The sequence below is a fragment of the Dermacentor albipictus genome, chromosome 4 (genome assembly GCF_038994185.2).
Source record: "Dermacentor albipictus isolate Rhodes 1998 colony chromosome 4, USDA_Dalb.pri_finalv2, whole genome shotgun sequence".
Taxonomy (NCBI): Eukaryota; Metazoa; Arthropoda; class Arachnida; order Ixodida; family Ixodidae; genus Dermacentor; species Dermacentor albipictus.
In genome coordinates this window covers 152,921,502-153,065,680 of record NC_091824.1, presented here as the reverse complement: position 1 = coordinate 153,065,680, position 144,179 = coordinate 152,921,502, and the positions used below count along the sequence as shown (strand labels likewise).

Here is a 144,179-nt window from a genome sequence, read left to right as displayed (position 1 = left end):
GAAAGCAAGGAGGAATTAAGGCCTTTAACTATGCACACCGTGGTGCACACCTTACGTCTTAGAAGCCAGAGAGTCACTTGGAATTGAAAAGTATTTTAAACATATTAAATTGTGGTTTCTTCAATCTACTTGCCAACGAAGTATGCTAGTAGAGGTAGGGATGCGTTTAATGCAAAGAACTGAGAGCATCTGAGTAGAACACCTGTTCATCAATTGGCGGATGTGAACATATAGTATTAAGCAGAAGCCGCTTAGTTTCATGGCTTCTGTAGACAGTTCTTCTGGTCTTACGATAGAGTGCACAGTGAGGTGATGTATTAATCTTCCTAGACACATACGTAGTTGTTTTGAGACGCCGATTCTGTAACTGCGATAATTTTTCTTACTTTAGCGCGTCTTAACTACTTCAGTAGAAAAAAAGCTTTGGTTTCAGGTAGTTGGTTCATTGTGCAAGTATATTCATAGTCGCATGCGAAATTCACGTGCGTGGAAGGGATATTTGAAACAGGATGGTGCCATTCTCAGTTTGTATTGCTTCTTTGTTTGTCTTTTTCGTGCACTTCCCTGCCTGTACTTATGCTTATGTCACCTTTGATGCATCATATTCGTCACATCTGATTTTTGGTTCACATCTGAAGCCATGCTATACTTCAGTTAGATTGCATATTCAGCGAGTCGCAATAATTAATCGTGTAATTATGCAAGCTGTTCCTCAGAAGTATAGCATTCTTACCGTAATGGGAATGAAAAGCTACCATATATGACAAGAAATTTGATGCGCAAGATGTTAATGCCAATTCTCCTTGCAGTTTTATATTCATTTGCTACACACTAGATAATATTGTAAATTTAATTTTATTCATTTGTGAGAAATCGTAACGGTTTAATTCCAACAGCACCGGGAAACTACTTTCGTGAGGAGGCCAACCAAATCGGAAATATAATACGCCGCTGTAACGGTTTGAGACCGGGCAGGATATTGCTGCAGAACCACGACAAGAGGCACTTAGAAACAATGGGGTGCAGCCCATACTTGAATAACTTTATGCAAAATATAAACAAAGCATGCTAGACCTGCAGCCTTACATGAGAATATACAACACATTTCTAAATGCACTGTACTCTCAGTCAGGAACATCCATATGCTGTACAAGAAGTTATCAAATGAGCTGCAGTCTTAAAATATGGCACACAAAAAATGCTTTTTGCACAATTTATCTACATTACCAGCCACATGCATAGCAGCTCATCTGGTAACTTATGCGATGTGAGTGCACGCGTTTTGTGCCAGAAATGCGCTTGTTGGCCAGTAATGTGGCCTACATTTCTCTTCGATCACAGTGTCAATACTTTGAGTTTGCACATGTTTGTTCTATGTTCAACTTTCAATTGTATACTTTATTTTCGAAAAGAAGGAGCCAATTGAAATTAAAGTGTATTTATACACTGTAATACTGATGAAACTTTAGAGAATATATTACGTTTTATTACAAGATCTGTTCTAAATTTCATGGGCATCATTGTAATTTGATTTTATGTGTTTGTCAGTAGGTTCCCAAATTATTATTTGGTTTGTCTTGTGCCTGGTCAATATAATTTTGACCTTCCAATAGAGAAAATGTTTCATGTGAATAACTCAGCGACTACAGATTACATCCCATTGACCAAGCATAAGTGCAGAAGCAGCTTATGATGGAATAAAATATTCCCCACGTGTAAGTATTGCGAGTCCCTTCAAACGTGACCATGGATGTACATCGTCCATTCACACTATTGGGAAGAGTACTAGCACTCTGTTCTGAAGGGGTACAAGCACTCTGTCTGGGGGAATACAAACACTCGGCTTGGAGAAGCAGAAGTACTTGTTTTGCAGGAGTAGAAGCACTCGGACTGGAGGAGTACTATTACCCCTGTCGGGAGAGTATTAGCACTCTATGGAAGAGTACTAGCACTCCCTGTGGGGAGAGTATTCGCACTCTACGGAAGAGTACTAGCACTCTCTTGTGCTGGGGTAACAAAACTCTGTCAGGAGGAGTTGCCCTACTCTCTCTCAAAGAGCGTAGATCTACTCTCGAAGAGAGAGTGAAATATGGGAAAAGCAGATACTCCCTCAAAGAGAATGCCCGAGACTTTCTTTGTTTTTAGAGTGTTGGTGAAGCACGACTGTATACTAACAACGTGAAAGATACTAATGCGGGCCAGCTGCATGCCAAGGTTACCGGGCATGCTGCGACACCTGCCATCGCCACCAGCACGACCACCAAAGTTTGCCCCACCCGCCAATTCAGCTATCGCTTTACCATGTTATCTCTACCGCACTAGCCTCTAGGCGCGTCACTCACGTGTTCGTGTCTTTTCCACTTGCCGGACCCAATCATGGCACGTAACACCTGCTGCAGTGCGACGCGCGGGTTGAACACCACCAAGCAGTCTCCCCCGGGGGCCGTGAGATGCTCCAGGTTCCGGAGGGCGGCCGCCTTGTCGCGGATCCAATGCAGCGTCAGGAAGCAGCATACGCGCTCGAAGAGACCTTCGCGCTCGGCAAACGCGGACACGGCTTTGTCGTTTGCGATGTCGAGAAGGCGGTACGCTATCTTCGGATGTGCATGGTTTCTTGCGGCGTGATCCAGCATGGCCTGCGAGAAGGCAAGAGTTGGCAAAGATTATGAGCTGTGTTGAATTGATCTATCGATCAACTAATTGAGTGACCTAATTATTGATGAAAATATACCATACAAATTGTATGCTTTACACAACTACTGCGGATGTCTATCGATCAATGAATCAAGTCATTGATTATTCAGGTATGCGCCACTCAGAAGGTCGATCATTTAACTGATCAGCCTTGGTCGATTATTTCAATTAATTTTTCGATATTTTGAAAAGTCAAATATTATTTGAGTCAATCAATCAATTATTTCATTTATAAAATAATCACACGGCAGTCGTACGTATTATAAACGCATTGAGGATCCGGATCGCCAATGTACGAGGCTGCAGTATATCGATCCACGTGCGTCATGAGTGATAAGCTTAACGCGTAGGTGGAAAGAAAGCTGCTCGGAATAACAGCCAGTAACGCTGGTCAGAAGTCAAGATATAGTAGTTCTTACTCAATGAGCATATTTTGTCAAGCGATTCTTAAGTGGCAACGTCAGCACGTTTTCAAATGCGTACGTTGGGAAAAAAATCACAACATACTGCATTTACTGCTTATAAGAAGTTCCACAAATAGAAATAGCCTTACGGAGTTTTCAGGCATCTTGCAGTGCGAATATAGCCCCAGCACTCGGAAGGACAAACTTTGGAGACTGCCTATAGTCCTGATAACGTCCATTCTTCGGCGGCATTGCTAACGCGATAGAGTTAAGGGACCGATGTCGCTGAAGATCCGGCGTCGGCGTCGGCGGAGTTGCCCGTGCGCGAAAAAAGTTCACCGACGACTACAATACTCTCTAAAGCGAAATTTCAGATCAGCCCTATACATGTTTTCATTTCTCGATATATTGAGGCAAAGAATTTGAGAGAGACGTGTAGAAGAGTTGGCGATCGTCGAAAATCGGATCTGCAGGGTCAATCGCGTCATCTCTTATACGTGACTCGTCGAAGGATCCAGTGTAATCGCTGGTGCCACTTGGCTTGAATAAAGTAGTACACAATTCGCATCGCGCATACAATAAGATTACAAAACAGTCGCCAACCACGACAATCGAAACAAGTGCGAACGAGATCAAACAAAGCTAAACAAACAAGCACGAGCGAGAGCTGGTGGAAGCAGATAGTACCAAACGAGCGGTCCGGCTGAGGCCAGATACGAGTACGCATCGAGTGGTCTGGCGGGTTTCCCGCGCGTACGTCACTGAAGTGGCCGCTCGCATTGGTCTTCGCCATTCGCGACTCGCGTCTTTCATCTCCCATTCGCGACTCGCGACTTACCCATCGTTTCCTGCGTTCGTTCGCTCAATTATGCCGCCGACACTGCTGGCGCTAACGCCCCCCGCACGAACGGGCGCGTAAGATATATTTATTGTCGCGAAGCACTTTGAGCAGTAAGTGTTCGCGACTAGAACGTTGGAGCAGCGAGAGGTAGTGTAGCCGACCGAGCACCGAAACAAGGTTGTTCTTTCTCGTCGTCGTTGTCTCTCTCCTAGCCACAGCCCCACTGCTCACTATCTTACAGTACAATATATATATATATAATATGACACGCCTTGCAGTACGACATGCGGTATATGGGGGGTTATATTGCCACACCATTCTATCACTAAGGTTGCTCACACCTTGTCTTACATTCTTGAGAAATGAGCAGAACGAGAACAAGGTACAAACAGGAAAAACGTTTCGACAAGTGGACTTGTCTTTTTCAAAGCGACATACGCTTTCCTCGCACATTCTATACAGGTAGGGTTCTTCTAAAGAGGAGAGCAAGTAAGGAGGGTGGGCGAGCAACTACCGAAGGTGTGTAAGCGGCGAGGGCGTAGAGTTGAAACGAAAACTGTGCTCTTCAACGTTCGTAGAGGAAATTGCTGAAGTTAAAGTTCGAAATTTATTTGTCCTGCCTGCTTACACGAACTGGAGCAGAGGCCAAAGGCTACGTGGTCTGACAAAAGGCCTCTACTCCTATTACAGTTCGGCAAACAGGCCGATATACATGAAAAATCATGTATCTCTAATCATTTTGAACCAATATATCTATCACAGCAGAAAAAGAAGAGCGTAAAGAAAGAGAAAAAAATATACCAGAAGAAATATCGCCCAAGTCTTACACATTCACACAATTATGTTAACAAAGACGTGTACATCAGGCTAAGAAAAAAAATACATTTGTATTACACACAGTTATTTCTCCGAATTTTGAGAAGGACAGCCCGCAAACAAATGGCATGAAACAAAACACCGAGAGCGCATGTCTTCTCAGACGTAAGTATTAAACGTGCGAAACAATAGCAAAAACCTGAACATTATGCATTTTTCTTGGCGTGGCTGTGGACACCCTCGGAGTTCGGCCCACGCAAGAGGCCGCATTTCTACCAAAAAGCTTCCCTTCAGGCCAGCGTTTGCCGGTCAACATTATACGGTTACATATGTGGCGCGAAGCGTGACAAGCATTCAGGGATCTTTGAATGTTACCGGCCTCCCCTCTTAAAGGCAAAAGATAAGCGTCCTCCAAGCTATTTTTTTTCTTCTTTTTTTAATCATAATATTTTCCGGCGATTGGGACGTATCTTGCCCCCAAAGAATACTCCCCATCTATCATGCGTTCCGTTCCTTCATTTGACGCTGCCCGCCCGGCATTTCGAGCTCACGAACGGCATGCGTGTTATCAGCGTGGCTTTGAACTCTTGGCAATAAAGAAGCGAGCGCACGCAGAGTTTCAAGAAATTGAACGCTAGCAAGAAACATGACGATAATTCTTTGGAGATAAGCTGCACACCAAAGTGTGTTAAATTATTTTAGAGTGCACGTTCCATTCAGCCAAAAAGAGTAATAATTTAAAATACAACACGGCCGCATGCAGTATCACCAACTAGTCAAGCGTAATACCTTGCCCGCGGCGATTAACTTGCAAGCGACAGCTGTACTCTTTACCTGTGAGATATCGACCGCCACCAGTCTTTGCAAGGACGAAGGAGCGTGTGGGAGCAAATAGTTCTTGGTGAACTTTCCGGGACCACAGCCGACGTCCAACCACTGGCGATCCGCACGCTGGGCACCGTTCTCGACCGCAAAGAAAGAATCCTCGTATCGCTCCAGAAGCACTTTCATGGCCTCGCGGTTGTGGTGCATGACAGAGTCGTAGCAGCCTGACACGTCATCGGCGTCGAACACCATCTCCGCGGACTGCCGCTTGTCTTCCGCAGGCCCCGACATTTTGACCGATCGTTCTGCGTAAGTGCCACGTTGGCAGCTTGTACATTTTTTCATGTGACACAGTGTTAGAACGAGCATGGAAGTCCGTCGAATCAGCTGAACTTGACAAAAACATAACAAAGCAGACATATACACACATCACTGAAAAAAGATGAAATGAGTGCCTGAGTTACTGCAATAACCATTCTCTGCAGTTTATAAATCTGCATAACATACGAGATTGCTTTCCCTTTCATTTCTTCTTTCCTTGTTCTGTACAGTTTAGGGCTTACCAACCATCTCAACAGAATAATTTAAGCGCACTGGTGACACTACACCAAAGCGGACCAGCTGTTGCTCTTTCTGCTGTCTTTCAAAATATAAAGAAAAATGAAAAAGGAAAGAACAAAATTCCCAGTTCCGTCTGAAAGGCGAAGCACCGATTGCGACAGCAAATTAGTAGATAGCTGTACCAAGTAAGGATAGTAGTTTTATCGGCCGTATAAACTTCTAAACATTCGCTTGCTAAATCAATTAACAATGATAGAATGCTTAAGCGCGGCTCAACGAAGACGTAGAAAGAAACAGACACACGGAAACAGCGTTGTCTTTATGTGTCTGCTTCTTTCTACGTCCACGTTCACACGCGCTTACACAGTGAATCATAGATTCAAACTAACTAACCTGTCAACGTGTTTTCGCTAAATTAACCAGCGCAGTGTCACGCGCACATAGCTAAATATGAAGACACATTGCTCGATGACAGCGGAAAGTGTCTGTGAAAATGCTGGAGTTAGAAATTGCGGCATCAGCCACCAGCCAATTCACTTCCGTGCATTTGTCGCTTTAACGCGTACGAAGCGTAGAAAACACAGTGCATACGAAGCTGCCGGCACTACGCGCACTCTGCAAACATTGCAGATCGCTTTTAAGATGAGGCCCGCGCGGGCGCACACTTTGACCACGTCGCAGACCGCTTCCAAGACACATAAGCGCCGGCAACGCGGCTACGGCGTCCGCCAAAGGTGTCTACTAGGGTGTCCGCGATTCGCGTGGCGAACCAAAGCTTTGGGCGAACGCTGTAGCAAACGCCGCGGTTGTCTACAGTCTGCACAGAGCGGTGGGTGAGAAGGACATCAAGGCAGCGTAGCAGTCACCGGAGAAGTAGTTCAGTAAAGTGGAAAGTTGGGCTAGGTGGTGAGTGATCATCATACCTTGCTGGTGAAGCAGCGCAAAGACACGGACACAGTGAAGACAAACAGGAAAAGACGACACTCGCTGCACTCGAAACAGGAAAAGACGACACTCGCTGCACTCGCAACGAGTGTAGCGAGTGTCGTCTTTTCCTGTTTGTCTTCACTGTGTCCGTGTCTGTGCGCTGCTTCACCAGCAAGGTATGATGACCGGAGAAGAACGCTCCTCCTCCTTCGCCTCACTCCCCTGCCTTGCGCGCCACAGGAGAGGGCACGCATCCTGGCCGCGTTCCTCGCTCGCGCACGCGAGATTTAACCGCGTTCGCCGGCTCACCCTCACGCGCTTTCACTCATACAGAATCTCACGGCGACGGCGACGGCACAAATGCCGCTGGAGTGTCCATATCGTAGCTGTCGAAGTAAAAATATACATTGTATGCAGTCCACGCTGTGAAGGTGGTTCGACAGCGAAGCTGTAGATTACAGCTAGAATGATTACCTATTGTTACATAGGTTGAAATTATTCACGTGCCGGCATTCGCATGTACTTTACCTAATTATTAGCCAAAGACGTTTGGATGGCTTGCGACTTGCCTTGCGCCTCTACTTCGCGCACCTACAAAAATTGGATCAGAGAGAAGATATATTCGCCGCACCTCGTACACACGTTGCTCTTCAGGAGCCCTAACAATACGTGACTTTACCATAGCACTGTCACAACACAGATTAGTTGCTAGGCCGGTTTTCTACGTAAGAAAGTGTACTTACGTCACTCCCTGTTTCGTATGCTTCAGTCAAGCTGCCGTTACAGCGGAAGCTTGCTCAAGAGTAATATTTACCTGCAAACGTATGCGGGGAGCGCTACGTGCTTCGCATTGCATGTAGGCACAGGAGCGCCTTATCTTCAATTATGTGGCTCATTTGTTTGTTTTCAGCTTTTTTGCTGAAACGTATGCTAATCTGTATGTTGTATGCGTGATTCCAGGTAATGTATGTACAGGTCGCTTCACCTAATTAATTGAGGAGCCATTTCATTTGGGGGTATGAGCCACAAACCATGATAGTTTTCTGCTAACGTTGCACCACGAAGAAATCCCGCAATCCTAGCCATAGACATAGACCACAGACAGCTTCGTTGTAAAACGGTGCCCCCTGGTTTAGGGTAAGTTATGGACGAAAAAGTGCGCACAATTCAATAATTCAGTCATATTAGCATTATGACACACGGTGGTTGCTCAGTGCCTATGGTGTTGGGCTGCTGAGCACGAGGTCGCGGGATCGAATCCCGGCCACGGCGGTCACATTTCGATGGGGGCGAAATGCGAAAACACCCGTGTGCTTAGATTTAGGTGCACGTTAAAAAACCCCAGGTGGTCGAAATTTTCGTGGTCCTCCAATCCGGTGTGCCTCGTAATCAGAAAGTGGTTTTGGCACGTAAAACCGCATTATTTAATTATTTTTAATATTAGCATTATGATAGCCGCTGTACCAAATGCATGCAATACACCAAGCTGCGCATGGGAGGGCAGTGGTGCAAGCCTGTTAACGCACTGCGCAGGCGCCAACATTTGAAACACAGCTATTCCACTAGTGCCCACACCTGCTACAGGTAGCCCCCTCAACGTGCACCTTGGCGCTGCCAGGGCGCACCTTAAGAGCGATCCCAGGAGGTCAAAATTAATCCAGGGTACCAACTACGGCGTGCCTCATCACATGGTGATTTGGCGCCCTAAACACATCAATTATTTCTTACGAACGTTCAAGGCCAGGGCTTCGCGTTTGAATAAGGATTCAAGATGTGCGCTTAAATTTGCAGGCGTGTCGGCGAAAGGGCGCGGTCGCTAGTTCCAAGCGCGGTAAGACAGACGCCCATTTGACACCGTTTACGCTTGAATTGCTGCATTGCTTGGCGCGGGGACTCATCATCACGAGGAATTTTTTTGTTTAGAAATAAAAAATAGACCTCACAAGACATACGCTGCTTTAAAAGCTGTTACCACTCGTTTTGCCACAGCGGCCACAAGTTCTCCATGGACACTTTATCGATTATGCAAGTTTAATAAAGGTGAGTAAACTAAAGACAACTGAATAATTGTTTGTGAACAATGAATAAAATAGTCATGAGTTGTGTGAGCAGCCTCCGTACACAACATATAGTGATTACCGTTCACGTAAAGCCTTCCATAGTTCTGTTGTCTTTTATTTTTTTGTATATTTATTGAGACAGCCTGTACAGTCTGATGGCTAGATGCGCAAGCTTGCCCATGTGGATGCGCGCAAACGCTCATCCACCGATTACGACTCGGTGTGGCGTACACCCACCGGTACCATCACAAGATTGAATGAGAACGGGACTCTGACTGTAACGTCTGTGACATTCACGAGACAATACCTCACGTACTTTGCGTGTGACCTCAATATGCATACGAGCGAAGGACTCTTAAGTCTAGTGCTGTCCACCAGGGCTCACGTCCCTTTTCGGGAGAAAAGCTTTTATGCGCAAGGAGAAGGCTTGGCCATGCCCAACGTGCCATAAAATCACTCTTGAACTTTCTATGCGAGAGTGGTTTAGACGGTCGTCTTTAGAACCTGTGAGACGGGAAGACGGTGCCAAATGTGTTTGCGTGATGAAGTTTTGGTGAGGATATGATTGTTCCTGTGTGCATTGTGTTTAAAGCGCGCATCTGCATATTGAACGGCATGTAAACAGTAGCTCATTGTACCATGTCGTTATCACCTACCGCCTACCTATCCGTGCACCTCCCACTTCCCCTTACCCCTGCGCAGAGTAGCAGGCTAGACGCACGCTGTCCACACCGACCTCTCTTCCGTTCTCTTATTAAATTCTACTGCTCCTCCGATACATAAATTCGTCAATGGAACACTTGTAATACTTGTAGTAAAAAGCCACAGCAAATGATGTAATCTTTAATAGGCAAATACAGTATGTCTCTCCGGGCTAGAGAATCGTACTGATAAAGCTCACGGAAGTTACGTATGTTTTTGCAGTTGTAAAGTTGTGCATTTGTATACTTGCTGCTTAATTGAAGGGAAATGAGACGTCCACCGAATCGTAGTAATCGTTTCAAAGGGACGCAGTACGGGTTCCTCGAAAGAAAAACCGCGCAGTTGAAGAAGAGATCGTCGTGGTCCGGGACTCGAACCCAGTTTCATCGCCTTTCCACGGCAGCCGCTCTACCATCTGAGCTAGCCAGGCGGCTAGCAGATGGCAGTGCGAAGTGGAATTTCTCAACAATGCAAAGCAAAGGCAAGAGTTTGACGTAATAGTTCTGCGGAAACCCGCAAAATGGAGAGAAGTAATTTATTAAGGGAAAATGAGACATCCGCCCAATCATAGCTATTGCTACAAAGGAAGGACTAATTTTTCTTCAACTGCGAGGCTTTTCTTTTGAGGAATCCGTATGGGTTTCCCTTGTAGCAACTTCTTCGATTGCATGGATGTCTCATCTTCCCTTAATTAATTCCTTCTCTCGACCTTGCGCGTTTCTGCAGAACTATTACGTCATACTTGCTGTTTAATTTAACTTGAAATTGATGATATTTTATTTATTAGTGGGCAAATTTTGAGGACTGAAACCGAGAATTTCCTCTCAACAGTTGAAAGAAAACAGCCTATGTATAAGCTATAACAAGTTTCACGCGTCTAGCGTTTACATAAGTATCAGGAGTTCACCGCGAATTAAAGCAACAGTGCGCGATAGCAAATGAAATATGCGTAGTTGTTGTGTTCTTATAGAAGGTCTCATTCATTCCAGCCGCAGTTGATAGGAGCATTCATAGGATGGAAGGAGCACATGGAACTTATCTTTTTGCATCGTGTTTTTTCTGGCAGGCACCCAATTTAGTGTCCTTCGAGGGGCTCGCAGACGCGCTCATTATCTTACGCCAGGTGCCCGTATCTTTAACAATCCTGTGTGACCTGTATCATCGAGCGAACGAATACACTGCGCAGATATGCCTGGCGACGCAAGACATTGTGCCGGAGTGTCTTTCATATTACAAAACGGCCAGTTGTTGAATGGCAATCCATTGGCCAGAAAAGACTTATGTTGCTCGTCATTCTCTCATCCTTTTCTTCACCGGGTGATGCACTTTAGGAATACTTTTCTTACCTGTAAGTATAGGTACTCTCGACAACGATACAATTTTGCCCGTTACTTCAAAAAGGCATTCGCTACATTTAAAAAAATATATCTTCGGTATTAATACAGCACTGAATAAACTTGCCCCTGCTCTGCAATCATTAGCGCATTTGTTTCGTGCATCGTATCGTCATCCTATGCAAAGGCAATGACGTTTTGTCAAGTGATGTATAACATAAACCTAAAGTGTCGAAAAAAAGTACTTCAGGGCGTTCCGCGCAAGGTACTTGTGTCTCCGATAAGATTGCGCTACAACCAAGGACAACAGAAAGGTGCACTGTTGCTGTAGTGCAGAGTTCATATCCTCCCTAAGGACAGCAGTAGTGCCCCACGAGTCCTTCTTTGGCCATCCCTGGCTTTTACGCCAAAAAACAAAACAGATGTGTCACCTGCACTGTCTCACGAGACAACTGTTTTAATTCGCGAGATACAACATTTGACATCAGTCAAATAGCACCAAAAATAACAGTGGCAAACTAATTCAGCAGTTCGAAGTCAACGACAGGAGTGGAAGGAGAAAGAAACGCAAGTTCCCGTTTTTCTCATTGTTCATTCGTGTACGGTTTTTGGCGAGGTCTTTTATAGTGAAACTAAATGTTACATTGCGCAAAGTAGAGCGGGCGCATAGCTTGTCTGTGTACGACACGTACTCGCAGTGATCTTGCCTGGGTTATGTACGCCTCCCTGTCTATTTACTGTTTCACGGAACAATTCTATACTGTTGTGTTTCTGGCACCCTGATTGTATTCGCACCCTGATTCCCTGATTGGAGCTTAAAACTGTGCGACATTCTTGGTCAGCGGAGACACCCTGCCAGCCCAATGAATTCAATCAATGCGCTTGTAACATTTTTCGAACAACAGGCGCTGATGAGACATAATGTGCTGTGTGTGTGTGCGTGCGTGCGCGTGCGTGTGCGTTTTTGTGTGTTTGTGTCTGTGTTTCGGGTAGAAGCGCATCAAATCAAGTGTTCCAATTGAAAAGAATCAGATGTGAATGTTACATCCTAATACTGTTCAAATGTGCTGTATAATGTTTTATTGCTTGTTTCTCTAAGTTTGCAGTAGCTGACATGCAAGACATATGACATAACTGCTTGGATAGCGATGCATTGCGGTGCGATAACGGGGTTCGTTGTTCATATATATATATATATATATATATATATATATATATATATATATATATATATATATATATATATATATATATATATATATATATATATATATATATTGTTGCGGGAAGAAAGCAGGCCCACGAGTGTAAAATAACTTATATTTACAAATGATGGATATGGCGTTCAGGCAACCGCCAGACTTCGTCTTTCTCTAGTCCAATTCAACGTCTTCCTTCACTTCACCGTAACATCACCCTCCCGGTGGGGGAGCTCCGTCCCGGTGCAAGTTAAACAGCCTCACTTATTGGGGGGACATAGGGCTTGAGCCTGGTGACGTGAACAACATCACTGGTTAAGTTGGGAGGCACGGAAGGCTGACCGAGTGGGGCGATCTCGTAGGTCACGTCGGACAGTTGGCGTAAGATCTGGTACGGACCAGAAAAACGGGACAGTAATTTTTCCGACAAGCCGACACGACGTGAAGGCGTCCAGAGAAGGACAAGGGAACCAGGTGAAAAATGGTGGTCTCGGTGCCGAAGGTCGTAGCGTCGCTTTTGAGAAGCTTGCGAGACTGTGAGGCGATGAAGGGCGACATCTCGGGCCTGGGCGGCTAAGTCAATAGCATCGCGAGCGTAAGCAGTGCTGGGTGACTGTACTGCGGAAGGTAGCAACGTGTCAAAAGGCAAGGTGGGGTCGCGGCCGTACAAAAGGAAAAATGGTGAAAATCCGGCAGTGTCGTGACGGGACGAGTTGTATGCGAAAGTGACGTATGGTAAAGCGACGTCCCAGTCGCGGTGATCGTTGGAAACGTACATGGCGAGCATTTCAGTGAGTGTGCGGTTGAGTCGCTCGGTGAGGCCGTTCGTTTGAGGGTGGTACGCGGTAGCAATCCGATGTTCTGTAGAACAGGAGCGGAGCAGATCATCAACGACCTTCGATAGAAAGTAGCGGCCGCGATCCGTCAGCAACTGGCGAGGGGCGCCGTGGTGCAAGATGACGTCTTTTAGTAAGAAGTCGGCGACATCTGTAGCGCAGCTGGTTGGCAGGGCTCGTGCGATGGCATATCTAGTGGCATAATCGGTTGCTACAGCAATCCATTTGTTTCCTTTGATGGAAATTGGAAACGGACCAAGGAGGTCGAGGCCCACACGGAAGAAGGGCTCTGTAGGTATATCAATGGGTTGAAGCAAACCAGCGGGAGGCATAGCAGGCGTCTTCCGGCGCTGACACAGGTCGCAAGAAGCGACATAACGGCGCACAGAGCGATAAATGCCAGGCCAGAAGAAGCGGCGCCGCAGGTGGTCGTAAGTACGAGTGACGCCCAGATGTCCAGCAGTAGGAGCGTCATGAAGTTGCTGGAGCACGGTGAGTCGAAGGTGCTTGGGGACGACTAGGAGGAGCTCCGGGCCGTCAGGACGAACGCTACGACGGTATAAAGTTCCATCACGCAAGGTGAACATCCGAAGGGACGGGTCATTGGGCGAGGAGCTTAGGCGTTCCATAAGTGTTTGAAGAACAGGATCCTTGCGCTGCTCGTCGCCAATGTGGAGGAAGCCGGAGAGGGACAGAATACTGATGTCCGAGTCTGCATCGGTATCGTCCGGTTGATCCACGGGATTGCGGGACAGGCAGTCAGCGTCTTTATGCAGGCGTCCTGACTTATATATAATAGAAAATGTATATTCTTGTAGGCGCAATGCCCAACGTGCAAGTCGTCCAGTTGGGTCCTTCAAAGAGGAGAGCCAGCAGAGGGCGTGATGGTCGGTGACAACGCAGAAGCTCCGACCGAAAAGGTACGGGCGAAATTTCGCGACCGCCCATACGAGCGCGAGACATTCTCTCTCAGTAATGGAGTAATTTCGCTCGGGCGTGGAAAGGCGGCGGCTAGCGTAAGCGATGACACGGTCTTGGCCCTGTTGACACTGAGCGAGGACAGCGCCGATGCCATGACCACTCGCGTCAGTTCGTACTTCAGTGGGCGCAGAAGGGTCAAAGTGGGAGAGAATCGGGGAAGTGGTAAGCCGCTCAATCAGGGTAGAGAAGGCTTTCTCCTGTAGCGGTCCCCAAGAGAAAGAGGCGTCTTTCTTAAGAAGGTCAGTGAGAGGGTGAGCGATGTCCGCAAAATTTTTCACAAATCGCCGAAAATAAGAGCATAAGCCCAGAAAACTACGGACATCGTTCGTTGAACAAGGTACAGGAAAATTTCGCACGGCGTGAACTTTCTGTGGATCAGGTTGGATTCCGGCGGCGTTGACGAGATGACCAAGCATGTTAATTTCACGGCGACCGAAATGGCACTTGGAGGAGTTTAGCTGAAGGCCAGCCCTGCGAAACACGGAGAGTATGGTTGTGAGGCGCCGCAGGTGGCTCTCAAAGTTCGGCGAAAACACAATCACATCGTCGAGGTAACACAGGCATGTAGACCACTTCAAGCCGCGCAAGAGAGAGTCCATCATGCGCTCGAATGTAGCTGGCGCATTGCATAATCCAAAGGGCATGACTTTAAATTGGTACAGACCATCCGGTGTGACAAAGGCGGTTTTCTCGCGGTCCATCTCATCGACGCTGATCTGCCAATAGCCGGAGCGGATGTCAATTGATGAAAAGTATTGGGATCCGTGAAGGCAGTCAAGAGCGTCATCAATGCGAGGCAAGGGATAAACATCCTTCTTTGTTATCCGGTTGAGGTGACGGTAGTCAACGCAGAAGCGCCACGAGTTATCTTTTTTCTTTACTAAGACAACCGGTGATGCCCACGGGCTACTGGAGGGTTCAATGATGTCCTTGTCCATCATCCTGTCTACTTCTTTCTGTATGATGGCCCTTTCTGTTGCCGAGACACGATATGGCCGCCTATGAATGGGGCTGGCGTCACCGGTGTTGATGCGATGCGTGACAACAGATGTCTGGCCAAGTGGACGGTCGTCCAAATCAAAGATGTCCCGATAAGATGACAGGAGATGACGAAGAGCTGTTGTTTGCTCGGAAGGAAGGTCTGGGGCGATCATCTTAGAAACATCGTCCGCAGGCGTCGAGTACGAAGGAGTGGATGACAAAGGTCCGTTCGTACTGAGGAAGGATTCAGAGGTCAAAAAAGAAATCTGAAATTCTTCCAAAGGAGTGATATGCGCTATGGCGATACCGTGTGGCAAAACATGTGACGAGAACCCAAAATTGAGGATGGGCACGCGAGCGCAGTTTTCGCGGATCCGAATTAAGGTGCTCGGTAGGGCAATATTACGCGACAAAACCACGTCAGTAAGTGGCGACAGGACGTACTCGCCATCAGGTACGGGAGGACAGGGCGTCAGCAGGACATTTGTAGCAGCCTATGGAGACAGCCTTGCAAATTCAGCAGCACATAAGCGGTGTGGAGCACAAGTGGTTGCGTCGGCAGGAAGCGGCAGGTCCAACTGTACAACACCTGCGGAGCAGTCAATTTGGGCAGAGTGTTTCGAAAGGAAGTCGAGGCCGAGAATTAGGTCGTGTGGGCAGTGTTCAAGGACGATAAATAGAACAACGGTATAATGGCCCCCAATGGTCACACGTGCTGTGCACATTCCAAGGACAGGTGACGTACTCCCATCGGCGACTCGCACGGTGCACGGTACGGCGGGGGTCAGAACCTTTTTGAGCCGGCGGCGGAGAGCAGCGCTCATAACTGAAAGCTGCGCTCCTGTATCAACGAGAGATCTAACAGGAACGCCATCGACTTCAATGTCCAGCAGGTTTCCACATGTAGGCAGGGTCAATAGAGGATTTGTGGGCCGGGTCGGAGTTGCAGCTTCACCTCCGGGAGCTGCACCGCCTAGTTTCCCGAAGCGAAGCGACCGGTTGCAGAAGGGGACGAAGAGCGGTGAACGAGAGGCGAACGGGACCTACGACCTTGCGGAGACGGGGATCGGCTGGATCTTGGTGGAGCACTGTCGGCGTTGATGTTCCTAGTCGGCGTATAGGGCGAGAAAGTGCGATTGTCGGGTACTTGGCTGTAGTGACTCGGAGACGACCACCGAGGAGGCGACGACCAGTGGTTGCGGCAATGACGGGCGATGTGTCCAATACCGGAACAATTAAAACAGATGGGTTTATCATCCGCTGTGCGCCATTCAGCTGGGTTGCGACGGAGTGGTGGAAAGCTTTGCGTCCGGGAGCGAGCGGTCGGAGAAATTTGGTAGGTGTTGGTATGGCGGACTGAGCAGAGAGATGGAATGCCCAAACTTGCTATTTCCTCCCGAACGACCGCTTGTATAAGGGAGATAGCGGGTACGCTTTCCCGACAGTCTGAACGAACAGGAGCCGGGGCCATGGCCTCAAGCTCACGGCGAACGATGCGCGTTATTTCTTCCGGTCCTGCGGGCTGAACGAACCGCGGCGGGTCTTCGCAAGAAGATGTCGCGGCGGTATTGGGCAACCGGTCGAAAGTTTGAGTGACGCGGCGGCCCTTCGCTTGTTCGAAGTGCCGGCACTCCTTAATAATTGCATCCACAGTGGCACAATCCTTACACATCAAGAGATTGAAGGCATCGTCTGCAATACCTTTCAATATATGGCCAATCTTGTCTGCCTCGGTCATGTTGTCATCAGCCTTGCGACAGAGGGCCAGCACATCCTGTATGTACACGACATAGGATTCTGTGGACGTCTGAGCGCGGCACGCAAGTTCTTTTTTAGCTGCCAGCTGACGACCGACAGGTCTGCCAAACAGGTCTCGCATTTTTTCTTTGCAAACATCCCAGCTCGTTAGGTCAGCTTCATGTGTGTCATACCATTGCTTCGCAGTTCCCTTCAGATAAAATATTACGTTTGCAAGCATCATTGTAGGATCCCACCTGTTGTTGTCGCACACTCGCTCGTACATCGTAAGCCAGTCCTCGACGTCGACGTTGTCCGTGCCACAAAATGTTCCCGGGTCCCGTGGGTGAGTGAGGATGACCGTGGGCACGGGCTGCCGAGGCGTTGTCGCTTGTGTCGGTTGATTTGCCATTGTGGCAGCAGGTAGATGACGTCCGCTGCGAAGTTCCGTGGTGGTACCCCGCACCTTCCACCAAAATGTTGCGGGAAGAAAGCAGGCCCACGAGTGTAAAATAACTTATATTTACAAATGATGGATATGGCGTTCAGGCAACTGCCAGACTTCGTCTTTCTCTAGTCCAATTCAACGTCTTCCTTCACTTCACCGTAACAATATATATGTAGCGTTCCTATTTAAAGGACACAGTAGACGTAAAGCATTGCTGTGGAACTGGCGTCCATCTTGTCTACATTTTCTACAAAAGGTATGAGCCTTCGAATAGAAGATGAAGAAGCGCGAGAACCGGGAGACAGGAGAAGAGAAGAATGAAGTGGGAATAAAAATGTAGACAAGATGGACGCCAGTTCCACAGCAATGCTTTACGTCTACTGTGTCCTTTAAATAGGAACGCTACATTATTTTGGCGCAGTCGACAGCGAACTCCAACATGTGGGTGAGATTTTTCCTTGAGGAGACCTCCGCGGACAAGATCATCTTTTCGAGATACCAAGCTGAAGATGAACCAGCGGTGGAACTACCTCGCGAACTCAACTCGGCAGAACTCATGAACCTGGTTTTAGAGAAGGCTTCCATGGACCCTGATGAACTACGTCGGAAGGGTGCTGTGAACGTGAACTTGCCTCTGGTGATCTTCGACGAATTAGTTCTTCAACCGATGCGTCGACAGGACTCTGGATCACAGTCGTCGACGGAAGAGGTGAGCCTCGTTTTGAAAGCACTTCGGCTACAACAAGAACAGATTTCGCAACAAAACCAGCTGGTGACATCGCTTATAAGCTCTTTAAACGCTGAGAAGTCAGTGACTAAATTTGTAGAACCCGATGCATTCGACGGCATGTCATCAAGTCCAGAAGGTTGGCTTGAATTCTATGACTATGCTGCTGGGAAGAACAACTGGCACTCTAATGAGGACAAGATTACTAACATGCGTAGTTACTTAAGCGGTGTTGCACGGAAGTGGTATGATTTGCACATTATTGAAGAGGCTGGCAACTCTTGGAATCAGTGGAAAGAAAAATTCTTGACGACATTCCGAAGCAACCCAGTGCAAAGGTGGGACGCCGCGCTTAATTTCAAATTCAAGCAAGGCTCCCTTGTCGAGTATTTCTTTGACAAATTCCGCCTTTTAAAGCTGGCCGAGCCTCTGCTTCCTCCGTCTGCCGTAGTAGCACTAATAATGCACGGTCTGCACGCGCAAGTCCTGAAGCAAGTGCAAATACGGTCACCTAAAACTATGGACGGGCTCCTGGAGTGCCTTCACGACATATCATTTACTTCAGAAGAAAATATAAACGCTAGCTCAAGCGGTCGCTTCACACGGTCCGGCGCGGATTGGTCAAGCCGTAATCAGCGAGAACCGCGCCGCCTTGCAGGCGGCACAGAGAACTTGGGTTGGCGCGCTCCCAGAGGTCGGGTGCATAACGTCGACAGCGACCCCGTTCCCCTCCTTTCGGACGCTGAAGAGGCTCCGACGACAACAAAACTGATAAACAAGGGTGATCAGTCCGACCCGATGACCACAACTGAGACTGTTTATTTAACTTGCTCTAGCCTACTTCACATCCCTGTCAAAGTGGGAAACAGACATATGATGGCTTTGGTTGACAGCGGTGCCTCTGTGTCTATAATTAATGCCAAGCTGGTAGATGCAAGTCACCTGCATAGTGGAAGAGTACTACGGGTGCAAGGCTACGACGGAAAAGTGACAATGCATAATCAATGGGCCTCAGTAAACATCGAGTTCCAAGGTCATCAAATAGAGAGTGAAGTACTGGTGATTGAGGGGGTGACGTATGACTTTCTGCTATCCAGACCAGATATAAAGAAACTAAAAATCAACGTTTACTGGGACGATGCTGTTTTAGTGGAAGGACTATCAAGGCAAGAGACACAGCCTGATAGAAAAGATAACCTGCGAGTTGTCAAGTGCGCGAGGGATATTGCAACGACCTATCCTGAACTGGTATGCATAGGAAGCTACCCACCAGCGATGACGTCACACAAGGTGCCTTTCGAACTAACCGACAAGACTGTCATCCGAAAATCGCCTTATAACATGTCAAGAGAGCGCAAGATATGGTTGAAGAAGGAATTGCAGGAGATGCTAGACGCGAATATAATCCGGCCTTTGGTGTCACCCTTCGCCTCTCCCATAACTATTGCGCCGAAAGAAGATGGAACTTTCAGACTGTGCACAGATTACAGGGTTCTCAACCGCCAGACAGAGCTTATACCATTTCCCATGCCGAAGATAGACACGATTATAGATGAGACAGGTGGTTGCCGATGTTTTTCACGTATTGACTTGTGCAAAGGTTTCTGGCAGATCCCGCTAACCGAAGAAACAAAAATGTACACTGCTTTTATCACGCCCTTCGACCTGTACGAGTATAACCGGCTTCCTTTCGGCTGGAAAAACTCACCAGCATGGTTCCAGAAGATAATGAACGAAGTCCTGAAGCCTTTCCTAGGTGTCTTTTGTAACGTGTACATCGACGATATTATCGTCTTCTCCAAAACAGAGGCAGAGCATCAGGAACACCTGTCCCAGGTATTAAATGCCTTGAGCTTGGCACACCTCAAGGTTAATTTTAAGAAAAGTGCGTTCTTTCAAAGAAAAGTTGTGTTTCTTGGAAGAGTCTTTGATGGGACTACCAAAAGCACGAAACAAGAGTCCGTTGAGAGGATATCCCAACTGGTAAAACCATATGACGTCCACTCATTGCGTGTGTTTTTGGGATTAGCAGGACATTTCAGACCTTTCATAAAAGACTTTGCCATAAAAACAAGATGCCTCACGCGCCTAACGCAGAAAGCAGTTCCATTTGTGTGGGATGAGGAATGTGAGAGAGTCTACCGTGATCTGGTGCACAGAATCTCTGCTGACCCTATTCTACGCATACCAGATTTCACTTTACCCTTTGAACTGAATACCGACGCCTCACATTATGGAACAGGTGCAGTCTTGTACCAGAAATGTCCAGAAGCATCCGGCCGAGAAAAGCGACACGTAGTAGGCTACTACAGCTACACCCTCAAGCCACCTGAAGTCAACTACACCACTACTGAAAAGGAAGCGCTTGCAGTCCTTAAAGCAATTCAGTACTTCCGTACGTACCTAGAAGGTGCGAAGTTTACTTTGTTCACCGATCACCAGGCCCTCACTCATCTCTTGAATATGACCCAACCTAAGGGACGTATCGCCAGATGGGTGAACTATTTGCAGCAATTTGATTTCACCATCTCCCACAGACCTGGACCCCTTTTGACTGATGCAGATGCATTGTCTAGACTGATGATACAGGCCGAACAATCTGAAGAAATCAATGAAGTAAAATTGTGGGAAGGCACTGAACAATTGATGTTTATGGAAGGTCGCTATCAAGTCCCGCCAACGCTGATTTCAAAGGTTCTTTATTTGTACCACGATAGCCCAGAATCTGGAGGACACGACGGATTTTGGCGCACCTACAACAAGCTAGTCAAGAGATTTACGTGGCCTCACATGAAAGAAGACGTCAAGCAATACGTTCGTTCATGCCACCTTTGTCAAGTCAACAAAGTGAAATATAAGCAGCCTACGGACGCCATGATAATACCTTGCCACTCGAACGTGCCTTTTGAAGTTATACACCTTGATTTTGCCGAGCTGAATAAGAAACGAGAAGGAGTCCGAAAAACGCAAGCTTTTCTTCTGGCCATAGATGAATGCACCAGGATGGTCGCGGCACGGGCAGGAAAAGAAGATGCGAATAGTGTCATCGCCCTTCTCGAACGGGAAATGTTTAGGACAACCAGGACGATTGTATGTGACAACGGTCCAGCGTTCAAGAGTAAAAAGCTAGCAAGATGGGCTCGAGACCATAATATATCAATCAAATTCTGTGCGCCATACCATCCCGCAGCGAATGGGCTTGCAGAGCGTGCTATACGAGATGTAAAACAATACATCAGGATGTACGATAGTTTCCCTGGTGGTTGGAAATGCTCTTTAGAAGCAGCTGTACGACATCACAATCGCCCCTACACCAGTGGCTTGGGATGTAGCCCGCAGTTCGCTTCTTCAGGAGAGACCCCTATTCTTCAGGCGGACCGTGAATTGGGGCTGTTAGAAAATCTCAAGATCGTCGAGGAGAGGAAACAAAAATCGCAGGAGGAGAGGTACCGTAAACGAATGAAACAAAATTTTGACAAGAGACATTGCTTAGATATCCCAGACATTCAAGTCACCGACCTCATTCTAGTTAGGAAAGGAGTAAGAGGATCCAGTGCCAAATTTTATGGTCCTTACTCTGTGACAAAGACAGCCACTCAGAAAGGAATATTGAAGACAGTGTGGTACATTGGTGAACGGGGCGCAGTTGAATGTGCTTCGATTGGAAACGTTTTTAAGTATTACCCCAGGAGGGGTTAGCAAAAGAAACCTGGAAGGGTGAAGCGGTATGAGCCTTCGAATAGAAGATGAAGAAGCGCGAGAACCGGGAGACAGGAGAAGAGAAGAATGAAGTGGGAATAAAAATGTAGACAAGATGGACGCCAGTTCCACAGCAATGCTTTACGTCTACTGTGTCCTTTAAATAGGAACGCTACATTATATATATATATATATATATATATATATATATATATATATATATATATATATATATATATATATATATATATATATATTGTGATGCAGCAGTTATCCCGACGTTTATTACGCGTCGGAGATGCGGCGAACTGACCACGCCCAAAGCACGGATCACACAAGAGCGAGCCCCACAAGCGATGAAGTAGAAGAACCCCGTATGAGCCCCACATGACGATGATCATGTACAGTGAGTGAAGAAACTTTCTTGCAGGTCACAAAGTATAGCCATATATATATACATGAGCATAAAGCATCACGGGCCCAGTGGTACACGCAAGAACACACGTACGAAATGTACGTGAATATATACTGCTGCCTTTAAGAAACCCGTCGCGGTGATTTCGCAACTGTGGTGTTACACTGCTAAGCACGACGAAGGGGGATCAACTGCTGGCCGCGGCGGCCGTATTTAGATGGAAGCGAGATGCCAAAGCGCTCATGTCGCGTGCATTGGGGGCATGTTAAACATCCCCTGGTTGTCAAAATTATTCAGCAGCGCCACACTACGGCATGCTTCAGAATCAAATCATGTTTCAGGGCGTAAAATCCCAGAATTTTATTCATTTATATGATAGCTGTTCTTTCAGTATTAGACACAGAATATATTTTAAGACAAAACAACATACCTGTTCAACTTTTGTGGCTGAAGCAAAGGTTTTATGGTGTTTGTGAGACAGCTGGGACCCAGGCGCACGGTGGCAAGCGCGGACAAGACTGATAAGACATTGTCGCTGAGTGTGCGACACAAAGGACCATGGACACGACGAGATTATTTAGCTGTTTTGTTTTTCTTTTTCTTTTTTTAAGCGCTTGCACTCCACCCGCCGCGGTGTCTCAGTTGCGCTTACGGCCGCAGATTTTATCCCGGAGGCGGCAGCTGCATTCCGTTGGGGGCGGAAGGCAAGAACGCTTGTCTACCGTACATTGGGTGCAAGTTAAAAAAAGACAAAAAAAGACGGGATTCCGCAGTCGTCCACTGCGGCATGCCTCATAATCAGATAGTGGTTTTGGCACATAAAACCCCAAACTTGTTCTAACGCGACAGCGTTAGGGGCCCCGTGTCGCAGGAAGTCCGGTGTCGGCGTCCCCGCGAGCGAAAATTCCCGTATATATTTAGGTATACGTATATTCCACGCCTTGCTATACGGCGTGCGATATATGCGAGTTATTTTGCCACACTATTCTGTCAAAAAATGTCGCTCACACCTTATCTTACATTCTTGACGATGTTATTCCTCGGAATTTTGAGAATGACAGCCCAGAATTAGTCATGAAAGAAAACACCGACTGCACATGCCTTTTCTGGTGAGTCTTCTCAGACTGATATATTAAAAGTGCGAAACAATAATAGAAACCTGTAAATATGTAAATTATTTGGCGCGGCTGTGCACAATCTCCAGGATCGGCTCAGGCAAGAGGTCGCCTTTCTACAAGAAACCTCGTCTTCGTGATTAGCGTCCGCCGCCAGTGCTTCACGATAAACATTACGGTTGCATAAGCTACAGTTGCCGGAAAGGGTGAGAAGCAGGCAGGGATCACTTAATGCGATCGTGTTCCACTCGTCCTAATAGTGCGCTGGCCGCTTCTTTGTACGTGCACGTAACCGTTTGTCGCATACATGTTTAAGTGAACCTTCTAGACTTCGCGCTACTCGATATAGCAGTTTACTCCGCTTAGCCCCAGCAAGACAAAACGTACTTTCTTGCATTGTTCTATTACCCTCGTAAATCAACTTAAGTACAACGGTATACTGGGATACAACTTATTACTGAGACAAGGATGTCCCGAATACCTTGACAGCGCATTTGGTTTCTTGGAACAGGTATTGGTTAAGCCACAACAGGAAAGACAATAGCAGTAACATAAGTCAAATTTAACACTCGGTTATGTATGCTGTATTATTTTACTGCTGGAAAAAAATAATTTTATCTTTCCCAGTTTAAACGAACGCGGATGACAATGTGGGAACGTTTTCATGAGCGCTTTTATTATTGCGCCCTTTGCCTCCGTATAGAGAATTTCCTTGATTGCGGCAGAAATTTCTACAGGAGTAAAGAAGTCACGCTAAAGGTGCTCCGTAGGTTAGAGCCCTCCATTCGAAAGCGTCACTCAACATTTGTGCGTTAGTCATCAAGGCAGCCTTCATAAAAATATAAAATGAAAGAGGAATACCTGCGACTGTAGTGCGAAAAGTTACAAGAGGGTAACCACCTGCTTGCCGGTCAATCTTCCTTAGTGGATAGGAGCCAGCGTTTGGAAAAAAGCACAAGGAGGATGACCGCTTAACTTCCGGTGATACAAACAGAGCACGTGCTATCGAAGCATCTACATCGACCATGTATTACAGCGAATGATTTACACACCCGTCACTCCTGGCACCATGTAATTAATTTCCCGGAGTTTGCCAGTGGGTAGACGGCGCTCTTACATCGCTCAAATATTTCACTCCGCGGTTTAAATAGTGCGTCGGGGGAAGTAACTTATTTTATTCGTCCGGTATAGAAACGAAGCACCACCGGTTATCTACGTCTTCCATGCTATAGTAAGCTAGGTCGACGCCCACCATTTTTTATTCTGTGTGGAGCAATCGACGCTGCTGCAGCTGCAATTGTTGCCACAAATCGGCCCATGTACGCATACCCGCAAGAGGGATCGGCCCCACTGCAGGCGAAAGAAAATGTACACAGCAAAGTGAAATAACGAAAAATGAAACAGAATAAAGAAGGGGGCATCGGATGACATAGGGAAAACAGTTCTAATAGCGCAAACTTCATAAAGAGGTTCAGTACACCAGGGTCGCCACACATAGGAGCCTAACTTTCCAAACGCTTCAACGAATTTATGTAGAACTGCTATAATAAATCAGTGTCTACTATCAACTGTCACGCACCAAAGGACAATGACATTTATGACGAAAAATTTAAGTACGAAGAATATTCTGCGGAGGGAGAAGTGACGGTAGAAAAGGAAAAAAATGAAAGATGAGTTGTTTCAAGTTCGTCACGAAATAAATAATTATGCAGAAACTATATGTAGGAACTCTACAGTGGAAGTTTCATAACGTCACCTTGCTTTGTCGTGAAAAGTATTTGGTCATCTTCCGCAGTAATTAAAGGTGTCTGCTTTTTCTTTAGCTACCTCGTTTTCTTCGTGGAGTGAGAAACCATGAAAATTCAGTGTCAGTCAGCTATGGTTGATGAGCAGGTGGCCTCACTGGAGGCAACTCATGCGCTACAATAATGTTCGACATATTCTCTGCCTGGTGAAATCTCCGAACCAATCGATTTAGTTCACTCGCTTTAGTTTGTGCACACTTCTTTCGTAAAGGGCAAATTACCCAAGTAATACAGGTATATATAACGTGCCGCACGCAAAGTGCCTTTACAGTGAACATTCTCTAAGTGCACGGGACTTTGCGAGGTCCACCTTCTTCGTTCGTGTCACGTCGATCTCGGTCACCAAACAAATTAACGGCAGTCCCGCCTATTGGAGAAGCATTGCAAACGATAGCAAAGGTTTGGCGCATCGCTGAAAGCGTTTGGGAACGCTGGCGTATACGAAGCCCTCACATACGCACCCCTACTTGAGTGTGTGTGTCCATGTGAAAGATTTCTACGCTGGCGGGATAAGAGCGCCACCAGCGGCGTCGAATGCGTCGCACCTTCAAGATGCATGCCATGAGATCGAAGGAAAACCGCCAGTATTCTTCAGTGCCCAAAGAAAGAATTAGTTTTAGCTTGACGTATACCGCATACGTTATGCTCAGGTCAGCGTATGCAGCACGTGGGTGTGGTATGCACAAAACTCCTGGACAGGAACGCTAACGTATGTGCGCACAACAACCGCGCAAACTGTGGATGCCAGAACGCAGCCGTGGCTCTGGCAAAGCTGACTGAGCGATGCTTGACCGTGCGTTACCTTGGCTTCTTCGCTTTTGCAGCCGAACGCACTGTCCGTCTTGGGAGAGCTAATCCTCTACGCCCGGGCCGCGCATACGCGTCCGTACCGTGGAGGTGGCTGCACCAATGGTGAAGGGGGCAAAGGCGCCTTCAGCAGCCGTGTAATTACTATCGCAATGAAACACCACTGCCACAGACGATCGAATCGTGCCGGAGGGGCAATGTGCCTATGAGGGTCGAATACACCAACCATGGTGCTATCACTGCGTGCTGAAGAGTTCTGTGTTGAAGAGCATGCATAACGCAGTCTCAAGCAGTACCATGAAATACATATCGCTACATCAATTTCGATTTCGAAGTTTATATTTGAACCGTTCGAAGAGTGGGGCAAAATTGGTGATGAGTGCAGGTCTCCAGATTATTTTGACTACCTGGGCTTCCCTTCCCGTGTGTCTATATCTAAGTACACCAGGGTTTTTACATTTCCCCTCGTCACATTGCGGCTTCCGCATTTAGGAATCGAAACCGCGGCCTCGTGCATATCCAGCTTTTCTGGACACGTACCAACTAGCGCCCCAAGCGGCCCCGGCACGAAGCTAGCGCGTTTTCAATGGAACAAGCGGGTTTTTCGCGAATAACAAAAGCTGCAGGTCGATTATCAAAAAACGCAGGTGACAGACGTGTTCTGGAAGACAATCCACACGAGCCAAATGCAGTGATCACTCTATGGCACGTAAAAATTTTGTTCCCACAGCACTTAAAGTTTTAGCAATGGAAGCCTATGGAAACGACGAAAATTTGTGCTCGATTTTTGAGGCAAGAACGATGACTGTAATAAAACTATGCCGTCTATCGTAATACGCAGTGCAGCGTATGTAGTCCGCAGACTCAGCTTTCGATTGACGCCTCTCTCGGCTCTCCACATATGGCGTAAGATTGTTCCCGAAAGCGATTTTTGTAACACTGTCGTGAAAATTGCCGTGGTATCTATAAAAACATGAGCGTACCCCTTGGCGAAGCCTCGGTAGCCGTGGCCGAGTGGTAGAATAGCGAGCACCTTTCGTCCCGCATCACGGGCGGCCGTGGTTCGATTCCCCCTTCGCAGCGTTTTTTTTTAAAGCAGCATAGGACCTAGTTTTGTAGTCTCTCACTAGATGGCAGAATCACAAAACCCAAGATTTGCTTTCGGTTTTGGTTTTGGCTTTTCAGCAGCGCATTTTTTGAAAGCCGCATAGGGCTTATAGTCTCCTATCAAATGGCATAAACACAAAACTCTCGAATTGCTTTCGGTTCTGGTTTTCCAGTGGTGCTCTTGAAATATTATGCTTTCTGTTTTTCCTTCCGAAAACGTAGCAGTATCGTGTTCATTTGTTAAGTCATCGCTTTTATGAAGGTTTTATTCATTGGACAACATAAATAGAAGCTTGCGCATGGCTTTGTGTTATGAAAAAAAAAAAAAAACTTTCGTGCTTGTAGCGTGGGACCTGCAAGAACAAGATGGCTATTCTTATTGCGTTCTTCTGGAAGGTCCGTTTTCTTCGACTTTCGGCTGTCCTTAATGGCACACACTCCGAGCGAATGACGTCCAGCTGTGCCACAATGTTACCCGGTGGCCAGTGCCATTCCTATGCAACATTCGTGTGGAACAAAGGGTCTGCTAGGCTGAGTCGCTGCCAGAACGTTAATTATTTCTAAATATTCATCCAAATAAGAAATGTACCAACTAGGAGATGTGCAGCGTCTGGATTAGTAGCTACTGTTAATGTGTTCCCTACAGCCAAGTGGTATCAATCCGTAGGTGTGGCCGTAAAAAACCATTTGAATAAATGTCCTTCGTTCGGTGCATTTGCTTTTAATGCGCAGCATTCTTTGTCGAGTACCCCAGCGATTTGGTAGCAAGATCGTGCAATATCGTACCTGTAACGCCAAAAGCTTGACGCATTTCCCATATAAATAAATAGGTCTTCATAAAAAGGGTTGGGGTGACCAACTTGAAATTGGAAGTGGCATCAGCATAAATTTGGGCCAAGGTGAATTTAGCAGTGATATGGGAGTGGCCCTACCTAAATTTGGGGTGAAATGGTAGTGAGCCAAGCTGAATTTGAGGCTGATACGGGGGTGGCCCAACCTAAATTTGAGGTGATATAGGGGTGGGTAAGCCTAAGTTTGGGGGAATATGGGGGTGGGCCAGCCTGGATTCGGGGATGATATGGGGGTGGGAGAACCTAAATTTGGGGGTGATATGGGGGGTGGGCCACCCTAACCATGGGCGTGATATGGGGCTGGGCCAAGCTGAATCGAGGGGGGGGGGTAGGGGGGCTAACCCAAATTTGGGAGTGATTTGCGGTGGGCCATCCTAAATTTGAGGTGATAGAGGGGAGGGCCAGGCTAAGTTTGGGGCTGATATGGGGGTGGGCCAACCTGGATTTGAGGATGATGTGGGGGTGGGCCAACCTAAATTTGAAGGTAACATGGGGACGCGCTAACCTAACCATGGGGGTGATGTTTGGCTGGGCCAAGCTGAATTGGGGGGGGGGGGGGAGGTGATGGGTGGACTAACCTATATTGGGGTATGATTTGCGGTGGGCCATCCTAAATTTGAGGTGATCGAGGGGTGGGCCAGCATTAGTTTGGGGCTGATATGGGGGTGGGTCAAATTCGATTTGCAGGTGGTGTTGGAGTGGGCCAATATATATTTGGCGGTGTTGTGGAGGCGGGCCAATCTGTATTTGGGGGTGATATGGGGTGGGTCCTACCTAAATGTGGGGGCAATCTCGCGGTTGGTCAATCTGAACTTGGGGTCGATATGGGGGTGGGCCAACCTAAATTTTGGGGTGCTTCGACTGGAATTTTGGGGGACGATTCATGGAAATTCGTGGGTGGACCAACTTGAAAATTAGGGGTGGCCCAATTGAAATTGGGGATGGGCCAACTCCAAGATTAAAGCTGGGCGAAAAAAAATCGGGCGTGGCCGACTTAAAATTGGGGGCTGGGCCAATTTTAATTTGAGGGTGTGCCAATTTGAAATTTGGGGGTGGGCCTATCTGTTGTTTGGGGGTGGGCCAGTCGAAATTTGCGGGGCCTGTTTACGAATAGTTAGACAACACCACTGGTGTTTCTGCAGCTTTTTCATCATCGGAAAGTATGTATATTAATAATTGTTACCTGATACTCCTCAAGGTGAGCTACCACTCGAGCCTTCCCAGCCCACTGGGCTGATAATGTCACAGAAGTACTCTCATCGTGACAACTGCGACGTTCAATGCGGAGATCACATGAGCAAATCGCAGACTGAGCTGACCATTTTCACACCAATGTCATTGGTAACACTACTCGCTCGTGCTAGAGGCAACACAAGCTGACAACTATCATTATTCAACTTTCACTCGCACGCTAGTCGACACGGTCTCAGCGCACTATTTCTCCAATCATTGGATAGAGCCTTGCTGGATGTTTTACTGTGATGTTGCGTCGTTTTTCACGTAGGCCGTCTCCCGAAAAGAGAATAGATTTTTGAGATTGACGAGGCAAGCTAGTGTATAACTCATACGAAGCAAATGTATAAACGGTTATAGTAATTTTTCAAAAATGAATATAAGTAAATAAGATTTCAGATGGTATTGTTTCGACCGGGCATGACAACGAGTTTTTCCCGCCTGTCACAGTGCTTTGACCGAAAACCTATTCATTTTGTTCAAACGTGTTGCCCAATACTACATCTGCTAAATGTAGAAAAGTGCGGTGCGTGGTCACAGCTTCAAAGCCAGTCTATTTTGTGTACGGTTGTTGATATTGTAGTAATGTGGAGTTTTCTTCTTTATAAGAGCACAAAAAGAAAAATATAACAGATGGTAGCTAAGCGCAAAGTAAATTGGAAGATCTGAAACCAGCAATTATTTTTAATTTGCGGATTGGTCTTCTCCGCCGGTAGATCGCTGTCGCATTACTTCAAAGAATTTTGTTTGTGTGCAACTGCAGCAAAAACGAAAATACTACCATTTCATTGCCAGGACCTTTATGCCCTCCACACACACAAGAAGGACACCAGATAATTGGCAATATCAGTTTATAAACTGACATTGTTTTGCTAATTTCAGTGTAGCGTGGTGCCTGCGGACGGAGTATTTTATTAGTATCAGTCCATTGTTAGCAGTGAGAAGCAGTTCGGTCTACCATTCCCATGAGGGCATACTAGCCATTGTAGCGCTTTACTGTAGGACAAATTAAGTGCTAAAAACTTGGTGTGCCTTGTCGTTTCCGCAGGTCGTCCATCCATTCTGTTATGGTGACGATCAACATTGTGTCCGTCAGGCCTCCTCCTCATTTTTAGCTTCACCATCGCGAGAGTGGACAGAGAAAGGAAGCTTTCTTCACAATCAGCCCCAGCGGGATTTCACCACTCGTAAGTGCTGCAATTTGCATTCAGTGACTGGGCATGCTAAGCACATCCTTAGGTTCACAATGACTAGAGTACGCAGAAAAAGTAGAGCTTTGGTCGCTATCACTACCACGAACCCATGTCAATGCAGATATAAGTACGTGCAGGGGCTGAGTATGCTAACCTCTCCGCTACCACCTGCTTCCACCACCTTAGATTTTCCAGGCATACCTGCTTCTTGTTTTCATCGCAGACGCATGCAGGACAAACGCGGATAACTAAAAAATCTCAGTGCCCTTCCACTCCGTGAAGAAACATGACCTGCAAAGCTGTGTATGTGGGTCCCTTAATGGTGAACTGCACCTCCACCGTATGTCGGCCCCGCATTGCACTGTTTTCGGGATCGGCCCACGTAGGGGGAGTGCTTAACGCCTGCTTCACCTCCGCCGCGGGTCTCCCCGGCATGGCGTTACATTCGGGATCAGCCCACATATGGGGAGCGCTGAACGCATGCTTCACCACCACTGCGGGCCGGGCCGGTATTACGCTACCTTCAGGATGTGGCTCTACACGCGAACGCGATAGTGGAGAAAGTAGCCCTTAAGAGGAAGCTTTAGCTCTGGTGGTCCTATCTAAGTAAATGTAAAAGGAGAATTCGTTTTTCTCGACAGCCACTGCATCTAATTTGATAAGGTTTGTTGCATTTAAAACAAGAACTTAAAATCTAGTGTCTGTTGGTTTCAAATTCTTGAATTAGGTCATCATTTGTTTATTCAAAATTGTCCAAAATTGCAAATTTTAGGAAAACGAAACCATCAAGTTTACAACGCTCTTCCGGCAAAGAAAACTGATATCAAAATTATGTACATTGCATCTAACAGCACATCTAAAGCAGACAAAATTGATATATTACGCATGAATCTTAAAAAATTTAGTAATATGGAAATACAGCTTTTCCACAACCCTTGTTCACAACGTAACGACTTCACGTAAGATATAAATCGGCATATTGGAATTGTCTAATGGATGCTGTTTACAGAACCGCGATATCAGTTCTTGATCTGGAGTTAATAATTTGTAAACTTCGTGCTCGTGTACTTTTCGCACTTTCGAATTGTTGAATATCTTTTACCAAAATTCAGGCCCTAAATAGAAATTCCGCTTCCGATAGTCACTAGAATTTACCTTTCTCTCCAGAATCCAACAAATTTCATTAAAATCGGTCCAGGGGTTATCTAAGAAAAGCGTTTCGGCGTTTCACATCTATTTGAATAGGCCGAGTCCGAGTAGGGCCCGTGTTAAAGCTTCCTCTTAACGACTTCGCTGTAAAAAAAGAATAAAAGAATAAAAGAAAACAAAAACGCTGCATCCATCAATATCGCTGGCTCAGATTTCGTCATGATGGCACCGTCCCCATCGGCACGGCTCCGTGAGCAGCTACCAAGCTGTTAACTTTCGTTATCTTCCTTCCCTCGGCGGCCGCGCATTGTCTTGATGCCAGCGGCGCGCTAAATCTGCACCATCATTTCGTCATGCATCGCTTCTGCGACCAAGCAAGCTTTCGGCGGCACACGTACACTGCCGCATTGGCACCAAAACTTTAAACTGCTTGCTTTCGAGAAAACAGCATGAATAAAAATGGAAGGCGACTATAAGGCCACGTGGAATATGTTCGCGGGCCCATACTACTGATGACAGCATCCCGAAAGGCTAGATGTGGTCAGGTTGGCTTTACAGGTTTGGAAGGAATGACTGACGGTCTAGCTGCTTCATTATCACATAAACAGCGCTTGAAGTTGTTAGCGCAGTTTGTGTGTGGTTCCTCCTTTGTGTCCCGTCGTGAACTGCTGTTCTTTCTGTGGCTTTACAGATGTTCCTTTTCTGCGTCAGTTACGCCTTCCAAGAATGTTTACTTGGAAAATTTTTGTTTGCATGGCTCTTACAGAAGCATGTTTGGTCGAAAGTTTTTCGATTGGCTGCATAATCACGAGGACGGGCTCCAAACTTCTCATTTTCTTTAGCCACGTAAGAACCATTACTGAAAATTTAATTAACGCAGCTTTGTTAATTACGCAAACAACTTCTCAACTTACTCCGCATCTAGAGATTACCAGTCTGACCTCTCGAATGATAAAATGATGTTAACATTGTTTGTATCATTTCAATAGTTTTGTTTCGTGCAGTTAAAAGCAGCCGGCATATTGATGGTGTTGTAGACTTCTTATAAAGTAAGTGTGAAAGCTTAGACAGGTTATCTTGGCACTAATCAACTTCATGAGCTTAAGCACATGTGCCGAACCTTGCACGACTGCCTTTACAACCGATTCTTAAATATTATACAAGAAGCACCTCAGCGCTACGGTACATCCCACAAGGCGTGCGAGAACATTGTGTGCGCTCCCGATTAAGCGCCTGAGCGTTGGTGGCGTCAGGCTCGCTTTCCTGGCATCATAAGGAATAAAAACTGCTGCCTGGAGGAAAGCATTGGGTACATTTTCAGTACTTTCTAACATATGGATCGCACGGATGTGCACGTTACAACGAAAAGTAGTGAAATATTAAGATGAGGCTTTCGCTGGATGTATTTTAGCTGTCTAATGATAATATCTAAAGAAAAAATACTGTGATTTTGTGACAAATAATGCTGACATGAAATATGAGCTCCGACACAGTAGCCGTGGTGGAACTGGCCCCTGGACTATTGGGATACATTGAACCACGATACGCTGGTTTGATAATTCGCGCTTGAATTTCCTGTATGTCGGCGCCGCTGTGCAGTGTTGGAGGCCCTTTTTAAACGACAAGCACTATTTTTCAGCTAATATTGAAAGCAACTGTATTCCTTTTTTGGGGAGGGGAGCTTTTTTTTTTAGCGTCTAACCACAGTTCCAAAGTTATCAGTTAGCTCAAGATGCGCCTGCATGTGTTTCTAATATCCAGTATGTTGTCATGGATTCAATAGCGAAAGAGCGTTATCTTATCAGATTGCGCGCGTGAAGCGAATACTGGCCTACATTCGCCGTCACATTTGAGGACCCGAGATTGCGCTGCAATGTACGAGCATTTCAGTCTGACGAACTGACGCCTTGATCCGTAGATCGGAATCAGAGGAAGCACTGCGCGCAGCCATCGTTGCGCTTTGAGCGTTTTCTTTTCCAGCGCAAGCTCACCTTATAATGAGATATATTCGTGACTCACTCTTTGGAAGTGTTTTGTTCTTGACATCCCTACAATGTGAGAGTACAGAGGCGCTCCATCTTCATAGATTGAATACTTGGAAACGGACTAAGCCTTTTCTTGCGTCTGCGTTTACACACTTACCGCATCAATTTATTTTTTATAACCTAATTTAGGAGGCTGTAAAACACAGCAACCTTTTATTAACAGGACATTTTAATAACACAGAAAATATAAATGGTTATTAGTCGGCTTTCACCTCATGGTAAGAATTTCAATAAAGATATTTTTATGATAATTAAAAGCCTAACCTCTTGACAACGTTTAATCTGAATTCCTCTTTGCAAGCTGATACAGACTTGCAGGTGGTTCGTATCGGGGGCCCTCAACATATGTCTAACCGTCAAAGAAAGAGTTATTCCGAATGTTTCATTTCAGGAAGGCGTGTTACCCTCCTGTCTTTTATTCCCGTTCGCAAACACGCATAAGACGAAAGTGCTGCGTGAAGAGCGTCGTTAGTCAAAACCAACGAACTAGCGTAACTCACCTCGCTTATATCGCTGTCATTTAGGCTTATATAAGAAATATATATATCTTATATGGACGCATCACGAATCGAAAAAGAGCTGTCCGTGACCAGCCCAGCTAGGTTTCTTTCATTGCGTACTTCGTAGTAGCGGCTAATAGTAGCTCACGAAGCAGAGCACTGAGTGTGGATATTGCAGAGAAGGTGTTCTATATACTGTCTCGTCACCCACCGAAAATTGCCCGCTGTGCTACCGGCCATTCCTAGAAAATTGTATATGTGACGCCCAACCATTTGCAACACCGCAACTTTGTTTTGCGATTGGAGAGTCCAGGTGAGAGAGAGGGTGGTTATGTAGATAAAGACAAGCTATTTCCTGCAGTCACACAGGAATGCATGAATGAATGCCTTCATTTATTGAGAAAAAAGAAGAGCAAGCATCAGTGGAAGCACGTCTCAGCAGATTGGGAAAGAAGCGGGGGACAAAGAGTAAAAGCTGGAGGCCGGGTGGCAGGCGAAGTCGCAGTTTAGGGGCGAGAGAATATAAGCGAGAATTGGTGAAACCAGTTGAATTTTAGTGTAGATCTGTGATGTGCGAGTAAATGATTGGAGTCACCGCCAAGCATCCGTCATTTGCGGTAGTATAAGCACCCGCCGCTCTTGGTAACAAACGTTTACTGAAAACCAATCTTCGCAATTAATTATTCATCAGCCATACCTCGCCACGTATTTCTTAGTGGCAGGGTCAGTGGATTTCAACTACGCTGTCGCGACAAATTACGACTGTAACGTGGCGCTTGCGGTTACGGTTGCCATACTCGTGACTCTTACTATTGCGCGAATACTATAAACATGGGTTTACTGCACAAGTTAGTGAACAGACATTTTAGAACCGCGTTTCTCACCTTACATACGCGCAACGCAATCACCATTGCAGCATGTTACGGTGCGCGTCCCTTCAAGACAGAGACGAAAACAAAAGAATGCGTTAGAAGACAGGGTACCGACTTGGGCCTCGTGCCAAACATATCCAAGCCAACAATATTTATTTTATTTCAATACCCTAAAGGCCCAATGCGGGCGTTACGTAAGGGGGGGATTCATCAAAGAAAACTTAACAATATACAACACAGAATATAAACGGCTGAAGACAGGAATAAACAAGTTAATAAGCCAGGTACAAGTTAAGGGGAAGAAATAGCTAGGAACAGGTACTGAAAAAATGCACATGTGGCAAATCCCACAAAACAAAACAAAAATCGCACCTTCAGAAGTTACAAAACATGTCATCCAACATTCCACGGAACGTTACGGCCCACACGCACACACTGAAAAAAAAAACGAAAAAAAAAACGCACATCATTCTAAAGTGGAATTTTCTAAGTATGGGGGGGGGGGGGGGGACCAAAGAGCTGTTTGACATGATGATGTTCCAGCGATAGCCGCAATGCTAGAAGGAAGCGAATCCCACTCTTCAATAGCCAGGACCAGAGGTGAGCATTTGTATCGTTCTGTCCGAGCGAAAATGGGTTTAGTCTTCTTCATGTGATCTACACGAGCCGGTGTGTGCGGCACCGGGAGAAGATGTGAACTTGCGAATGGTGTGTTTCTGTGGTAGAGAGTATGGAAAAAAGATAAACGGCTGAGTTTTCTGCGCATGACCAGAGGCGGGAGACGGAGCGATATTTTCAGTACTGTTACACTTTGATACCGAGAGTAAAGGAAAATGATGAATCAAGCAGCCTTGTTTTGTATACATTCCAACATGTTAACAAGATAGGTATAATGAGGGTTTGAGATCACGTGTGCGTATTCTATCACAGGCTTGATTAGCGCGTTGAATGCGTGTAGTTTTGTATCCTGGTTGTCTTGGCGTAGTCGGCGTTTAAGAAGACCAAGTTTCTTTAAGTCCTTGGTAGTAATCAGTTCAAGATGAGTGCTCCAGGATAAATAAGAGCTAAAATTTACACCGAGGTATTTTACCGACGCTGAAGTTTCAATGATAGTATTATTAACTGTGTGGGCATTAGGAGTCGTCTTAGCAGCGGAAGTAAATTTGAGATGTATAGTTGTGTCTGCGTTAATTACCATCTGCCCTACCGCACCAATGAGTTAGCTCATCAAGATCAGTCTGGAGAGCAATGATGTTAACAATCATGCCGTCGTCATGCAAAGAGGTTATGTATTTAAACTTCTCGAGTGACAGTCCAATCCGCCACCTACGGGAGCGCTTGAAGCCGCCGGCGGCCATATTGTTAGAGGAAAAGGAGCACGGCTACAGTACGTGGCTGCAAGCACGCGCGACGCAACTGTGCTTGCCGTTCTGCGATGAAAAATCAAATGAGACTCCTTTAGGAAGTATATCAGTCCGGCATTGTGTGTCGCTGTTGTAAAAAAAAAAAAAGAATGTCATGGTGGTGGGTGTCTTGTGTTCTGTGTACAATATGTTGCGAGAACTGAAAAAACAGTCGTTTCCTGTTTTCTTCATTCAGTGACCTGCCGCGTGCATCGGCACTGTGATGCCCTTTCGTCGATACGTGGTGCCGGGCCGTACTGACAAAACATGACCTTGAAATATAGTATCCATATGCCATTTCTTAAAGAAATCACTATTTGTGTTAATGAGCATTTTTGCTTTAAACCTAGTAAACAAGAAAAATATTCAACGGTAGGTCTCATTTTTGTCTGGCGTTTCAGTTCTAGCTGAAAAGAGTTGGTGAAAGCAACTCTTTTTGCGGAAGTAAACAAAGGAAAGGGATGTAGTGAGTTGGCCGCCCTTTTCAAGCTTTGCTTAAAAAATGCATGTGGCAAAGTATGACGCACCAAATAGTATATGCCAACCCAAATGAATCAGCGCGGTCATACTTGCGCGACATGCCATGGTGGCCTGCCACCAGGACATCATGAAGATGCAGCGATGACAGTTTTCATTGGGTACTTGAGAATAAAAACGAGCACATCAGAGACGTCCGAGGGATGTTTCTACGGTATAAGAACACATCGCTCTCCCCCCCCCCCCCCCCCCCCAAATAACTAAATCACGAATATAAGCTTACGAATAGGGGCATCATAAGATCGAGCACTAGGGCACTTGTTGATCTTGTTCAGGATGACGTCAGCGTTTGATTCAGCGTTTATTTCTGAGAAAATGAGTTGAAGTTACGTTTATTTGCATCACAATGGTGAGCGTAATCAGGCAAACATTGACAGCATTTCATTAGAGGGTGCCTGACTACTATGTGGAGATTACGTTTAACAATGACAACAAACACAGAAAGCTTTGCTTACATCGATTCGCACATACGTGGGATCCGCATAATTTTGTGACTGTCAATTTAGATGCTTCAGAATGGCGCTCATTAGCGCAACATTTCCATCCACAGTGAGCATAAGCGGCTGTCGTATCCACAGTAGAATTGATTTAAATAGCTGTAATCCCATGGACATATCGTCGCCAACTTCCGTGGGAATGGAGTCGTCAAAATGGAATGCAGGTGACAGGGAAATCAGCAGGTTGGTGAACGGCAAAAAGGCGGAAGCTTGCGCATGACCTCAGGGATATCAAATGACTTTTTGAGCAGCTTGGTCAGGGGGCCATGCAATGGTTTCCACGTCTATTAAAAATCCTCCAAAATATTAACAGAGGCCGACAAAAATGCGGGCATTTTGGGAAAGGTGAAACCGCAGGAAATTTCACGACAGCCTCAGCCTAAATATAAAACATGACTTAAAAATAAGAAACCATAAGGTTGACAGGGTGGCCAAATTCTGGTACAAATAAATCGGCTGTTGAAGCAGTTCAGCTGAAACGCAATGGTGCGAATTAAGGCGAGAATGTCGGCAAGTGTTGAACAAAGGTCCAGTAGGTCCTGTGGCCGACGCCAGCGCTCGGCGGCTGTCAAGCGACTGCACGTATTAGCGAGATGCCTGGTCGTCAGTAATTACAGTATGATTCGGGTCTGAAATATTGGACGCGGACTCCATCACACTGAATACAGTGCATTCTACGGTGTCATTCTTGGACAGATGGTACCTATTCTCCAGCAATGAGGATGGGAACAAATTGTCTCACGTGCCGGCTGTCACCTTCGCCAACATTCCTTTCCCTCCGTAGTTGCTTAGCTTTTATTGGGTTCGGCTGCTAATCACGAGGTCTCGGGATCAAATCCCAACCACGGCAGCCGTATTTCAATGGGTGTGAAATGCGAAAACCCGCGTACTTAGGGTTAGGCGCACGTTAAAAACCCCAAGTGCTCTAAATTATTCTCGAATCTTCCACTGCGGCGTGCCTCATAATGAAATCGTGGTTTTGGCAAGTAAAACGTCATAATGCGTTATGTAACATTAGTTAAGGATGTCCTGGGCAGTCGCACAACTCTTGAATACAATTAAGTGTCAGGAGTTGCGCGTGAGGTCCTTGAATATGTCGTCATCATCATCATCAGCCTGGTTATGCCCACTGCAGGGCAAAGACCTTTCCCATACTTCTCCAACAACCCTGGTCACCTACTAATTGTGGCCGTGTCGTCCCTGCAAACTTCTTAATCTCATCCGCCCACTTAACTTTCTGCCACCCCCTGCTACGCTTCTATTCCCTTGGAATCCAGTCTGTGTATAATAGCTGTGTCTTACCAGTACTCACCTACGGGGCAGAAACTTGGAGGCTTACGAAAAGGATTCTACCTAAATTATGGACGAGGCAACGAGCTATTGAAAGAAGAATGAAGGGTGTAACGTTAAGGGATAAGAAAAGAGCAGATTGGGTGAGGGAACAAGCGCGAGTTAATGACATCTTAGTTGAAATCAAGAAAAAGAAATTGGCATGGGCAGGACATGTAATGAAGAGGGAAGATAACCGATGGGAATTAAGGGTTGAATATGTGGATAGCCTTTATGGCGTTCGATAGCTGCTAGTCTACATTGCGGCTATATATAATAAAGGCGGAACGGCAACATGGTAGAGAATGTGGAGAACATACAAATCCCGTATATATTACTGCACAATAATTTTAAATAGGGTTCTTGCTTCACGCACGTGGATAGCCGCCATAGGAGACTGCTTTGGAAACTAACTGCAAGTACTGTATATGTCGTACCCAAGGGTTTACCTGGCCTGGTGGGCAGTAAATGTGACGTAATATTGCGAGCAGCTTCGGCCGTAGCATTCTAACGGATGAAGACACAGACTGAAGTGACTAGCGCAAGAGTGGACAAGAGAGAGACGCTACAAGGAGAAGCTCCCAGTTGGAAGTTTGCGCTTATCCTTGTCGCCTATTTAGTATCCCGTGTCCACTCTTGCGCTTGTCACTTTAGCATGGAATACCAGCTAGCCCTCTCTCACACCCTGCGACGACACAGGGACAGTTTGCTCAACTCTTGTTTCATGACTTTTGTGTCAAGGTGAAAAACCGACATATCCATGTATATGTCTTAATACTTAAGCACATCTAGATTTGCAGCTGCGGCGATAGCCCATGAGTGCGCATTGCAAAGTCGCTAGTGAAATAATTGTGTGCACCTTAACGAATTCGATAAGGGAAAATCAAAATCCATCCATGACGGCGTCTCTAGTAGGCGCGGTGCGATGTTCGGACGTTAACAATGTATGCGGATTGAAGAAAGGCTGCCCCGAAGTGCTTCTGACGGTTAGCTAGGCTAGCTTCTTTACTCCGTAGAATGAAAAAAAAAAGAAAAAGAAAAGGAAAAGAGAAGAAAAAAAAAGAACCGAATCAAAAGTCCAGCATCAACAATTGCTCGTCGCGAGTAAACGCTGGATGACGAGCAATTTCCAGGCGACGAGTGAATACGCTTGATCAAGAACACTGATAACGCCGGCGGGACAAGCATTGTGGCGAAGTTCCATGCGCAGGGATAGCTTTTACTTTTTTTATTTTTGTTTGGTTGACGTCATCACGCGTCACCGCGGGAAGTTTGAAAAGTTTAAGGTGAGTACGCCACGTGGTGGCATTCACGCGAACTAAACCCTTGTGTCCAGAAAAGCTGGATACGGTAAATGGCAGAAAACCATAGCCACCAAGCCACTTCGGCGAGTAGAGGCCGTGAACAAAAGCAGCAACTTGTAAAGAAGACACCCTGTTCCCTTCGACTACTTAAGTTGGCAGTGCAGAGCTGCCTCACTGCCACTACAAGCAGGGAAAAAATATACAAGTCTTGTAATCAGAAGTTGAAAGCTAGCAGATATGCTCAGAAGCCCCTGATCACAACGAAAAAAAATATACAAAATACAATATTTACCTTGCCTTCATGATACGCGTTGTGCAAAATAACAAAATCCTCGTAGTTACAATATCATTTATACCGTGTTGTTTCACTGTATGGTTGAAATACGCGAAAGGAAAGGTTCACGGAGGCTGTAGAAGAATAATTCACTATATTGATACTAAAGCTCAAAAAAAAAAAGAAACGCATACGCTTCTGAAATGGCAAATCCTATTCATGGGGACACCAGCAACTTTGACTTCCTATGGATCATATATTCACTCCCAATTCATATCAAGAATGAAGAAATCTGGGTAATATTTTATAAACATTTGTGAACTATGACGAAATTCTAAAACAGCAAATGTCTCCACAGTACCGATTTTTGTTAAGCGTGAAGTAACACATTTTATGCAAACGATCAACATTCTTCATAAAATAAATGCTTTCACACTTACATTAGGGAAACATCTGTAAAAGTACGTTACTGTAGATTTGATTAAATCTGTTTGTATAGGTTCTCAGCCTATGCTCTGTTTGTATACTTCGTAAGTAGTTACCAACAATACGTTTTATCCTCTTCTGGAAGAATTCACCAAGACCGGAAAAAGCTGTAGGTGCCCATACAAGGTTGCGCTGTTTAATTTGAAGCAAACATTTTTTGGTATATCGGTATGTCAACTGAAGTACGAGGTATCTCGGTTAATTACCACACCAGTTATAACAATAAATTCTTGCGCGAAAATTGGAGGATGCTTAAGCTTCGCCTTCAAGAGTGGAGCGTGATAGCGTTATCGCACCCTGTTCGCACCACCCACTCATTCGCTCGGCATGCTCTTGAGTCACACATCGGACTTTGCACCCACACATCACGCGGTGAGCGCCGAGCAACGCAGCGTTCGGCGCGGCAACGAAACGTGCACCTGAGCAAGCGGAACGAACGAAATAACTCGATGTTTTGGAGGGAGAAACGATCTAGGCGAGCCAAACGTCGCGATCGGCACGGACAGCAGGGCCGCGACGCGCCATGAAGGCGGACGCGATCATGGGGCTGACGCCTCGATGGAATCTTCCTCTATCTCGCTTGGGAGCCCCACGCAGACAAATGACTCCTCGCCAGCAGCATGGCACACATCGCAGGGAACGCTTTCCCACAGACGCGCTACGGCGCACCGATCACATCAGAGGCGTCACGCATCGGACGCTGCACCTAGGAATCGCGCTGTGACAAAGTTGGCTGTGAGTGGAAAGAGGAGCCGCGTCGCCTAAACACGAGGGTTCGAGTGACGCACGCTGGAAGTTGGAAGGGAAGAGAGCGAGAAAACTTATTAAACACAAGGGTATTGGGGCATCCTCGAACCGGTCCCCGCACGGCCAAAATGCGTTCAAACGAGATGAAGGGGAGAAGCGGGTGAGTGGCACGCCGCCTGTCGGGGCGGCGCCGTACATAGGGAGGAGGGGGTCTTCTGTGTTTGCCGCAAGATGGCTCGGCGTGTGCGCCAAGCGCAGAAGAAATGTAGTGGAAACGTACTTCGCTACTCGTTTGACTGCAACTTCTGTAATTTACATGATCATAGTTACCGATATACACCGCAGCATAGCTTTCTACGGCACGTTTCTAAGGTAACACCGCATTCACTACAGGGGCTTTTGTCCCACTTTGAACCATTGAACTCATGGCTGAGTGGGTCTTCAGATGGCTACACAATCATGTGCACTAGTTGTCTGAGCTGTTAACGGTGTTGAACTCAAATGAGCTGTAGACCAAAGTGGTGTACTTGTGCAAGTGAGTTCTCTGTATCTGGTTATATTACACCGCTTCTTCCAGATGCTCTCACCAACGGTTATTTAAACAAACATCGTCGATTTTTGTCAAAACTTTGATAATATTAAACAACGCCGAGAACTACTGCGCTGGAAGCCACAATGCGACCGATTGCCAAACTGAACACGATGAAATTCTATTTTACAAGTTGTATGTAGCTCTAGCTAAAAGCTTTATGAGCTCTTAGTCTGACGTTGCCTACGACACAGGTAAGAGATTATTTTCTTGGGTCCACGTGTAATTGCTTTGTGAATGATACTGCATATAGTTACCCAAGAAGAAATTTATAATTTACACAGATGGTAAAAGATCTTTCATATCACGTTGCTACATCGAGATGATTACTATACCAGATGAACTGCTTCATTGTATTCATTGGGGAAAGAAAATTTCTTAGAAGTGAAATCAGGTAAAATTAAAGCACTCGCGCGATGACAGCAGCGAGAGAGCGGCTGCAAGAAATTTCCGGTAATTGGACTTACTAGTCGGCTGCTCCGGAACACAAAGCGTGTTTTTAAGATCCTCCAATGTGGAAAAGTTTTTAAGTTCCTCTACTCAGTTTTAGCTATTGAGATAAAGGATATGTATTACGCCTTAAAATTGATACACAAAATTTATCGTATATGTATATATATATATATATATATATATATATATATATATATATATATATATATATATATATATATATATATATATACGGCAACCTTCACTTGTAACATTGTGTTATGTACAGAGGAAGTGTTGAAAATCCGCGGGCTTAGATTTTAAAGCACTCCTCCTACTCGATATAGCCGTTAATGCTTGCCTTGCTCGCTAGATTTAGCGGAACGTCAGTGAGCAAAAGCGGAAGCTGTCACAGCGAAAGGGTCTATACCGCTATTCATTTACGTCGCAACACAACACACCTGTTCAATGTCCAGAGCAAACAAACTAAACAGGTGATTATTGCTGTTCAGCACTAGGATGTAAGGGCCACTTTTTAAACGCGACAGCGTTAAGGAGCTCGTGTCGCAAAAAAGCCGGTGTCGGCGTCGTTGGCCGCGAGAGAAAAATCCCGGAAAGCAATTCATAAATAAAAACAACTTGCAAGATGGGCTGGGTGTGAATCGAACAAGGGTCTCCGGAGTGTGAGACGGAGACGCTACCACTCAGCCATGAGTTTTTTTTTCGTTATTGCCTCGCTTCTCACAGAGTTTACTAGATCAGAAGAACAGATTAACTAGATAATAGTACCGAGAACCGTCAGCTGTTTGCTGACTACAAGCCATCAGTATTTCGGCATCTGCAACAACATTTCTAATCTTGGAACCCACTCTGGTACATACGACTGCACCTTCTACACTTCGACAAAATGGGACACCGATTAGCAAAAATATTCGCGAACCGGTCTAGCGCCAATATCCGCATTGTGTACAGCAGTCCGAGTTCGCCATATACTGTGCACGCCCAGGAGCATAACCAGATGGAAAGGCACACCATCATAGTTTTCGACCATGAGATAACGGATTCCGTGCGGACTTAATGGCAACTCTTTTTTCAAGGTTCTCTGTAAGATGTTCCAGAAGAACACTCCACCCCAGCAATCTAAAAACACAGACTCAATTGTCTCTGGTTTTTTGCATAACAAACAATGAGTGCCCCACGGAACAAATAAACCCTTTTCTTCTCACTATGTTTTAACAGGTAAGGTTCCTGTGTGCAGCTTAAAAAAAAAAGGTTTTAACCCCTGGCGCAACTAGCATTTTTTTAACGCGTTTCAAAACATATTTTCCTTTGCCTGCACAGTATAATTCTTGGTACAATGGCACAGGAAATAACACATCCACAAGGTCCTTGTACAGTTTTTTGCGTGACCCATCTGTCAAATATTGCAAAGAAAAACGCACTGATAAGAAGCGGAAAGATGACACCACTTCTTTTAGATATCCACGTACTGGTCCTTGCTGACACACCGAAGACACAACAAACTCTGGTATCACTTTACCCAGCCTCAGTTGAATCATAGTTCTGAGAAAGGTATTATCTACATCTCTGAGAAAAACGAATCGACTGACCAGTTGTCTCACATACAGATGCACCTAGACCAAGCCCACCATCACTCCCTCTTTTAAGCAGATTTGTTCGGCTCGTTTTTTCCCATAGAGAGCTCCAGATAAAGACCGCGAACACTCTGTGCATTTTTTTGTACATTTAACCTGCTGCAATGCAAAACTTACATTACATACGATAGCTTGCTTACAAGAAATACGTTGCACGTCGTGGAAAATCGACTTATCCCATCCTTTCCACTTTTGTGCATTTTCACGTAACACCTCTGTTTGTTTTTTTCCAATAAGGCTCATTGTCAGAGTAGTACTGTAGGGGTACTCCTAAGTATTTTGTCGGTGTTTCTTGCCATTTAATGTTCAAAAACATCCTTGGCGCGACGTCCCATTCCCCATGCCAGAAACCAACGCACTTGTCCCAGTTTACTGCACTACCACTTGCTTGACAGAAACTTTTAACAGCATTGACGGTATGCATTATACTTTCCTGATCAACACAGAAAACTGCAATGTCATCAGCGTAAGCAAGAAGGCTTACCTCGGCTTGATGTAACTGAAATCCACGTATCGCGTTGTTCCTAATTACGCTTAGACAAAAGGGCTCAATATATATGCAAAAAAGAAGCGGTGTTAATGGGCACCCTTGTCTGACCGAGCGCTGTACTGGTATGTATTCACCTACTGATTTGTTTATTATCAATCTCGTCGTACATCCGGCGTAAGCCATCCGCACACCCTCGCTGATCACATTGCCTACATTCACATATTCATGCACACATAGAAGCAGATCGTGCGGCACGCGGTCGAATACCTTCTCAAGGTCAACTTGCAGCATAGCGACACTTAGTTGCATTGCGTCACAGCATTCAAGGATTGATCGTGCTATGTGTATATTTGTCATAATTGTCATTCCTTTTATTCCGCACGTTTGATGTGGACCGACTAAATCTTTCATTACGGTCTGCAACCTGTTAGCCAATACTACCAACCCATGCCGAACCCGGAGAGGTACAGTAAAAGCTCGTTAATTCGAACCGCAAGGGGAAGCCGCTTCAGTTCGAATTAACGAAAGTTCGAACTAACGAAAGTGAAGGAGAGCAACAGTACACTGCGATTTAGAATCAGTAGGGCATGTCAGAAATTTGGCGTGTCAGAAAGTGATGGCGTGTGCCGCGGGAACACGCCATCTTGAAGTCGAAGCTCTGGTTCCGACTGTGCCACACTACCGATGTCCACCGAAACGAACGTTAGCCGAGGCTTAACACCATCACAATGAATCGCGATGGCCGATACCTCCTAAGCTGAAAACAGATGTGCACAACCGATGAAGACTGCCGAGACAAAGACGCTGAACATGTGAAGGTGGCGAAGGCCCTGATTCGTTGGTTCTTGATTGCAAGCGCAGCTGCGACGTACTTGATTCGCTGTGTTACGATGGCGCTTGCCATGCCATCTCCGCACAACATTAGCAGCTGTAGAAGATTTGCAAAGCCTCCGAGATTCGCAACGGGCATGAAGTCTCGGAGGTTACGTAGAACGGAGAGGCGGCAGCCGCCGCTGCCTTCTGGCTGACCCCACGTCGGTTAGATTTTTTTCCGATTTTGCCTTCTCTCGCCGTTCTCTCCGTTTCGGAGGCAATACAGCCTTGTGTGCAGGCAGTAGGCGCGTTTCTCTGGCCGTGTGCCAGGCGATCGTAGTTCGAATTATCCGTGAGGGAACCTTCTCGCGTTCGAATTAACGGACTTTTTTATACATACACTTCTGTGGAGCTTGGCCGGACCAAATCGTACAGTTCGAATTATCCATAAATTCGAATTATTAAAGTTCGAATTAACGAGCTTTCACTGTATAAGTAAAGAAAACGCCGAAAAAGCAAATACGTGAATCCCACGCAATATATGATAATGCAAAGCATTTTTCACACAATGCAGGTGATTAAATATTTTAACGTTTCTGTTTGTACCTGCTTCCACTGTTGGATCTCGCTCAGGGGCCAGTTGTCGCAGACTCAAGCACACCCTCTAAGCGCTCGATTTTAAACAGCACGATTGTCACGTGAACCTATTCAATGCCTGGTATATATAGCGTAACGCCATCTCGAGCACGTGTGCGCGCAGGCACGCATACACACAGTGCGCTAAAGTAAGCGCATCATCTGCTCTATAAAAGGAGAATGACGGAAACAGCCTTGGCCAACCTTTCGGAGGCATCTTATCCCTGTTTACAAACTTTATACCACAGTGTGCTATTCAATCCGTCAGCCCCTTTCTTGTTTTAGAGGAAAGTCTAGAAATTCATTCGAAACGTAATTGTTCTGATAAGGTTGCCCTGATGCATTGAATGCAGCCGAATTGCGTTGCTTTTAGAAAATTTTTCTCGATGTCCCGGAGCTACACGTGCAATAATACATTTGTGCATCAGTATTTCCTTGCCGCATCTCTACTGACAGTCAACCACCGACTCACTGATGCTTTTCCTGCATTTACTGTTTCTCAAAAAAATAATAATAATAAACTTAGTGCTAGTGGTTATTTTCATGAAACTGTGCCATTTATGCCTAGATGACCATAGAACAAGGTGCATTGCAAATTTTAAGAAATATCTGCCATATGCTCGGGAGAAATCTTGTATTGATACCTTATTCGCAATGTCACAGACCTGAATGAAGCGCTAGTGGTGTTACATATTGTATTGCGAAACAAGACCACATAATAAAAAAAGACTACACATTTTCGATATAATTTGCTGGGTATACATCGGTGCATTAGCACAAGGAGAACTATGCAGAAAATTGATTAGATATAGCATCTTGTTTGGACTAGCGAGTATGCCCGTTGTATGGAATAAAAAAGGAAGTTTTTGGTACTGATATGCGAAAAATGTGGATATGCTGCTCTTCATAACCTTCTTACTATCCACAAATAACTGTTGCTACAAAAATTACTTTTGGTAGAGTTGAGTAGTCCACATCAAACAAACATGGCATCTGCAGCATTTTTCTGTCTATGAGAAATTGTAGGAAGCTCTTACGTATGTATGATCGTAGTACCAAACGCGCCCATTTGTACTCACTATTGAGATACTCAGCTGTGCATTATGGTATTGTGTATTGAATGCCTTGCCATGCGATAGGTTGTTAATAAAAACAGTGAATAAGCCGCATTCTTCCGCCTGCTTATGCCCGTTTACCAGGGGGGCATATCAGCTGAGCTAGCCGTGCCATACCTGCGACGGTTGCTGTGGATCGCCTCTGCACGTCACACACGCGCTGCCTTTCGCCATCTCCCATCAGCGTGGCAGTCGCGCAACACTTCGTTCCGTTTACAACGGGCCGCACGAGACGTGTCGTTCGTGCCAGTGAATATACATTGCTAAGTTAAAACACTAGAGATTAGCCTAACTGGCTTTATGGATCATCGTAATTGGCGGTGGCGTTCTTTTTCTTCTTCTTCTTGTTGCACTAACAACACATGGTCGGTAGGTGATAAGCAGCCTATTGAAGTCGTATCATAGATTCAGGATGACTACCCCTTCCCCAGGCAAACTATTTATTTTTCCACCAATTCTTCAGAATGTGCATTTACACACCTGCATGTAGCAACTCCAATATACCACCTCCAATACCCAATATACCCACCACCTATACCCACCTCCAATACACCCAGTAACTGTCTTCGATTGTAGCGGTATAAAAAATAACATCGCTACACCAACTGGCCTGAGCTTCTAAACTTCTGAAGTTAATTTGAACTCTCGGTCTTGTTAGCAGCGGTGGAGGTTGCGGACGCCGAACAGAAGGCTTCTGGCAGGTCTAACTGGCTGTTCTTAACTTGACAACACTGGTTTACGGGCATGAATGACGCATCTAAGTTGGTGCGTTATGCCCGTAGTCGAGAAGTTCACGATGCTGTTTTGGAGAGCCAAGTTTCTGACAAAGTCTTCCACTTCAGCCTGGTCTTCCTTTTTCATGTGCCGATATATCGGTATATGGGCACACAGAGCACCTGCAGAGAGTTGAAGTTTCTTGTTTTATTTCCCTGGGTGCATAAACGAGGGGTAATGCAGTTTCTCTAGGATTGCAGGAACTAGCTAAAAGGCGACATGTTAACTAACCAATATACTCACTGGAAGCATAGCGCGGAAAGGACGATCGACAAAGACGAGACAGGACAAGCGCTTGTCCTGTCTAGTCTTTGTTGATCGTCCTTTCCGCGCTATGCTTCTGGTGTAACTATGTATTGCCAACCAGCGCAAGCCCATACTCTTCTCAATATACTCATTATTTTGTTACGAGAAAAAGCATTCGAAAAGCATCTCTTTTGCAGCCACAGCAGCCACTGTAATGAAGAAAGAATGCCAGAAAGGGTTGGTCGGTTGTGTTTCTAAAAAAAAATAATGCAACAAGAGACCTCACTACAATAAAAACCTGTCGTTATGTAGTGAACCACACACACAAAAAGGAAACACTCAGTTTGGAGAGAGAGAGAGAGAGAGAGAGAGAAGAGAAGAAGGAAAGGCAGGAACGTTAACCAGACAGAGTTTAGTTTGCTACCCTAAACGTGGGGAGGGGAATGGTGAGTGAAAGAGAGAGAGAGAAAACTTAGATGTGGGATTTCTATAGTAGGACACTCGTCTGTTGCCTTCAGGTAGTGAAAAAGCGCTCGAACTGCTTTCTGGGCTAATGAACTGTGAGGCCAGGTTCCCAAGATCTTCGCTTCCGTAAATGGCCTGTCATCCAGTCTATTCAAGGCACCCTGGAGAGCCTCACGTTGATTATCGAAGCGAGAACAGTGGCACAGAAGATGACTGATGGTCTCTTCACACTTGCACTTAGCGCACATTGGTGAATCCGCCATTCCAATACGATAAACTCAGTCAGTTTGGAGAAAGACAGACAACACACGGCCTGCTGGGACTAACTGCGTTGGCTTGCCGAAAAGTATGCCCTGTATGTGTTCTGTCTCATCCACTGATTTCATGCTCGGAAGTATTTCGAGGGAAGCCTGTGATACGTACGCACTTCTAGGTCAATTTCGGGACTCCCAACCTGCAGAGGCACAACTTCACATGACAGGGCCACCAGGCTTGTTGATGCGACTAGCCCTTCGAGCTTTGAAACTATGGTGTCAACGTCGTAAAGCTCCCAGGACTCCGGGAGAGCAGATTTGAGAACCTGTCATTGAAAGCAAAATTTGGTATAATATTATTAATCACATGAATGGTTAATTTTTATTAAGGTTCGGCATGTGGCATGATGCTTATATGCATACAGTATAAGGATCGTGTAGCACACAATTTCAAAGGGAGCGTTTCGTTGTGCCTGATATCGTGTACGCAGTGATTCTTGTTGGTTATGGCACTGTTGCGAAGCCTGCGAGCGGAAGAATGCAGAAGAGTTTTGGTTATAACGCTGAACAAGTCTATATTCAGCAGCTGGCATCCGGTCCTGTCAGCAGAAGAAAGTAGCTAGGACTGTCTACGTCTGGTAGAGTGTTAGTCCGATTCAAAATATAGCCGACAGCCGGCATAAGGGCCACCATGGCCCGCACCATCCTGAGTACTTCGCGTTACGAAAGTGACAAGGAAAGGAGTGGAGTCACCGTGAAATAAGACTTCGTGTGCCTTGATTCAGGTGAGGTTTTAAGGGTACAAAGCAGGATTAAGGAGGAAGCGGGATAAAGAAAGGACCAAGAACAAGAGGAACGTGTGCCTAGTGATCCGAAGCAACGTGGTCGGCTTGTGCAGCGTGTTTCTGAAACCACTGTAAATTGACCTCTATTTACTTCTGATTGTATGTGCGAAGCTCAATATAAACCACCTAAATATTGGTTGATAACGTAGCTGTGATTTCTGAATTGGCTACACACTTGAACTCGTTGAACATACAACAAAATATATTAGACAGTCGTCCGTACAAGTTTGCTGACTTATACGTCAAACGGTGTCTATGAACTTGCATGGAAGACTATTCCTCGTCCATCGTATAAGTGTATCGGCGATGATATATCACCAAAAATACGAGTGGGGTCAAATCATGAAGACAAGTCCTTACAAGTAAACTGAGTAAAATATTGTCCAATGGCATTTTTAGCTTCCTTTAATCCAATGCACTAAGGTATCAGAAAATTAGTTTACGACGGCATCTTCTTGGGCATTATAATGTTTGCGGTGGCCTCTTCTGCGGCCCATAAGGAATATCCTAGAAAGGAACGTATGCCGTATTCTAGAACGTGTTCTCCCTTCAAACAAATAATGGGAATGGCATAGCCGCACATCATTCCTTTTATTTTTTTGTGTGAAAGATGTGGAAGTTAGGTGCTCTCGTGGTACTCTTGATTTCACTAAAGTGTAGGTATGTTTATTCCAGCGGTTCATCGTCATAAAAATTACCGAAGGACGAGAAGCACGGTGTCTTGCCTATTCGGTAACTACCGCAGTGCAACACGTGATGGAGTCGACGAAAAGTTTCAAGTGAGCATCCGTCTGTGAATACAGGATGAAGTCCACACAAAAGATGCTATCGTGCTTTAGTTGTTATCGAAGTTATACAAGATATCTTCCTTTTTATCCTTAACATAAAAGTAAAGTTGTACTTCGGGTGTTTAATGTAGCGTTTCTCCCATTTACTTCCGTTTGTCCAGCAGTTCAAGAAGGATAGAAAGGCGTTAATTCGTGACCTACAAAATATGAGTATTTCACACGCATGTTTTCAAGACCCTCAAGGACACAGAGTAATCAGAAAAATAGTTTGTCGATTGTTTGGGTCCCTCAGAGAAGGAAATGATGAACATTAAACTCTAAAAACTAGAAACGGTATCGCCGGAGTGAAGCGGCCGATTTACTCTTCAAAGCGTTATTTTACTCTCTCAAAATGTCGAATGGAGTGAAATGCATTATCTCCATCACCAAGGACAGAGTGAAATGTGCTTTTCACTCCTCCCTTCAGAGAGAGAGAGAGTAGAATGCCCGTTCTACTTTTGCATTAATAGAGAACAAAACGTAGCTCCATCTTCTGCTTCAACTGTAGGAGGCTGGCCCCGAACATGGCGATGTATCAGTCACGCACGCTGAGCAAAGACCACGCCGTTTTACTTCTACGAGAACAGGCAGCCACAGTTCAAAGGAACGCGTAGCGAGTGCTCTACATTTTCACTCGGAGTTACTCCACCACCCGTGCGCTCAATGTCGTGGAACAACACAGCAGCGGAGAAATGTGATCAGTCCAGCGAGCAGCAACGAAAGCCATCCAAGGGAGATCGTGTGTCAGCCATGTCGCGTCGCCGCGAAAACACCACAGTCGTTTGTCATTCGTTGGATATAACAACAAATCATCCACGGTAAGTGAATTCTAACTTAGGTGTACATTCTGCGTACATGGCATGCTATCGCCAGGAAGTCGTCGTGGCGCTTAGCCGACGCGATTGACAACGGACTAGGCATTGCGCGCTGTCTCTCAATGTCAAGAGAAAAAAGCCAGTCGTCGCGATAATTGCATGTGATTTTATCACTTGCCGCTATCCGTAAGAGCTTTGAAAATCGCAAATGCTGCCAGAACCATAGTATGTTCAATAAGACGCGAGGCGAGAGGACGCTTAAAATGGTTTGTTCACCAGCTTATGATTCCGAGCCTATGCGGACCGTGCTTAGTGTGCGTTTCGTGTGTTTGGTTTTATTCAGTTTGGCAGTCTACTGTGTACGGAATGCTGTACAAATAAGGAGTCACATAATAGAAGGCGTCATTTTGCTGGCGGCATACTTTCGTTATAAAGAAGCCGCGGACTTCGTGGTGTCTCGACCATGGGTAATCTGCGACCACTGAAGTTACGTGCAGCACCAGTGATAGTTAGCAACTTTGCCACAGGCATTCAGCTGCATGCTGTAAGGGGTCAGTTGGGCGCGTTATCTTGAACTTACTGAAAACGCATGAGGAATTTATGTTTTATGCTGAATAACGTATAAACCCCCACACTCTAAAAACAGTTGCACCCTTTGGGGTGTATATTTGCCACATAATAATAATCGTCATCTGTCTTGTCCGCATTTCCTTTAACGCGGCGAGCCCGGTACGTTGCAGTAACGAACGGCATGCGCGTTATCAGCATGACGGAATTCCGGACAGGAAAGTAACGACCGCAGCGTTTTCAAGAATGGAAATGCGGGCAAGGCATATGACAATTATTGCTCTGAGGCAAATATACACTCTAAAGGGTGTAAAGTTTTCTTACATTCTTAAAACGGTTGCAGCCTTTGGGGTGTATGTTTGTCCCACAACGATAATCATCATCTGCCTAGCTGGCGTTTCCTTTCTTGAAAACTCGGCTGGTAACACGCATGCCGTTCGTTACTGGAAAGTACCGGGCTCGCCACGTTTTTGCTCATGTATTGCAATGGTGTGATTATATGTCTGATTTTATGTCTCCTGTTCCCGTTTTCGAGCACGGTGCGAATCTGACAGGGTGCTTATGTCTACGAACTCGGTGAATTGTCAAGCAGCGAGTTATGCATCGGCATCGAATATAATGGCTGCTGTGTGTAATTACAATTGCAGGGGCGCTTTGCATAGGCTTATTGTTTTGGACATGCCTCTGCATTTGCTAATATGAGTTTGCGTTTCAATGTTATGTCATATGAACAGCTAAATCACCTTTCCGCTGGGGCTTACAAGCGTAATGTGTGCATCTGATACTGCATGGCAGATGACAATGTATTTACCGCTTTAATATTTTTAGTAGAGAAATAAAGTATCAAAATAAAATATTGCTTTAATTCTGCGTTGCCATTCGCCTGCCGTACATAAAAGGAGTTGGTCTAATAAACTAATAACTGCGGTCTAACTGCAACTTTTACATGCCTTCACGAATGTGAAATGCTAGATTTCATACTGCACCAGCAGTCGAGTCTGTCAAAACAAACCCCATTGCGCACCTCATAAATGAAAATAAGTTCATGCCTTTAAGTAAACTTAGATGCAGGCCACAGTGAACTTTCTTGTTATTATGGAAATGTGGGTAAGCTGGCCATAACAAGCCTTGTTGCCCTTTATTATAGGCACGTTCAGTCATATCCATTGAACTGGAGGACCATATTTTCATCCCTACTGAGCATCATGTTTGCAGATATGATCCTCGAAATAAGGCTTGAGCAGTGGCACAACCAGAGATGGTGCGGGAAGCACACTGGGCACATGCTTATGATGTGTGACAAGTGGTGTTTGCGACACATCAGACTAATGACAGACCTATGACATCTGACAATGACCAATATTATATTGATTAGTAGGAGTATTTTAACATTGGTGTCGAACGAGGATGAACAGTCCGTTATTTCTTTTTTGTTTAAATCTAAGAGTTGTAGTTAGTTTAGCAGTTGAGTGTTGCGGTCATTTACATGTTTCGCATGCATTTCAGGGGGAAGACTAGGAGGTAAGACTTTCGTTTAGTGCCATGACCTTGACTGTCTTGACGTTTATTTACACCATGTACTCGTGTTGACTTTTGCACACGATATTTTTCAGGAACCCGCTTTATATAACGCAAGAAGGCAGCTGCAAGGACACAAGGATGTCAAAGAGCCAGCCCAGCGTGACTTCACGTAGTGCAGAGGAGCTCACGGCAAAGAATCGAAACACATTGCCATGCAACTTGGACAAGAAAAGTAGAATGCGGGTATCTTGGGCGTACCATTTGTCTGAATGTCAACAAAATAAAAATACAGTATGTCACACCAAGATGAAAATTCTCACGTGCTCTAGGCAGTCATCCTAACATGGTATATTTATGTGATTATTTATGTATATCAGGTATGCCTCCCATCGACAAAATTGTAAAGAAGCTAGAGAATGATGCGCTTGAAGTACTACAGGCAGATAAAGAAGGTGGTTTTGTTGTTCTGCCTAAAAACCTGATGAACCAAAGATCCAAGAAAGCTATTATGAAAAATTTTAAAGATGTTCCTTTTGACCCGAAAAAGCAAAAGAAGGCCACCCTGAAGCTACTCAAAGACTTGCACCTAGACTCGTTACGGCGGCTTGTGAACAAAACGGAGACGGAGTTGCGTGATGTTTTCTTCACTTGCAAAACCCACAAGCCTGAATACCCTTTTAGAGTTATTGTGTCCGAGAAGACGTCATGGCAATGTCATGTAGGAAACTTTCTGCAAGGCCATCTCAAGAAGTTGCAGATAAATGACCCTTTCCTGGTAAGAAGCTCTGAAGAAGTTATCTTGGCGTTAAATGAATACCAGGGGACTGCACTAAGCGCATTTTCAGTAGAGGTAGAGAACTTATATAATTCTGGGCCGCAAGATGGCTTGATGTGCGCTATGCGTGATTGGATAGAAGATTTCGGCGAAGTCAATTTTCATAATTCTGTAGGTGTCAACAGCGACAATTTTATAACGCTTTTAGACTTTTATCTTCATTCAACTGCTATTAATTATGATGGCCAATTCTACATCCAACGCACTGGCATCAGTATAGGATCAGCCATAGCCCCCGTTTTATGTGACATTTTTCTTATCCTCGGTTGACAATGTAATTTCTGCTAAGTTGGTGGACATGCCTGTAATGCGAGTGTTTAGATATGTTGACGATTACTTAATTGTTATGAAGAAAGATACCGGTATTCATTTTCATGACGCGGTCAAAGAAAATTTGGGCTTGTTCATCAACTCATCGGGAGGACTTAAATTCCCGTATGAATTGCCAATTAACCGTATTCAGTTTCTAGATATTAAGCTCTGTTTTTCTTTGGACGAGCATGTATGCTCGGGATATCATCCCAGATCTAAGAAAACCTCGTTGCGCTACGACAGCGCACATTCTAAATTGATTAAGAGAGGCATAGCTACAACGTGCATTAAGGCAGCACTTAGTAAGTCGTGTGAGCATGAGCGCGATCAAAGTTTTTTAAATCAGATAGCGCGATTACAGAATGCAGGCTTTCCGAGTTCTGTGATCACTTCAGTATGCGAAGCAATTTCGCAGAAAGAGAAAAAATGTTCCGAAACTTCCCAAAAAGAAAAGAAAGACAAAAGCCAAGCGCACGTGGTGCCATACTTGCACAAGTTGTCACACAACCTTAAGAAAGTTTCTAATAGACATATTATTATTTTGGTTTTCAGTGCCCCTTGTAAGCTGTCCTCAATATGTAATCGCATGAACAAGCGCGAAAGGCACTTGTGCACCACAAATCATAAATTTGTTTCACTGAGTGCAGACGCAACGTTATATATCAGATACCGCTAAGCTGTGGAAAATCGTATATAGGTCAAACGGGACAATGCTTCAAATAAAGAGCTCGTCAGCACAGCAGTAACCTAAAGAATGGCTATGGAAGTCATTTAGCTGCACACTGTAACAAGTGTCACTGCATCCCCATATATGAAAATACAAAATTCATAGGGAAAGGAAAAGGTAAGAGGGAAAGAGAAATATCGGCTTTTCACATTAGAAATGGAGATAAATGTGTAAGCACCCCCTCTTTTGCTTGGTCGGGAAAAGAAATAACATTTTTGGATGAAAGATTATAATGTTGCTGATTTCCAGATGTTTTTGCGACTGGTGTGCGCATGCCTATGCTGAAAAAGATATAAATGGCCGGTGAATTTGAAATAAAGTTCCAGTTGAAGTCAGCGCTTGTCTGTGGTATTCGTTTCCTTGTGTCCTCATCTTTTTCGCGCTGTTTAACTTCAGTTGTTAGTAGCTTACATTTCACAGCATGTGGATGCAAGTGTGCAAATAGAAATGAATGCGATTCTGTATTGTAAATGCTTACACGAAGCAGGCAGATTTCCATGTCTAACTTTTTATCTATTTTTTACACTTATTTTAGAATTATCGCTTCCTTTTAGGTTTCAGAAAGGGGAAGCATTGGAGGAAGAGTATCCCATGTTTAAGAAGTCATTATCATTTACGTATATGCTCACGAAACCAGTTCATTAGAACTGGTTGTGCCTCCCAAAGCGAAAGCAAGGAGGAATTAAGGCTTTTAACTATGTACACCGTGGTGCACACCTTACGTCTTAGAAGCCAGAGAGTCACTTGGAATTGGAAAGTATTTTAAACATATTAAATTGTGGTTTCTTCAATCTACTTGCCAATGAAGTATGCTAGTAGAGGTAGGGATGCGTTCAATGCAAAGAACTTAGAGCATCTGAGTAGAACACTTGTTCATCAATAGGCGGATGTCAGCAGATAGTGCTAAGCAAAAGCCCCTTAGTTTCATGGCTTCTGTAGACAGTTCTTCTGGTCTTACGATAGAGTGCACAGTGAGGTGATATATTAATCTTCCTAGACACACACGTACTTGTTTTGAGACGCCCATTCTGTAAGTGCGATAATTTTTCTTACTTTAGCGCGTCTTAACTACTTCAGTAGGAAAAAAGCTTTGGTTTCAGGTAGTTGGTTCATTGTGCAAGTATATGCATAGTCGCATGCAAAATTCACGTGCGTGGAAGGCATATAGGAAACAGGATGGTGCCATTCTCAGTTTGTTTTGCTCCTTTGTTTGTCTTTTTCGTGCACTTCCCTGCCCGTACTTATGCTTATGTCACCTTTGATGCATCATATTCATCACATCTGATTTTTGGTTCACATCTGAAACCATGCTATACTTCAGTTAGATTGCATATTCAGCGAGTCGCAATAATTAATCGTGTAATTATGCAAGCTGTTCCTCAGAAGTATAGCATTCTTACCGTAATGGGAATGAAAAGCTACCATAAATGACAAGAAATTTGATGGGCGAGATGGTAATGCCAATTCTTCTTGCAGTTTTATATTCATTTGCCACACGCTAGATAATATTGTAAATTTAATTTTATTCATTTGTGAGAAAGTGTAACGGATTAATTCCAACAGTACCAGGAAAGTACTTTCGTGAGGAGGCCAACCGAATAGGAAATATAATACGCCACTGTACCGGTTTGAGACCGGGCAGGATATTGCTGCAGAACCACGACAAGACTCACTTAGAAACAATGGGATGCAGCCCATACTTGAATAACTTTATGTAAAATATAAACAAAGCGAGCTAGACCTGCAGCTTTACATGAGAATATACAACACATTTCTAAATGCACTGTACTCTCAGGCAGGAACATTCATATGCTGTACAGGAAGTTGTCAAATGAGCTGCAGCCTTAAAATATGACACGCAAAAAAAGTTTCTTGCACAATTTATCAACATTACCAGCCACACGCATAGGAGCTCATCTGGTAACCTCTGTCACGTAAGTGAACGCCTTTTGTGCCAGAAATGCGTTTGCTGGCCAGTAATGTGGCGTATATTTTACTTCGATCACAGTGTCAATATTTTGAGTTTGCAAATGTTTGTTCTATGTTCAACTTTGAATTATATACTTTATTTTTGAAAAGGAGAAGCCAATTGAAATAAAGGATATTCATACACTGTAATACTGATGAAACTTTAGAGAATACACCTATGTTTTATTACAAGATGTGTTCTAAATTTCATGGGCATCATTGTAATCTGATTTTATGTGTTTGTCAGTAGGTTTCTATATTATTATTCAGTTTGTCTTGTGACTGATTAATAAAGATTTTGACCTTTTGACAGAGAAAATGTTTCATGTGAATAACTCAGCGACTACAGATTACATCCGATTCACCAAGCATAAGTGTAGAAGCAGCTTATCAAGGAATAAAATATTCCCCACGTGTAAGTATTGCGAATCCCTTCAAGCGTGACCATGGATCTACATCGTCCTTTCACACTATTGGAAAGAGTACTAGCACTTTGTTCTGAAGGAGTACAGGCACTCTGTTTGGGGGAGTTGAAACACTCGGCTTGGTGAAGCAGAAGTACTCGGTTTGGAGGAGTAGAAGCACTCGGACTGGAGGAGTACTATTACCCCTGGGGAAAGAATTAGCACTATTTGGAAGAGTACTAGCACTCCTTGTGGGGAGAGTATTCGCGCTCTGCGGATGAGTACTAGCACTCTCTTGTACTGGAGTAACAAACTCTGTCAGGAGGAGTTGCCCTACTCTGTCTCAAAGAGGGTCCATCTACTCTCGAAAAGAGAGTGAAATATGGGAAAAGCAGATACTCCCTCAAAGAGAGTGCCCGGCACTCTCTTTGTTTTTAGAGTGTTGGTGTAGCACGACTGTACACTAACAACGTGAAAGATGCTAATGCGGGCCAGCTGCATGCCAAGGTCGCCGGGCATGCTGCGACACCTGCCATCGCCACCAGCACGACCACCAAAGTTTGCCCCACCCGCCAGTTCAGCTATCGCTTTACCATGTAATCTCTACCGCCCCAGCCTGTAGGCCCGTCACTCACGTGTTCGTGCCTTTTCCACTTGCCGGACGCAATCATGGCACTTAACACCTGTTGCACAGACACGCGCTGGTTGAACACCACCAAGCACTCTCCCCCGGGGGCCGTGAGATGCTCCAGGTTCCGAAGGGCGGCCGCCTTGTCGCGGATCCAGTGCAGCATTAGGAAGCAGCATACGCGCTCGAAGAGGCCTTCGCTCGCGACAAACGCGGACACGGCTTTGTTGTTTGCAATGTCGAGAAGGCGGTACGCAATCTTCGGATGTGCATGGTTTCTTGCGGCATGATCCAGCATGGCCTGCGAGAAAGCAACAGTCGGCAAAGATTATCAGCTGTGTTGAATTGATCTATCGATGAACTAATTGAGTGACCTAATTATTGATGAAAATATACCATACTAATTGTTTGCTCTAGAAACCTACTGCGGATTTCTATCCATCAATGAATCAAGTCATTGACTGCTCAGACATTCGTCACTCAGAAGATCAATCATTCAATTGATCAGCCTTGATCGATTATTTCAATTAATTTTTCGATATTTTGAAAAGTCCAATATTATTTCAGTCAATCCATCAATTATTTAATTTATAAGATAGTCATACTGGAATCGTATTACAAACGCATTGAGGATCCGGATCGCCATTGTACGAGGCTGCATTATATCGATCACGTGCGTCATGAGTGATAAGCTTAACGCGCAGGTGGAAAAAAAAGCTTCTCGGAAGAATAGCCGGTAACGCTGGTCTGGAGCTAAGGTATAGTAGTTGTTACTCAAGAAGCATATTTGGTCACGCGATTTTTAAGTTGCAACGTCAGCACGTTTTCAAACGAGCACATTGCGAAAAAAGTCCCTACTACCATGCTTTCCTCATCAGCCATATCATTTACATAGTCGCGGCCCTCAATTGGACGAAAACGGAAATGGAGAAATTAGGCACGCCTATGCGCAAAAGCATCAAAAGTGTCATCGGCGTGCCAATCACGGCAATCAGAGAAACTCATTACATTGGGAGTACACAACTTCGGAAGTAATAGAAGCACAAAGATTAGCACAAATTATTAGATTACCAAACTCCAACGCAGGCAGAAGACTGCTGGATGCGGCAGGCCTCCGTCCTGGCTTCACTCAGGGAAATACCACGCAACTTGATATTCAAACAAGGAACTCCTTTATTGTAGACCCTTTTCCAAGAAGTGTCCACCTCCAACACAATAAAGGTTGAAGGTAGGCGAGGGCTAGAACTTTCCTAAAGGACATATCCGGAAAATAGACCTTTGTTGACGCGGCGCAACACGCCAGTGCCAACAAGTTCTCCGTAGCCATAGTCAATGACAGGGGAGAACTCCTCTCGGCAGCTTCGCTGAAGACCTCCTCGGTCGATATGGCGGGACAGGCTGCTATAGCTCTCGCACTACTTGACTCAAAACGCACTACGGTGTACACGGACTCCCGAGCAGCCGTTAGAGCGTTCGCATCGGGATCGATAGCCAAAGAAGCAGCCAGGATTTTGAACGGAAAACACCCTTCTGACATTGTTCACAACATAGTCTGGTTCTCAGCTCACATGGGCAAGACGTATTACCGGGTCACCTGAACCCCAATGAGATAGCCCACGACGGTGTGCGAGGTTTCGTATGCCGCGACGGGGTGGTGTCTCGGTTGAGTTCGGGAGAGCTCGTCCACAGTGATCTACTAGTTACTTTTTACGAAATCACGTCTGATTACCGAGGGAATAGGCAGAGTTTTCCTTTCCCCCATCATAAGCTCAACAGGCCACAAGTTACCATGCTCCGCATGCTCCAGACGGGGTCCTATACCCCTCTAGGGGCTTTCTGAATATGCTCCAAGCAGACATTGATCTACTCTGCCCAGATTGTGGCACTGAATTTAGCTCATTAAATCCCATGCTCTGGCAGTGCCCTGTATTACAGGATTTCAACCGAGAAGAAGACTGGACGAAGGCCATCACAGACCCGAAACAAGACATCCAGCTCCTGGCTGTCAGAGGGCTCGTGAACAAGCGGAGAGGCATGGCCTCTCTGTTCCGACATAGGACTAGCCAACGGCTGGGTAGGAACCTGCAGGTCCCCACTTAGCTCCTCAGGGCCCCAATAAAGTCGTTTACTACTACTACTACGACATATTGCACTTACTGCTTATAAGAAGTTCTACAGATAGAAATACCCTTACGTAATTTACAGGCATCTTGCAGTGCGAGTATAGCGCCAGCACTCGGAAGGACAAACTTCTCTGTCATCCTATTGTACTGATAACGTTTATTCTGCAGCGGCCTAGTTAACGCGACCGCGTTAAGGGTCCCGTGTCGCTAAGAATCCGGCGTCGGCGTCGGTGGAGATGCCTGTGAGCGAGAAAATTTCGCCGAGGACAGCAATACTTTCTAATGCGAAATGTCAGCTGAGCTCTATACGTGTTTTCGTTTCGCAATATATTGAGGCAAAGAATTTGAGAGAGACACGTAGCAGAGTCGGCGATCGTCGAAAATCTGATCTGCGGGTCAAGCGCGTCACCTCTTATACATGACTTGTCGAAGGCTCTAGTGTAATCACTCGTGCCGCTTCGCTTCCATAAAGTACTAAACAATTCGCGTCGCGCATACAATCAGATTACAGAACAGTCGCAAACCACGACAACCGAAACAAGCACGAACGAGACCAAACCAAGCAAAACAAGCACGAGCGAGCGCTGACCCGAGCAGACGATAGTACCAAACTAGCGGTCCGGCTGAGACCAGATACGAATGCGTTTCGAGCGGTCTGGCGGGTTTCCCGCGCGCACGTCACTGGAGGGGCCGCTCGCATTGGTCTTCGCCATTCGCGGCTCGCATCTTTCATTTCCTGCTCCGCGTTGACTTTGCCATCTTTCCCTGTTCTCGTTCGCTCAGTTATGCCGCCGACACCGCTGCTGCCGACGCTTTCCGCAGGAACGGGCACTTAAGAGCTCCGCTCTAAAGATGCCGTATATATATGACACGCCTTGCTGAACGACATGCAGTATATGCGGGTTATATCGCCACACCATTCTATCACTAAAGTTTTTCATACCTTGTCTTACATTCTTGACAAATGAGCAGAACGAGAACAAAGTGCAAGCAGGAACAAACGTTCCGACAAGTGGACTTGTCGTTTTCAAGGCGACATATGCTTTCCTCTGCACAGTGTATACAGGTAGGGTTCTCCTAAAGGGGAGAGGAGGTAAGCCGGGTGGGCGAGCAACTACCGAGGGTGTGTAAGCGGCAAGAGTGTGCTCTTCAACGTCGGTAGAGCATTTCTTGAATGTTATTCCTCGGAATTTTGAGAAGGACAGCCCGCAAACAAATGGCATGAAACAAAACACCGAGAGCGCATGTCTTCTCAGACTTAAGTATTAAACGTGCGAAACAATAACAAAAACCTGAACATTATGCAATTTTCTTCGCGCGGCTGTGGACACCCTCGGTGTTCGCCCCACGCAAGAGGCCGCATTTCTACCAAAAAGCTTCCCTTCAGGCCAGCGTTTGCCGGTCAACATTATACGGTTACATATGTGGCGCGAAGCGTGACAAGCAGTCAGGGATGTTTGAATGCTACCGGTCTTCCCTCTTAAAGGCAAAGGATAAGCGTCCTCCAAGCTATATTTTTGTTCTTTTTTTAATCATAATATTTTGCATCGGTTGGGACGTATCTTGCCCCCAAAGAATACTCCCCATTTATCATGCGTTCCATTCCTTCATTTGACGCTGCCCGCCCAGCACTTCGAGCTCACGAACGGCATGCGTGTTATCAGCGTGGCTTTGAACCCTTGGCAATAAAGAAGCGAGCGCAGAGTTTCAAGAAACTGAACACAAGCAAGAGACATGACGATAATTCTTTGGAGACAAGATGCACACCAAAGTGTGTTAAATACTTTTCGAGTGCACGTTCTATTCAGCAAAGAACAAAAAATGGCTGTGGCTTAGCTAAGGTTAAGCCCACGATGCGAAGCATACTAGCCTTTATTTTAGTTGTTGAACCACTGTTTAGCCTGGTGAACTGCTGTTGCTGGGCTATATTTGGTTCGGCTAGACGAAGAAACAACTCATGCGTTACTCTGCTTCGCCTTCAAGAGTGGAACGCGACAGCGTTCCCGTCTACCCGCCAAGGGGCGTAAGACAATGGGCTACGGCGCAGCGACAACGCGCCCCGCATTGAACGCGGTGAGCGTCGAGCAACGCAGCGTTCGGAGCGGCAACGAAATGTGCGCCTGAGCAAGCGACGCACGCCTGAGCCTTAGAAACAGCTCGTTTCTAAGGCAACACCGCATTCACTAGAGGCAGGCGCCTTTGTACCGCTTTGAAGCATCGTACTCGTGGCTCAGTGGTAGCGTCTCCGTCTCACACTCCGGAGACCCTGGTTCGATTCCCACCCAGCCCATCTTGCAAGAGTTGAGCCAAAGCCACCTAGAAAATCAGTCTCTGTAGCACGCCGCAACCTTCGCTTCTCATTCCAACGAGCAGCTCTGTCTCCCGGGGGCATCTCACCTCGTGAGTGTCTAGCAGAGGCAAGCGCAGCTGCTTATATACCGCCGCGACCGACGGCGCGAGTTGGAGCCCCGTCTCTCCTCTGTCGTGACGTCACGGTGTCACGTGGTATTGAAGGCGACACCGCCGCGCCTGAGGAGCTGGGTTGAGCTCTCGTAATATGCTTCGCATAAAAATTTAAATGCAACGCGGTCGCATGCAGTATCACCACCTAGCCCAGCTTAATACCTTGCCCGCGGCGATTAACTTGCAAGCGACAGCTGTACACTTTACCTGTGAGAAATCGACCGCCACCAGTCTTCGCAAGGACGAAGGAGCGTGCGGGAGCAAATAGTTCTTGGTGAAATTTCCTGGACCACAGCCGACATCCAACCACTGGCGATCCGCACGCTGGGCACCGTTCTCGACCGCAAAGAAAGAATCCTCGTATCGCTCCAGAAACACCTTCATGGCCTCGCGGTTGTGGTGCATGAAAGAGTCGTAGCAGGCTGACACTTCCTCGGCGTCGAACACCATCTCCTCGGACTGCCGCTTGTCTTCCGCAGACCCCGACATTTTTACCGGTCGTCGCTTCAGTTCTGCGTAAGTGCCACGTTGGCAGCACGTACATTTTTTCATGTGACTCAGTGTTAGAACGAGCATGGAAGCCCGTTGAATCAGCTGAACTTGACAAAAACATCACAAAGCAGGCATATACACACATCACTGAAAACAGGTGGTGTGAGTGCTTGCGTTACTGGAATAACCATTCTCTAGCCTATATATCTACGTAACATAGGAGATTGCTTTCCCTTTCATTTCTTTTTTCCTTGTTCTGCTGAGTTTAGGGCTTACCAACCCACTCAACAGAATAATTTAAGCGAGCCGGTGACACCACTCCGAAGCGGACCAGCTGTTGCTCTTTCTGTTGTCCAGCAAAATTTAAAAAAAATGGAAAAGAAAGAAAAGAATTCCCAGTTCCGTCTGAAAGGCGAAGCAGCGATTGCGATAGCAAATGAGTAGGTAGCTGTACCAAGTAACGATAGTAGTTTTATCGGCCGTATAACCTTCTAAGCATTCGCTTGCTAAATATATTAACAATAATAGAATCCTTAAGCGCTACTCAACGAAGACGTAGAAAGAAACAGACACACGGAAACAGCGCTGTATTTGTGCGTCTGCTTCTTTCTATGTCCAGGTTCAGTCGCGCTTACACAGCCAATCATAGATTCAAAGCAACTAGCCCGTCGACGTGTTTTCACTAAATTAACCAGCACGGTGTCAAGCGCACATAGATAAACATGAAGACACATCGCTCGATGACAGCGTAAAGTGTCTGTGAAGATGCTGGAGTTAGAAACCCTGGCAGCAGCCACCAGCCAATTGACCTCCGTACATCTGTCGCTTTAACGCATACGAAACTACCGGAACTACGCGCTCTCTGCAAACATTGCAGATCGCTTTGAAGATGAGGCCCGCGCGGGCGCGCACTTTGGCCACGTCGCAGACCGCTTCGAAGACACATAAGCGCCGGTAACGCGTCTACGGCGTCCGCCAAAGGTGTCTACTACGACGTCCGCGATTACTTTTATGCGAAGCATATTACGAGAGCTCAACCCAGCTCCTCAGGCGTGGCGGTGTCGCCTTCAATACCACGTGACACCATGACGTCACGACAGAGGAGAAGTGGCTTTGCCTCAACTCTTGCAAGATGGGCTGGGTGGGAATCGAACCAGGGTCTCTGGAGTGTGAGACGGAGACGCTACCACTGAGCCACGAGTACGATGCTTCAAAGCGGTACAAAAGCGCCTCTAGTGAATGCGGTGTTGCCTTAGAAACGAGCTGTTTCTAACGCTCAGGCGTGCGTCGCTTGCTCAGGCGCACATTTCGTTGCCGCGCCGAACGCTGCGTTGCTCGACGCTCACCGCGTCCAATGCGGGGCGCGTAGTCGCTGCGCCGTAGCCCATTGTAATGGTGGGTCGACGGGAACGCTGTCGCGTTCCACTCTTGAAGGCGAAGCAGAGTAAAGCATGAGTTGTTTCTTCGTCTAGCCGAACCAAACATAGCCAAGCAACAGTAGTTCACCAGGCTAAACAGTGGTTCAACAACTAAAATAAAGGCTAGTATGCTTCGCATCCTGGGCTTAACCTTACCTAAGCCACAGTCATTTTTTTTAAAGCGCAGCTCTTTGGCGTCCGTTCCTGGGTTTCGCGTCGTCGTCGGCGTTGTCGTCGGCCTCGTAACCAGCTCCGCCCCCCTTTCATCCCCCAGCGCTAGCAGCGACCGACTGATACCGCTGGATGCCGCTGACGCCGCTAGAGGGTCAAGATAACGTGACTGCATAGAACACCGTCGCCGCCATGCAGAAAGAGGAGGAAAGGGTCCCCCCCCCCCTGTTCTTGTGTGGCGGATAGGGTGCTCTTCAGTTGCCGACGCACCGGTTATTTCACGTAGGCCCCGGCACGTCGACGAATACGTGACCACCTTCCCACGGCTAGACCTGGTTCTTAGCGCTGCGGAAGCGAGGGTATCATATTGTTTGTGTCGGCATCGGCGGCGTTGTCCCTGAAACCAACTCCGCAGCTGGGGTTGACTCACTATCGGCGTCAGCGGCATCAGTCAGTCGCTGCTATCTCTTCCCTCCTCCCTTTATCGTGTTGTCCGCTTGCTGCGCGCGCTTCTGCCCCCATCGTTTGCCGCTGGGTGTACACGCCGCCCCCCTCCCCCCTCTTCCTGCGAGTCTCCGGTTGTCAAAGCGCCGGCTCGAACTTAATTCCTTTCTTCGCTCCTCCTCCAATGCAACCCCTGTGCGGTGGCAATCAGAGAGCCAGATCGGTGGCGGCGGATCTGCATATGTGCACCGCCCGAGCCGAAATTGCCGCTGCCGTTCGCCCTGTGCGGTGGCAATCAGAGAGCCAGATTGGTGGCGGCGGATCTGTATATGTGCACCGCCCGAGCCGAAATTGCCGCTGCCGTTCACCACTGCGGAATTATCTGCCAGTTCTTTCTGAGCCATGAGCGAGACGACCGATGGAAGTCCTCCGTCTGCTGCTGCTGCTGCTGCTGCTGCTGCTGCTGCTGCTGCTAAACGAGCTGCCAGAGCAGAGGCCCAGCGCCGTCGCCGTCAGAATCCAGAGGTGCGTGCCGCCGAAGCAGAAGCTTACCGTCGCCGCCGTCGAGATGATCCAGGAGTACGCGTCACGAAGCAGAGGCTAAGTGCCACCGCCGAGAAGACCCTGCCGTTCGCGCCGCCGAACCGGAGGCTCATCGCCGCCGTCGAGAGCAACCAGCAGTAAGCGAGGCTGAAGCAGAAGCTCATCGCCGCCGCCGAGAAGACCCTGCAGTTCGCGCCGCCGAAGCGGAGGCTCATCGCTGCCGTCGAGAGCAACCAGCAGTAAGCGAGGCTGAAGCAGAAGCTCATCGCCGCCGCCGAGAACGTCTTTGAGAATCAAGCATTGGTGTACCAAGTCGAACATATATCAGTCTATTTCTCCGACCACAAAGCTTCCTTCATGACTGTCAAGAACTGTTAGTGGAGTCTTTGTTAAAGGAATACGTGTGAAAAATAAAAAAAAATTCTGTGATAGCGCATACATGTGTTGCTCGATTTCTTTGCCTCAATCTGTCGAAAAGGTGAAACAGCTTATTTGCTGCGCTCAAATTTCGCATTAGGAAGTAACGTAATCGTCGGTAATTTTTTTAAATTTTTATTTGGTACATACTGCTAGCCTTAACGGAGGCTTTGGCAGCAAATGGTACATTCATAAAAGGGGAAAAAATATATCCCGGCCACGGCGGCCGCATTTCTATGGGGGCGAAATGCGAAAACACCCGTGTACTTAGATTTAGGTGCACGTTAAAGAACCCCGGGTGCTCGAAATTTCCGGAGTCCTCCACTAGAGGTTTTGGCACGTAAAACCCTATAATATAATTTTAATTTTTAAAAGAAAAAAAACATCATTCGCACAGGGTTCAACGATAATCATTTACAAAATGCCTTGGCTTTGGTTTAAAAACAAGCTTATTCATACACACGTACAGCGAAATAGACAATGCACATTCGTGGTGACAATAGACCACAATGTCAAAACTACATTTCATCACGTAGCTACAAAGATATGGTCAGAGAGCTTAGACAATAAAGAAGCGAAGGTTGCACAATCGAAAGCTTGTGGTAACAGATTCCATTCTCTGATAGTTTGTGGAAAGTATGAATACCTGAAGGCGTCACTGTGAAACCTATACTCAGATAATTGTTTATTGTGCTTCGGTCTTGAAATTCTAGCGTTAGAGTGTACTAAAAACTTGTTTTCGTCTTTTTTTTAGAGCATTGCTCTGGAGAATGAGCAGGAATTTTAGTGTGAGATATCTAGCACGACCGCCCATTGTTGGGAGTCCGGCTAAGCGTAGAAGTTCAGTTGGGGAATCATGACGAGGGTATTTATTATAAATGAATCTGGCTGCTTTTCTTCGTACGCTCTCTACATTCGCTATGGCACATTTAGTGTATGGGAACGAGCATATGGCCCCGTATTCTATAACGGACCGTATGAGTGACGTGTACGGGAGTAGTTTGGTATTGGGTGTAGCGTATCTGAGGGACCGTTTGAGGGGAAAATGCACTGACAGTGATTTTCTTGCCGCGTATGACACGTGTTTGTTTCATTTTAGATCGGAAGAAATGATGATGATACCTAAATGCTTGTATTCTTCAACCCTTTGTAGTTCTCTTTGCTGAATTTCGAATTTCATATGGAAAGGTTAGTGGTGCTTTCTTTCTCGTGACTGTCATGCAGACAATTTTAGCGTCATCTGCCAGTCCTGACACCATTTGGCGACCTCTTTAAGTGCGTCATTCAAAACAACCTGATCATCCTTGGTCTATATTGCTTTATAAATAATGCAGTCATCTGCGAACATGCGTGCCGTTGCGTCAATGCCATTTGCTATGTCGTTGATAAAAAGAAGGAAGAGAAGGGAGCTAAAACTGTGCCCTGAGGCACACCGGATAAAACTTCAACCTAGTCTGAGGATTGCCCTTCGAAATGAACGAATTGTTGACGTCGTGACAAATATGCTTTCAACCATTTTGTAAGAATACCGTGTCCCAGAATTCCTTGCAGCTTTCGGATTAATTTTGGATGCGATACCCAATGAAATGCTTTTGATAGGTCTAGAATAATTATGTCTACCTGTCCTCGCTTATCGATTGTTAATGCTAGGTCATGAATAGTCTCTATTAATTTAATTGTTGTAGACAAACCACTCCTAAGTCCATGTTGCTTAGGGTTAATTAAAGAATGACTTTCAACAATAGTTACGATGTGTTTTAATATTAGATGCTCACAAATTTTCCCCGCTGTACAAGTGATTGAAATAGGACGGAAGTTTGAAGGATTTGTGGCATCACCTGATTTATGTATCGGAATAATTTTAGCAATTTTCCATTCTTAAGGAACTTCATATGTTTGCAACGATTTTGTATAAGTTAGCAATAAGTATTTGGAAAGCCGTTCAGCGTACCTTCTGAGAAAAGTATTTGGAATGTTATCTGGGCCGCTGGATGTTTTTATATCAAGATTAAGTAATAAAGAAAGAATTCCCGCTTCCGTTACATTTAGCTCACATGGTACCTAACCTATGTTACTTGCCTGTGCGACCTTGTGTGGGATAGTGTTATTGTCAACTGTGAAAACTGATTGAAAAAATTGATTAATTTGGGTAGCCTTGGTTAAGGCTTCTGTTGGCAATAAGTTGCTTTTCTTCGCAACCCTAGATTTGAGATAGTGCCAAAATTTATGAAGGAATTTTTTAATGAAGTTATTTAAGGTTTCATCAAAGTACATATGTTTAGCAGTTTTCGCTGCTATCCTCAACACGTGACAAAGTTCGCTAATTTTTCTTGTAGACTTGATGAAAGAAGTTCTTTTGTTTCTAAGTTTTCTGAGCCTTGCAATTCTGCGTTCTAAATGTACAATCTCTCTTGATATCCATGGGTTCGTCTTGCATATATAAGGTCTTTATTTTCTGAGGCATAAATTTTGCGAGACAGTGCTCAACATTGGCCCTGAAAAGTACCCGTCGGTTATCAGTTGGCATGCTTCCATCGTGGAAACACCGAAGGAATTCTGGGTAAGATTCTTCTAGGAAGTCAAGAACACTAACGTCATCGGCATTTTTCCAGTCGTATATTTGACTCTTTTTGTTTCGCGCACGCGGCCTCTTGTGTAATGCTAGTGAACATATGGTTGCTTTGTGATCTGCAATTTCATTGACTGTGTCCCAAGAAAATGTTTTATCGGGAATATTGCCGCTTAAGAAGGTGAGGTCTAGTATATTGCTGGTTTTCGTGGTTACACGTGTTGGTGCATGTATAAGCTGCTTGAGGCCTAAGTTAAAGGCAATTTCCAGCAGTGCTTCTGTGCAGGACGGCTCGGCAGCTCCGCCGTCAAGTGTTGCCCAGTCCCAGCCCTATTGAGGGTAGGTTATAGTCAACCGTGAGCATAATTTTATGAGTATCCTGAAGATAACGCTACATGCAATCAGCCAGTGCGTGAAGCATACTGCAACCCTACTGCGTGGCGAACGCCGTAGCAGACGCCGCGGTTGTCTACAGTCTGTACAGAGCGGCGAGCGAGAAGGACATCGTGGCAGCGTAGCAGTCACCCGTAAAGAACGTCCTTCCTCCTTCGCCTCACTCCCCTCGCGCGCCACAGGAGAGGGCACGCTCCTGGCCGCGTTCCTTGCTCGCGCACGCGAGATTGAACCGCGTTCGCCGGCTCACCCTGTCAAGCTTTCACTCATACAGAATCTCACGGCGACGATGACGGCACAAATGCAGCTGGAGTGTCCGTATATTAGCTCTCGGTGGTTGGACAGCGAAGCTGTAAATTACATTTAGAATGATTACCTATTGTGACGTAGGTTGAAATTATTCACTTGCCGGCGTTCGCATGTACTATACCTAATTATTAGCCTATACAAGCCTGTTAACGCACTGCGCACGCGCCGAGATTTGGAACACAGCTATTCCCCTAGTGCCCACACCTGCTGAAACTAGCCGCCCTTCCTGTAAGCTCTACCTATGGTCCTATAGATTTCTTATTCCTGCACGCGTGTTTAGAGCAAACGCCCTGAAAGACCCCGCTCACCACCTGTTGGCAGGGACCGGACGCAGGATCTGAGAGTTCGTGACGAGGCCGTTGACAGCGGAGCCATTACAAGTCAACAGTGGCGGCAATAATGCGATAAGAATAAGCTGGTCGCCGTCACGGCTATTTGTTCAGCCAGTTCATGGCCACCACTTGCCAACGCTGCAGATTCTAGTTGTACCGGCTGTCCCAAATAAACGTCACAAAGAATTTGAACGTAGCGCATAATTTTAGGAAAACGCCGCCTATAATGTGTGGTGATGAGCAACGCCTGTAATGGCGTTGCCCACGCCAGTCAACAGCGTTCTTTTCTTCTTTTCATCGTGCACTAATAAATCATCTACTTTATTACTAGCTTTCGATTCATTTAGTTAATTTAATAGATGTCAATGCAGAAGTCGTAGATGATATCGAAAACTGAAAAAAATTACTACACAAGACTTACATTGCTTTGAATGCTGTAAGTCTTGTGTAGTAATTTTTTTTTTCTGGGTAATACAGAAAGCACGTAAAATTTGAAACAAATACCATGCGACAACGCGTCCACATAAACCTAGTTGTTTAGTACACTGTGTATCTTAAGCACATGTCCACCGCGGTAGCCAATTGGCTATGGCGTAGGCCTGCGTTGCTCGAAGTCGCTGTATGTCGCGGTTTTAACCCTGGCCACGGCGACCACCTTCCGATGGAGGCGGGATGCAAGAACCCGCGTGTACTGCGCGCTGCCAAGGTGCACGTTAAGAACCACCGCAGGAGGTCAAAATTAATCTAGAGTACCTACTACAGCGTGCCTCATGACATGGTGATTTGGCACCCTAAACGCTTGAATTTATTTTAATTTAACCTTACGAACATTCAAGGCCAGGGCTTCGCGTTTGATTAATGATTCAAGATGTGAGCGTAAACTTGCTGGCGCGTCGGCGAAAGGGCGCGGTCGCTCGTTCCCAGCGCGGTAAGACAGATGCTGCAATGGCGCGGGGACTCATTTTCACGTGGAAATTTTTTTCGTCTAGAAAAAGAAAATAGACCGCACAAGACATACGCTGCTTTAAAAGCGGTTACCGCTCATTTCTCGACATCCGCCACAAGTTCTTCATGGGCACTTTATCGATTATGCAAGTTTATTAAAGGTGAGTAAACTAAAGACAGCTGAGTAATTATTTGTGAACAATGATTAAAATGGTCATGAGTTGTGTGAGCAGCCCCCGTACACAACAAATAGTGATTACCGTTCACGTAAAGACTTCCATTGTTTTGTTGTCTTTTATTTTTGGATATATTTATTGGGACAGCCTGTACAGTATGATGGCTAGATGCGCAAGCGTGCCATCCTATGTGGCGTGCTTAAAGGTGTTCTGAGTGGCGCTCTCTGGCCATACCTGGCCCTTGCGCCAATAAACACCACACATTCATTAAGATGATCTGAAGACGATCGTGATCGTGTCTACCAAGCACGGTGTGCGAGTACGTATTAACGCGATAGCGTTAAGGAGCTCGTGTCGCAGAAAAGCCGGTGTCGTCGGCGTCGGGTGTCGGCGTCGGTGTTTGCGGCGTTGACCGTGAGCGATAAATCACGGCAGGCGCTTCATAAATAAAAAGCAACTTTCAAGATTGGCCCGGTGGGAATCGAACCAGGGTCTCCAGAGTGTGAGACGGAGACGCTACCACTCAGCCACGAGTTCGACGCTTCCAAGCGGTGCAAACGCGCCTCTAGTGAATGCGGTGTTGCCTTCGAAACGAGCCGTGGAAAGTTATACTGCGGTGTATATCGGTAATTATGAACATGTAACGTACAGAAGTCACAATTACACGAGTTGCGAAGTGCGTTTCCGCTGCATTTCTTCTGCGCTTTCCGCACACGCAGAGCCATCTTGCGGCAAACACAGAAGACCCGCTCCTCTCAATGTACGGCGCTGCCCCGACAGGAGGCGCGCCGCGCGCGCATTGGGACCGCTGCCAGGCGCGTCGCGGGACTCCCTCTCCCCTGACGACGCTTCGCCGTGCTCCCGGTTTAGATCACTATCTATCTCTCTGCCAGTGCCGATCACGACGTTTGGCTGGCGTAGATCGTTTCCCCTCCGAGACACCGAGTTCTTTGGTTCGTTCCGTTCGCTCAGGCGCACGTTTCGTTGCCGCGCCGAACGCTGCGTTGCTCGACGCTCACCGCGTGATAGGTGGGCGCTAATTCCGATGCGGGGCGCATCGTAAGTGATCGCTGTGCCGTAGCGCATTGTCGACCCCTTGGCGGGTCGACGGGAACGCTGTCGCGTCCCACTCTTGAAGGCGAAGCTTAAGCGTCCTCCAATTTTCTTCTTGCTCGATGTTGAACTTGTGCTGCTCACCTAGTCGTGCTGCAGGCTGGAGAAAGTGAAGGACAAATTAAACTCCTCGATTATTGAAGCCTCCTAAAAAAGAAGATGCGCAGGATAACTTTGATTACGCACGTTCAGAAGGTAGTCGTATCTCGAAACTTCCTATAGTACGTAGCCCAATGCTCAATGAATTCAATAAATGCGCTAGTAATATCTTTTAGAACAACAGGCGCTGATGAGACATAATGAGCTGTGTGTGTGCGTGCGTGTGTGTTTTTGTGTCTGTGTTTCGGGCTAGAAAGGCATCAACTCGAGTGTTCCAAGTGAAAAGAATCAGAGGCGAATGTTACATCCTAATACTGGTCAAATGCGCTGCATGATTTTTTATTGCTTGTTTCTGTAAGTTTGCACCAGTTGACATGTAAGACATATCATATAAGTGCTTGGATAGCGATGCATTTGGGTGCGATAACAGGGTCTTGTGTTTCAATTTCTTCGGCTTTGACTCATGTCAAGAACAGACACCTGATATATATATATTTTATACGTATATATATTAGTCATGTGATAAGAAGCCAACAAACACTGACACCAAGGACAACATAGTGGAAATTACTTGTGCTTGATCAATGAAATTAAGAAACTATAAATTAATTTAAAGTGGATGAAAAAACAACTTGCCGCAGGTGGGAACCGAACCCAACACCTTCGCATTTCGCGTGCGATGCTCTACCAATTGAGCTACCGCGGCGCCGTTTCCCCATCCACTTTCTAGGGTATTTATGTGTGCTAGTAGAACCCTGAGAGTGTTAGCCAGCGTCACCACTCACAGACCTTGGCGGCGGACGTGGAACGTCTTTTTTGCCGCAGGCGTGTGGGTTCGGTTTCCACCTGCGGCAAGTTGTTTTTTCATCCACTTTAATTTCCATTAATTTATACTTTATTAATTTCATTGATCAAGCACAAGTAATTTCCCCTATGTTGTCTTTGGTGTCAGTGTTTGTTGGCTTCTTATCACATGACTAATAAATATCGGGCCCCTGGGTTAACCCTCTTTCTTCTCGTTCATTACACAACGAGGGTCTCGAATCCGGCTACATTGATGCCTTCAGGTAGCATATGTGGGTTTATTGACCAGTTGCCTTCACCCAAATAGATCACGTTCTCGTGACTCGCAGCGGTAGCTCAGTTGCGCTTGCGGTCGCGGATTTTATCCCGGAGGCGGCAGCTGCATTCCGTTGGGGGCGGAAGGCAAGAACGCTTGTCTAGCGTGCATTGGGTGCAAGGTAAAAAAAAAGAAACACACAAGAAAGACCGGATGTTCAAAATTAATCTGGAGTCGTCCACTACGCCGCGCCTCATAATCTGATGGTACTTTTGGCACATAAAACCTGATACTTTTATAACGCAAAAGCGTTAAGGACCCCGTATCGCAGGAAGTCCGGTGTCGGTGGGCGTCCCCGTGAGCACGGGGGCGTACACCTCACGGGGGCGTCCCCGTGAGGTGTACGTATATTCCACGCCTTTCTATATGGCGTGCGATATATGCTAGGTATATTTCCACACTATTCTGTCAAAAAAGTTCCTCACACCTTGTCTTACATTCTTGACGATGTTATTCCACGGAATTTTGAGAATGACAGCCCACAAGTAGTCATGAAAGGAAACACCGACTGCACATGCCTTTTCTGGTAAATCTTCTCAGACTGAGATAATAAAAGTGCGAAACAATAATGGAAAGCTGAAAATTATGTAAATAATTTGGCGCGGCTGCGCACAACCTCCAGGATCGGCCCACGCAAGAGGCCGCGTTTCTACCAGAAAGCTCGCCTTCGTGCATAGCATCCGCCACCAGTGTTTCACGGTAAAGATTACGGTTACATAAGCTACAGTTGCCGGAAAGTGTGAGAAGCAGTCACGGATCATTAAATGCGATCATGTTCCACTCTTAAAGGCAAACTTTATTCGTCCTGAACTTTTTTTTATTGTTCAATGGTTACAAATAGTGCGCTGGCTGCTTGTTTGTGCGTGGGCAACCGTTTGTCCCATGTTTAAGTCAACCTTCTAGACTTCGCGCTACTCGATAGAGACAATTTTCGTACGTACTTTCTTGCGGTATTCTATTACTCTCGTAAATCAACCTAAATACGACGGTATACTTGGGTACAAATTTTTATTACTGCATCAAGGATGGCCGGAATACCTTGACAGCGCCCTTGGTTTCTAGGAACAGATATTGGTGAAGCCAGCGTTTGCCCAAACGGGGAAGACAATAGCTGTAATATAAGTCAAATATAACACTCGGTGATGTATTTGTTTCATTTTACTCCTGGAAAAAATATTAATTTCTTTCTCTTTCCCAGTTTAAACGAACGCAGATGACAATGTGGGAACATTTTCATGGACGCCTTTAAAATTGTGCACTTTGCCTCCATATATAGAACTTTTTGACTGCAGAAGAAATTTGTACAGGAGCCAAAAAAAAAATACGCTAAAGGTGCTCCGTATGTTAGAGCGCGTCATTCGAAACCGTCAGTCAGCGCTTGTGGGTTAGTCATTAATGCAGCCTTCGTAAAAACATGAAATGAAAAAGGAATACCTGCGACTGTAGTGCAAGAAGTCTACACGAGCGTAACCGTCTACTGGTGGGTCGATCTTCCGCTGTGGATATGAGCCAGCGTTTGGACACAAGCACCAGGAGGGTGACAGCTAAACTTCCGGTGATGCAAACAGAGCACGTGTTATCGAAGCCTCTACATCAACCATGTAATATCGGGACTGATTTACACACCCGTCACTCCTGGCACCATGTAAATAATTTCCCGGAGTTTGCCAGTGGGTAGACAGCGCTCGTTTATCGCTCAAATAGTGCACTCCGCGGCTTAAATTGTGCGTCGGCGGATGTAACTTACTTTATTCGTCCGGCATACAAACGAAGCACCACCGGCTATTTACGTTTTCCGTCCTCTAGTATATATGTCAACGCCCGCTCTTTTGATTTCTGTGTGGAGTAACCGGCGCTGCTGCTGCAGTTGTTGCCACAATTCGGCTGATGTACGGATACCCACAATGGGGATTGGCCCCGCTGTAGGCGAAGGAAAATGAACGCAGCAAAAGGAAATAACGAAAACTGAAACAAAATAAAAAACGGGGGCATCGGGTGACGTAGGGAAAACAGTTGTACTAGCGGAAACATCATGAAAAGGTTCAGTGCACCAGGGTCGGCACACTTAGTAGCCTAACTTCCCAAACGCTTCAACGAATTTATGTAGAACTGCTATATTATATCACTGTCTGGTATCAACTATCACACACCAAAGGACAATGACTTTTATGACGAAAAACTTAAGTACGAAGAATATTCTGCGGATGGAGAAGTGACGGTAGAAAAAAAGAAGAAAGATGAGTTGTTTCAGGTTCGTCACGAAAAAAGTAATTATGCAGGAACGATATCCAGTATTCTACAGTGGAAGCTTCATAACGTCACCTTGCATTGTCGTGAAAAGCATTTGGTCATGTTCCGCAGTAATTGAAGGTGTCTGCTTTTTCGTTAGCTACCTTGTTTTCTTCGTAGAGTGAGAAACCATGAAAATTCGGTGTTACTCAGCTATAATCCATGAGCAGGTGGCGTCACTGCAGGCAACCCATGCGCTACAATAATAATCGACATATTCTCTGCCTGGTGAAATCTCCGAACCAGTCGATTTAGTTAACTCGCTTATGTTTGTGCACACTGCTTTCGTAAAGGGCAAATTAACTAGGTAATACAGGTGCATATACCGTGTCGCACGCAAAGTGCTTTTACAGTGAACTTTCGCTAAGTGCACGGGAACTTTGCGAGGCACATCTGCTTCCTTCGTATCGCTACGATATCAACAGAAAAACAAAAGAACCGGCAGTTCCGCCCATTGGAGAAGTAGTGAAAGTGATAGCAAAAGTTTGGCGTATCACTGAAAGCGTTTGTGAATACTGGCGTATAGGAAGCCTTCGCATACGCACGCCTACTTGATCGCGTATGTGGTGTGTTGGTCCATATGAAAGATTCTTACGCTGGCTGGATAAAAACGCCAACAGCGGTGTCGAATGCGCCGCACCTTGGAGATACACGCGATGAAATCGAAGAACCACCACCAGTGTTCTTCAGCGCCCAAAGGAAGAATTAGGCTTAGCGTGACGTGTACTGTATACGTTACGCTCAGGTCAGTGTATGCAGCACGTGGATGTGTTATTCACGAATCTCCGGGACAGGAATGCTAACGTATGTGCGCACAACAATCGTGCAAGCTGCGGATGCCAGAACGCAGGCGTGGCTCTGGCAAAGCCGACTGACCGATGCTTAACCGTGCGTTACCCTGGCTTCGTCGCTTTTGCAGCCGAACGCACTGTGCGCCTTGGGAGACCTAATCCTCTATTCGCGGGCCGCGCATGCGCGTCCGTACCGCGGTGGTGGCAGTACCAATGGTGAAGGGCGCAAAAGCGTCTTCAGAAGCCGTGTCCGCAATGAAACGCCACTGCCACAGAGTATCGAATCGTGCCGGAGCGGCAATGTGCCTATGAGAGTCGAATGCACCAACTATGGTGCTATCATTGCGTGCTGAGGAGTTCTTGTGTGTTTAAGAGCATGCGCAGCGCTGTCTCAAACAGCACCATGAAATACATGTCGGTACATCAATTTCGATTTTGAAGTTTATGTTTGAACCGGTCACAGAGCGGGGTAAAGTTGGTTATGAGTGCCGGTCTCCAAATTATTTTGTTTACCTGGGCTTCCCTTCTCGTGTGTCTAAATCTAAGTACAGCAGCGGTTTTACATTTCCCCTCATCATATTGCGGCTTCAGCATCTAGGAATCGAACCCGCGACCTCGTGATAAGTGGTAGAACACCATAGACCGCGAGCCACCGCGGCGAGTGGAGGCCGGGAACAAAAGCAGCAACTTGGAAAAAAAAAAAAACCGTGTTACCTTCGACTACGCCAGTTGGCCGCGCAGAACTGCCACACCGCCACTACAAGCGAAGAGAAAAATATACAATTCTTGTAAACAAAAGTTGAATGCTAGCAGAATGCTCAAAAGCCCCTGGCCAGAACAAAAAAATATATATACAATATAATATTTCGCCTGCCTTCATGAAATTCGCGGTGCGAAATAATGAAATCCACGTAATTACAGAATGATTTACACCGCGTCATTTCACTGTATAGTTGAAATACGCAAAAGGAAAGGTTCACGGAGTCTGTAAAAGAATAATTCATTATATCGATACAAAAGCTAGGAAGAAAGCGCGTACGCTTGTCAAATGGCAAATCTTATTCATGGGGAGACCGGCAACATTGTCTTTCTAAAGTTGATATATTCCCGCCCAATTCTTATCAACAATGAAGAAATCTGGGTATTTTTAATAGCCATTTGTGAGTTATAACTTAATTATAAAACATCAAATGTCTTCATAGTTCCGATTTTTTTGTTAGGCGGAAAGTAACACAATTTATGCAAGCGAGATTCTTCATTAAATAAGCACTTTCACACTTACCTTAGGGAAACTTCTGTAAAAGTCCATTAGTGTAGTTTTGATTCAATCTGCTTGCACATAATAGTTATCAACCTGTGCTCTGTAGGTATACTTTGTAGATAGCGACCGACAATACGTTTTATCGACTTCTGGAAAAATTCATCATGACCGGGAAAAGCTGTAGCTTCCCATACAAGGTCGCGGTGTTTAATTTAAAGCAAATAATAATTTATCTATCAATAAGTCAACTGAAGTATGAGACATCTTAATTATGAATTACCCCATCAGATATAGCAATCAGTTCTTCCACAAAATAAGTGGCCCTCCCTACCAAGTGCTGAACAGGAATAACTGCCTAGCATGTTTGTTTGCTCTGGAAATTCAACACGTGTGTTATTATATGTGATGTTGCGACGTAAATAAATAGCGGTATAGGTCCTTTCGCTGTCTTAGGCCCTGGATCACTTCCGGTTTTGCTCACTGGCGTAGTGCGCTAAATCTAGCGAGCAAGAAAAACATTGACAGCTATATCGAGCAGGAGGAGTCTGTTAACATCTAAGCCCGCAGCTTTCGAACACTTTTACTCTGTACATAACGACAATTTTACATGTCAAGGTTGCCGTAGTATATACGAGAAATTTTGTGTATTCATTCTAAGGCGTATAACGTATGTCTTTTAACTCAAAACTTAAGAATAGACTTTTCGCACAGTGGAGCAACTAAAAAAAATGGCTGTGGCTTAGGTAAGGTTAAGCCCAGGATGCGAAGCATACTAGCCTTTATTTTAGTTGTTGAACCACTGTTTAGCCTGGTGAACTGCTGTTGCTTGGCTATATTTGGTTCGGCTAGACGAAGAAACAACTCATGCGTTACTCTGCTTCGCCTTGGACGCCCCGCATTGGACGCGGTGAGCGTCGAGCAACGCAGCGTTCGGCGCGGCAACGAAATGTGCGCCTGAGCAAGCGACGCACGCCTGAGCCTTTGAAACAGCTCGTTTCTAAGGCAACACCGCGTTCACTAGAGGCGCTTTTGTACCGCTTTGAAGCATCGTACTCGTGGCTCAGTGGTAGCGTTTCCGTCTCACACTCCGGAGACCCTGGTTCGATTCCCACCCAGCTCATCTTGCAAGAGTTGAGCCAAAGCCACTTCTCCTCTGTCGTGACGTCACGGTGTCACGTGGTATTCAAGGCGACACCGCCGCGCCTGAGGAGCTGGGTTGAGCTCTCGTAATATGCTTCGCATAAAACACGCTTTGTGTTCCAGCGCAGGATACTGGTAAGGCCCGTCACCAGAAATTTCCTGGGGCCGCTCTCTCGCTGCTGTTATCGCGCGAGTGCTTGAATGTTGTCTTATTTAACATCTAATAAATCATAGGTCCCCGATGAACGCAATGAAGGACTTCGTCTGATATAGTAATCATCTCGATGTAGCAACGTTATATAAAAGATATCTTATCGTCCATGTAAATCTTAAATTTGCATTTGGGTAACTATATACAGTATCATTCACAAATAAACTCCGCTTGGGTCCAATAAAATAATCTCTTACTTGTGTCGTAGGCAACGTCAGACTAAGAGCTCACGAAGCTTTTAGCTAGTGCTACATACAACTTGTAAAACAGAATTTCATCGTGTTCAGTTTGGTAATCGGTTGCATTGTGGCTTCCAGCGCAGTAGTTTTCTGCGTTCTTTAATATTATCAAAGTTTTGACAAAAATCGCCGATGTTTGTTTAAGTAACTGTTGGTGAGAGCATCTGGAAGAAGCGGTGCAATATAACTAGATACAGGAGAACTCACTTGCACAAGTGTAGGACTTTGGTCTACAGCTGATTTGAGTTCAACGCCACTAACAGCTCAGACAACTAGTGCACATGATTATGTAGCCATCTGAGGTCTTAGTCGGCTTGAGCTAACCAGCCCAACTCCATACTCTCAGTCTCGACACTTCCGGAGCCGCATATCACAAAGGTATTTAATTTTTATGCATTGTGTGACACATAAGCACACAAGGGCGCTTGCCAGCACGCAATAGTGGAGTATACTACCCAAAAAAAGAGCTAATTACGATGTCCAACCAATATATGAGGCTGCCTAGTGTTGCCCCCCTTTTATGTATCAAACACTGGGATCACGCGCCAAGCTTCGCCTTGAAAGCCTTCAGCCTGCTGAAGGTGCCGTTGCCGCAGGTGTCATCGTAGTCCTCAAATTCTGTATCGAACACAGCCCAGCCCTGACGCACGTGTTGGTAGAGCTTGAAGAAAGCCACAGCCTTGAACACCGGAAAAAGATAGAGACGCACTCATTCACGTGAGCATGAAGTCACATGTCTAATGAAAGATGACACAACGCTCGTCATAAAGAACGCTCAAACTTCAGCCTTCTTCGAGCACATCTGCTCGAACTGTTCTACCAAGACACCGCCACCGCACGTGGCACCTTTCTGGTGCCTCTCTCGTTTGCATCTCTAGTTCATTTACCTATATATAGGAAGATTAACCAGCCTATTCATAAAAAAGTGCTTTAAAATTACGTAAACAAACCAATGAGGAATCCTATGTACGAGACTGATCGAACATTGGAAATGAAAACGTAGGCAGCCAACTCTATAATAGTTTCACGAACCTTTGCTGTCATTGTTTCAGCATCATCATAGACGTATGTCCGGTTGTAGCCATCGGAGTACAGCTTCACTAGGGCCTTGTTTACGACAAGCACGCCGGTTTTTCGGCTGCAAAGCTGCGAAGAAATGTGAACGTGGACGAAGGGAATTTATCAAATGCGCGTACAAAATTTTTTTTGCTGTTGTTGTTATTGGAGCTACCATACCAGGTAGGAAGGTGGACAGATTTTTTTTATTGCACTCAAGAATCATGTTGGTACAGATGGCATAGCATAGCTAGGCAATGCGACGGCCTTAGCTCATATTTTCTACAACCTTATGACAGGGGCGTAGCCAGAGAGGGGGGGGGGGCTGATGGGGCTTCAGCCCCTCCCCCCTCCGAAATTTTTTTTTGTGCTGTCATGCACCGCCCACCAAATAACCAGGGCGCCGGAAATTGTTCTGACTTGTCTAGATCGTCTATTTTTAAGCTCAAAAAGACATTTCGGCGCGAACATTGTGAACTCGGGCTGGATTTTGTGGACAGCCCGTCCGCCGGGAGTCACATACTCAAGGAGCCCCATCCGAGCACAAAACTTCAAGTGCGTTTTGATAACGAGTGGACTCAATGCGGTATCTCGCGAAGGCTGCGGAATCTAAGGAGCGCATGGTCTTCAATTCCGAAACTTCATGACCATAAAGTTCCCATGAAATTTTGATTCGAAAGGTGCATTGACATTTCCAAAGCTGTCCTTTTGATTTTTTTTTATTACGGAACGATGTGGGCGTAATGGTCTTATAAACATTTGGCAACAAAGGTGCATCGACTTCTCTAAAGTCATACATCGGACCATACAACGAGACAAGCCAAATCAACACACTATCAAACAAGTTGACAAAGCACGCAACGAGGTCTGACGAAACGAAGCGTTGCGGTGGTTCATTTGTGCCGTCGTGTCACCGAAAAAAATATCAATTTTTTTTTCACCTGCCCAAAAGCATCCATGTCAATACGTTAAAGCCAGCAAAGCTAACTATTTTCTTATTTGTTTGTTAAGTTTACTTTTATTGCTAGAACACATTCAGCCTCTTCAAATTTCTTGTTCTTTGTACCCGCGGGCTGCCAGAGCCAGCCAGAGCTCATGCGCTTTTCTCGTGTTGCCCACGCCCCCGCGCGGCGCTCTTTGATGCACGTTTGTTTTTTCTCTGGCCGATTGGATTTTGGCTTGGCAGAGTTTTGGACGCTTTCTGTCCAGCAGACGAGAAAAATAAACAATGGCTGCTCGCCGTCAATGGGCACTCGACCGATTGCAACGCCTTCGCTTGAGGGCGTCACATTCACTTCTATCTTCTGCAACCCCTCCGTAAAGTCTTTTGTCTTGCCAGTGTAGGATACCGAGAGGAATGCATATGGTTCTCTGTGAACCAAGCGTCTCACGTTTTCTTCGACATTCCTTAGGCAGCCAAATTATAGGCCCAAGTGGGCATTCGATTCTGGTAAGATGCTTTCCTTTGCGTTCTTTTTTTTTTCATTTCAGTGCCCTCACCCCACAAAAGAAAAGTCATTGTTGCGGCGCAGCGAATTGTCGCATGGTGGAAGTTCGATTTTGTTACTTCTTCTCTTGCGGAAATTAACGGACCACGGGACTATTTATTTGCCGAATACTCTTATCCTGTTATTGCGATAGCAATATATGGACACTGCAGGTGTATTCCTGCCGTCGCCATTGCCCTCATGTTTCGCATAAAGTCCAAGGGCGATAACAACGTCACCGCACGCCCCATTCTGCATGTTCGGGTGAAAGCGTAGAGTGGAGGGGAGATGGGTGAGCCGACAACGGCGGCTGTCTTGTGTGCGCCAGAGAGAAAGCGGGGAGGAAGCGCACCGCCTTTCGTCGAGTGCGATGCCTCGGCGAGAGTGCAGGGAGGGCGCGGGCGGGGGGGGGGGGGGAGGGGCGCATAGGCATGTAACATCTGTGAATCCATGATTGTTCAACGTGTTTATTCCCCTTGTTTGACGCATCTTATACAGTGACTTTTGCTTAGACACGTATATTTATTGGAGGTTTATGCGTCTCTTAAATATCTTGTTGCACGGTTTTGTGTGTACATGCAGAGAACTTTGTTTCGAGTAACACTTTTTTTGCCCTGTGTCAAGCTGTATCTTCGCATTTGTATATTCCATTGGATCTTAGCATTCTTTATGTGTATATTGCAGAAGTCGTGCTTTTAACATGTGCTATCTGTTGCGACTATAATTTTGGTGCATTTACTCACAATACACGACCGGTGACAGCTGCTCTTGCACAATACATTGCAACGAAGGACAGCGTCGGCGAGATTTTTCCCTGGCCGTAGTATGTACAAAAACGTAAACAAGGTTCTTTATTGACAAAATTTCGTTAAAATATTTGTCCTCAACTTGTTCATTTCATAGCACTCGCGTTTTTCATGCCGGCGGCATGCACAGTTTTGTTGGTTTCGAACTGATATAGTTCTAAAGTTCAGGTAATACTTTCTTTACTTATTAAATAGACAAAAACATGCAAGCATTTTTATCAGTTACTTCTGGCACAGTATTGTGGGACATACGAATATATTCTTCTATGAAGAAATACGTATTTTACATGTCTTGACAGGGCGTAGCGTTCAAGAATTCGTTTGCCGCACCTTTGGCAATAGAAACGCAGTCATTAGTCATGTATTTCATCTCTCGACAAATTCTAGAAAGAGCAAGCCGAGCTGGAACGTGAGAACACCCCCCCCCCTCTCCCCCGAACGAAATTTCTGGCTACGTCACGACCTTACGGCCATTCCCGAGATCACGAGGGGCACCTACCTGCGAGAAGTCCTTAATCACCAAAGATCCCGCGCTTAGAACGTTCTTCGCGGAGATCTTGACCTTATGGAACTCTCCCACCATCAGTGTGAACGACGCCATGACACAAGTTCTTGGAGGAATGCTGCCAGCGTTTAGGTCTCTGGCAGTGCGAAGCTAAAAAGAATTAAGTTACAACGTTAAAAATACTATTAAGAAGGTAAGTCATTTGCGTTGTAGCATGATAAAAATGGAGAACATAATTCACGTTTGCCAATAAAAATAAATTGCACTAGCGAATAACATTCAGGTTTCGTAAACCATTTGCAAGCTACCAGGTTAGACTCATGCCCCAGGCGCCAATTAAAGAAAGTCGACTGCATGAAGGTTCGAAAAACTTCATCAACGCTGTTAGAATAACAACAGCGACTGCTCCAGCTTTGCCATTTTTGTTGACGATAGAGAGACAAATCAGAGCCCATGACGTCAGCAAGTTTTTTTTTTTTGGGGGGGGGGGGCACAATTACTATATGTGGAACCCTTGTTTGAAAATGGCAGCTCAAGGGCGAGGTAAAAGACAGACGCTAAAATTTATGACCACGTCATGAGGGCGCGCGGTGGAGCCTAAATGTTCTTCCCTGCCCTTACAACGCTCCTGGCCGTTGTCGAAGAATCTAAAGTAAGATAGGAGGAATTAGCGTAACTTGAGAACCAAACTTTCAACAGGAAAACCATTTACTCTACATCTTGAACATAAAGCCACTCTGCTCAATAAGCTAACATAACTAATAAACCCTACATCTAATAATACCATGTGATCATTTGTGCTCAAGTGGGATTCCAAATGATCATATTCCGCTAATCAATATTGCAATGTGTATTTTTTTCTTACCTGAGCGATTCCGCGTGGCATTAAAGTTATGGAAATTAAAAATTATGGTGATAGCCATAATTGCAGACGCGCGCCAATCATCTTTACGGCAACGACACTGCCTGTGCCTTTCTTGTGGCGCTAATCAGCGAAAAACGTAATAACCTTTTTTTCCCTGTAAAGTTGATTAGCCTTGTGAATACGTTAGCATTAAGTGAGAGAGTATTGTAATTTACCAATAGTACAGTTTAGAAATATTATAATGAAATACTGTCACAAGTATACTTACAAGAGAAGGCGCGCTGACTACGTTGGTTTCCTCCTGACCGTGGTTCCACAATGTTCCTATGAGAGGATATCTACCTGTTTCCCAGTCTGCAATATGAGTGTGGACAATGAAAATTGTCACAGGGAGATGGCTGAAAAAAAAGTACACTTACTATAAAGAAATGTCAGAAAAGACATGACAGCTTTCCTTAAGCTCCACAGAGCGACAACCATTATACTCCTCCACTAGGAATGCTTACTTGGACATCGCTGTCATTGCCGCAGAATGATGCTTGCTGTCGTCAGGGCTGTCGTAAGTGGTGAATCTGACTCCGAGAGCAACGTCCAGCCTCGGCTTCGTCATTGGGGCCTCGGAGATGAACTTTTCTTGCAGCTGCTTCAGCGCCTGCAAAAATTTGCAAGGGCGTAAGGTGAGATCAAGGAGTTCACTGATTGTAGTGATCTTGTACTGAACTTTATGAGCAGTATAAGATAAGCAACTGTCAGATACTTCAATACCATATGACGTTAAATGTTTCACCACATAAGGTGTTTGTGGTCAGGTCACCCACAGACATCCGGTATCAGAAGGCAATGAGAACATACGTAATGGCCTGACATGGCGATTTTTAACCTGCCCACTGCAAGTCAAAGAAGTAGCCATTATTTCCACGTTTGCCCCCTTTCCCAGAATTAATTGGTGTTGTACACTTTCAGTACCCTTCAGCTCACTTCGGCAGCAAATTTCGGGTGAGGTCTCAACGCCCTTCTTGAAACTGACTTTAAATAACCAGTGATGTATACGTAGTTTACGGTAGCAAGCTGTCATGTCAGAAGCTTAGATTGGCGTGACTTTAGGCAGCATGCGATCTTTTTCACCACTTAAATGGCGACAGGGCAATCATTATCGCAGCTTGAGAGATAACGGTTGCTGGTGTCAATCGCACAGCCAACGCCTGCGTCACTGCCATGTTGGGGAAGCACACCCTCCTAAATGCTGTGTTCGTTTGTGCGCGGAACATTTGGGAACACTGAAATCCCGGCACCCAAGGGGGCATGACACGTGGTACTTTTCTGCAGTTTGCGGGCATCAGCAGTAAGCCAAAAGAAAACTACAACTTAATAGATAAAAGTTAGAAACTGTTTAATCGGGCGTTTAGCAAACCACTCTAAAACTTTCTAATTGGAATTTATTGCCTAACTTTGTGGCTTCAGAAGTTGGTTAATTAGCCTTGACTAATTATGCAACAAAGTAGAATACAAAAATAGTGTGGCTTACTACATACAGTAGTCACCAACATGCTTTTTGGTCGCGTTGTCTTAAGAGTGAATCGGCATATTTTTAAACTCAGACTGATGTTAGCTGGGACACTCTGTGTGTTGCTATATATGACCAAGTGGCCACGAAACTCGCAAGTGCTCGCTCAGTGTGGAGACATCGGCGCGTTCACTCTGTGTTAAAAACAGGACGTACGCATCTATATGTAAGAGTACGAATAACGCTTTCCATGTGCTAACGTTAGGCTGAACGCACCGTGCAAGCAAGAACCACCCTCGGTTGTCAGTCTTTTTCACGTGTGAAACAGCTCATAGAAACCAACTGTTTCATACGTTAAAATGAATCCAAACCAACGCACCCATCTCACCACCTTGCTCGGCTCCCTGTGTAAGCACAACAGCCTTCTTTCCCCTTTACAGCTACGTCAGCAAGCCACAGTTTAGAAATCGCAGTAAACTAGGTTTCCCGTCCACTGAACCATATAGTTGCTCCACATGCGCAAAACAGTGTAACATCTGTCACATATGTTGCCATGCTCGCCAACGGTGCAGAAATGTGTCGTCGCGGTACTTTCGTTGTAGACACTGTACTCATTTTTGCAGTACGTACACCCTCTCTGGACATTTGGCAACCTACGCACACTCTGGTCACACGAGCGCACGAGACCGAAGTGAGCCCAAAGGGGCCGCACAGTCGCAGCTCTATCTGGAGGACTGCCTTCAAACCTTGCAGTAAACGCTGCGAGGAAGCTGATGTGCGGAGCCGTTTCGGCGAAGCCCTTTCATCCTCGTTCATTGCGGGACACTGGAATCCGTTAAAGACTTCTTTAGGTGCACCAGAGTTGCCCAGAAAATCATGTGAAAATAAGGTATCGAGCAGTCTGAGGCTCTTAACTGGTGTTAACGGTAATGGGGTAAACAGAATTAGAGATATTAAACTGTGAATTTTTTTACGCCTAGTCGGCACAAAGACGGGTTGTTTTGGAAGCTTATGCTGCATAAAGCGTAATAGTACCTCTGCACATATATCTGTAGTATTTCTGGGAAGAGTGCCTGTAGGCGTCTGCCGATTGACGCCGAAGATGGCAATCGTTCGGCTGTTACGACGTATGCAGTGGAGAGAAGTATAGTTTCATCATTATTAGCTTGGTGGCAGTTTTACAGTTTACTTTATGAGCAGTATAGGTGACACGGAGAGATGAAGAACCAAAACAACACAAGTTCCGCTGCATTCAGTTCGCAGGCAAAACGCAAAATTACTCGGTTTTTCGAAACAGTACTCCGTCTTTGAAACACCAAGGCCTTCCTATGAGGCCACAAAACGGTAATACTACCAAAATAATTTATTAGTGATACCTTCAGCAGTGTTAGCTTTCCATGCATATCTTCAAGGAGCTGCGCCACCGTTCCCGTTGCTTTCAATATGCCGTAGTGGACGACGTTCTTGAAAAACAACTCGCGTAGCTTCTGCCGACCCAGAGGCGTAGTGAGGCTCCCGTAAAGGTCATTGGCTCTTCTGCACAGATAAGTAAAACGAGGGCAAAAAAAGAAAGTTTCAGGAGTAAGGCACACCCAAAGCGACCGTGGTGTAGTAAGACTCCGAGCATAGGTCAGCAAACTCGCTCAGACTCAGATCGACCCGTGAGTCCGAGTGAGCCCTACTGAGTAAAATGCCGGCGAGTCTGAATCCGATTTAATTCCAGCTGAGTAGAACTCAGTTGAGTTTGAGTCCGAGTGAGCCGGCTGATTAGAATTGCAGTGATACTAAGCGCGAATGAGGCTGAACGAGTAGAATTTTGGTGATTCATGAGTCCGAGCAAGACCCTGAGCAAAAAATTTGACTTGCGAGCGAGTCTGAGCCAGTTTATGTTATGTTGCCGGTCAATGACACCAAATATTAGTTCCCGTTACCAGAGCAGGTTACATCTAACATACCCACACAAAAAGAAATAATTTATCTTGACCTAGAAAATAAGATCCATTTATGTTAGGGAACAAAATAAGAAAGCATGCACGAACGTTAACGAGTGCCAATTGTTTTTTGCGAGCTACGTGGTCCTTTCCTGAAGCTTCGCCTTTGATGAGAAATTGTCACAAAAATCTACTGCCAAAGTGAAACATTTGTTTGACGTAAACGGTAGCACGGTGCATTAAAGAACAGAAGCTACAACGAAGTAGCGTAAACATTACGAGTTTCTGCATGTTTTAGCGATTATTCTTCACTGTCCTCCCAAAAACCGAGATGATGAGCTTTTCTCACGAAAATCTATTTTAGAGTGCCACAAAGGTCAGTCCGCTATCCAGGAAGCAGGCATACTCACGTATATCTGTGCGTATACAGGACATTTAGCAAATTAGGTTGAGCGCATATTTGTACGTTAACGTCATTTAGGGTTGTACTAAGGATTCGAACAAGTAGGCCTGCTACCTAGAACTGCTGTATGCGTGTCAGTAACTATAATAATCCTGCACGTGTGTTTCAGTTATCTACGGATATATGACAGAGCGGATTCACCTCTGGGCTCTAGAGAATTCACTGTCAGAACGAATGTTTTTGTAGGGGTTCTGTTGAAGCGGCATCATGTCACCGAACGAGCGAATACACAGCGCACATTTGTTTGTGGCAGGACAGAACATCAAATAAATTGTCATTTAATTTTCCAAAGTAACATGTGGACGGAGGCGCTGCGTACGGTGCACACATAATTGTTACCGATTTTGAGCTCCTGGTCTTCTTTAATGTGCAACTGTATCTAATACAGGAGAGTTTTTGCTTTCCACGTTACCGGAACGCTGCCGCCGCTAACCACCGCTAGGCGAACGGAACTTGTCTCGAGGCAAGAAATGGTTCGGCGCCCCGGATGCGCCACATCTTTCCGAGTGAACATACTAGTCGGTGAAAAGCGCGTGTACCCGTAATCGACTGACAGTCCGTGTCCGCTTCTCGTGGCTGCTGCGGCAGCAGCCTGGAAGGCTTCCCAGCTCTCCTTGTTCTGGACACCGCGCAGTGCTCCGTCCTGCCACACGACATCCGTGTAGAACATCAGGTCGCAGAGTCCGTCCGGCGGCAGCATCTCCTCCGAGGAAGCTCTGCTCCCGGCTGTGCACAGCAGTCGATTGGTGGCGCGTACTTCGCCACCCATGCGGCCCTCCCATCGTGGCTCCTCTGCTGGGTGAGACGAAAAAGTGATGCTAACGTTTAGAGTTGCCGCAACGGCACGTCTTCATTAAATGAATTGGCCCCGTTACGAAACGTCTACGTCTTAAAAATAAAGATCTAAGAAATCCCACGCACTCTGCAAATCGATATAAACGAAGCACTTTTGGTCCAAAAATGGCGCTAATCCTGTCGCTATTTATCGCTTCACTAGCGTAAACGAGCGTTTCCATTGCATGAAAGGGCTCTCTGCCACGAGCGGAGAGTAGCATTAATGATAAAATTATTCACTTAATCTCGAGCCATTTCAATATTCTGCGTAATGCTGGAGCAGACGACTGTCACCTAACGAGCCTATATGCATACAACACTTGCAATATAGACGTCGAATTGTCGCCCTTGGGAGCCTTCATACACACGTGCACGGTCAACTGCAAGACATGCATATGAAAGATCCCTATACTGTCACCTAGTAATTAGCGTGTGTTCTCTAGTCGATACAATTTGTAGAAGCCATATTTACACGCCTTCGCGGGTTTCTACACATTTCATTAGCCAAAGGTAGGGCGGCTACAGCATCAGGCTATTGTGTGTTCAGAAGCGTTACGTATTGGGCGAGTTGGTTGTACATGATTATTTAGAGACTTATGTGCGCACAAAGAAAGGACGTCGAACAAAGAAGAGACACACAATGCGTCCCTGGCGATGTCTTTTCGGACCCTGGTTCGAATTCCGCAATCGGACGCATTAATCAATTGAGCGATAGCTTCTGTATAAGTCACGCTGAGCTAATTTGCCAATATCCCGACCAACCAACCAATGCCAAAGTGCGAGAGGTATAAGTAAAGAAAGCACCTAAAAAGGAAATACGGAAATCCCACATTGCATATGTTAAAGCGAAGCATTTGTCACACAATGCAGATGATTAAATGTTTTAATTTTTCTGTTTGTGCCTACTTCCGCTGTAGGATCTCGTTCAGCGGCCAATTGTAGCATACAGAAGAGTCCCCTTTAAGCGCTTGATTTTAAACAGCACGATTGTCACGTGAACCTAACCAACGCCAAGTATAGCGGAACGCGTAACGCCATCTCGAGCGCGTGTGCGCGCAGGCACGCATGCACACAACGCGCTGAACTGGGCGCATCATCTGCTGTTTACAAGGAGAAAGATGGAAGCAGCCTTTTTTGTCACGTTTTTAACTTTCAAACACCTCCATAGAACAGGTTTTACGGGCGCATCGTGGAGGCTGGGATTGAGGAAATGCGTAACGTCACATCGAGTGCAAAGCACGATACATCAGCTCGGAGACAGACTATAGGAGAAACTCCCATGCTCAACGTGCCACTAAAATAGAAGAAACACCTGCTGAATGTTCCGCATCGGTCGATATCGGCCTATCCCAAAGGCGATGCCCACCATTGGAAGCGCCATGGCACATAGCGTCTCAATGTGCTAATTACTACGAGTGTAAGTTGGAGGAAGATGACGCTCTCAGCTATTAGATGCGGCGCACTCGCCAATCGTCTCGAAGTGCTATAGCTTACGCGAACGAAGTTGCTATTCCCACGTACCATGTATGCAGGGTGCCTACAATGGCGTACAATAACAAAAAAGAAAACGCTATGGCCGGAACCATCGAATATTGTTGTCAAAGTCAATGATAGCTTTCTTGTGTGACCTTCTGCATATCCTGCTGCAGATATTATAATGAAAATGAACCGATCCTGGACACTGTGTAATCTTAAACGGAGACAACGTGAGTCGGTCACGTGGCGGATAGTCTGCGTGACCTGCTGTCTTGCATGGCAGGTAAAACGCGATGCGAAAGAAAAGCAGTTACATGGCGTTTCACCGCGCAGCATGACACAATTTCTGCGACGTGAGAAGAACGTGAACGGTTTACTAAAATAAAATCTCACACATAATATGCCTCTTCACATGTAATTTCATCAAAATGCATCACGGGGACTACAGTAAACGTTTATTTCATCAAGTGCGCTGGATTGTCCGCAATTTCTACATAGCTATTGACGGCGCGATTCAGACTACCCGACTGCACGGAAAACGAAAACCCGGGATCCGGTTATCACAATGCTTCTCATCAAAATTTACAGGCTGTAGACCGTGTGAGCATTCGTACTGCTTTGTACCTGTCGTTCCGTAGAAGCCGTCGTCTGGTCCTGTTTCGAAAGCTTCGCCCTCGACGGTTTGAGTAACGGCGCGGGTGGTCGACGTGGGCGCCTCACGAGGCACTGCTTTGGCCGTGAGCTCGTTTGGGGCAAATGGTGGCTTTGTGTCTGCAAAAACAACAAACCAGAGAATCAAAGAGATGACATGCATTGCAACGCGGTACGCAGTTGCAATGCGATCAGCTTCGGGTACTTTAGTGAGATTTCTCATTTTCTGACCGTTCCCGCTGCATGATTCGTCAGAACAAAGTACTTCGTAAGTGGATGTCGTCGCCTATTGGGCACCGTCACGGCGCTCGTCTCGTTATCAAGCCGATCGGTGTCATGCCTGATAGGAGCGCGAAATCCGGCCAATGAGATAACACACTTGCCTAAGAAGTCTTGTGAATTCAGGTTCAGGTTGTTTTGTAGCCCCGCCACATTCAGCGCTGAAAGAGTGTGTGTTTCTTCGTATTGTCACGTTGTAGTGACGCTGAAGAATGACGCAGTGTCAAAACTATGAGTTACAAGTTTGACACATTATTGGGCGAACTCTTGCATAGCAAAACAAGTAACACATAATGCACAACGCTAGCGAGGAGCAAAGTCGACGATCGTAGAAAATCTGATGTGCTTGTACAGCGCGTCGGCTTTTATACATGACTATGCTCATTCGTTCGTTCGTTCGTTCGTTCGTTCGTTCGTTCGTTCGTTCGTTCGTTCGTTCGTTCGTTCGTTCGTTCGTTACCTTTTTCGGTCGATCGTTCGTTTGTTTTTGTTATGTTCACTCGTTCATTTATTGTTTCGCTTTCTGGCTGATTTCTTGAGGTACTTATTTATAATAGTATTCATTGCAGTGAATTTACAAGGACCAATCTTGGAGAAAATACGCGGGCAGTCGGACATAGACTTCAGTTTTTGGACCGCTGCAATCTAAAAAACTCCGTTCTTAAGCACCTGAGCAGCCCCTTACCACCACATTTGATGCTTTATACGTAGCCCAGGAATTTTTATGTAGTATGGCTAGGTTAGCAGTAGGCGATGTTTCGGACCTACATGAGTCCTTTATTGACGAGTGTGGCGTGAAAATTAAGGCTATCGCAGTGGCCAATAGCGAAATCAATGAAATCAAACATAGCTTTCTTTTTGCAATAGTAGTTTATATATTGCTCTACATTTTACGTACAAGCCTACCATTTACTGCTGGGATACTGACGTCGATCGGTCGCCTTTCTAAACCTCCGACCGCGGTAGTTTTGTTGACAACATTCGGCAAAGGCGACGGCTCTAGGCCATCTCTATCTTGCACCGCGTGTTTGCTGGTGTCCGCTGGCCAGTATGTGTCTGCATGGTTAACAGACAATGACAAAAAGTGGTGGCGTCTGAACCTATGAAGCTTAAGCCTGAAGTGAATTCAATGACATGCACTTGTGGCTGTTCCCATGATTGCTTGCACAGTTGTGCGACCACTGTGCTGCAAATATGTGTCCATGTACGGACGGCAGTTGTCTCATTACCACGCCAACCGATATGGATATCGGAGGGCCACCTGACGAGTAGTCAGTAAGGAACGCTCTTGCCTACGAGCAGTTTTGTGGCTGTCGAGGCAATAATTTTACGCCAAGCATATATATTGTAGCAATGTGTGTGCGCTTAGCGATGGACATAGAAACGCATATATATATGAATCCTAAAGTGCCGTGCCATATGCATTTTTATTGAACATGAGAGAAAAGGGAGATTGCTTCCATGTTAGCTGAGAGGATCTATACAGTTCTCAAGTACACTTCTTTTTTTGGTTGGGTATGATAGCATTTATAGTGGACAAATAATGAAATGCCCATCGCATTTCCAGCTACAGTTTCACTCGATGTTCAGTTCTACGACATTACTTCCATATAAGTGTCAATCGTAGGCTGGAAAGGAGCATAGAATTTACCCGAATTCATAAACGTTACATCCAACGGATATAACGAGTCATATTTTTACAAGGCGACGCTAGACAGACAGACAGACAAGAAACTTTAATTGGTCCTAAGGAACTACCGTGTCGTAGTCGCGGGCCGCACCTGCGCCGGGGGCGGAAGACCGTGATCTTCAGCCCTGTCGCAGGCCCTTTGGACAGCCCGAAGCTGGACTTGAAGGTCGGTGCTCTTGACGGCTTCATCCCAGTCTTCTTGCCGGTTTAAAGGCGAGTGGCGCAAAGCAGAACATTGCCACAGCATGTGGTTCAAGGTCGACCGTTCCTCGCCGCAGTCTGGGCAGCGGGGATCCACACCTGGAGAGTAGTGGCTCAGCCTCGAGCGAGACGGAAAGGAGCCCGTCTGCAGCATTCTCAGCACCGAGGCCTGGGGTCTGCCCAGCTTCGGGTGAGGAGCCGGATACTGTCTGCGTCCCAGCTGGTAATGAGTAGTGATCTCGTGGAAAGTAAGCAGCGGGTCCGTGGTTCGGTCGATCCCCTGCGAAGCCGGGCTCCTCGGACTGGCGCGGTTGATGAGACCTCGCGCCTGGTCGTGGGCCAGCTCATTAGGGTTGATCGAGCCGGGGGAGACGTTCCGGCCCATGTGAGCCGGGAACCAAGTGATGACATGACCGGCCGTGCCTGTCTTACGGGTCCTCAGCACCGCCGCAGCCTCGGCCGAGACAGAGCCGGCGAGAAAGGCCATCGCCGCCGACCTGGAGTCCGTGAAGATATGCGTGCGCCCGGGTTCGCACAGAGCCAGCGCCACTGCGACTTGCTCTGCGACGGACGCCGTCGAACGTTGTATAGACGCCGCATTCAGGATCTTGCCCTGGGGGTCAACCACCGTGGCCACGTACGAGTTTGATCCGGGATACCGCGCCGCGTCGACAAAGGACGAGCGCTCTGGGGTTTGCAGGGCAGTCTTGATGAGTGCTCGGGCTCTGGCTGCGCGCCGGGCCTCGTTGTGTTGTGGATGAACATTCCTCGGGAAGGGGGAGACTCGAAAGGTTTCCCTTTCACTCTGGCAAAGCGGGACGGCGCACGACTCCTCGGCCATGGCTGCCAGACCCGCCATCTCGAGTATTCGGCGGCCGGCCTTGGTGGTAGAGAGGCGAACGATCTGTGCCGTTTTCTGCGCTTCGACGACTTCGCTCAGGGTGTTGTGGACCCCGAGTTGCATCAACTTCTCCGTGCTGGTCGTCATGGGGATGCCGAGGACTCGTTTGATACTCTTCCTCATGAGTGCGTCGATCTTGTTCTCCTCCGAACGTGACCAGTTTAGCGCAGAAGCCACGTAGTTGATATGGCTCATAAGGAAGGCGTGGTAGATCCTTATGAGGTTGGCTTCGCTGATGCCCCCCCTCCTGCTCGTCACTCGCGAAACAAGTCGAAGCATGTTCTCCGTCTTCGCACTCAGGCGCGCGATCGTTTGCGCGTTGTTGCCCTTTGCATTGAGGACCAGTCCGAGCACTCTGAGAGAATCCACCCTCTGGATGCGCTGACCCGTCTTCGTTCTGAGTTCGATCGGTACTTGGTCCAGCGTCGTGTCGAACTTGCGGCCTTTTCTGTCGGGTCGATAGAGCAAGAGTTCCGACTTAGTCGGCGAGAGGACGAGTCCCGTGCCCTCGAGGAATTCTTCCGTGACTTGCAAGGCCTCTTGCAGGGCCCGCTCCACCGCTGCGTCCGACCCACCGCCGCACCAGATGGTGATGTCGTCCGCGTAGATAGCGTGATTGAGATTGACGGCCCCGATGCGGTCGAGTCGGACTGATAGGTCTCTCATGGAGATGTTGAAAAGCAGTGGAGATAACACCGCACCCTGCGGCGTGCCGCAGGCTCCCAGCGCGTATCCGTCCGACTTGACCTGGCCCAATTTGATCGTGGCCTTGCGATCCCTTAGGAAAGAGCTCACGAACGCGTGAAAGCGTTCGCCGAGGTTCAATCTCGTCACAGAGTCGAGGACGTGCTTGTGCTTGACCGTGTCGAAGGCCTTGGCGATGTCCAGCGCCAAGATGCCTCGGACGTCTCTCGTGACCACGTCGACTATCTGCCTCTTGATCAGCAGCATGACTTCTTGAGTGGACAGGGAGGGTCTGAAGCCGACCATATTCGGCGGGAGGAGGTGTCGTTCCTCGACATGCCTCGATATTCTGTTGTGGATGACATGCTCCGCCACCTTGCCCACGCAAGACGTGAGCGAAATGGGTCGCAGGCTGTCCATGGCTGGTGTCTTGCCCGGCTTCGGAATTAGGATCACCGAGGCTTCCTTCCAGGCATCCGGTACGATGCCGGCCTCCCAGACATTGTTTATTTCTTTGGTGAGCAGTTCGATCGAGCCTTCGTCTAAATTTCGAAGGAGTCTGTTCGAGATTCCATCCGGCCCGGGCGCCGATCTTCCGTTGAGGCCTTGAAGGGCCGCTCTGACTTCCGAGACGGAGAAGGGGGCGTCGAGCTCCTCGTCCGCCTTGCCGCCATAGGCCGGGTAATCTTCTGGCCCGGACTGCCCGATGGGGAGGTAGCGACGCGCGACTTCGTCCATCACTTCGGTCATAGATGCGCCTTCGCTGTTAAGCTTGTGGACCAGCCTATCGATAGCCAGAGTGTGGTTTCTCTTAGACTGGGTGTCGTCCAATAACTGCTTGAGGAGGTTCCACTTGCCTCCCGCACGCATCTGGCCGTCGACGGACGCGCACACTTCGTTCCATTGCTGCTGGCCGAGCTCCTTGCAGTGCGATTCGATCTCGCGGTTGAGGGTCGCAATCCTCCTCCGGAGGTTGCGATTCAGCTTCTGCGTCTTCCATCTGGCCGTGAGGGAATTCTTAGCTTCGAGCAGGTGCGCCAATCGAGCGTCCATGCGATCGAGCTTGAGGTCTGTTTCAACGGTCCTGGTGACCGCAGCTACATCCTTCTTGAGCTGCGCCACTAGGTCCGCAAACGACTCGTATTTCTCGTGGTCGTCCTTCCGTCTCTTTCGGAAGGCGTCCCAGTCGACTATTTCGAAGGACCTCTGCGGGGCCGCGCTGACCGGTAGGGAGATTTCCACGATGTAGTGGTCACTTCCCAGGTTCTCTTGTAAGTTGTGCCACTCTGCTCCCGGCGCGTTCTTGACGAAGGCCAGATCTGGGGTGGTGTCTCTCGAGACCGAATTTCCCATGCGTGTGGGGTAATGGGGGTCGGTTATCAGTTCTAGGGAGCTGTCAGTCGCTGCCTGCAGGAGTCTGCAGCCTTTGGGAATGCTTCTCACGTAGCCCCAGGCTTCGTGCGGCGCGTTGAAATCTCCAGCCAGAACAAGCGGCGTCTCCCTCGCCTTGGACGATGCCTTGGTTGTTAGGCTGTAGAAGGTCTGCCGGTTGTCCCTAGGCGAGCAGTACACATTGATAACGTAGACGCTGTTCTTGAGCCAACTGTTTGGTATGATCTCGACGAGCAACGCTTCCAGCTTGGTGTTGCCAAGACGGAGATCGTGCTCCTGGAAGGCGCACTTATTTGCAATAAGTATCGCGATGCCGAGCCCGTTCTCCGCCAACGACGAGACAGCTCGGTACCCCTGGAGGGAAATCGTTTCCATTCCCGTTTCCTGTAGCAAAATGACGTGGGGCCTCTCTTGCGGCTCCCGGGCCTTGATGAACTGCACCAGTTGAGGCCTGCGCCTCCGAAAGCTGGCGCAGTTCCACTGCCACACGATGAGCTTACTATCCGGTCTGGCCATGGTTGGGCATGTTGGACCGGAGCTGGGCTGAGATGCCATTTTGCTCGTCAGCCCACGACTGCTGGTTGTCTTGTAGCATTTCACTGGACACCGCCTCCGGCCTGGCGGCGTCGCCGTAGTGTACGTCACATCGCTTGGCAAGCTCGTTCTCAAGCAGTTGCACTCGGAGTAGAAGGGCCTGGTTACTCTGTACCAGCTCGGCAAAGGATTTTTGCATGCGGTCCAAAGACCTCTGCATGGCAGCCTCCGCCGTGCTCACGTCCTCAACAGTACCCTGGGAGGAGGTGGCTCTGCGCTTGACCGCTCTTGCTGTGGCCCCTTCTTCCGTAGACATTTGCCTTGGCGCAGCCGCTTGAACGGCGCTGGCGTTTCGGAAGGCCTCAAAGTCGGCCTTCATTCTCCGGATTTCCTCCTTGAGGCTGGCGTTTTCGTTCATCAACTGCGCGATCCTGGGATCATGCGCCCGCTCGCTCTCCTGTGCGGCGGCGTGTTGCGTCCGGCCCGTCTGCTTCGTCTGTTTCACTTTGTCGGCCCAGGTGGGACCTCCTGCGATGCGCACGTTGGACTTGGAGCGGCCCCTAGATTGAGAGCGCCCTCGTTGCACGGAGCGCCCACGTGAGCGGGAGCGCGTTCTAGAACGGGAAAGACTGCGCGAGCGGGAGCGTCCTCTCGAAGAGCTCCTCTTCCGTAGCGCTGACGTCAGTGCCTGGCTCATCTCGCGTGCCGCGTTGCCGGCCTTCTTGGCGTCGCCTGTTTTCTTCCGCCGGCGCCTCCGGCGTCTCTGCCTGACGACATACGGCGTTTGGAAGCGTTGCGCGCACTTACGATCAGCCGTTGGGTGAGGGCCGCCGCATATGCCGCATTTCGCCTCACACTGGTGGCCTTCAGTGGGGGATGTGGCTCCGCATCCCCTGCACTTCTTCACACTCGGGGTCGGACATACATCGGCCCTGTGGCTCAGTTCCCCACAACCGTAGCACACATCAACTTGCCTTCTGTATAGAGAGCAGGGCAGCATGCCTGCTCCACACATGACAAAGTTCGGCACCCTCAGTCCGTCGAATAGGACGATAACCGTAGTGGTGGTCTTGATGCGACGCACCTCCAACGCGGTGGGGTTCCGCCGGTGTACGATCATTGCGCGGAGCTGAGCGTCGTTGAACTCGACGTCGACGCCTCTCACAACACCCTTGCATGTATTGTCCGAGGCGGCCATGTACGCGGCCACTTCAAAGACCCCTTCGCGCAGGTGGATCTGTTGAACCATCGCGTAAGCACGCGCGTTCCTTTCTTCTGGTGTTGAGACGACGTAGATGTTTTGCACGCTATTTGGGCAGACGATGTCTTCGCCAACCTCGTCGGGTGAAAGCGCCGCCGCCATAGCCAGCGCCTGTGCCACTCTAATAGTGCTTATCTTTTTCACGTCGAGGCCACCCCTTGGCCTAACGATGACTCGAATATGGTCCCGTGGCAGTCTCGGGAGCCTTGAGGCTGCGGCTAGCTTCTTCAGCGCGTTCCGCGGGGCTGCCGTGCGGCGGCCGCCCCTGCCGCCTCCCTGCTTTACCGGGCTCGGCGTCGACTTGGAAGTGTCTTGCCTTGCCTTCTTAGTCTTGCCCGTTGCCGTGGTCCAGCCGGGGCACCTTGCTTCTTCGGGGGTGATTGCCACCCCCTCCACCATCTCGACTTCGGGCATGATGCCCCACCACCCCGGAGTTAGGCCAAGGCCTAGCCCGTACTCCTCACCGGCGTTGACCCGTTAGGGTTAGCTCCGCCCGGCGTGGCGAAAAGTTCAAGGTCGTATAAACGTTCCAGAAAAGCACCTACCGATATAAATCCGGTATCGGCTTGATCCCCGCAACAAACTGCGTCGAATGATGCACAGTGTTCAAGCGTTTTCGCGTACTGCACCACCGAAAACATTTGAGGAAACGGGAGCCGATGTTTGCGCGTCCGCACTTCTCGGCGCCCCCTGGCGATCAAGGCGACGCTAAATAAAATTTTGTATTTTCTACGGACGCAACCTCATACGGCTAATGCACGAGTAATTAAATGCCATATATATATATATATATATATATATATATATATATATATATATATATATATATATATATATATGCAAATGGGAAAGGCTCATAAAATATCTGAAACCGTGTTGTGACACCTGGCTATCTTTAGCGTATACGTTTAACCTCACCATTCACCGTGACGCTTATGGAGACGTCCCTGGCTGTTCCGGCATACGTCTCATCCGAAAAAGTCCTGTTGGTGTCACTGGTGCCATAAGATAACGATGAAGCGCTGACGAATACTTCGTTGTTATAACCTGCAGCCGCAGAATGGAGCGAAAGCGATACATTTATTAGCAGCGATGAAGCTAAGTGGTCGGCCTGAACTGCTGTTTTTTACCCTACTACTCGACATTTTGGTAAGGAGGAACGGGAACCAAGGGAAAAGGAAAAGTTGAAGAATATGATCAGGAAATAAAATTAGGTGTGCATGAATAAAGAATAACAGAAGATCGAAACACCTATTGCTGCCGCATTTTAAGTTTTCTTTTAAAAAAAAGAACAAATAACACATTTTGACAAGTACCACGCTACCATGATTAGTGCCATACTTCACAGGATACAGAGATCTAGTGCGCTTAGTTAATATTTGGCGCGGAAATGGCCACCTCTAATATTCCAGTCTCCCGCGTAGCACATTTAAACTAACTTGAATACAACAGGGTAGGCGACGGCATCGCATGGCATACATCTCGGATTGCTCAGGTATATAAGTTCACCCGTAGTCAAATCCTATACTTCACATACCGGATGTTGCAGCGAACACGTTCAAAAAAACATTTTTTGATTGCTTGTGGTACATAACACAATTATAGTCCGTGAGCTGGTCTACTCGAACATGTGGACATACTTTCTCAAAAAACAAATGACTAATCGACTAATTAACAAACATTCACTAAATAAGTGTATCAGTAATTAATTTATGTCACATATTGCAATTTAGGAAAAATAGCCGTGTGGAATTATCGACTTCCTACGAAGTCTCAGGATGACACCAGTTTCGAGATACCAATTCCCGAACTTTGCGGAGAAATGCATTGGCGTTCCAGTTACTTTCGCGCTTCAATGCATAAAACGACGTTCTAAGAAAGTACATGGAAGGACAGCCTATTTTTACCGCAAGCTTGACGGTGCATGTCTTGTAAATGGTGTCATCCACACAATTCGTTTCATGTGGCATGCCTTGCAGTCTCCCCAGCTAGAAATTGTAAATTACAATATCTGATATGGAGTAATTACTTAAAAACCTAATTAGTGAACCTTTGTTAATAATTCGATAATTCATTTCAGTTTGTTTGCGCACGTAATGTCCACATCTTCGAGTAAACCAGCTCATGGGCTAGAATTGTGCTATCTGCCACAGGGAACGTTTAAACAAATTTCAAAGTGTTCGCCGAAACACCCTCTGTATTGGGCACCAAGAATCGTGCTCGGGGGCTTCAGCTTCAGAATTTGGAAAATTAAACGTCGCCGGGTATAGAGTTGTCGAATTTTCTTGTGCCTTTCCCTTACGCAAGCATTGTACTGACAATAAATTGGCAGGAAGGAGTGTAACTTAACGGGAACATGTTCATGGTTACATGTCTAAAAAAGGACGCCGATAATATACTTGAGATTGGGCTTCATCACTCCTAGTTAAAGAAACACGAAATCCATTGGCACGACAGAAGTGGCTGGAGGGATAAAGAAAACCTGTAGAGCAACCTTGAAAAGCGAAAAAAAAAAGCGTAATTAAGGCACATTACCATGTCTGTGGGCTGTGCAGCATTTTCTACCATTTGGTAAAACTATTTATTTTTTACATAAAAGCAATACTTAACTGCGCATATCTGGGTGCTGTGGTTTCTTTCTTTTCTTTCTCTTCTTCTAAATCCAAATTCCTGCCACTGTATCAGGTCGTCACTAGAAAATTGTATCTGTTCATACCGGTTTGTGTGTTATTGTCGGTGTCGACCAAGGCAGGCTGTGAATGCCCTTTGCTGGTGGCCTTCTCATCAGCTTTAGAAGATATTCCAGTCACATCTTCATGCGAAATCTTCTTGGTGCGCTCTGCTACGCCACTTGCAGTACCAGTATCTGTGAATGAAAAGACATCAACGAAGGCTGCAGAGCAGGCTATTAACACGCACTCGTCTCAACAGAGGTTCCCACTTGGAGAAGGCCTAACGATGTTTTGTCTGACAGACGGACGGACAGATAGGTAGTGGAAGCGCTGTGACATCAGTAATTGTATGCCTGATCGCATAGAGCCCATGGAGCAATTAGGAATCTTCAAATGAATTCAGTTTAACTTTCCTTCTAATAATATGTACTCAAAATTATAAAAGGCACGAGCGAGTGCGATAATGATGCTTGCCGCGGGGATCAATACGATTGTGCCGGTGCACAAAAGTGCATCCATTTCAGTGCCGTAAAACTGGCCTAAATAAGATTAGGGAGCTTGAATTTTGAATTTCGGTTCATTATGCCCAGCCAGAGATGAGATAAATTTATATGTCTCTGGGATAGCACGAAAGTCAAACAGAAAGTCGCAATACAAGAAACCTTAATGTTCAGAAAAAACAATGAAACACTAGTAAATGGGAATGCTAGGATGTAGGGTAGTTTAAGGCGAACACCTTCATAAATAGTCGAGCGTACTATGAATATTTAATCTGGTCGCACCAGTCGCATCCCTATCTGTTGTGCTGTTGGTGACAGCCTCCTCCTTTTTTAGTAGATCTCCACCACTGGTTGTCTGTCGTGGGAGTTCGGGACGCTTCGGTATTGTCACCTTCGCAGCCATGGATTCCGTTGCGCGACTGAGCTGGCGCGTTTCCCGAAAGGCGCCTAAAAAGATAAGACGTAGCGATATAAATTTAGATATAAATAATACACAGTAAAATTCAAAACTTTGTATGCGATGAGTTTGTACCATGATGTGGCATAGCTAAACTCCATGGTCAGCCTAGGAAAAAGAGCCGCAACGGCAAGCTCCTCTACCCGCATGTCAAGTAGACCAGTATAGCCTTTATTATACGATGTGTATGGATTTTAAAGGTTGGTTTGGATGTCTGGCGATTTTACCTGTTATTCTTACATACTCCAGGCACATCTTGCAGGACATATTCAAAGATGCACGGATGCATGTTCGTAAAAAAGAAAGATTGCAGACTTCAGCGAGTACTTCGGCTCCGAGTTCATTTACTGCGAAAGCAGTGTTATCACAATGCAAACATCACCATTTTATTTTCGCTTGCCTGCTCCTTCCTAAAATAGTCGCGTTGAACCACTATGGAAAACGGGACAAGAACTCAGTGGTTATACGGTGGTTTGTCACTGGGGAGGGGTGCTGTGGTTACGCTGCATCATTCTTATATATAGATCTCCGTAAACCCACCGCTAAACAGCGGCAAACATGAAGTTTCGCATAACATGTGGCGTCACAGGCCTACCTTTGGTGGCATTCTTCACGTCCGGGTTGCTGCCGTGACGTTTCCCGACTCCCGTGCCGCTCGCGTCGCGTCGCTCGTGTCTGCCCGAGCTGACCTTCTCGCCACCGTCAGTGCGGGTGACCCGAGAGCGCCGAACGGAGTCGCGAGTTCTGTGCACCGCAGTGGTTCGTATGCCGGGACTCGTCCGCAGCTCAGTTGGGATTTTGGTGGTGGAGCTCGCTGCACGGTTTTTTAAGGCAGAGCTTTCTTTGTGAACTCTCCCAGACTTTTCTGAGCATGGCTTCTGTGTGCTGCTGATGGCTTTAGAACGAAAAGTTGAATAACGCGGCCCGATGGTGGGGTGAACACCGGTTCCCCCCCAGAACAGCAGCAGCCCATTACACCACAATTTGTTTTCTTTCTTCGCTGTTTACGCCAAAATCGCAGGTACACTGAGACGCGGCCAGCGCCAACCACTGGAGCTAACCAGCTCTTCGAGATGATCACCGCTGGTGTCACATCGCTTAGCGCGGGTGCCGCGAGAGTGCATGCGTGCGTTCGCCACTTCCCTTTACGCCGAAGCAGTAGCAATGAAATGGGAAAATATGTAGGCTTTGATTAACCATTTCACGAAAGCTTCGCTTCTAATAGCTTACAAGATGCGAGATGAAAATGTTTTCTTTTCCTTTCTTATTTACGAAAGCTTTCGGCAGCAGCGGTTGCGGTCGCGAGCAAGTTGCTAATCTACTTTTACCACAGGACAGCATATGCGGAACAATTGACGAGCTGAAGCAAGGAAAGGCTACCGCCTCTGCACATGCGGTGCCCAGCTGACCACTTCGTCACGACAGTGACTGGTCTGCTGCGTCTGCCCTCTACCGGTCGAGTTCCAGCATATAAACAAGCATTGTTGGCACTGTCTCTCACTTTTGGCAGCAGCGGTTGCGGTTGCCAGTAAGTTGCTAATCTACTTTTGCCACAGGTTGGTCTTTTTTTTTCCTTTGCTTTCCAACCATATTTTCCGCTGTGTATACCGCTGCCACTGCTGCCAAATTGCGTGCTGTTTACACAATGCCAACCAATGCTGAGTTGGCAAAAGAAATGGACGCTGTACGCGCTGAGGCTGCTGGGATGCGTGACAGCCTTAACATGTTCGATGAACTTTTCGAGACGGTTAAGAAGCAGAATTACAATCTTGCTGTTGAAAACAGGGCTCTGAAAGATGAACATGGCCACCTGGCACGCAGTGTTTCTGAACTGGAACAGTACTCCCGACTAAATAAAGTAGAAATAGAAGGTGTCTCTGCAACTAAAAGTGAAAGCTGTCTTGCGGTTGTTCAGTCTATGGGTGATGCTATAGGATACAAAATCGCTCCTGAGGATGTCGATACTGCACATCCTGTACCATCCAAAAAAGAAACAAATATTATTGCACACTTTTGTTCCCGAGGAAAAAAAAAAGCTGAGTTCGTGAAAAAGGTTCGCAAGGCTCGCTTGACCACTGCGACCCCTGGGTTTACACAAAAGGATCAGAATCTCTTATATGTAAATGAACATCTCACGCAAGAAAGAAACTGATTGTTCGCACTAGCTCTCGAACTGAAAAAAGCAAGAGGCTGGAAACACCTCTGGGTAGACCACTGCATAATCAAGGCGCGAAAGACAGATGACAGCCGTGTCTTCCGTATCTCTAGTGCGGGTGATCTTGCTGTTTTCACCTAGCTTACTAGTGTTTGCGGCTGCGTATCTTAAACCTGCGCAAGAATGTTTTCTTGTCAAGATCTTAAAAAAATATTTCAGTGATGAAACTCCCAAGTTATCGCTGATACATTTTAACATTCGTAGTCTACGAAAAAAACTATCACAGCCTCATAGCATTTCTGTCTATAATTAATCACAACTTCTCTTTCATCTGCCTATCGGAGACATGGTTGTCACTGGACGATAGAAATCTATATGCGCTACCAGAGTACAATGCAGAATACTGTTATCTTGCTACGCCACGTGGCGCTGGATCTGCCATATCTATAAATCGTCATTGCCATATAAACGCCGCAATGATCTTGCCTTTTGTAATTTGCTCTGCGAGTCTATATCGTTAGAATTTGATCAGAGTGCTTTTTTTTTCATTTTATTGCCGGAGCACAGTGTTAGCGTGCATTTATCGTTCACCATCACCGTCATACTCTGAGTTTTGTCTACAGTTTGAAAGGTTGTTGCGCACTGTTCCGAACGAAAACAAAAATTTTATCTGCGGAGACATCAACATAAACATTATCGACCCCAATATTCCATGATGTTCTGATTATCTCGGGTGTTTTGTTAGCTATGGCCTTGCTTCTTTAATTACTCCTCCAACTAGATGTGATATAACAGGATCTAATACGTTGATTGATCACATATTAACCAACTTTACTACAGATTATACAGCAGCAGTCATTGAGCACGGCATAACCGCCACTATCCTATATTTCTGACTTTAGATAGAGAAAAATGCAAATCGGCTGAAAAGAAAGAGAAAGTACACTTTGACTCTCAAAAATTTATCTCTATGATACAGCCAAATGACTGAACCACCGTACTCTGTGAATATTGCGCTGAAGAGGCTGATCAGTTGTTCTTGGCTGAAGTTACACGCTGCATTCATGAATGCACTATTACATCTATCCTAACTCGTTTCTTCAGTTCCCCTCGAAAACCTTGGGTCACGAAAGCGCTACTTCGATGTATATTGAAGAAAAATCGGCTCCACAAAAAGGTAATTTGTGAACGATTTAACTGTGAACTTAAATCTCGTTTCAAAAAATATTCTAACACGCTTGCAGTAGCATTTAAATGTGCTAAACGAGATTACTTTCAGAAAAAGATATTGAATAATGGCAATAATACGAGGCGCAACTGGCAGGTCATTAACGAATTCTTAAATAATAAATGCCGTGAGCATTTAACAAAAATAAACATTGAGACACACATACTGCCACCCAGCTGGTATCGCGAGTGCCTTCAGTGAGTATTTTAGTAGTACTTGCGATTCTCAAACAGATCCCCCATTACCGACATTGCCTCATCTTCACTCTTTCTACTTGCGACCTACGAATGCAAAGGAAGCTCTTCGTGTTATATCTTCGCTTAGGTCTACTGGACCTGGCCTAGACTCTTTTCACCCATCTCGTATCAAATTAGTTTCTAATGAACTGTCTCCTATCATAGCAGATATTGTTAACACAATGTTTAAAGCAGGCATATTTCCCAGTTCTCTGAAAGTTGGTAAAATAACACCTGCTTACAAAAAAAAAAGCAATCGCGAACTTCTGAATATCTACAGGCCTATTTGTATTCTTTCATTTTTCAGTAAAATAATTGAACGACAAGTTCATACACGTTTTTCATCCTACCTAGCAAAATGCAATCTACTATCACCTAAACAGTATGGCTTTCGGCAGGGTTGCTCAACTGACCTTGCGCTTCTGACCTTCACCGATAAAGTCAAGAAGGCAATCGACCTTGCTGGTTGGAAGCGTATTTATAGAATTAACAAAAGGTTTTGACACAATTAATCACAAAATTCTAATACATAAACTTGAATCTTGTGGCATAACTGGCCCGCCACTTCAGTTTATTTCTAGCTACCTAACCAATCGCACCCCAATTGTGGAGATTGACGGCAAACCCTCAATTCTTCTAAGAACATATATCAAGGCGTTCCTCAGGGCTCGATCCTTGGTCCACTGCTGTTTCTACTATATTTATGACCTACCTAATGTTCTGACCATTACCGAGTGCATATTTCATGCAGACGACACGACTATTTTTACTTGCGCTAATAATGTCGACGAGCTACAGCAAAACGTTAACGTTGATCTGCATAACATAACTTCCTGCTGTCGAAAGAACATGTTGCGCGTCAATCCGCTAAAAACGGTTTTTATGGTTTTTCATTCCTTCCCGACACTAATTTCGAAATCTATATCCGTGTGTCTTGACAACAACTTAATACCAATATCTGATAGCACAAAGTTTCTTGGCGTAGTTTTAGACAAGCATCTGAAATTCAATCGCCATGCGCAGTCACTTGTCCGTTTGGAATATTTCTTTTGGAGTACACGCCATAATCAAAACCCACTCATATTTTCAGCCGCACATTATCCATTCATAGCCATTTATTTTACTGCGTAGCAGCCTGGGGTAACACATACCTCGCTCACCTCAGCCAACTTCAACGCCTGCAGAATCAGGCGCTTCGTCTCATGACATTCAGCCGTTTGCTATGCAATGCAACGCCACTTTATTGCCGTTTAAACATTCATCCTCTTCACCAGCTCTTTCAGTTCAAGTTAACAATCGTGCTCTATAAGTTATTTCGTAATATTGCACATATAGATGGCTTTCTCATTGAAACGTTTGTAAATACTAACACGAGTAGGTTCTCTGAACTCGATAATCGTCTTTTAACTAAAGTGCGCACAAACTGTGGTAAGTTCACTACCACATTTGCGGGAATAGTACTGTGGAATTCTATTCCACATACAAATAAATCATCCCCCACAGAGCATATATTCAAGAGCCAAGTTAAGAAATATTTTATGCAGCAACTCTCTTCATCCTAACAACTGACTTTTGTGATTGTAATAATAATTTACTTAGCTATTATACTATATGTTATATTACTCCTATTTTTATTGTATTGTAAATTTGCATTGCTTGTTCACTACAGAAGTTTTCTTCGCAGGTTCTGTCTTACTAAACAGCTTTATATTTTCTTGTTTTTTCGCACAGTTCTTTATTTTTATCAAATATTCTGTAATGTCACCGTAACCGGAACGGAAGATTTTTTAGCTAAAATGTGAGTACTAAAAATATAGCAAGATATTTAGGAATCAGGCTTCCTTGATAATATAATAAAAAAACTCAAGAAACAAAACTACAAAAAAATATTTCTGGAAAAGTGCATTCAGTTCATGTTGCCACCGCAACCGGTGACCTCAGAGTACTGGCTCATTAGTGCCGGTTGAAATAAGTTGTCACGAGCGAGAGCAGCCTAAGGAAACATGAGCGCAAGAAATACCACTGTCACACGGCACGTGTAACGTCATTCGCAGCGAATGAGATTATGTCTTAAGAGGAAGCTTTAGCTCGGGTGCTCCTATCTAAATACATGTAAAAGGAGAATTCATTTTTCTTGGCAACTACTGCACCGAATTTGAGGAGGTTTGCTGCACTTAAAAGAAAAACTTGAAATCTAGTGACTGTTGGTATCGAATTTATTTATATGCTCAATTCTTTTATTAAAAAAATGGCAGAAATCGAAAATTTTCTGACAACGAAACTATCAAGTTTACAACTGCGTAACTTAGCAAGAAAAAACGATGTCACAATTCCGTGAATTGCATTTGATAGTACATCTAAAGCGGACAGAACTGATATGTTGCGCATGAATCTCAAAATATTCAGTAATAAGGAAATACACCTTTTGCAGAACCCTTGTACACAACGTAACCAATTCATGTAAGATATAAAATTACAAACCGAATTTGTCCGCTTTCAATGGTATAATAGGTGCCAATATATTTTAATTTAACATAACTGAGAGATCTGTACTTCATGCAAAGCTATTAATTTGTAAACTTCGTGCTTCTACTTTTTTCTAACTTTCAGCTTTTTGAAAATCTCGTTAACAAACTTCAGGCCGTAAATCAAAATTACACTTCCAACAGTCACTAGAATATAACTTTCTCTCTTAAATGCAACAAATTTCATTAAAATCGGTCCAGGGGTTATCTCAGAAAAACGTTTTTGCATTTTACATGAACTTTCATAGGCCGCGTCGGAGTTGTGCCCGAGCTAAAGCTTTCCACTTAACGCAATTTTTGTTGCTTCTACACGGGCATGAAGTATTTAATAATTTTATGACGTACAGCACCATAGCTGAAGCAGGTTGTGCAGCTATATTCTTGTTCCCAGTCTCCGACTGGACGCTAGAACCTGTTGTCGGTCATGTTTACAAACGCTCGTCTCCTTTTTCCATTTCTGCACATTTTTTTTCAATGTGGCGCCACACTAAAGCCAATGCACCAACCACGGAAGCCAACTCTGCAGCTTCATCAGCGGTGAACGAGAAGCGAAAAGCGCACTGAACCGACGACAAGACGCGCGCGCTGCTGAAAGCGTAGGAAGACAAACTCGCCGATTTACGCAGGGCGCAGCGCCACCTAAATTTATACATGTCGATTGCCGAATGCCTGCGTGCCGATAACCATCTCCATCAATTGCGAATGCAAACGTAGGCAGAGAACGCAAGACTGCAATGACATTCGTTATGAATGTCATTTAGTGTGAGTGACATTAAATGTGCCATGTAACAGGGGTATAAGCTGTTTGGTAGTGAGCCAATATATTTTAGTTTGGAAACCTTGTAAAATTACCTGAGGCTTGCGTTGTCGTGCGTTTCAGGAAAGCAGTTTTGTCGGTGGTGCTCTTGCCTGGGTTAAAAGCAAGAATGATCCAATAAAATATATAAGCTGACAGCTATGAAGCATTCTGCCTTAGAAAAAATTCTAACTCAAGAACCTAAAACCAAGTTCTTTTTTTATTATTAAGATATGTACGTTCTGCCAGTATGAAAAGTGCTGTACAACATTATATATTTAATAATCACATACAAGACTATACAATCGAACAATGCAAAATATTGTGGTTCGCTGCTTTCTAATATATAGTGCAGCAGTCCCGCTGTAATGTTCCCGGCTTAACGGCAATCTTTTTGAAGGCTTGAACGTTCTATAGTTGACTATAGCAACTCACCTATATTTATGACATCATATATGAGAAGGGCGGACACGGCAATCGCGGCGCAGGAGATAGAAATAAAGGCGCACGCAGCACCTTTCTTTACACTGAAAAAAAAAGAAACATAGGAGAAACATTTTCATCAAACACCGACACGGCAGCGTAGATAGGAGCAGCGGTGCGTGTACCGCGACGTAAATTGCGACCACACGGGTTAGTTGTGTACTTACTTTTCGCTAACTGTAGGGCATAACAGTCCACGCAATTAATGATTTAACATTTTTTGTGTTTATTACAGTATAAAAATTACTCCAAGATAACTGTTCTTTTTTGTTTAGCATTATTCATTTTGAAAGAGAAAACGTGTTCACAGACATCCCCATACAACGAAAGAGACGGGATAACAGGTTGTAACGAAACGGGAAATCGCATCCACCCTTAAGCAGCAACAGGTTATAAGGGCTCCATCCCCGGGCCCCTACGAATATTTCTCCACCGGTGGAGTTGTCTTTCTGAAAAACCCGTCAGACTTTGCTTCGTAGCCGCATGCTACTTTCAGGTGAATGATTATTTCCAAGTTGCCTAAAGCTTCCTACGCCTTGCCAATCGCCAGAGATCTCAGTAATCACTCGAAAGGTAGTAGTCGTATAGCTTCCAAATCATTAGCTCTCACTTTGTTTTCTAGGCAGGAGAGATGCCGAGGCAAGCAAATACCTCCAAGATGAGCTACATCTCTACTTACAAGCAAATCGCTCCAACATACAAGTCGAAGAATTCATTGGAAAATTAACTGTCCTTTTTAGTTACTCTGTAGAAGCAATGACAACAGAAGTGAAAGGGGACGAAAAGACAGCTTGACGCAGATGGGGGCCACAGCCAGATATTCCACATTACGCATGCGATCCTCTGGAAATTCTGTCCCCGTTTTACTTCCTGTGTATTCGTGTATGAGCACGAGATTAGCACTGGGAGTGTTAGCCAGTGCCGCTCACCACCAAGGCATTGGATGTGGTAAATCCTTTGAACTACAGCCACGACGTGGAAGGCAACTGGAGAATAAACCCTCGTATGCTACGGCATCTTGGTTGCCAAATTCTAAGCCCTTGCCTTGCGATGCGCCAGAAGAATAAGAGGAACTGAGGGACTCAATTTTTTGTAAGACAAAACTACATGAAGACAACACAGATTAACAATTCATTGCCACTTACTGCATTGCGTGCATTCCCTGTATCACTGCATTTAATACATTCATTGCACATTAGATGATGTCGACGGCCGTATCTCTTTTGTGCGCTTGAATGGCGACAGCAAACCCAAAACTAAACGGACACTAAAGGCAAATATTAAGTCAAGCTAAAGTGACATATTAGTGCTCGAGAATCTCTAAGGCATCAATATTATTGCAAGCAGAGCAATAAAAGCTCTGCTCGAGAAATTGAGGTAATTGTAGGACTGGCCCGATGACGAAAGCACTGCTCAGTTAAATTCTGTCACTAGTACTCAACCACTCGTTGCAAAAAAACATCCTTGTACTGTATTATAACACGAATGAATATGCTATTTGTCCAGTTCTATTTCACCTTTAGAAAAAATCTCGTTAACATTACCCTTGACAACAATGCGGACGGTCGAAAGGTTTCGTTTTCGCTTGATTCCGCGCCGCTCACGCTCTCGCGTTTCAGTGTCTTTGTCATATAGTGCTGCGCAGGCTTTGCTGACTCGCGAAATTCGCGCAAACTACAAGTACCTCAGAATTGAACTTCCATGTAATGTTGCTGGATGCCCGAACGTTCTACGCCACTTGACCAAAAAGCCGCTGCAGCGGCGAATTCACCTGCCTGTTTTAACACAGCAAGTTCGGTGAGTTGACGACTGAATATATTTCTAGGTGTGGGAAGCGCAACCCGGACAAAGGACAAAAGGAAGTGCACGATACGAGTGATACTGCGCTCGTACGTGACATATGCAACGTCACCAATCCCCCGGTTGAGTACCGGGAGATTCGAATTACAGAAAAGGTATTCGGACCCTTCAGATACAATTTTCTCGTAAACTAAGTCCTTTTTTGGCACGAAACAAGAGTTGCGAGTTTCTGGAATGGTATTTTAACACTCAACGTCAACTTAGTATTTGCCTTCCTAGTCCCTTTAAGAACTGCCTGCGCGATTGCAGTGCGCCCGCCTGCTGGAAACATAAAACAATATGACATGACTTTTTTCTGGCCGAGTTGGTGCTTACTAAATGACACGATATTGTAGCGCAATAATACTGTGCAGGAAATATTAGCGTCTGCCAACCTGTCTGTTCTGTAGTTTTGCGCTGCAAAATCACATCATTCATTATGACACAAAATGGCCCTGCAACAAAGCGAGGCCCATAAGTCGACGAGTATACCGCTGCCGGCTTGGGCGTGAAGTTGCAGGTACAGTCATTAACACTAAAACTAATCGACTGCATGCTACTTCATTCAATTATAAGTGGTTCTCACCCATTTTTCAGAGAGAAGAAATCGCAGAACGATGCGCTCCGGCTCTTCGTCTTCTTCTAGTGAACCGCGCGTGTCTTTCTTTTTTTTTTTTAATGAGGGCGTACGTGGCACTTAAAAGGGTGCCTCTCGTATAGCAGAAAATGTATTAGGGAAATCAGAGAGAGAGAGAAATAAACTTTATTTTAAGACCAGGCTTCTTGAGCCCAAAGGTGGGTGGCCTCCTCAGTCCAGGTAGCCATGGCTCGCTGCCGCCGCCCGAGCCCTGTTCACCAACCGCAGCTGGCTGTCAAGGTCTTGCGTCACCAGCAGAGCCTCCCACTGGTCTTTCGATTCTTCCTCCATATCCGCTTCTTCCTGGTTGCTATCGCTTGGTGGCGATGATGACGGTGGTACTTCGCGGTTATTTCTGCACTCCAGCACCATATGGCGCAAGGTGTTCGGCGTGTCCGGCGGGCAGAACTTGCAGTCTCGCCCGTAGATGCCCGGGTACATGGCGTGCAGCAGTGTTCCGTGCGGGTACGTTCCAGCCTGTAGTCTTCTCCAGGTTACCGCTTGGTCCCTACTCATCGTCTTATGCGCGGGCGGGTAGCGACGCCTCTGCTTCCTGTAGTGCGCCAAGATATCCGAGTACTTCTTGGATATGCGTTCTTCATCCTCTTCACAGTCGTCGGTACGCGTTCTCTGCGCGTCGGAGATGGCTCGGCGTGCATGATCTCGAGCCGCGGCGTGCGCCGCCTGGTTCCCCGTGAGAGACTCGTGCCCCGGTGTCCAGAGGATTTGTGCTGCTTCTATCTTGGTGGTGTTCAAGATCTGAAGCGCTGCCTTTCGAATCCTTCCATTCATATAGCTTCGGCATGCTTCTTGTGAGTCCGTCACCACGGTAACCATGGCCTTCTTGCACGTTGCGATGGCCAGGGCTATGCCCACCTCTTCCGCTGTGCTCGCGTCCTTGGCACGTATGGATGTGGCTGTAAGTTGTTCGCCCTTCTCGTCGACCACGCTGATTGCGAATCGGTCGTTGGTACTGTACGCAGCTGCATCTGTATATCTAACGTTTTCTTCTTTGCTGTTGGTGCGTTCGAGTATGCGCTTGAGCGCCTGTGTTCTCGCCTGTCTCCTTTCCTTGTCGTACTCGGGATGCATGTTTCTGGGAATGGTACTTACGTGTAGCTTGTCTCTGATCTCGTGTGGGATACGCTGAGGTAGGTGCCTTTCATCCTCGACTTGGTAGCCCAGATCTTGCAGCAGGACTCTTCCCGTCCTTGTCAGCTTTAGTCTCTCCAGTTGGTTGACGTTGTGCGCCTCCACGAGCTCTTCCCACGTGTTGTGGACTCCCATTTTGAGTAATTTCGCTGTGGACGTGGAGGGGGACAGACCCAAGGCAATTTTGTATGATTTTCTGATGAGGGCGTTTACTTTGTCTCGTTGACTGTTCTTCATGTCAACGTATGGGGTCCCGTACGTGACGATGCTCGTGAGCAGCGCTTGTATCATTTTCGTGCAGTCTTCTTCCTTGAGTCCGTGGCTTTTGTTCGTCACTCTTTTGATAAGGTGGGTTATTTGTTGCACTGTTCTTTGAATTTTTTCCAACTTTGCTCCCCCGGCCCCGTCCTTTTGAATCAGGAGTCCGAGGATGCGGAGCGTCGTAACCTGCGGAATCATGATGCCTCCCACCTTTACTACCGGGTCTGGTATCTGCTGCGGTTGTCGGCCTCTTGTGCGCTTCCTTAGCACCAAGAGCTCCGATTTTTCAGGTGCGCACGTCAGTCCACATGCTTCCAGGTACTTTTCCGTAGTGTCAACCGCTTCTTGCAGAGCGTCTTGCTGTTGACCTGTCGACCCTCCCGTAGTCCAGATGGTGAGGTCGTCAGCATATATTGCGTGACCAATCCCTTCTATTTGCTTCAGTTGCTTGGGTAGTGTGCTCATCGCCAGATTGAATAGCATCGGCGAAATGACGGAGCCTTGTGGCGTTCCCTTTCGCGGTATGTCGAATTTCTCAGAGCGTAAGTTGCCTATCCCCACTGTGGCTGTACGTTCTTTCAGAAAAGCTTTGATGTAATTATATACTTTTTCACCGCAGTTATATACGTTGAGGTGCTGCAGTATGGCTTCGTGTGACACGTTGTCGAAAGCCCCTTTCACGTCAAGTGCGAGGATGGCTCTTTTGCTGTGCGTGTCCAGCTTGTCGATGACTTTTTCCTTGATTTGCAGCAACACGTCTTGCGCGGACAGGTGAGCTCGAAATCCGAACATAGTGCTTGGGACGTGTTCGTTGTCTTCGAGATAGTCGATCATGCGGTTGTGCACCATGTGCTCGTAGAGTTTTCCAGCACACGAGGTTAGGGATATAGGTCGAAGGTTCTGCACGCTGATGGGCTTGTTGGGTTTAGGTATCATGGTTACCTCGGCATGTTTCCATTCCGGTGGTACTTTACCTTGTTGCCAGCACTCGTTGATGTATTTTAAGAGCGCGTCTACAGAGGGTCCGTCAAGGTTCCGGAGTGTCTTGTTGTTTATTCTGTCGTACCCCGGCGCCGTGTTGCGGGTGAGCTTGCTCAAGGCCCTCTCGATTTCTGCTTCTGTGAAGGGCCGATCCAGTTCCATATTTGGCTTGCCTCGATACTCGTCGAAGTGCGAATCTACAGTTATGTTTCGCTCAGTACCGAGGAACTTCTCCTTCACTCAGAACTCATACACAACCACCCGGGGAAAGAGGAAGACATTATCAGGGAAATCAGAACATCGAAAAAAAAAACAGAGTGAACATTTCTCATTCTTAATTGTGCAGGTATTCAGGAAGACTAAACCACATGGAAGATAATGTTAATGAATTAATATTTAAAAAAAGTAATAGACGATAATAGGATATCTAAGCACTCTTTATGATTTGTGAATGCGAAAGCATTACTGTGAAATTTAACGGCGCGGAGCGGTTTCTCGTGTTTTGCGCTGCAGGTAATGTTTTCAATTTTTGCTGCGGCGTATGTTACCGAGTTTGCAGTTATGGTGCGGGTGAGTTCTTTTTTATTATTATTATTTTGTAGTCTCTACGGTATCATGTTCGCTGTACAATGACATCGTTTGGACGCTATTGCCGAGAAATCAAGTGTATTTATGTATTGTTACTTATTATTTGTTACGTACGCGGATCAGGCGACGACAGACCTAGGATGCAGCAGCGGCCAGCAAGGCCTGCAGCTGCGCTCGGGGGCTAAGCCAACTGGAGGTGAGAGAGAGATGCGGACCGCGCGCATGGCGCCCTCTCCCCTCACCCAACCTCCTGCGCGCTGTCGCGCCAGCAGGTGTTCCGTTTCACCCGCTCTGCTCCGTTGAGGCGCGCTCGTGACGTGGCATCGAAGCCAATGGCAACTTGGGAGCCCTGTCGCTCCTACAGACACCGCCTTTGTCTCTCAATGGGCCATTTGATGCTTTCTCATAAATAATGAAGAACCGCGAACAAACCATCAATTTTACACCTCATATTTAGAACTATGTACAAGAGTTACTCCTGCATACGCTTGATCGTTGTAGTGCAAACTTACCCCTGCAGCAATCGAGCTACCGCGGCGCCGTTCTCGAATCCACTTTATCATTTAAATCTAGGTACTGCAGACCAGTCAGTTAACGGGAGGCAAGGACTTCTATAATAGTTCCATTGCCAAACTTGGCCAATCCAACATATTGAGGGTACGAGCCGCATGCTTGATAGGAAGTAAGAAGAACAGCGCCAGCGCGTTCCGCATGTTGACCACGCAACGAAGAAGCAGACAAAGCGTGCTCGTTCGTTACGTGCTCGTTCGTTGCGTGCGGCTGTGTCGTCCCCGTCTCTTCGCAGAGACCCAAGCGTCCCCATTCGCCATGCAGCCGATCATTCCTTCGATTCCTCGCCAGGAACCCGCCATTCCCCCCACTATACCAAAGCTTCCCCCACCACCACAGCGGGGAGACCCGAGGCCCATGAACGTGGCACCCAACGTACCTGGCCCCGTCTCCGCTGTGGCCACCCCTGCTCGTCTATCCCCCGTCGTAACCACGCCACGACTGCCTCAGCCGCCACCGCCACCACTGCCGCCGCCGCCGCCGCCAATGCCAGCACAGTTCATGCCAAATAGTAAGCGTCCTGTGCGCTTTTCTTTACTTTTTCTTTTCATTTTCATTCAAAAGGCACTATGCCAGAAAGATTTTGCATTACTAACCAAATATAGTGAAACCCCATGATCCCACATTATCAGTCGCACATAATACATAATGCAAGCATGACAATGAGCAAGTAACACATATGGGCAATGATTAAAGTAACCAAATCATACTCAAGCAAGCAATGGAATAGCGTGCTCATAACGCTACATCGAAAATATAAATGGAAAGCAAGGACATCACCATCTATTTACCATATTGTCATATATTAGACGTTCCCGGTGCATGTTATACGTGTAACAGGTTACTTTTAGAAGACCGTCTATAACGTTTTCATGATAATAGAACTTCTTATGACTGGGTCTAGCTAAGGCGACCTAGAGGCTCATATACTGCATAGAAGTGACATTACGCGGCGTAGTTTGTTTATTACTATACTTAATAGCAGCCACATTGCATCCTGACATCGCTATGTACGTATTAAGGGCAATATTCGTGTTTATTAAGTCGATATCATCAATATATCTTACCATTGTGCGTCCATTGCTGTAAATATTACTGCATACTTAATAAATTGAAATTTCATCACACTCGTCACCCGAGTGCTTGTTCTGCGCGCTGTTTACTTCTCTGTGACAAATGACCTACTGCTAGATTTTGCTCAACTGGCCTCTGCTCATCAGTACATTGCTGCCTAGATGAGTCTAAACTAGAACTACACTTCCTGTGCTACAATGGTGAATTAAAAATGTAATTTCATTTGTTAAGGGGACCGTGGCGCTGTCTGTCGCCAGGGAAGCCAACTGCTTTTCGGACTCCGTGTCCTCCGCAATAGGAATTTCACCCTCCTGTGGGAAGATGGAATGCACATTGCAGAAATGTCCACTGCTTCTCTTCTCGCTTCCAAATCACCCTTTTCTTTATCGGGCGTCATCACAGACGTTTCATGGGCAAAAGAAGCAAGTTCTGCTGTGAAAAAAGATATTTGCTTTTCCCGTTGCAGTGGAAACGACCAATACGCAGACGCAACGAACTCAAGGTAAGCAAGCCCTTAGCTTCTAAGTATGCAGGAGCAATCGCATAAATGCATCTCGAAGATATTTAAGCGAAAATTAGTGGCTAGTGCCTGTGAAATGCAGTCATGTCAAGCTGCCTATTCCTTCCCATAGTGAAACCCTTGTGATACTGCCTCTACGGTGGGAGCAGTTCGCGTTGCAGAGAGCATACTGATAATCCCTTATACTCAGCTAGCTGCGATCTCCAGAAAAGTGACACTTTGTGAAGCATGCTTTGCAGTAATCTAAGTGAGAAAAACTTATTCTTCGGTGAAACTTCGGAAAGCAGCAAGCATTACTAGGAGAACGTGACAATTTAGTGGTACATTTTTTAAAGGAATAATTGATCGAGCATACACTGATCACTGATGCACCGTATCATTTGCGCTAAACGTGACTTTTATAACTGTTCCAGGATACTTTTCAGGCATGGACACAATTTGGGGCAGTAAGTTGGTTTTTCCGACACCCTCACAACAATTTGATTACAGCGTTTTTCGCACAATGTTTCGTTTGAATTTGTAGTGGCTTCAACGCTGTACAAAGCAAACAAGCTAACAGCTACGCGTTGAATGTCAATCTAAAGTGCCTCTTTTTAATCTTGAGGAATTGTTTACCACCCGTGCTCTTTATGTAATCTCCCTCTCTCTCTATTTCTGTGTATATATATATATATATATATATATATATATATATATATATATATACATTCGCACGCGAAATGCGAAGGTTGCGGGTTCGGTTCCCACCTGCGGCAAGTTGTTTCTTCATCCCCTTTAATCTCCATTAATTTATCATTTCTCCATTCCACTTATTAAGCACAAGTAATTTCCCCTATGTTGTCCTTGGTGTCAGTGTTTTTTGGCTTCTCATGATATGACTATATATATATATATATATATATATATATATATATATATATATATATATATATATATATATATATATATATATATATATATATATATATATATATATATATATATATATATATATATATATATATATATATATATAAACGAAGGCGCACGCTTACACAAATTCCATATTTAAGTTGGTCCAATACAGTCGTCGACAAGGGGACCTTCTTCTGTATATTCTTGTTACAGACGTTTATTTAAACAGAAAATAAACCTCTTTTCTTCTTTTAACTGGTTCAAAACATTTCTACGGCTAATCTAGTTAAACTGCAGGGAAGTAGGAGCTAGCAGTAAGCTAAGTTTTGCCTTACATGTTAGGCAAACAGGTGGGATTTTATTGCTACCTAGTACGTGTAGCGTTGGCAGCAGTGTACCTTTGACCTCCTGGCTATCTGCTACAAAGCTGAATGCGCTAAGCTTGGCTGACGATGTATTTCGATGAGCGCAGTGACCAAAAATGTTGTTTCTACCTTCCAGAGGAAAAAAACAGGCAAGTATGATTCCCATTTTTTTTTCTTGAAAGGGAGAAGATAGACAAATACGTAATAAAATTACCTCTTAGGAATTTCGCAGATAGCACCAAGTGTATTTTAGGCACCAAAGAGCCGGATTACGAAGTTAGTCTTGATTCACCATTGCTAGTACAAGGTGCGTTCGGGTTACTGTCTTTGCGACGTGTAAAGTGCATACGCGAAACACGTCGTTTGTTACGGGAGCGCAATCGGCAATTAAATAGGACGAAAAGAGTAGCTTAGTTACGTTTTTTTGTGTGTGTTCCCAAAATGAAGGTTTAGTATAGTTATACTAACAGTGGTTGTAAAGCCACACTTAATGCTAAAACAGTCCACTTACTTCGGAAGCCTCGAACTTCTCTCAGGGATATTAGATTTGCTCGACAGTGCGCGTTGCTTAGTATCCATCGCAGGTGCCGCAACACGCAACACTGCCGCTCCTCTACTTGCAGTGCTGCACAGATTAGGGTACTTTCTGCTGCAGTGATGCACTTCATCTTATTTACTAGCCTAGATGTGGGGTTTCCGTACTTCCATCTGGGAAGACATCATTACGTTGCGTGAGCCCACGTGTATGTGCCGAGATAATTGTATAGTCGTGTTCCAAGTCGGCTAAAACACGGTGCTCGTGATCGAAACGACCGCAGCACAGCACGGCGCAGCCGTCATACAAAAATTTGGCCAAAGAACACAGTTCAATTTACTAGTATGTATTAAACCATTTTTTGCTATATCGGCTACCATGCTGTAGCTCATATTGGCCAATGTCGGCCAATGTGACATCCTACTGGCTTTCCTTTCAGAGTTATTGACCGCACGATTTATCTTGAAAGTACTCTTATATTAATCGGAGCGTCACATTGCTGCCCACTATGATGCCGAACTCGTGAAGCAACAAGTGCTTCAAACAGTAAATTTCTCTTAAAGGGTCCCTTACCAGGCCACGCAGCAAATTTTGATCATACAGTGGAAATTATTACGTGCCCTCTAAGGACTGTTCCACCGCAAGAATTTTTGCAAATTAGTTCATTAATAGCCGAGATAGAGATATTGAAGTGCCGCGAACCCATGATTTCAGCAGTTGAGCGCCACTGCCAGGAGAGGTACTCTCTCCGCTTGCCCCATCTAGCCTCCACAAGTGAACGTTCCCTGCATTCTCCGATGCCGGAGCCGGAGACTCACGTGACGCATACGTCACGGGTGCCGCCTCTTTCTTTTGTCGTTGCCGGCGCACTTCCTATGACGGCCTCACACGCCTGCGGGTGCGACTATCTAGATTCGCGCAACGCACAGTTTTGCGCCCTGTGCAGGAGAACATCTGACGAGCGGCCTAAATCAGAGCTACACGAACACTGAGGCAAACGCAAATGGCTCAGAGAGCATGATCGCGGCGTTGGAAGGCGGTAGAAACGCGCGCGACTGCAACACACGGGAACAAGCAGACGAAACGGAAGCAGATTTCTCTTGCTACGGTATGAAGTAAAACAAAATCACGCAGACATACCGTTTCTATCTTTTCTTATTTCTTTAAACGATAATTCATTATTGAAGCAATGAATTAAATAACTGATGTTGCCTTGAATAATTCTTGAATACACGTGTCACGGTAAACGACGTCACAGAACCGCTTTGTACGTAGGCGCACTCGCGCGATATACGTCCAATCTTCGGCTCGGAGCGCGGCGTCCGCGAGGAGAAGGAAAAACGACGTTTAGTTTGAAATTTAAGCTGTTTCCGGGGCGCGTTGGGATGTAACTATCAGCAGGCACGATCGCTGGCGCTCATTGTGTGCACGGCGCCTGTCGGCTCAATATGGCCAGACGTGGTGAGGGGCCGTTTAATGAATTGCCCAGAAACACAAGGTTTTAGTCACGTTATTGAGATTGCTTAAGCAAGTCTCAGGCACGAGCGCTCAACTATGGTGCCAATGTTTCTGCTTTCCTCCGCAGGTCAATCACGCTGATTTTGCTGAAATTGGTAATCGTCGTTCTGTTCCTGCTTCTTCTTGTGGCGATGCTCTTGGCCTTAGTAGTCTGTAAGTGCACTGAAATATCCATAATTTCTGTGTATTAACCCGTAAGCTCCCGCTATATCAAGCTCATCGTAGGACCATCAGCGAGCGAGAAAACCCTTACCCTTAGAAAAATTGGCTTTGGGTCGATCGTTTCCGTCTTCGCTAATTGTTCGTCGATGATAGCCTCCATCTTCCATAAAATGATTTGTCTTGTTTGAATTCAGGGCCTATAATATAATCCCTTTATTGTATTTTGTTGGGCGATTGTAATAAGATATTGGATAAGCCATATACTAAAACTAACTCATGTATCGAGTAAGATGCAGATTTAAAACGTGAAACCCTCGGTTCGCTCGTGATTTCATCTCAAGGCTCTTAAATAGCATCCGATAACGGGCGATATAGCCCTACCTGAGGTGGCGGCATCAAAGACTAACGTTCTAGCGTTAAGCAAATAGCACAGATCATGAAGTATCCCCAATTAGGCGTAGCCAGAGACAAAAATCGCCTGCGAAATCGCGGTGTGTCGCATTGCTCCACAACGGAAGTCTGTGACGGCATTGCTGTTTAAGGTGCGAGTCGTGCGTTTTCACCAGTTTAAATGTTCTGAAGCCACAGCTGGCAGTTTTATAGTTATTTCACCCTTCAAATTAAAAAAAAAGGAAAAATTGTGAGTTAGCCGAAGCATACTATCAAAGAAGTCCGAGAGGACAAGCATATTTTCTATGTAGTATGTGCTATAGGTACCACCTTATTTAAGGATTTAAATGATTGAATTCGCTTGATTTCTTGTTACACTCGCCCTTCATCCCATTCCTTTGGGTAACCATTCCTGGTAAGCCTTTAAAACTTACCTCAGAACGCAGCTGGGAAGTCTACAAAGGTTTCGAAGTTACTCTATATTGAACACCTGGGAAATATTACGATAATGGTAATATTTTTATTACGTTCGACGATCGATTGCTCGTTCTTTGCATAAGCGGCACGCAATGAACAGCATTGTTTTATTTTTACATACCGGAACAAATAAGTTAAGGCATGCATGGGCTATTTTATGATGGGGCCTGTTTCTTCCTTGCAGATTACCGAGAACCTGAAAGAGACGGTGAGTCTTCAAAGTGCAGCAACCAGCCAGTGCATTCTGCGTAGCACTCTTTCTTGACACCTTTATGAATGGGAGATTAACCCACATGTCTCATTTTGCATGTGCTAATTTATCGTCTTAGCTGTAATGGAGTTATTCGTTGCATTTATTCATTTTCCTTACTATCGCGTAGGCTATTACGACTTGTAGGTTCATTCTACAGTAATAGATATGAGATCATAATCTGCTGCAATCCGGGGTATCCAAACGGTTGTATGTTTGCAAAAGGAGAAGTGTAATGAGAAATTGCAGTCCTTTATGTTGAGAATTGCTACGACCCATCTCTAGATAATTCTGTTTGATCTCTTATAAATGCTAAGAAATACTACAGTGTGTAGATCCATTTAAAGCGTCCTGGTGAAGCTGTTGTGTTAGCATTCGGCAGTGTCTGTTCATTGTTAGTCTCTTCATAATTTCCTACAAAGAAAATATCCACAAAGTACCAAGTAGCGTCATAATTCCCTACCTCACCAGCTGAAGAATGAACGAGTAGTGTTCGATATATTTTGTTCTCCTTTCGCACTGTCAGTCCTGTCCGATCATGCTCGACGAGATAATTCATAGGTCAAATTAAAAAAACCCTGGTTAGGCCAGCTGTAAAGACAACGTCGTGTACTAAGTTGGTCAAGTTGAACACCTATACGGTTGGTTAATTAGGGAACACTCATGTAGGAAAAAAACACAATAGGAAAGGCCTTGACGTCACGTTTTTGAAGCCGGAAATGCAGCCATGTTCGTGTGCCATTTCCCATTGCGCCTCCAATCAGCTCGCCGCAGCAGAGAGGGGGAATCTTTGAACTTGCATTGCTACGAGCCGCCGATAGTGTGTGCTGCCGACGGGCGTCAGAACTGATGCTTACGAAACTTTTGTAACGTACGCACTCCTGTGCTTTTCCGTGATCCGTTGAACAAAACCACAAAGACCCACCTGCGGTGGGTTTGCCCTACACTGAAACGGACGAGGCTCCGGCACCTCGTAGCAGCGGGACTCTCGCTGCATAACCCGAGCGATTACATTGCTTGGACGCAGGGACCCCATTATCGATCTCTCTTGGACTTCATTAGATCAGCAAATCTTTTTTCATTCATTTAATCATCCTTATTCTCCCCCATCCCATACCCCTGTATGCCCTGAGGCATTTACCCTCGCATTAAAAAAAAAAACACCGACGCCATGATTACTTGAGTGTGTTGCTGACTGACCACTTAGACTCACAGACCCAAAACACAACTTTCAAGCTAACACACCACGCTCCAAAGTCAGGTTGTCTCGCGAACAGGATCTGCTGCGAGAAAGGTTAGGGCGAAAAAACCTACCTCCCTTTCCAGAGGCCTAGACCAGCGGCAAGATCTTCAGAAGCGTGGTTCCTATGACAACATTGACGTTTGGGTTACCACTCCCAATAGTCTTTTGCGAAAAACAGTACGTGACTTCCGCCACACATTCTACGATACGTCCATGCTGGCCGGGGCCTCTCCTATGCTTTCCTTCTTCCGTCGGAATACTTTATTCTTAGTCATCATCTGCTCGGCTGTCACACCACCGTCTTAGGTCAACATGTGACACGATATAAAAGAATGTCCTAGTAGCTGCCGCTCCGTAAGACTCATAAAGTAAGAGTAGCTGGCGTCCATAAAATTGTGGCTGAAAGGGAGAAGATTGTCAGTGTTGTAGCCCGCATCTACAAAGAAGCTGAATGCTCCTCAAAGCATGCTGCCGTCTAGGTGAAAATGACACGAGCAGTCTGCTTCATAGCAGTGAAACGGCGTAATGACTCCGGTAGCACAGTTCTACGTGCTGATTTGCGTAGACTTCCATTCGCCAAAGACATGCAGGGTGCGATTCATACGGCTGCAGCCTGGGCTATTTTCCGCGTAAACGCAATATTGCACAGTCACCGTCACGCGCACAAGTATGGGAGTCATTGCGTAGTAAGATACTTGGAATGGGGCGTGCGTATGCTGATGATTGTTCAACTCAGGAAGCATTTCATGTTCACATCTGCTCCCGTATAACGGATAGGTAGAAAGTTTTGTCTGTTTTAAAGCAAAATAGGCTGGTCCCGGAGACATCTTGATGTAGGGTCGTGTGGGTCTCGTGGTGTAAGTATCTGCGACTTGGTATCCTGCATGGCAAGCACGTAATCACTGTGTTGTCACACGTTGTGTTTAATGGCATCAATTGTATAGCAATAATTAATTGATTCACATAGATTCCAATATGTGCCTTGGACCTGCATAATTGCTTACTAATAATTATCCCACGCGTTCATGTGGCGTCCTCTTGTTTCTTCTTTAGAAGATGTAGAGGATGATACAACAGTTGGCGCTGTAACGGAGCCGACCATGAGAACAAAGCTGAGACCCCACTACACCACATCGAAAGACCTGCCGGTGACGCCTGGAACGATTCCGACCCCCAGCAGTAAGTTAAATTTAGATGTATCAGTGTAAACTTACGGTATTTTGTTTTACACTTTTCGAAAATTATTTTTCCATGGATGCGCATGGTTGAAATCAATTGTAAATTGCTGTGTGACATTCAATTCGTACTATAGCATAAAATGTAAACTTCAGTAATCGCAATTGCGTTTAAAGTTGGCTTCACCGCTTAGCAGTATTGCATTGTGCTGAAGCGTACAGAATGCACTGTGGTGAAGGGAAGAGAGAATTTGCGCAGCACTAAGTGTTAACAACGTGCCATTATTCAGTATTTTTTGATAGGGCCTCCAGCATGCCAAGTTGGCAACGGGGAGACCAAGGCCAGAACCGGATTTGTCGTTTGTGGGGGGCTCGCTGAGACGGCTCGCGTTCTTGGGGGTGTATAGGATCGGATGCCCGCTATCGCGGACAGCCGATCTGCTACACGAACACCCCCAGAAAGTTTCAGTCTAGGTGGCTCCAACCGACGACCACTCCCGGTTCCAACTCTGATCCCCCCAGTGCCCCTTTGGTGTTTTGTAGATCCTGCGCGGCCCGCTTTGTTATCATGTTAGGTGCTCTCTTGAGGCCTACGTTTAGCGGTATTAGTTTTATTAATTCACAATTAGTTTTATAATTATTAGTTTATTAATACACAATTGTACTGCGGTGAAGCACACTGTTGCGATGCAACAAGCTCTTATGTTGCATGGCGCAAAGGAAGACGAAGACGGGCATGTGAGCTTGGCACAACCTGGTTTCCATCTTGGTCTCTCGGTGTGCTGATCTTGTAAATGCATTGTAGTTAGGTGCTTTGTTTGTGCCTCTCTGCACGTAATAATAATAAAGCAAATCTGCCATTTACGCACAAAATACCTTTGTCCGCATTTCTACCCGCTGCTCAACTCAGTAAAATTTTCTTAATAACCACTGCGGAGCAAGGGAACTCCACTATAATTTAAGCAGATTGCGAACAGCTAATTAAAACGTCATCTTTAATGTGACCACTGCATCGTCGAATGACTCTTAAATAATTTTGGCTCGTTCGAAGTCAGAGTTTCGGAGCTTCTGGTATTTATGTTAGTGTGTTAGTATGCATGTGTGACAATGCGCCTTCTATTAAAAGTTATGTTTGTCCTAAACGAAAGGCATCAGATCTCGCATTTGGTTGATAAAACAAACAAACTGAGTCTCCTTGAACACTGCAGAAAACTCCTCCGAAGCAATGAAATCCTAGAAAATGTAATGAGATACCAGTTAATGTTTATGTTACAGCTAACGCCTAATTGAGGTTAACAAATATATATATTTACGGGCTAACTGCAGTGATGCGTGGCTAAAAGACACATCCACGCATTGTTTGTCTGCTACCCATCGCTATTGTAAATACAGACCTCGTGATAAGCTTAAAGAGTGGGTGCCTCCCGCAGAAAGCCTCGTTCCAATTCAGCATTAATTTTATCTTAAATCTGTGACTCCAAATGACTGTAATTCAAAGGCGCAGCATCATAAGACGCGCTAAGGGATCAGCATCTTTTTTCACCGCAAGCTGGAATTCTTGGTTATTGTAACTTAAAGGTGCACCTTCCACACAGCAACATGATCATGACGTGGCGTGGTATAGGTTGGGCGCTCCTATGTCGCGCCGCGCTATTTCAAAAACGCATTGGAAGTATCTTCCGTGTAATTGCCATCGTCATCATGTCAGCTTGTTCTCTCGGTGGCTTGCAGCCACGACAACAATCAAGCCTATGATCTGCACGGTGAGCGACACGCTTAGCATCGAAGACCCCATCACCGAGGGCATCTGCGATTACGCTATCTTCTCCGATCTGACCGTAGTCGATGGTGACCTGAAACCCGTCCAGGGACGCTACGCATGGGAGGTATTCAAGAAGGTAAGAGGAGACTGTCATTATTATAGAAGTCTTTTTGGCAGCTGTTCATTTCACCATCGTTGTATCATAATGAGCCTAATAAAACAAACTGCAGGAAAAGGGCATCAACCAGACAACTTCATTTACCTCTGCCCGTGCCCTAACGTTTATGGATGTGCCATATGGGTAGCTGGCGCTTTGTCAGGCATTGATTGTCGTTTCCGCCTGCGTCCTGGACAATTTGTATATGATTTCCGAACAAACATATAATACCATGTCATGGCATATCATTTACTAAGCTTTCTTCGAACGCCATCAACTAAGTTTCTTCCATCGCCATCTAATGTCCTCGACTCAAGTAAATCCCTGGTTATCTGTGCCACAGGGATTGCGTGCTCTATCCAACTCTAGTCCTTATTCTTCTTATGGGCTAGGAAATCTTGCATTCATCCCCAATTTCTAATACATGGACCAAACTCTGTTAATCTCGTACACCCGTTTAGAGCAAGCGCACTTAATCTCTCACTTCGTCGCCAACGTTCGGTGTTGCCGACGCTGGGCTGCGAACTGGATGACAAGGCAGCTGCTGAGATTGCCATGGCAAGCGAACACTGGCGAAAAACATGTGACAGCGACAGGCTGAGTGTTATACAGGCTTCTTTTCGTTCTTTTGGCTAGTTCCCGCTGCCGCAGCAAAACATTGACTGCCCTTACAGATGCTGCTCATTCTGGTCTATAGACTACGGTTTCTCTCTCTATTCTATCCCTCTCTCCGTAAAAAAAATAGGCCGGCGTCTGACTCCTCGCCCCTTTCCTTACTCCTGGGGGCAGGGGGGGGGGTGCAGATTGCTTCATTCGGGATGTCATCTGCAGGCTCTAACCATGGGCTGGTAATTTCCTCCCGCGGAAGAATGTTCTAGCTGAGAGTGCTTTCTTTTCGAATCGACTGTGATGTCGCAGAACCATCGTCGAATCGATTCACTTACAAGTGCAACTCACGCGCATCTAAGAACCACCTTCAATGCAAAGGGGGTGAGTGCTGAAGCGCCATGCTCCGCCCTCTTGACGTGCCACTGTAAGACCTGGAACTTAACGAGTGCCAAGTCGAATTTAAACGGCACTTCTGCATCGTCTATCATGCCCGTGCTTGCGCGCGTTAAATATTAAGGGGAAACACACGCTACCAAAGCAGAGAAACGTGCTACCAAAGCTTCACTACAAAAGCTCACCTTATGCCGCATACGTACGATTCCTTACAAATTATTTGTTTGAGAGGGTAGAGAGGGCTTTCCCTCTACAATACGCTATGAAAGGGAAATAACACAATAAGATTTGCCATTGGTTTACATGTCAGAGTCACTATTTTAGGAGTATTTGCGTGCACACACAATCAAAAATACTATAGCGTCATTGTTAAGTGCCGTTACGGAAAAAATAAGTAAAGGTTTTATGACCAAGTGTTAGGAACCGTACCTTGTCGACTCTCGGAAAGGCTGTCACGCCATGAAATTGTGCGATGTTTGGATGCGCTGAGAGAACGCAATACTTCGCGACGCGGCATGCACTGTTCATGCAGCAGTCCCAACTCCCTTGAGTTTTGAGGCATCCAATTGCAGCGCTTGAAGTGAGGTGCGGCAAAAGAACGCGCTAACTGAAAACGGGCATAGCTGTGCATATAGCTAAACAAAATGTTATGACTTCAGCGCCCGTTTGAATTGCAAAATGCGCGAGTCTTAACAACTGTGTCTGTTTCCTGGGTCGCAGGCAATCTCTCATTCTGACAGGACGCTGGGAGGCGTGAGCTTCTCCTCGCATAAGGCCATGGAACGCGAAGGAACAATGCGTAAGCTGAGAAGCGTTAAGGACAAGCTTCTTGAGCTGGTCGTAGACTACAAGATGCTCGCCTTGGGTATGCTGGGCTTCAGGCACGACTTCTCGCAGCGCGAGGACGTGTTCGGAAAGACGTTCGAGGTGACTGTCATTTTGATTTCTAATTAGGCATTTCCCTCTGTGCGTTAAACTCGACCTCACACACACAAAAAGAAACGTCCCTACGCGATAATTTCTTGCTTTGACTAGGCTGAACACTGACTTCCATAAAATATTGCATTCTGCATTTTACGTGCCAAAACCACGATATAATTTTGAGGCAGGCCTTAGTGGGAGAATACACAGTATCTTTGGCCACCTTGAGTTCTTGTACGTGAATACAAATTTAATTACACAAGCGCTTTATGTTTACTTTTCAGTTATTTTTTCATGTTTAGATGTAGAAACATGGTAAAGAAGGCCACGTTAGCGCAAGCTATGCCGAAATCCCAACCAAATTCGTTACTTTAGCTACTCTAAAGGAGAGAGAAGCAAGAAGAAAGCACCAATCAGCGCTGTACTCAAACGAACATAAGAATACAAAGAGTGTCTCTAAGGACATCAGCACCGAAACCACACTCAATTACTTATTGGACTATCATGCACCACGCAGGAATTACAGACCCCACAAGTCTTTTCATGTATACATATACAAGAACAAGACCGTGGCATCAGTCCGTTAAACAATAAGCACGTTTCATAGCAGACAAAACCTGCAATGTCAATTGTAGGTGGTCAGTAACGTTAGCGACCACTAAAATATGGCGAAGGGCAGTAAGGGCACATCTCTTCTTGTCACGAAATGACCTCTGTTCGAACAGCTTGCTCAGTGCGAGACGACGACTTCTGTACGGCATAACCATCCCGTTACGTGGACGAATCCGCTGTTGATCATATTCACGGCATTCAATGATAATATACTCAACTGAATCGTCGGAGTTATCAAAGAAACTATAATGTGGGGACATTTTTTTTCTGATGCAATGCAAGAAGTGAAGCGTTTTTGTATGTCGCCTTCATCGAAATGCGGCCGCCGTGGCGGAGATCGAGCCCGCGAAACATACGGCTCGTCCTCACATCCTTACACCCTTAAAGGTGTAGGGTGTGAATTATATGATAATTTGTACCCTTAAGGGTGCCCCTGAATCACTTTTTATCGAAGTGCAAAAAGGCATTTGACGTGAAAATATTATGTTTCTGAAATACTTTACCGCAAAAAGTACTTCAATGCGTTAAGCAGAAGCGGAGTTATGGGCAATCAAACACGGCCTCCACTGTGCTCCCGTTACTTCTTCAATGCCTTGCATTAGGAAGGCTACGGATCAGTGGAGCGTCCCCACAACGCTCCGCCTTGTAAATGACACCGTGGCGCGCAGTTCAAATTTCATTTTGGATGTTAACGTAGATGCCACGACTTCCTCCTTTAGCGCCTACGACGCGCTGAACATAAGTCCAACGCGGTTGTCTTCAGCGAGTCGCAGTGCACTTAGCCGGTGGACCCGTGGCGGCACCTCGCGGCGGCCGTGTTATCTACGCCATGTAGCCGACCGCGGCTTGTTGTCAGCTATCGGCCAATAGCAGCCGTCTAAGGAAATGACGACATAGCGCATCCGATGACGAAATAGTGCTTTAGATGAGAGTGTAGACAGGGCTTTCTGTTGAAAAGAGAACGTTTGGGAGAAAAATGACTTCGCAAACCGTTTGCGAGATCCACGCACCGCGTACAACAGCAAAGCTTGGCTGAGTTGTTCACATCAGCGTATGCTACCCGCTGGCTATGGTATTTCGCCAAGCCCGAGGGGTGGTTCAGGGCCCCATTTAAGGACTCTTAAAGGCCTAAATAGACTTACAGTGCACGGCGTGGCTGGCTGCTGGTTTTGGCACGTAAAAATCTAAAAATTTCATTTATTTTTCCGAGATTACCTAGAAAAGTCGTTCCGGTGATCTGTTACTTTTGCATATTTCGGTAAGCGAAATGCAAATTAGTTGAGTTTGAGTGATGTACCCGCAATGGAAAAACGAAACAAATTAAATAACGATACGAATGAGACGACGAACTTTGTGGAAGACTTCTTTTACTTCACGTTTTCTGCTGGTGGGCCAGCCTACGTCAGAGTACAGTACTCTTTCCTGGGTATGTTACGTCGGGTCCTGCGTGCTGAACTTTGAAGAAAACCCATATATATATATATATATATATATATATATATATATATATATATATATATATATATAAGGATGTTTGTACTGATACGAAAGCATCTATTGCGTGAAAAAGCTTGCGTCTGTAGCACCGAAACTGCACCAACTTCTCATTGGCTGCGACGCCACGCCACGAGCGCGCCTCGAAGAAGCAGAGGTGGCAAATCGGAACATTTGCTGCCACGCTAGTGCGCCAGGTGTTGCGTGAGAAAGAAGGCATCGCCACGATGCCACGTCACCAGCACGTCACCATATCTCCTACCGCCGTCATCGACGGGAGGAAACATGGCGACGCGACGACGCGGGACGAGACGGGTTGTCGTCGGCGAGGCGGTCGCGTGACGCGCGTGTGCAGGTACCGCCATCTCGCGCTCGGAAGCCGACACGTGGTTCAGTCTCTCTCCCTCTCTCTCTCTCTCTCTCTCTCTCTCTCTCCCATACTGTGCTTAGCTGCCGCGCGCGCCTGCCGGCCTTGGTTGCCGCTGCTGTTTCCTCGGTCTCTCGTCTCGCAGGACGTTGGTAGCATGCGTCGTCCTTGATTTCTCAGCAATATCTTCCAGGTGATTCCGCTCTACAGCCAACATGCTAACATAGAAAGTGTACCAAAAAATATAAACCTCAACAATTTATTCGCAATACACGATAACATAACCCTCACAAAACGCGAAGGCATTACTCGAAGCGCAAAACTCGAAGGACCGCTCAGTGGCGTTCAATTGAACACTATTGCGTTCGCATTCATGGCTCATCAGAAATACTTAGTGAGCCTGGATAATACGAGGGCCGTTTTTTTTTCAACCTCCGATCGCTCCGTGCAGGCGCTACGCGGGCAGCAGAAAGCGGACATGCGCTGTAGGTAACTGCGCAGCTCTCGCGCTACACACTTCGCCATTGTTGACATTCAGGCGTCAGTCGGCATTGTGCTACAGCCACGTAAACATGGCTGCCATTATTGTTGCTCCCGCCAAGTGTGAATTGCAAAGTGTTATTCGTTTTCTACAGGCTGAAGGCCATGGTGCTGCAGAAATCCATCGGAGAATGAGTCGAATGTATGGGGAAAACTTCATGAGCGATGGTGTTGTGCGTGAATGGTGTCGAAATTTTAAAGATGGACGTAATGATGTGCATGATGAAGGGGGCCAAGGACGAAAATCTGTCGTTTCAGATGACCTGGTTCAACGAGTTGACAGAATGGTTAAAGAAAACCGCAGATTCACCATTACTGCTTTATCTACGGAATTTCCAGAAGTTTCAAGGTCTGTTTTGTACTCTATTGTTACTGAACGGTTACGCTACAAAAAACTTTGTGCAGGTTGGGTCCCAAAAATGTTGACGGACGGCCACAAAACTCGACCAATGGCGTCAGCTTTGGAGTTCCTTGAGCGTTATCAGGATGAAGGAGACAACCTTTTGAAATCAATCCTGACTGGGGATGAAACCTGGATTCAATACGACACACCGGAAACAAAACGACAATCACAACAATGAAGGCATTCAAATTCACCAAACAAACCAAAGAAATTCAAAAAAACCTTCAACAACAGAAAGACCATGGCTGCTGTGTTTTGGGATCAACAAGGTGTGTTGCTTGTGGAGTTTATGGAGCCCTGAACCACAATCACTGCAGCTGTTTATTGTGCAACTTTACGACGTTTGCGTAGAGCCATTCAGAACAAACGAAGAGGAAAGCTGACCGCTGGAGTTGTTCTGATCCATGAAAATGCCCGTCCACACACTGCTGGAGCAACTCAACGGCTTCTCGAACAATTTGGATGGGACATTTTCGATCATCCGCCATACAGTCCAGACTTAGCACCCTGTGACTTTCATCTTTTTCCTGGACTGAAGACGTGGCTTGGTGGGAAGCGCTTTCAAACCAATGGCGACCTTCAAACCAACGTCAAGGACTACTTGAATTCATTGGCGGCAACTTTTTTTGAAGAGGGTATTGCAAAGCTTATCCACAGATATGACAAATGCCTCAATCTCTTCGGTGATTATGTCGAAAAGTGACCGTAACTGTACTAATCTTTCGGTAATAATATTATTGTTTTAGATGAACTTGTCTTTTATTTATAGCCTATCGGAGATTGAAAAAAAACGGCTCTCGTAGTTATAAATAACAATACATTTTCATCTAATACCACAGTGGACGTACACCAATATTACTGTCATGTCTATATTGCATTGTCGCAACCCCATTTCACTTCTATTCGGTGGAGTTAAGTATGAGGCTTCGATAACACACGCATAGCCGCGCTATTCTTCTGTGATAATGTAGGTGACTCGAGCTTTAACTCTATAAAGAATGGCGAGAGATGGTTTGTGGTGAATGGCTGACTGCGACAAAATTGTTCTACTTCAACAGCCGGTGCAACGAATCAATATTTAGTTCACCTTTATTCTTTCAATTTTCTTACGAGGAGCATCACTGCGAAGGCCTAGGAACGGCGATTATGTACCATATTTCAACACTTCTAGTTAATTTTTATTGTGCTTTCGTTTTCAAGTCCGGCATAAGTGCGGCACCTCCAAAAGTATCTGGAGCAGAGTGTTCTATTTAGGCGTCATTTATGAACAAATGGGTTATGGCCTTTTGCATCCAATGTCACGACAAAATGGCCTCGATTTATTAGCGTTTTAGCCTAAAGTGGTTGCGGTGCTGCCGGGAGTAACAGTCTTCTTTTCTTTCTTGTTATAAAAATCTCGCAGTACCTGAAAGCAGCTCTCGAGCTTAGGGACGGTTCCATGACCTTTCTCGGCCTGTGGTTCATCACAGCAAAAAACGCGGAGGCGTTCGCGAAGCTTCTCGGCAACACACAGTACGTATTGTGACAAACTTACCGTAACAAACGATGAACTCTATAGCTAAATGCCCAAAGCAAGCTAAATGCCTTTCATATTGGCTAGCTTAGTGTCATTCTTGTTGTGGTTCCACTGTTGACCTAAATCACGGTATTTTTTTTTCTTCCTTTTAGATCCATCGACTTTATCATCATACAGACCCACATAACAATGACTGCGCAAAACGGGTCTTGCTACGCTTACATGATCAGCGAGGGCAAGGAATTCGGCGATGTACCGAATTTCGTAAGTGCTGGCGAATGGTTTGTAACGTACCATTTATCGCGCAGTGCAAACATGTCAGCCTTGGCTTCTTTGCGAAATCGGAACGTACTTTGCCACACGAAGAAGCTACAAGTTAGTTCTTGCAGCACTGGTTATTCCACGGTTGTACACTAATGGCATTCTCGAAAGAGAGGACGCCTTGTATCAGCAATAATAATTTCGATATTTATTTTCTCTGGCAAAGGTTAAATCAAGTACTCATCGGGAAAGCATAACGCGCTTTTCCTGAAGCACCATATAAGTTCACTGGCTTTGACACTGACCCCATAACGCGCCAGAGGAACGGGCCTTCGGAATTCTTCACAGCTCTCCGCACTAAGTGAATTGTGTTGCCACGAATCATCCCCCTTTGCAGCGCTATATGTCCTGCTCAATCAATGCTGTCCTGTCCGGTTAATCAATTACTCCTTCACTTTATGTGCTGGTGTGTTGGCGGCTAATTTAAATGGTGCAAGAAGCTGACTTTACCGTTTGCAATAGTCCGTCACAGTCCCTGTAGGCCTCACGTGCGGTGTTTTAATGCTTTGGAAGATTAGCGACACTGCTCCGAGTCAGCCTAGCAGTCTTCTAAGTGTTCGCCATGGGCCACTCCGACGCGGGACGGCCGCAAACAACCATCTTTGAAGTACACCAACATTGCATTTTTCTCGCGAGGCCATCGCTTTCAAACGTACAATTCCCCGAAGCAGCCACAGCTACTCATGTCACGGCTATCGAGAACTGAAAACTCTACATGACCTACGTAATTTTTATTTTTGATATCTTTCCTAGCTGTCACGCGAAGTTCGCGATTTTCGTTGAAGTTGTTCGTAACAGTATCCTCTTGATCATAGTTGTGCCTCGTAACCAGAAAGTGGTTTTGGCACGTAAAACCTAATAATATAGTTTTTTCCTAATCATAGTACTTGTTTTATCGTGGTAGAGCAAATGGGACGAAACGGCCACTCTGTTAGAAGGTTCTTTTTAAAACATCAGTGATAACAACGAAAAGAAACGTCTTATTTCGATGGCAACGGTTCAACCAACCTGTGTTTGAAACGTTGACACCAGTTCGATTAGCTAATTTTTGTAATCACTGTTCTTCCCTGTAAGCGAAGTTACTAGCAACACTGAATACTAGTAGTGGTAGTATCCCGTCGCCAAATACCGCCTGTGTATAGGATTTCTGCGTGATCTCGTATTCTTCGTTACGTTCTCTTTGCTAACAATGGAACGCTAATTACACCCACAGGCGACGGCTGAGGTGGCCTTGAGACGTCTGCGGGAGGTCGGGGTCGACGGCCTTCGAGTGCTTTTCTCGTCGAGCATGGCCGTGATGGCGTACGTGAGCGCCAAGGGGTCGCCCAGCGTCGGCCCACGCAGAAGGAAGTGCGATCGTTCCTTCTTAGCCGATATCGACTCTGTTTGCCGCGAGACGCTCGGCTACCTGCAGTCCGAGTACTGGCCGGACGACATGTCCGAGTCCATCACATTCCGAGAGTTCGGGAGCGGCTACATGTTTGTCTTCGAAAGCATCAACTCGCTCAATGGCAAGGTGGGAAGCGGTACACCTTATTGCGCTGTTTTGTATGTAAACCACTGAGACCACGCGCGCGGTTTCTTGGGCGTCTTATCTCATCCCTATGCAGACTAACCCCCGTATTCTCAAACGCTCCTCGAATCTAAGCACCTCAACTAATAGATGATTGTGATGATTTATTGCACCCCCTTTGGAACGGGGCAGTGACAAGTAGTCACCTAGCCCGCTTGAGTTATTCAGGTATGCTATGCCTGCTTTTCATTTTAACATTTTTGTATACACCTCCTTGAACCTATTTTCTCTTCCTCAAAACTTCATTATCTACTTTGTACCGCTGCCTACGCCTGTAGCGGATCCAGTCGTATTAATTTCGTCACTGCATTTTTTTAGCGATATTTCAAACGTTTCTAGCTTATCTCGGATGCTGCCGGGTTGATGCTTCCGTCCTCTTTAGATCCAAGCGGTTCTAGAATATGCACGCAAAACTACAGGTATCACAGGGTGAATCACTTCGCACTTCATTAGGATGTACTGAGTAGGCTCCAGTTATTTTCTGTAGCGTACAGATGCTTTATCTTGTTGCGAACATTTATTCCAGTATGTTTTGTAGTTAAGCCACCAGCTCTAGCCTCAAATAGCGAGGCCCCTCTGTGTTATCGTGCAGATATTCCCTTCTTATTTCTTCCTTTTCATTCTTGTAAATCTCCGGTCTTTTTTGTTTCCATTATTTGCATTCAATTTAACGATTCTGTCTCTCTCACTTTCTCTTTGATGACTCCTTGTTGTCTATTTACACTTTCAATTTTCCTGCACGCGGTTTCCAACATTCTTGATCACTTTTTTCATTCTGTGACCACACTTTTCAGGTACAGATATTGGTGCACTTTAGCGACTCATTTATATTGACCCATTATTCTGAGTCGTTCTTCAACACTAATTTTGCTCTTTGATTCTCTCACCTCAGGAGAGGCCCCACCCATATCACTCTGCACTGCCTCTTTTGGGATTTTGCCATGGGCTCCCAAAGGCAACCGGCCTCCAATGTCTGGTTAACTTCAAACCCGGATAAGACATCCGATTTTAAGCATACTGAGCTGATAATTGCGCCACCTTTCGAACGAGGAAGACACTAGGCTTCATAAGAACTGCTTTGGAGTAGTGGATAACGCTAAGTAACAACTTTTGTCGAGGGCCGGCACTGCTTCTATTTTTTTGAGCGGAAAAACCTTCTAGAATATCGGGGCCCTGCTAGGTTTACTTGAATTGGCAAGCGCGGGTCCAGTCATAGCCATACTCAGGCGTTCCGACGTGATAGCGCTTACTTGAGCTTGTATAAAATAGGGAATGATTGTTGCAGCAGCCTCCACTGAGGCAAGAAATAAAACAGCGCGTCCCGTTGATCGTGACTGGCTACGAACCACCGACCCGACTGCATTCAAATGGGCGTTGCATGTGGGTTGGGCAGAGTCAACGCGCCTCATGCAGTCGAGCTGGTGCAAACCGATTCTACACTCGCTAAGCTCGACGGGCTAGCGTTTTACATGAAAACGGCAGACAATTCATTGCGCAACATGCAAACTCGAATCGTTTTGGTCAGGTCAAGTTTTCTTGTATAAATGTCATGCATGTGGGCCTCTCTATCATCTGCTAGCCTCTTCCGCTTCCGGCGCTTACGAGCGTCGTTGCTCGTATCTAGCATTTGCAGACTTCGGTGCCCGTCCTGAGCATGCGTTAATTTTTTTTTCTCTTTTTGATTTGGGCTTTAGAACTTATTATTCTCTGATTAATACGGCGCTTTGTTTTATTTTTCAGGCAACTCGCTACGGAAACATGACAGATGGCTGGGCGTTTTTCGAAATCCAGCGCGACGTATACTGGCCATGCAGTACTGGTCGCGCGTACGGACGTGTCAAGCACGGCATCTCCGTAATGCGGGGCAAGCGGTCAGCAATAAAATCGGCCGCATAGTGGCAGTTGCGTTAATCAACCATTGCAGTTACATTGCATACATATGGGCATGTGTGACTAAGCACTTGTAAGGCATACATATGGTGACCAAAATTTAGGTACTTCTTAACCCTTACTTATGTAACAAAGACCCTTCTGACATATCTAACCAGATTTTGTTCTGGCTGATTAAACAGAAGGTGAAACTTCGCCAGGATTAGCTTCGCAAAATAAAATATTTTGTCAGTGACGATGACCATGGTACTTTTAGTTTTAGACTTCTTCGGATCACGGATCGTTCGGATCATGTTGACTCGAAAATCCACTTTTACTATTTACCTTATGCAGAAAAAGACAGAAAAACTTGATCTAAATCATCTTGCTCCCTCTTTCTATAAAGTCAATCCACTGGAGCTGACTCGAGCAAAACGCAGCGCTAAACGATAGGACGAAGAGAAGGACACAGACCACAGTGCTGTGGTCTATGCCCTTCTCTTCGTCCTGTCGTTTGGTGCTGTTTGCTGTTCGAAATCATGAACCAAGTGCGTGCCCTTTCGCAGAGGTGACTCTATTCTTTCCTTAGTACTGGAAATTTATTGTGCAACCCTTGCAGAGCCGAGGAAAATAAAGTTGGTACGCAGAAAGAACGTAAACTTATCAAACTCTAAGCTATGGCTTGCATTTATTATTTTTTGTAAAACCTGAAGCTATTGCGTCCCGCAACTACGATTGATTTAGGCATTCCGTATTGGGCGGGGGAGGGGAGGTCAAAGGGTCGAGGCTCTAGATTTATTTTTGTCGCATAGTTCTTTAACGTTCAAGCGAATCTAAGTACACGGGCGTTTCGGCGTTTCGTCGCTGTCGAAGTACCGTCGCCTCGGCTGGCATTCGTTCGAAGAGAATTCATTCGAAGTAGGTGTGCCGCGCGAAATCGGCGGCTATAAATCGTAGATAGAAATATGTGGCATAAAGTGAACAATTAAAAAGGTAATTGACGTAATTACGATAACTATTTAATTGCAATTTTTTTTACTTTTCTTAGAAGTAATGGCCGCCTCATCGAGTAATTAGATCAAGGGTTAGAATTGTGCTAACTGTCACAGGCAGTTAGTTTAGCGAAAGAAAAAAAAAAACCCTGAATAGCAAAATAAAAGCATGCATAGAGCAGCCCTCAAATTTCGCATTGTGGATTATCGTAATTGTCGGTGAATTTTTTTCTTGAATAATTTATTCCCCCCCCCCACTTCCAGGGTAGAAGTCATGATGATGATGATGATGATTTTACACGTGTAAGAACAAAACAATGCTGCGCACGAGGTCGCGGGATCGAATCCCGGCCACGGCGGCCGCATTTCGATGGGGGCGAAATGCGAAAACACCCGGGTGCTTAGATTTAGGTGCACGTTAAAGAACCCCAGGTGGTCAAAATTTCCGGAGTCCTCCACTACGGCGTGCCTCATAATCAGAAAGTGGTTTTGGCACGTAAAACCCCAAATATTATTATTATTAACAAAACAACAATTGTGGGATAGCTGGCAGGTCTGCACGCTCGACGTCGTCACTTGTGTCGAAAGTTGAGGTGGCGCGACCGCGGCGAGTGAAGAAGAGACGTCTAGTTCTTTGAGCGTCGCCACACCGTGTTTTTATTCCCGCGTCGCAATCCCGGCTCCGACACAGGCGGCGCCACCAGACAGCTCATAGAAGCATAGGTGGCAACCACAACACCTCCTTCCTTTAAGAACTTGTAGCTCTTGTAGCACCACTTTCAAGTGCAAGCGCCCAGGCGAAACTACGCGGTGGCTACCCCATGTTCTCGCAACACTGCCTTCTTGGGAACCACCAACATCCTCTGGCATTGTGGTCAATGCTGAGCCGCTGTTGGATCTGCAGATCAAGAAACCAGCGTTGTGTGTGTAGACGCCACAGGGTCCGTCTGATACTTATGTGAGAACCCCGATAGGTGACACCGGTTGCGCTGTAGGACTGTACCTTGACCTGTCTCCACGATGTAACAACGAGGTCATTGGCCCTCACTTAACTCAGTAGCTTAAACTCTTTCAGGTCGAACCCAGAGTCGTTCTTCCGTTTCTAGTGCTGGGAGCGTCTTAACCCGATGACGCTGGTTAAAGTTTAGTGATAAAGTGGTTAAAGTGATAGCATTTCCTGTCCGCAATGCTATCACGCTGATAACGCGCATGCCGTTCGTTACTGGAAAGTACCGGGCTCGCAACGTTAAAGAAAGGAAACGCATCACGGCAGATGACGATTATTGTTGTGCGGCAGAAGGGGCATTCCAAAGGGTGTAAACCGTTCTTAGAGTGCACGCGCTTCCACCGACGGCGTCGCGCGCGCGCTGTTGTCTCGTTCGCGCAGCGCACGATTTTGCGCGCTGTGCACAAGTGAACCTAACTAGCGGTATGATTACTGAGGCAGAACAAGCGGATCGCAAAACATGATCACGGCGCTGGAACACGGCAGAAAATGGCATAGTTTCGGTACCTGCGCACGTGGCCGAACGAGAGCGGGAACAAGCAGACAAAGCGGAAGTACATCTCACTTGCTTCGGTGCGATGTAAAAACAAAAAAAAAAAACGCGCAGACATTCCATTAGTGTGTTTTATTATTTCTCTAAAATGTACGTCAATTCGTCAATCAAGCAACAGATTGCACAGATAACCAATGCTCTGACTAATTAGCGAAGTCACGTGTCACCACGAGCGATGTCACACTGCGGACACGACTACGTAGGCGCAGGGGCACAACGATGTCATCCTCCGGCTTGGAGCGCGGCAGCAGTGAGGAGAAGGAAAAATGGCGTTCGGTTTGAAATTTCACATGTTTCTACGGCGCGTAGCGATGTGATACTTTGCCGACACGATTGTTATCGCGCAATCTATGCTCTGCGCTCGTCAGCTCAAAATGGCCAGGCGTGATGAGGGGCCCTTTAAAGCACTTGAGAGCAGTATTGCTTAATCTGCACTCAATGTTTGTTTGAACAATGCATGCCTGTTAGTCAATCCTCAGCTTTTTTGCGTTAATTACATCACGACAGTATGCCGAAGCGATTGACAGTGTACCCTGTTTTACATAAAGCGGCCAGCTCTACTGCCTGATGTTAAAGCTTGCATGCATGCCTTAAAAACTGGCGGAAAAAAGTGGTGGTAGCCGAATAACTATTATCCTTTAGTCACGGTGTCCACATTTGTGGACGTGACCTAATTTTTCAGTTTCTGCACAGTGGTAGCAAGAAATAGGATACAAAGATAAAGCTTAGGGTAACTTGAACATTCTGCTAACCAAAATTATTGCCATTTTACTTCCAAGTAGTATCTATCGTTACAGAGTGTAGCTTTAGTGAAGGCGCTACCACGTTTTAAGTGACGTTTCACGTGGAGAATGTCGGCAGCCAGTTCCAAATATTTTTTATTGCCAAAGAAATACTGCTCGAGGTTTCCGTTCTTCGCCGTCGTCCCGGAGAATCCACCATTGACCTTTAGCGCGACCTATGTGTGACGTCATGATGCCAGCTGTGGAAAAGCGGCCCCCCAACTCGGCTCGTCGCAGTCGTTCCAGCGAATCGTCCACGGTATGTCGGATGATGTGTATAAGGTGAAGCTGCAACGATGTCCTGCAGCTAAGAAGCGGCGGCGCGGGGAAGAAACGGATCAAGAGCGGGAACAACGTTTAGCTAAACGGCGTGCATATTATGCAGCCAGGCGAATGCGTTCAACATCTCTTGATCTGGGTGCATCTGCTAGTATCATGCATGGCCTCAATGCTGACGCGACTTTGGCGACACCTGATCGTTCGACAGCAAGCCTTATGGATGCTTTATATGGCGATGAGACTGCATCTACACGTTCGATGAGCAGTATGGAACTCTACAACCTGAACAGAAAATTGCTTTCGCAATCCACTAGGCTTAGCCAAGCTAAGCCTCTGCCAATTTTTTTTTTCTTTCTTGAAGTATTTGCCGCTGGTAAACAAATTCCGCTTGTAATTCGAGCGGATAATTCAATTCTTTTTATAAAGAAACATAGCATGACTGACTTTAAAATTTCCAATATTTAGTTAGCCTGTAATTACAATGACTCATAATAAAATGAACAAAATGTCATTCTAGCACCTCGACTTGCTTTCAGTGGTGCCTCAAGCATCCTGGCAAAAGAATCACGTATGCTTCACAGATGTATTGACAGTCAATCATAATTCGCGACTGAAAGGGTTATAAACATTGTGCACCTCGTATAAACAAAGCAGGACTCGAGTTTCTGTACTTAATGATCTTCATTTTCAGGTTTTGACAAAGACAACAAAGACGTACTGCCACGGGTACATCAGTAAGCAGTACAATTTTCTTTTTCGCTTGCCCTTGAGCATTACCCGGTGTTCTTTAACACAATCAATCATTCAGCGTCAGTACAGACCAGCCTTTGGCGTTTCTTGGTTACTCTGTTTCGTATGCCAAAAGAGACGTTAAAAAGAATCATCAGAAACATACGGTAAACGTTCACATCCACAAAGTTTTAGCAAATACCAGACATTTAGGAAATACATTTCTCTCCAAGTTTCTGGGAAGACTGCCTGCTGCAGGACTAGATATTTGCCGTTAGCATATCATTTACCGAGACACAAAGCGGCGTATTGAACATATTGTGAGTCGGCGCGACATGGAGCTGTTCTTGTAGACGAGTGCCTGCGGATTAGCGTACGGTGCCGAGATCCAAGAGTTCGTCGCCCTATCGACTGCCTGGCACGCCTTCAAGCTAACCGGCCTCCCAGCGGACCACACTTCTCGTCATAACAATTTGAAAATTGAATCGTACCGCCAGACCCGCTCCTTCAGCGACGAGCAGGTGTTCTTCCTGACGTACTGCCGCAGCCTCTGCACAGTACACTCCAACCATACGTGTAACAACGTTGTGAGGCACTTGGGTGCCTTCACCGAAGCGTTCCGCTGCGAACCGGACGCTCCCATGCGTGCGAGGAATAACTGCGGAATTCTTAAGCCCGTGGATGCCACGCTGAACACGAGTCTGCTCAGCTAGGTGGATAGCCAAATAGTTCGTCCACTAGTGCACGGCTACCAATGTCGGCCTTATTGACTTACGCATCAGTTAATATGTTTTCTTCTGTCTAGGAGTACAAGCAAACTAGTTTGCTTTACGAATGCGGGTCGCTTCCCGGGAGATCCGGCCGCTAGCGTAGTTCCGTATCGCTGCCTGCGAGTCGCCTATTATCACCTCGGCATCCGTGGTGGCTACCGCGAGGGCTATCGCTGCTTCCTCGGCCGCCTCCGTCTCTTCCGCGCGTATCGTCGCGCTCGCGACGCAAGTTCCGCTGTGGTCCGCGATTGGGACCACGAAACTACGTCGCCGCTCGTAACGGGCCGCATCTACATAAACGGTTTCTTTGTTGCTGCCGTATTTATTTTGCATGTCTCGCACGCGCCTGTTGCGCCGGCCAACGTGATGCGTCGGGTGCATGTTCTTGGGCAAAGGCGAAACGACGATGTGCTCGCGAATCGGTGTGGGTATCGCGACCTTCTCGCCCTGCTGCGTGTGGTAGCTGATGCCCAGCGTCTCGAGGATGTGTCGTCCGGTTCTGCTTTTTTCCCGAACGCTCGTACTGCGCGACGTTGTGCGCTTCTATTATCTTGTTCCACCCAAAAATGAATTGTTGCTTCCAAAATATTCTTTTCTACAGTAACTAGATTTATAAACTTTCTTTTCCTTTCCATTTGTTTAGATATGAGCACCCGAGCTAACGCTCCATTCCGGATGGAACGTAAGTTATATCCGCTTACAAAATATTGAAGAAAACAGACAATGAATTGTGAAAAAGCATACCCCCTGGCGCCGGGGGCCAGGACCACCAAGGAAGAGTGGGGCCTAGCTCTACACAGCTCGGACCTTGAAGCACAGCTCCGGGATGTCCATCGGGCCCGCGACGCGGAGGAGGGGCATGGCCTCTCTGTCCCGACGTGGGCGCGGCCCGCAGCGTGCTAATCGCGCGCACCGAGGGCTCTCAAGAAAGTTATTCATCCATCCATACCTAAAATTATTATTATGGTGATGATTATTATTAATGTTGCTATTAATATTGTAAAATGTAAAAATAATAGGGCAAAGTAGCATACTGTACGTGGTTAACACAGTATAGATGTGGCTGCGGCTCGCAATTTCGGCAGTTTATACTTTGCTCCACTTTCACCTCCTTTCTTCTGGTTATTTCTACACTTCAGTTAAATATACTCAATGTTTTCCTTTCACTCTCTACTCGTACGGTTGTGACACAATAGATCAGGCCACTCGCATCCACTTTTTAATCTCGCTGATCGACTTACTATGACATGTAGTACACCACGCTCAAGTGCATTATTTGGCCATTATTGATTCCTGGTTTAATGCACACCGATTATAAGACTGTGCTAATCACGAACAGCTGTGCTGCACCAGTAGGTACTTTCAAATATTTGTGAAATTAGATGACCCACATTGCTTCACGGAGATAACTTCTTAAATATACACTGGAGGAAAATGTTAACTCAAGCTAGATAAAAAAATTGGCTGTCTGCATTAACGAATTCGTCATCCGCAGTGATAACGGAGCTTTTGAAAGCTAGAACTTTCGAATGTTGAAAATCAGAGTGGTACCAGCTGTATAGTACTTAGGTATCTTTCATGTAACGTCCACTCCACTTGATTCATAGATAGCGGCGTAGGGGGAGGTCACGTACGAATTACATCAACTAATGCGCTTTGGGGGAGTTTGGGGGCCGGGATACAGTTAACCAACATAAGCGGGACTTGCGGCGCCAAGTTTCTATGCAACAAAGTCATATATAATGGCACACGAAAGTTCTATACGAATATTCTATCAACATAAACTGGACTACTGTCTAATTGTTAAGTGTGCCTTAAGAGCTACAACATCAAAACTTCAAAACGGCTCAAACGAGCGTTGCCGCCTATTTACGCGATGAATAAGCTGATTTCACAAATCTCTTTAACAAGTGTGGAATGCAAAATCATGCAACATGTCATCTATTCTCACATAATGAGTTTTCTTGACCCTATTAATTTATTTCATCCTTCTCGACATGGATTCCGTAAGAACATATCCTGTAAAACACAATTAGCCATTTTCGTCTATGACTTGCATGTGAACCTTGATATATCTTTCAAACTGACGCAGTCTTCCTGGATTTCACGAAAGCATTCGACAATATACAATAGAATTTATTGACAGGAAGGACAGAGAGGTCGACCTGAGCTAGTGCGCTCTGATCTGCTACTCTGCACTGGGGAAGAGGGAAGGGGAGTGAAATTACTGGGATGGGCCATGATGATCAGAGAAGTGGTGAGCGCTTCTGAGACAGTTGCCCTGCTAGAGCCGCTTGTCTAGCTTGGTGTCCTGCAAACCTTCGACAAGGTATCTTACAAGCGTTTGCTACTAAAACGTTCTTGGTTAAACTTGCATCCTAACATGTTGCAGTGCATAAAAATATTTCTCGCTAACCGCACCCAATTTGTTCACATTTATAATCAAGCCTCTAGCTCTCTGCCAGTAACATCAGGCGTCCCGCAAAGTTAAAGGGACCCTGAAACGATTTTGGCGATTTTCTACAAACGTACTGAATCGTTAGAGTAGGTCCTTCTGATCATTAATTGACACATCTAAGTGCTCTGCGTAAATCGTGTATATTATTATAAGGTTTTAAAAATGCACATCGCTGTCGATCGCAGCGCACTGCTCGGCGGAGTTTTAAGCCGCCCCTACCCATATGATGCAAATAACCCATATTACGTCACATGGGCGAGCTATCTGATTGGCTGACTAGGGCGCGTGGTCGATAATTTTTCCAACTTTATGGTCAACAATTGATCTTCGTAATAGTTGGAATGTTAGTTAATTTGTTTTTATAAAAAGAAAGTAGCATAAAGAGAATGCACAAGAACAATTTTTCAGTACACTTAAGCACTTCCGGCACACAGCAAGTGTCGTCTGCTTGTG

The 144,179-nt window shown here is 46.0% G+C and overlaps 5 protein-coding genes across 5 annotated transcripts in view; 1 reads left to right on the top strand and 4 right to left on the bottom strand.

The window, feature by feature from the left end:
• The window catches only part of LOC135903810 (uncharacterized), a 13,987-nt gene extending 8,116 nt beyond the window's left edge, over window positions 1-5,871 (bottom strand). Inside the window, exons 1-2 of the mRNA XM_065434228.2 lie at window positions 5,590-5,871; window positions 2,343-2,636 (exon numbers count right to left, since the gene is read on the bottom strand). Of these exons, the coding sequence (XP_065290300.2) occupies window positions 2,343-2,636; window positions 5,590-5,871 (576 nt within the window). The remainder of the gene's footprint in view (window positions 1-2,342; window positions 2,637-5,589) is intronic.
• A 41,543-nt stretch (window positions 5,872-47,414) lies between these two features.
• LOC135903811 (uncharacterized) lies at window positions 47,415-63,562 on the bottom strand. The gene is made up of 4 exons (XM_065434229.2): window positions 63,153-63,562; window positions 58,367-58,660; window positions 49,080-49,236; window positions 47,415-48,067 (listed from the first exon to the last, which is right to left on the bottom strand). Exons 1-4 carry the CDS (start codon window positions 63,519-63,521, stop codon window positions 47,889-47,891), a joined length of 999 nt encoding a protein of 332 aa, XP_065290301.1. The 5' UTR covers window positions 63,522-63,562; the 3' UTR covers window positions 47,415-47,888.
• A 16,347-nt stretch (window positions 63,563-79,909) lies between these two features.
• On the bottom strand, window positions 79,910-84,531 carry LOC135903840 (uncharacterized). The gene is made up of 4 exons (XM_065434248.1): window positions 84,405-84,531; window positions 83,266-83,421; window positions 80,450-80,563; window positions 79,910-80,096 (listed from the first exon to the last, which is right to left on the bottom strand). The coding sequence occupies exons 2-4, from the start codon at window positions 83,365-83,367 to the stop codon at window positions 79,956-79,958; spliced, it is 357 nt and encodes a 118-aa protein (XP_065290320.1). The 5' UTR covers window positions 83,368-83,421; window positions 84,405-84,531; the 3' UTR covers window positions 79,910-79,955.
• Window positions 84,532-84,638: 107 nt separating this feature from the next.
• On the bottom strand, window positions 84,639-101,512 carry LOC135903812 (uncharacterized). The gene is made up of 7 exons (XM_065434230.1): window positions 101,392-101,512; window positions 100,654-100,860; window positions 98,856-98,984; window positions 90,969-91,115; window positions 88,574-88,829; window positions 87,017-87,176; window positions 84,639-84,788 (listed from the first exon to the last, which is right to left on the bottom strand). The coding sequence occupies exons 1-7, from the start codon at window positions 101,510-101,512 to the stop codon at window positions 84,639-84,641; spliced, it is 1,170 nt and encodes a 389-aa protein (XP_065290302.1).
• A 13,947-nt stretch (window positions 101,513-115,459) lies between these two features.
• On the top strand, window positions 115,460-136,203 carry LOC135903841 (uncharacterized). The gene is made up of 13 exons (XM_070538165.1): window positions 115,460-115,528; window positions 116,558-116,593; window positions 117,025-117,057; window positions 118,007-118,023; window positions 119,991-120,076; window positions 121,137-121,160; window positions 123,499-123,624; window positions 125,352-125,518; window positions 127,262-127,468; window positions 132,281-132,390; window positions 132,547-132,658; window positions 133,929-134,231; window positions 136,029-136,203. The coding sequence occupies exons 5-13, from the start codon at window positions 120,055-120,057 to the stop codon at window positions 136,182-136,184; spliced, it is 1,227 nt and encodes a 408-aa protein (XP_070394266.1). The 5' UTR covers window positions 115,460-115,528; window positions 116,558-116,593; window positions 117,025-117,057; window positions 118,007-118,023; window positions 119,991-120,054; the 3' UTR covers window positions 136,185-136,203.
• Window positions 136,204-144,179: the final 7,976 nt, after the last annotated feature.

Coding starts and splice junctions, on each gene's coding strand:
- LOC135903811 (XM_065434229.2), bottom strand. CDS start 63,521: ATGCTCGTTCTAACACTGAGTCACATGAAAAAATGTACGTGCTGCCAA. Junction 49,237..58,366: donor AGTGGAAAAGGCACGAACAC/GTGAGTGACGGG, acceptor TTTCAATGACAG/GTTCTCAAATCTGCTCTCCC. Junction 48,068..49,079: donor CGAAATTGACCTAGAAGTGC/GTACGTATCACA, acceptor AACTCTCTGCAG/GTGCTCTGTGTGCCCATATA.
- LOC135903840 (XM_065434248.1), bottom strand. CDS start 83,367: ATGGCGTCGTTCACACTGATGGTGGGAGAGTTCCATAAGGTCAAGATC. Junction 80,564..83,265: donor TGATTAAGGACTTCTCGCAG/GTAGGTGCCCCT, acceptor ATTTCTTCGCAG/CTTTGCAGCCGAAAAACCGG. Junction 80,097..80,449: donor CTGAAACAATGACAGCAAAG/GTTCGTGAAACT, acceptor CCGGTGTTCAAG/GCTGTGGCTTTCTTCAAGCT.
- LOC135903812 (XM_065434230.1), bottom strand. CDS start 101,512: ATGGCTGCGAAGGTGACAATACCGAAGCGTCCCGAACTCCCACGACAG. Junction 87,177..88,573: donor GGACTGTCAGTCGATTACGG/GTACACGCGCTT, acceptor TTATCTGTGCAG/AAGAGCCAATGACCTTTACG. Junction 84,789..87,016: donor GAAAGCTAACACTGCTGAAG/GTATCACTAATA, acceptor AAATTTTTGCAG/GCGCTGAAGCAGCTGCAAGA.
- LOC135903841 (XM_070538165.1), top strand. CDS start 120,055: ATGCTCTTGGCCTTAGTAGTCT. Junction 123,625..125,351: donor AACGATTCCGACCCCCAGCA/GTAAGTTAAATT, acceptor GGTGGCTTGCAG/CCACGACAACAATCAAGCCT. Junction 132,391..132,546: donor AAGCTTCTCGGCAACACACA/GTACGTATTGTG, acceptor TCTTCCTTTTAG/ATCCATCGACTTTATCATCA.